The sequence below is a fragment of the Catharus ustulatus genome, chromosome 7, assembly GCF_009819885.2.
Source record: "Catharus ustulatus isolate bCatUst1 chromosome 7, bCatUst1.pri.v2, whole genome shotgun sequence".
Classification (NCBI taxonomy): Eukaryota; Metazoa; Chordata; class Aves; order Passeriformes; family Turdidae; genus Catharus; species Catharus ustulatus.
This window is the reverse complement of record NC_046227.1, coordinates 13992790-14136968: the sequence shown is the minus strand read 5'-3', so window position 1 is coordinate 14136968 and position 144179 is coordinate 13992790. Positions and strand designations below refer to the sequence as shown.

At 41.3% G+C, this 144179-nt stretch overlaps 4 protein-coding genes across 9 annotated transcripts; 2 read left to right on the top strand and 2 right to left on the bottom strand.

Moving 5' to 3' along the window:
• Window positions 1–25984: 25984 nt before the first annotated feature.
• Window positions 25985–46970, top strand: DNAJC10 (DnaJ heat shock protein family (Hsp40) member C10). Its single transcript, XM_033064074.2, has 23 exons — window positions 25985–26218; window positions 26386–26740; window positions 28367–28532; window positions 30277–30327; window positions 31261–31343; window positions 31529–31660; window positions 32415–32508; window positions 32728–32805; window positions 33992–34035; window positions 34385–34522; window positions 35699–35788; window positions 36543–36656; window positions 37419–37533; window positions 39253–39380; window positions 39635–39751; window positions 40512–40613; window positions 41591–41746; window positions 42394–42527; window positions 42977–43030; window positions 43413–43560; window positions 44038–44157; window positions 45315–45431; window positions 45707–46970. Exons 2-23 carry the CDS (start codon window positions 26537–26539, stop codon window positions 45716–45718), a joined length of 2397 nt encoding a protein of 798 aa, XP_032919965.1. The 5' UTR covers window positions 25985–26218; window positions 26386–26536; the 3' UTR covers window positions 45719–46970.
• A 2352-nt stretch (window positions 46971–49322) lies between these two features.
• Window positions 49323–111436, bottom strand: PIKFYVE (phosphoinositide kinase, FYVE-type zinc finger containing). Of its 5 annotated transcripts, XM_033064304.1 has the most exons (42): window positions 111358–111436; window positions 108534–108715; window positions 106872–107051; window positions 101542–101660; window positions 98687–98858; window positions 97786–97993; window positions 95356–95445; window positions 92314–92452; window positions 89608–89765; window positions 88707–88818; window positions 86856–87003; window positions 86200–86367; window positions 80877–80939; window positions 79492–79621; window positions 78963–79143; window positions 77570–77644; window positions 76823–76930; window positions 75932–76072; window positions 75170–75296; window positions 72736–73922; window positions 71265–71365; window positions 70028–70099; window positions 68522–68693; window positions 67055–67233; window positions 66488–66601; window positions 65110–65218; window positions 64847–65001; window positions 64285–64375; window positions 63211–63271; window positions 62494–62637; window positions 62187–62307; window positions 60968–61063; window positions 60173–60256; window positions 59630–59718; window positions 58854–59018; window positions 58244–58303; window positions 57636–57812; window positions 56836–56939; window positions 56450–56578; window positions 55420–55681; window positions 53896–53970; window positions 49323–52851 (listed from the first exon to the last, which is right to left on the bottom strand). In XM_033064304.1, exons 2-42 carry the CDS (start codon window positions 108703–108705, stop codon window positions 52736–52738), a joined length of 6354 nt encoding a protein of 2117 aa, XP_032920195.1. In that variant the 5' UTR covers window positions 108706–108715; window positions 111358–111436; the 3' UTR covers window positions 49323–52735. The 5 variants fall into 5 exon arrangements, with proteins under 5 accessions (XP_032920195.1, XP_032920199.1, XP_032920196.1 ...); XM_033064308.1 differs by lacking the exon at window positions 86200–86367; XM_033064305.2 differs by lacking the exon at window positions 111358–111436 and having other exon boundaries at window positions 108534–110299.
• A 669-nt stretch (window positions 111437–112105) lies between these two features.
• IDH1 (isocitrate dehydrogenase (NADP(+)) 1) lies at window positions 112106–127128 on the top strand. Its single transcript, XM_033065052.2, has 9 exons — window positions 112106–112203; window positions 114799–114926; window positions 116374–116665; window positions 118442–118547; window positions 120589–120766; window positions 121172–121323; window positions 122188–122328; window positions 124448–124610; window positions 125110–127128. Exons 2-9 carry the CDS (start codon window positions 114805–114807, stop codon window positions 125201–125203), a joined length of 1248 nt encoding a protein of 415 aa, XP_032920943.1. The 5' UTR covers window positions 112106–112203; window positions 114799–114804; the 3' UTR covers window positions 125204–127128.
• Window positions 127129–127341: 213 nt separating this feature from the next.
• Window positions 127342–136923, bottom strand: LOC116998979 (shugoshin 2-like). Of its 2 annotated transcripts, none has more exons than XM_033065244.1 (8): window positions 136566–136923; window positions 135670–135845; window positions 135335–135397; window positions 134637–134731; window positions 133833–134101; window positions 131327–133246; window positions 129992–130118; window positions 127342–129216 (listed from the first exon to the last, which is right to left on the bottom strand). In XM_033065244.1, exons 1-8 carry the CDS (start codon window positions 136702–136704, stop codon window positions 129027–129029), a joined length of 2979 nt encoding a protein of 992 aa, XP_032921135.1. In that variant the 5' UTR covers window positions 136705–136923; the 3' UTR covers window positions 127342–129026. The 2 variants fall into 2 exon arrangements, with proteins under 2 accessions (XP_032921135.1, XP_032921136.1); XM_033065245.1 differs by having other exon boundaries at window positions 131327–133243.
• Between the last annotated feature and the right edge of the window lie 7256 nt (window positions 136924–144179).

Sequence of the window (144179 nt, the reverse complement as noted above, 5' to 3'; positions counted from 1 at the left end):
AGGGCTCCTCAGAGAAACTAACCGCATTTGAACCACATTAGTTTCACATCATTTGGATATATCTGCAACCAAAGCTTTTCAATTTCATTACTGACCAAAGAGCACAATCCAATTTCTTGAATTCTATTTCTTCGGTAGTCATATTTTTATATGTATTCAAGACCAATATGATAACTTAGCACACAGAAGTGGTTATGCAAAATTGTCTATTTCTACCATAAGAGAACTTGTGCCATTCAACAAGAAACTTTAACACAGAAAAACACAGCTTATGTTAAAATGTCATTCCTATGACATTTTTGCCTTTTTTGAAGATGCATGGCTTGTTTAAAAGATGCAAGCACTTTGGAGCCCACAGTTTCCCAAGGAAATGGAAATGCAAGTCTGATTCCTTGCAGTTGCAGAGAAGCATAAAAACCTCAAACATCAAATCTTAAGTTTTTGTTTGATTATTGCTGAATGACAACTTTTGGATCTTTTACTCCTTGAACAACTTCTCCTAAACTATTTCCTTTCCCAAAACATCCTATCAACTAGACTTCTCATGAAATAAACCTCATCTTGTTCTACTGAACTTGGAGAGCTGCAATGAAGAAGTATTCTCAAATCTTGTAGCTGATTTAGACTGCTAAAAAAAATCCTTTATAAAATGTCACAAAACCTGCGATTACACCAACTCCATTTGCAGATGCTTGATTGCAACTGAAATGAAATTCAGGAGGTATTCAACTATGCATAAGGATTTAATTAAATCCTTCGAATACTTGACATTATAGATATTCACAACACTGAATTTTGATCCCAAAATTTCTTATATTTCAGCTCTCTGTGTCTTGAATGGAATTCAGTTACATATTCAGCATTAGACATGAAAGAAAACAGGAAGAATTACTAGTTTGAGTGCCTGGCTTTAGAGCAGCCTGCCTTTGGAAAGGATGCAAAAGGCATATACAGACAGTACTCAGCTCTACAACATTGACTCAAGCAGGACTGCTGCAATGCTCCTGGGCAATGAAAGGCAACAGCTTCAAGGAAATGCATGTGTTTGAAACTATTGGAAAGCCATATCCCTATTTCCTCCCATTCTCTAACTGAGAATGGCATTTACTTCCAACTGGAAGATTCTTTTATAAAGTGGCACCTCCAAATTACAGTATCCACCTGGCACTCAGTAGGCAAAAGAATTAGCAGCTAAAGACACTAAATATCTACATATCCTTTCCAGGTTATAAAACTATTGGTATTTTGTTCTTCAGTAAAAAAAAAAGGCATGGTTCTCTGTCTTCTCCCGCCAGTCCACACACAGGGTTTTTTTCCACATCTTTTCCCCACTCATTCTCATTCAAGGGTTAATAATAAAAGAGGCCCTGGTTTCTTCCAGAATTTTAATCTCACCAGCCCAGTACAAACTGTGGACAACTCCCATTTAAAATAAATGCAGGTTTCTACTAATCTCACTATAGAGAACACAATACACAACAAAAGTCACTCAAAAAAGCATACCTAAAATGCTTTGCAAAACTATACATAAAAAGAGCAAATTTTGTGGAATGGATTTGTGTTTCCCATTGTCTCTTTTTCTTCTGAGTTACAGAACTGTGTATGGTGTATAGAATTGAATTACTATTGTGAAACAGACTGATTCTATCCTATTAAGAATGAGCCAGTAAGACGTCAATGCCCATAACTCCATGACAGAAATACAGCTGATTTCATAAGAAAAATATTAGTTTTAAAATTTTAAAATAACAAAATTGCCTTTATCGTTGCAGCACTTAATTACAAGAAGCAAATTAAACACATATATTGATTTCCTGTCACCTGTAACATCTAATGCAGCACTCCTGTTTCTTTCTTCTGCTAGAAGCAGAAGAGCTGCACCACTCTGTTAACATTAACTCGCCTGTGACTCCTGTATCTACATAAACACTCACCTGTTACTGTGGTTACTCTTGTTAAACAAACCTGCACCCATCACGCCACAGTTCTGTACAGGGCATTGTGAGGCCTATCATCATCAAGTAATACTTAGGAACAACAGTCTATCCAAAATTATATTGGTCAAGTGACACAAAAATAGGATCTTTGGATAAAAGTATCCATGATTCCACAAAAAGCAGAGGACACCAAATACGTGCAGTTATAGATGTGTAAATACACATGTACATACAAATATGTATATATATTGCTAAATATTTTTTATATCCAGTCCAATTCTCTAACATATAACACTGATGAATAAAAAGATAAAGATTTCTTGTATTCAGCATTTTTAATAAATTAATTCTGCTTTTAGAATGACAACACAAAGATCAAGTCAAGACAAATTATCCATAGTTTGAGGCTGAACATACATACATCCCATTTATTTACACTTGCTAGACCATGCTGTAGTCTCCAAAGGAAGCACTTTCTCCATTTCTGCATGTGCATTAATCTCACTTGCAACATATTCAAAAGATCAGGTTTTATCTCTCATGATTGCTTTTTGAAAAACAGAGCAATGATCTGACTAGCAATTTGCTCATGCTGCAAGCGACAGAGTCTATCTGTCCTTTCTAAACAAGCACAGAACACATTTAATCAAGTAACCTTAGACCATGCTGTTAATCAGCACTGGAACATAACTCACCAGTACCCTCTTCCAGTTTAATTCACGAAAATTATTAATTAGTTTATGGAATTACAATTATATAAAGGAGAAACTATCTCATTATCTGAAAAGAGAAATGCTGGACATAGCTCGTACTCATTTTTGGATGTGCAAGATTCTGAAAGAATATTGAAAATCAGACTTACATGCAACACGAACTTTTCTAAAGTGAACAAGTAATGTTTAAACTAGCAAAGAGATGCATTTTTTAAGACTGTCAGTTTTTCCACTGCTCCCCTAGTATTAATTGGAAAATAAGTGACTATATAATATGCACATGGATAACAAATATTTGGAAAAAATATATGTTTTGATTCCATAAGTAGTAATAGGATATTTGCTACACATGGCAGTGGAGCATTCACTGCCCGCACTACCACTCAGGACACAAAGTGAAAGGTATAAAATATAGCATTACTTAATGTTAATGTTTAGAATATATTAAAATGTTTTGGTCAAATTCTGTAAAGAGGAGACTTGTTTTAGCAGAATCAAGATTCCTCATGAAGGAATAAAAATCAACCACGTTTTTGAGCCCATTAGTCATACTGGTGTTCCCAAAGATTGAGAGTTTCGGCTAACAACATTACCCCAGCTTACTGCTACTGTTATACAGTAGAGAGCAGATCGTGCTTACAGAAAACTGTAATTACCTTTAAAAAGCATTTACTTCAGTATTCCTCAACATGAGACATGAAAAGTCATAAGGACAATGAAAGCTGTCCACCATTTAGCAGGAGCGGGTCTTTGTTCTTAAACAGGAAAGTAAATATTTTAAATAATCAAAACAATTTCATTTTCGAGACAGTCACAGAAACTGTTAAGTGGAATATAAGGTAGAACAGCAGAGAACTCAAAACATAGAACTGCCAGGTGACTTCTGAATTAAATAATGTACCATGTTACGCAAATTAGACAAAAATCTTATAAAAATGTGTTTTAGTAAAGAAATTCCTGTCCAGTTTCCCAAGTCTGAGATTGAGGACAGGAGGTATTATAAGAACAAAACAATCATTTCATATTTTCTAATAAAGCACATCATCTACCACACAAAATCCTCGTTGTTTCAGATAGAGGGGTGAAATACAGAAACCAATTCCAGGTACTGCAGCTGGAGAAAGCAAACTCTGGTTCTTCAGCTAATATGGTGCAAACCAGCAAGAGCAGCAATGGTTGAAACAAGGCTCCTGTCAGTCTCCTTTGCACTCCAACTTGGTTAGTATCACAGAGGACACCCCCAAAACTTATTCTTGCAAGTTGCCATCCTTCTCTTTTAGAGGTTCATCATCCTCCAGCTTAAGGTAACTCCAGTTTTGATGATGATACTCCTTTTCATTCAGCTTAGACCATAGAATTTTGCTTTTATACAGCAAGAAATAAACTACAGTTCAGCAAAATATAACAGTCTCCAGCAAGCATCTGCCTAAAGATAATGAAGGCCACATCTGGTTATGAAATTAAGAGAAGAAAAAAGCACAATTACCTTCTAAATTTCCTAGGATGGACAAAATGTGTTACTTAGATCTAAATCATAAGTATTAGCTTACTAATTCCTCATAAAGCAGGAAACAATTCTAAATGAAGCATATTTCATTGAAATTTATTTTACATACCTCTCAAGTATAATATTTACTTTGTCATGTATCTTCACAATTATACTGACATCAATTACAAAACCCATTGAGTCTCAAAAAATATTTGTCCCCAAAAGGGACAGTAAACAATCAGTGTAGATAAATGGTGAAATACATTATGAAGTTATTGTATTACAAACATATAGTGCAAACATCAAGTTGTATTGACACATACTCTGAAATGCAGTCCTGGACATTTTTTTGTAGAAATGTGTCCCCATCACTTGGATTAAACAAAATCTTTCACTAAATCTTGTCTCTAGTTTGTGAATCATCCAGAATAAGGCAGACACTGGACAAAAGCTCACCATCTGTTTATCCAATATCTCAGGCATACTGGCCAGCACACTGTTCTTCTCTAAACACAGCCCATTCTTGAGAAGTTGTGTTTACTCATAGCAGTATTAAAAAAAATTAATTTAAATTTTAAAAATCCACACAAAATCCTTCATCAAAGTCCAACCAAATAAACTCAAGCCCACATAAACTTTCCAATTACTACACAGGGCAGTAAGGGCACAGAACATCTATTTCCACCAAGCATGTTTCTGCTTCATTTTTCAGAGTAATCACAAATTCAAAAGGAATGCCACAAAAAGGAGTTTTCTTCTTTATATGTAGCACATGGAACAAGGAGGCAAGTCTTTGGGACTTGACACCATCACCCCTTTGTAGCAAGTGGAAAAACCCTGCCATGGTTTACTTCTGCATGTTAGCAATCACCTTCAACACAAAGATACAAGAAATTTGTTTGAAGGGCACATCAAAATTTTTATGTTAAAACAGAATTGTATACATGACTGGAAGCAGAGTCAACAATTTTCAGTTATTTTCTTTCAACCTTGTTATTCGTGTAAACAATTACAGAAAGCTAGAATTATTTTCTAAATGCATCACTGTGATGCAGGACTAGCATATTCTTCGTTCAGTCTAATGGAAAGTGGTGAATTGCTAGTGATTGAATTGTCAATCATTCAAACAAGTAAACAGCTTTGTTCCTCCAAATTATGCTTTCAGAATATTTTCACAGCTATTTAACCTCACTATTTGTGAGTTGTTAGTTCTGTCCTGTCCAGAAGTCGTCCTCTCCAGATACTGGGAAAATCCTGAGATCCACAGGTTGCTATTTTCCCAGACTCTTAACCTGAATTTCTGAGATCTGGGAAGTACAGCCTTTCACCAACACCTGAACACTGTTTAATACACCAATGCCAGCCAGGTCAACTGTTGTTCAAAAAACACTTAGAACATTACTTCCACAGCCAGTCCTTCAGTGAGAGACTTTCTCCAATTTGAGCTTGTCATGCTCCACATCCAATAGAAACAGCTACTTGAACAGTATTGCCTTTTAGAGCCAAACTCCCCAAGACAGTGGGTAAATGAACACTGAGAAGGCAGGGAACTGACAAAAATCAAACTGCGATTCTCATGCCTTTGTGGGGCAAACACACATTATTTTGGCAATGGAAAAGTAGTGTAGGCATAAAAGATTTCCTAACATGACAGCTTGTTAAGCTGCAAGTATCCTACAAATCTGGGACTCTTTTATCTTCTTGGTGTCACCATGTTAGCTAAAGAGCTTAAAAAGTCCTTCTGTCTCTAGCTGCTCATCACTGTACTTCTGAAATAGGAATTACCTTCCAAATCTGTTGCCTATTTACTGTATGGTAATATACCCTAGCCTGTTTTAATAAGAAAGAAAAGTTGCATCAGAAGAACTATATTCCTACTGTTCAAACTAACTCAGCTTCTTTTTATTCTAATGGGTAAGAAACTACTGATGTCACAGACCTTCAGGAAAACAGAACTACTCAGAGCACCTAAACTTCACATTCAGTTTCGGGAGGCTAGGACATTTTTGCTTTCTTTTCCTTAAAGGTATACAAAAAGTTGCTTCTTACTTCAGTACTGATCTGAATATCATACTTGCCAGTTTCAAAATGAGAATAGAAATAGCATTTTGCTTCAGAGCTGTGTTGTGAAAAATCAGCTAGTAGATCCATACTAAGCACCACAAAGACTTATAAAATTACCAGTTCTGTATTCACTCTGTGTTATGGACAGAGAACTGTAGAAAAAGCACTGACTACTCTTCAAACTGTGAAAACAATATTAATGTAGCTTTCCACCACATATATACAATCTTTCCATTAATATATTTTGATCTATTAAAACACATACACAAACATCCATAAGAGCTGCTAACTCCAAAAAATTGCACAAACAATTAAGACTTGTAACTATTAGGAGCAATTTCCTACTAATCTTAGCAAAGCTCTCAAAACCATTCTTTGTGACCAGAAGGATAAAACCACAACAGTCTGGGAATACCAGTCTGGAGCAAATCACAAGTGTAGTGCATAGTGACAAAGGGTATCTGTGCTGAGGAAAGATGTTTGGGTTAGTGTTTTCTGTTACAGAGGATTCTAAGAGTACACTTAACAGATGGATGGAGAGAGTGTGTCCTGATAAATTACATACATCTCTGCTCCTATTTGAATTGTAAATACAATGTTGATACTACCTACCCTGTGAATAAGTTACAGCACACGCTTATGTAATCATTTGCTAATGCGAAGTGTTGAAAAAAATGCTTGCTGTTAGCTAGAAGTATGACAAAGGGATCTGAATGCAAGTAAAAAGCAGTTAATACCGAATACTGTCTTTGTAAACAGATTTTGATGGATTTAGCTCCAACATTTTTTAAATCAGAGACTAAACAAAGTGCAATAAGGATATTGAATGTCTTCAGTATTGAATCCCGTGTGAATTGCTACATGAAATATGGAAGCTGTCCCTCAAAAGTAATTAATAGTGCATTTTAGTATTTGAACAAAACAACACATTCTCCACTATCCTTTATTAATACAATTTTTGAAAGCAACACATCTTCCAGTTCCTTGAACTGAAGTATTCAGCACAGTGAAATAAGTCTGGGCAGTTAAAATTAAACACTGTTTTTAACTTTCATCCAGACTTGCACTCTCACTTTGAGCAAGCCAAACTGCATCCAGACTGAAACTGGGAATACTTCCCATCTTGTAGATTAGAGTGTGCATTTTGACTGTATAACAAGAGGGGACTGGGTGGGCACTACCACCTGAAAGCATCACTGGCATGAAGCACAGGATGGAAACCACGTCATGCAGGGCAGGTGCAGCCTTAAGCAATCTGTCATGGACAAAAACCTTGCTGAATTCTCTGTTTAGTGAGGGGGAAAATGCAATCAAAAAGGTTAAAGACTGCAGTTAACTAACTACTGTAGCCATGACCCCATGGCTGTTGTAACATTACACGAGGTCCTCTGCCCAGTGTCTGACACACACTGCTGGTTATTACTGCACCAGCCGTATTTTACATGCTCACTGACACGTGGCAGGAAGTTACACGCAACACACAGGCATTCACAAACAAAGGTAAAATTCTGTATTCTAGCAGATCACACAAATCCCATGTCTCCACGCAGCCTGAATAAGTAGAATGCCTCAACACGTACTCAAGCCTTTGTTCTGTGTTTCTGCACTCACAGGGCCTTGAGAGCTCTTTAAAAGAGAGCTGCCATAAATTGTTTTCTATTACGTAAGCACCAGAACAAAGATTCTTCTATTGTAGTCTTTTCACAGTACTCAAGAGATGCAGATAGTGGTAAGAGAACTGACTTCGGGAACTGAAAGAGTGCCAAAAATGCTTTCAACTAAGTGTCCTATAGTATTGTGATATTTTCTTTTGTATCACAAAGCCATAGGAAATTTCACTTTAAATTACTCATTAGCAGAAAGAGTTATCTTTGTAAAGCCGTTTCTCTCAGTGCAGACAACTGTGATATGGGCTCCCTCTAGTGTCTGATCTCTGACACAGACCTGGAATTATAAAAGATTGCATAGGTCGTTTAGAATTGCCAACATCCTACTTAAGTTACCTTCCTAAAAAAATTCACTGTTAGTGAAAAACAAAAATCACATTCCTTGTTAAATAAGTTTATGTATTTGTACATATAAAATTCTTATCTCGGTGAAGTAAATTTTGCTGTTCCATATAACTATCATAAGGTCGAAGTATTATGTAATTAGACATGTAACTTTGTACTGGATTTGTAAATTACTTACTGTAAAGGAAGGAAAACATTACATGAAATTCATTTTGACATATTTTTGAAATCCAAAACTAAGTTTTGAAGTAGATCCAGTATCTGTATATATTTTTTTAAATAATCTAATACCTAAATAAATACATGTTCTAATACGCATTTTAATACCGAAATACATGCTACATACACATAAACACATTTTTCCCCATGAACATCTCAAAGGTTGTTTCAGTAATTCAAGTAGAACTTACAGCAACCTGGAATTTGATCTTGCTTGATTCAGGTCAGTGGATGTTTTCCCCACTGACACAAGCATGAGAACATGCAAGTAGATTATTAAATGCTCTGCAGTAACTAAAGCAGGGCATAAAAAGTGTGGGTGGACAGACAACTTTCGCCATCAACTAGTGAAAACTGCATTAAAAGCCATATTAATGGAAGACACATTCCTGTCTTCCACCCAGAAGCCCAAGCCATTCTTTCCCCACCAAATACACCAGAGAAGCCAAGCTGAAGCAGCATGGATAGGGGAGTAGGCTGAACCAAGAAAAAGACTAGCATAGTCTTTCCTCCCTAAGGGAAACCATATTGTGAATGTCAGGATACTGTCCCTGACAATAACACGAGCAGCTCCATGTACAGTAATTTCACAACTATAAGGGGGACCCTTTTGACTAAAATTTTGGTCCGAATCCAGAAGTGCACCTTATACGGACAAAGTTCGGAAATTTGCCAACTCCTGGAGGTGCGCCTTATAATCCGGTGCACCTTATAGTTGTGACATTACTGTAAATGTTTAGTACCGCTTCTTCCACATAATACAAGCAGCAGTGTTGACAAGGCATATAAGAATTTTTCACTAAATTGACTGTTTCATTTCATTTTCTATAAGCTGCTAAAACAAAAGAAACAAACTGGAAAAAACACCCCCACAAATTTAAAATGCATAAAATCCCTGTGCAAATCTAGCACTTTCCCAACCCTGTGTTTTTATATTTGTTTGTTTCCCACTCATTGGAGAACAAAGAGTCTCGCCCTGAGAAAAATTTTAGATATAACAGCCTCTTCTAGAGCAAATAAAGCATTGCTATAAACCTGACAATTACATATATGCAATTAACAGAGCTGCATATATACATTACAACCAGAATAAACCTTTTGATTAGAATCTGTCATTGACAGAAATACAAAAAATCATAAATGCTTCCCTCACTTCCCAATACTAGGAGTCACACTGTTGTTTTGCTCCACAGTTCTCAATTTAAATCTCACACTTAAAAAACCAAAACTAATCACCTAGGGCATCACTAGATTAAGAGGCTATTAAGTCTTCAGAACAGTTTGTGTTTTTCATCTAACATTTTTTTCCCTTGCAAAGTCTTAGGGGCATTGCTAAGGCTGGTTTCATAGGCATCCTCAGCAAAGTCACAGAATCCCAGAGTATTCTGAGTTGGGACCCACAAGGATTATTGAGTCCAACTCTAAAGAGAATAGAGGGAAAAGGTACTATGAGCAGAGTCTAACACCTGCACTGTCTCAGTCTTCCTTACATTCTTTGGCTGAGCCAGAACCCTGCCTGTACAATCTCCCAAACAGTGACACCCCTTAAAAGAATATATTTAATGGCATCAGGCAATCTCTTGGGCTTTCAGTACACATATGCCAGAGTTCAATCAGCTAACAGAACTACAGGCTTAGAAAGCAACTGGATTCTAATAGAGCTTCTCATTTTTTAAAGTTATCCTGTATTAGTAAGAACCAAGACAAATGAAATAAATGTCTTATGTCATATATGGATAACTACATCACAGATTTTCATTACTAAAGCAGTTAAAGGCTTCTTTTTAGTTTTAGCTATTAGTAAAACAAGCTAGTACCCATTATTATGGGTTGGAAAGGATTGTCAAATGCTGCATATTATATCATCTAAGTTTTCAAACAAAATTAACTTACCGCCTTCTACAAAGCTCAATTACTCTACAATTCATATTAGCTTCCTTATATCTTTCATAGGTACTACAGCTCTCCACAAGCTGGGCAAATAATGGTGTTTGGGGAGGGGGTGTGCTTAGCATGCTTAGAAGATAAGTTTTTGAAAAATGATCAAAAGAAAGGTATCAATTTGAGTTTGTTCAGGGAGAACCCCTTTTAGTAGCTTTGTATTTTATGTCAAAGGGTTTCAGTCAATACTGACCCCAAACCTAAAAATACTGTATCCCTCAATACACCATCAAAAAATCACACTAATATTCAGTCTGTGGTTAAAATAATTTTATGGAAACATCCTATACAAAATAAGATCAAACAAAGTAAGTAGTTAACCTGATCTGTGTGTCCAGAGAAGGGCAATGAGGGTGGTGAAAAATCTGGAGCAGAAGTCTTCTGAGGGGTGACTGAGGGAGTTGCTCAGCCTGGCAGAAAGGAGGCTCAGGTGGACCTTATCACTCTCCAACTACCTGAAAGGAGAGTCCAGAGAGGTAGGGGTCAGCCTCTTCTCCCAAGTAACAAATGAGAGGACCAAAGGAAAAGGCCACAAGTTATGCCATGGAAGATTTAGACTGGATATTAGGAAAAATTTGCTGGTGGACTCTACGATCTAGGATGTCTTTTTCCAACTTAAACAGTTCTGTCATCCTAAACCATTTGTCTGTTGAGGTCCTTAGGAAACCAGCAGCCACAGCAGCCAGCCCACTATCCCACCTCCAGCAGGATAATTTGCTGCTCCAAGCTCTTACTGCAGCTAGTCCAGCAGACTGTTTTGCCTGGGGCTGAGCCAAAGCCAATATTCTTAAACCAAACCAAGGCAGCTCTTCTGGGAGCTCTGATTTGTAGGGTGCATGGCATGGAGAGAAAGCAGAGGGATCTGAACATTAAATTGCTGCATCCTAGTTAAGAGGAGTTCCATGTTTGCTCCCTTCATAGGGGATAATAGTGGGAAAAACTTTCAACTGAGCCTGGTACTTTCTGATCCAGTGCTCTTCATAACCCTACTGTGCTGCTGAGGTCAGTACAATTGCACAAGCCCAGCTCCTCTGTGCCACAGCTCAGTTCAGACAAGTGGCTGCACTCACACATCCCTGACTTCACCAGTGGCAGCCTCACCTGTAACAGAAGCAAATCCAGGTGGGAGCTGAGCCTAAGAGGGACTCAGGTCCTACTGCAAGACAACACACACAGGCACTGCTCCCCTCCAACAAGTCCAGGATGTGGCCACATCTCAGCTCTGCCATGGTCCCAGGGCAGGACAGAGCTGTTCAACAGCAAGCCACCACTGCCATCCCCCAGCACAGCCAGCTAAAACAACAGCAGTGCTTGAATGCTGAGAGTAAAGCTGTTTACACTAAAGACAGCTACAAAGCTCTTAGTAAATCCAGTATTTTTGAACAAATGCCAAGCTGTTTAGAACTGCTTACACATCTACAATAAATATCCAAGACAGTCAGGATTGAAGCATGTTGATTTGCAGTGTATGAATGATAGCTTAAACAAAAACAAATCACACTAACTGGCTTCAACCATATTCTGATAAATTCTTGTATCAAGTGAATACATTATGGCATTTCTGTAGCATTTAAAGTTATGACCTTGATTGCACTGACTTAAATTCTGCCAATATTCACATACACACTTTTTTTTTTAAGTATAAGCACTTCAGTGTAATCATGGTTTGAGTTGGGTTTTTTCCCAAATGCACATGAATGCAAAATGCTCATAGAGTTGAGACCATGTGCGCTGAAGAGTTTCCTCTTACTTTGAATAGCATTTCATTCATAACAGTGCTACTAATGGCCTTTAAATTTGCTTATAAGAAACCAACTTTTCACATTAAATATAAATCAAGGACAGAGTCAAAGCCAAACATAAGCTTTTTTTTTTTAATTCAGACACCACTTTGTAAAGAAGTTGAAAAAATTTGAGATGTCCAAAAGATATGAAAAGGACTGACAGTTCCCAGTGAGTTCAATGAACCTACATCAGTTCACACCACAAAGAAAGCAGTTTAAGATCCAGCCCAGCAACCAGACTGGGCATTTAAAACAATGGGGTTTTGACTTTAGCACATATATTTATGGCAAATGTCTCAACTGCAGACCGAATTCATAGATGTTTTAAAAGCTACTGTTCATTACAAATCTTTGCTTTATTACAATTTCAACATAGAAGTTATAACTATATGATGATTCAAAGCATGAATTAAGAATCTATTTATGGATCGTGAATTTAACAGGAGCACAGGGAACAATTTTAAAGGAATAGGGATAAAGGAATACAGATAAAAATAATACTATTAACATTAGTTTTAAATTAATGAGGCAAGTTTAGTTGGCAATCATTCCTCAGGCTCATTAAAGATATCTGAATGCAAATCACAAGAAATTTAATATATTTGGCTTATCCACTGGGAGTTTAAACATTTTCTTTTCATCAGAAGCAATAAACACAATGTAAATAAAGTAGCAACACAAATCAGTTTTAAATTCTCCATACTATCTCAAAGACTTAAACTGCAGCACCCTGTACAGTCAGATGTACAAGCAATGTAAGTGACATTACAGTGCACATGAATGCTTTTCCTCACAATGCCACCTTCAGAACAAATTAAGCATAATACCTAATGCAAACCCCCATTGTATCTTAAGACAGCTACCATACAGGTTGAAGAGGTCATGTTAACACAGAACCTAAGTGTATGCAATCTGGTGTTTCATTCTAGAACATGTCCATAATGAATAACATCTACCTGCTCACCATGTGGAAGGGGCAGTATCAGCTCTCCAGACAAGAGTCAAACACCTGATTCATTTTTCAATAGTAAAATATTAAATAAAACCAAGAGAATTACCTATGTGCCCCCAAAGGGAGGATGATTTTAATTCTCAGTGACAACAGAACAATTGTGTTTCTAGTCTGCAAACAAGCTGCCATAGTGTGTATGGGATTACATAGAGATAAATTGAGGATGTATGATTTTCACTACATGCTGTGTGTTATGGTTCAAGTTAGAAGAAATGCAACAGCCAATGCAACAGAGGAAATACTGAAGCACAAAGACAAGCAAAATGCAATTCTGACAAACTTTTACACCAAGCAGGGGAGGCACCCTGTGCATGTAACACCATATACCTTGCTCTGAAGCACCACCTACTTCACAGGAATAATGCTCATGATGTCCAAGCTATTTTTGTGAATAAGCGTTCATCAGTGAGACTAAAAGATCACAGCCTAAGGTATTATTATGGAAAAGTACTAATCTTTGATTAACTACCCCAGTATAACCAAGCAGTTCCTTTCACTGCCTTCAACAAGTAGGATTTGTAATCTCCTAGCCTCAGAATGTCCAGTTCTGCCTCCTTGAACCAAATTTGCCTTATCACTGGACTTTCACCTTTTTACCTTTTCCCTCTGCTTCCTGTGAACATGCTTTTTCCTCATCCGAATAGCTAGATTTGGACTAAAGGGTCTACAGGCAATAACTGTGCTCCATAAAGAGCACAGGTATAAACCCATGAACTGGGAGCAGAAAATCTGGATTTCAGCTTGAAGCAAGCCATCCAGTCACACGTGCCTACACATCAGCAGACCTAACATTAAGAAACAAGAAAGCTTTGCAGTGAAGGCAGGAAGAAACAGACTTGTCTCATTTTATCCTAACTTGTATCATCAGCTTAAAGTCAATAATTCGACTTGCTCTTCATGGGCCATAGCTGTAGTATGTAGTTTGTGAAGATGGGAAATCTCAGTAGTGCAATAGGAATGCTTTGTTTTGTTTCCAAACACTACCAGACAGCTCAGAATTGCTGAAAAGGGGCCAGTGCAGCACACAAAGTAGCAATAAGTCAGCAGAATTAGAGTAGGCTGCTAAAACACTAAAACCCCCAAAGGGAAGTTTAAATGATAAACGAGAAGCAGAAAGCCCATCTTGTATCATATTGACTAAATACTGTGAATATTAAAAACATCTTCCTTTTTTTTGCACATTGACAGATGACTGCCACTCTTTTCCAAAGTGACACATCATAATTTTTCAAGGTTTCTGCTTTGATTTAGACTTTTTGAAGAACTGTAATCTTGATTTTTTTTTTTAATACAAACTCCTTCAACGATACTCAGATAGCTGCACCAGCTGCTACACTGCTGTAGTTTGCATACCCCTCTACAGGAGGTCTCTCTGCAGATGTGGAGCTTTTTGAGATCCAGTAGGGTTGATGGATGCCTTGCATACAAATTCGTCATCCCATCCTTAAATTATTACTGAATTAGGGAAAACTCTTGCACCATTACAGTCAAAGGGGTTTTTGAAGAAAATCTGTCAAAATTTTTACCCTTTTAACCAACTACAGTGAAGTCATCTCTGAATGTCTTTTCACCTAAGATGTCTGAAAATCCTAAAAAACATTGGATCACATAGCTTATTTGCCCTATTTAGATTTACAAAAGCACAGGTGCTTTTGTAAACTTTGTTATGTAAACACTTTGTTTTTGTAACAGTGTCCATATATATAAAACTATGTATCAAAGCAGCTATAAAGATCTCCTGACGCTATTAGGAAACAGAGTGAGGTGCATGCCCCTGTAAGGCACAAGGGAAAAAAACACTTTTTAACATCATAGCCAGGAATTCAAAAGTCAACAACTGGCAGACCAAGTCAGACAGAAAGCACATTTTGTGTTCAAGGTCTGTAAAGAAACCCTTAGACTGTGAAGAATACGTTACAGGAAACTTCTGCCCCCACAGCCATACCTCATTTTATCTCCTCATCTTTTCAACACTGGCAGGAACCACCTTGCAAACAGCTTTCCAACTGCATCAGAGAATCTCCAAATAAACCTGGAAGTTACAAATACAGCTCTGCCTCTTCAATTCACCATACTCCATTTACAGATTTTGAAAACCTGCTAAAAAGGATATGGAATTCCTTGTGAGCTCCTTTGAATGTTTAGGTTTTAGTTTGGATTTGGCAGGTGGCTTTCATCTGTGCAAGGATTCCCCAGGAATTTTGCCACTGGGAATGACTGAAGAGACACATCCCTTCTGCTCACACCCGTTCTCCTGCCAGGAGACACAAGTTGCAGGCTGCTGAAGAATCAGCATGAACTCACAGAATCATGTAAGACGAGTTAGCGTGCAGCACCATGGCCTGAAAGAGCTGCATCCCATGACACCTTCATGGGATCAGGGAAGTAGTGTGCAGGAAAAGGCCCAGCTGATGAATGGAATACGATAAAACCCAGTTCCTCCTAAGTTACCCTCCGTGCAATGTACAGAAAGCTTCAAACTGCAGTGGTCTACTTTAGCTTTTGATCTTCTTTAAACTGCTAGCAAGAACAAAAAACTTCAATGACAAAAATTGATATGTTAAAGTTCAAAATGTGCTAAATGAACAGAACTTCTGTTCAAAGTCCTCTTCATTAACAGTTATTGCATATTTCACTGCAGGAAAAAATAAGCAAGTCCTTATGAAAGCTGGGTACTAATTTTAAGGCAATCAAAAATGCATAGATGTTTTAAATTAAAAGAAATGGCTCTCTAGCATCTTGATTATTTCAACAGAAGCAGATGGTTTATATGGCTTTACTGCTTAATTAAACATTTTACATATTCTGTAAAATGTTATTTGATGGCATCTTTTCCAACTAGTTTTCTAAATTTAAATTATAAAGTAATTTTACATACGTACCATATTAATCAGATAACTAATTAAAATATTAATATCTAATACGAACTTACTGACCTGAGTTCTATCTTCCAGTACATGTAAAAAATCAAATTGTCCACTTCTTTCCTATTTCTTCTTAATGATAATACTAACTTTTCCCATAATTCTACTGATTTCCTTTAAGTAGTCCTAATTTAAAAACAATATTTTTTTTGTTTTTTCTTTTTATCTCCTTTACAAAAATAGATAAATAAGATTAAATATTTTATGAAGTTAAATATTAAAACATCACCAAACAAGATATACGATTGGATGCTGCTGTAAAAGCTAGACATGGTTACTGATGAGTGTGAGAGGTTTGAGATAACGAAGAAGGTTTAAACTCACTTAGAAACATTTCATAAGAGACAAAAAGGTACACCATCCCCAAGGGAAAATAAAATCAGGTTGCACAGTTTCATAAAGCCACAATCAGACAGAAAAAAAGAGGGATGAAAAAAAATGAGCATAGTGGGAAAAGTTCTTAAAATCCTTATCAAGAAGAAATTTGATGCAGTAATTCCAGCAAAAGGAAGGGTTTCACAATTATTATGTATAGTTCCTGGCACGACTTTCTAGAGCTGATTCAAAACAAACAGTAGAAGGCAGAAATAGACAAAACAACAGTATAGTCACAGAACTATTTAACTGTGTGACTACCAAAGACAACCGCCAGGTTTTTCTCTGGGCTAATAGATCAAATAGGTGAGACAAGGTAACACTGTGTGCACAAACGGCCCTGCTGAGTTACACTGTGGCTGAGTCCTTCCTAAGCAGGCGACAAATGCCTCTCACAAAGTCAAGCTGAATTTAGTGGCCCAAGTCCACACCACTGAGCAGGGGAAAAAACCAAAATATTCATAGATACTCTAATCAATGAAATGCAGTTAAGTCACAGCACAGTTCTTTATTTATGACCAGCACAGTGTTCAAAGAGAAGCAACCCATCTAGACATGCAGACAACATAATTTGATAAAAAGCAGCAGTTGCAAAAAACAAACAAAAAAAACAAAACAAAAACAACATGAAAAAACAAAGAAAAAAAAAAAAACCAAAAAAATTACAGTAACTTCACGACTATAAGGCGCATCCTTTTGACTAAAATTTTTCCCCAAACCCGGAAGTGCGCCTTATAGTCCGGTGTGCCTTATCTGATGTACCAAGTTGCGACATTTGCCACTCCGGAAGTGCGAGCTGCGAGGGGGGACGGCGCTGCGGGAGCACCAAGTAGCGATGTGGGGGCAGCCGTGGGCAGCCCCAGGCACCGGGAGCAGCGCGGGCAGGGAAGCATTACTACTTTGTTACTTTGTTGTGGCCTGAGCCTAGGGGCCACAGCCCGATAGGGGTCGGTGGGGCCGCGGTGCCGTGGCCAGCAGGGCCACAGCCAATAGGGGCCGGCGGGGCTGCAGTGCTGGGGGCAGCGGGGCCACAGCTGATAGGGGCAGGAGTGGCCAGCGGGGCTGCGGCCAATAGGGGCAGGCGGAGCCGCGGTGCACCGAGCCGAGCGAGGGAATGGTACGGCAGGAGTGCCGATCTGAGCGAGGGACGGGCGGCAGGGCTGCTCCACGGAGCTGCAAGGGGGAACAGCATGGTGGCACAACAGATCCGTGAGGCGGAACGGCACAGTCATTGTTTAGTAAATTGTCTAAAGGTGGGGAGTCACTTTTTCTTTCAGAATACTTGGAGAAATTGTTTGGTTGTGCCTGGAATAGCAGGTTTGGGTGGATAATAAGCCAATGTACTGGTAGGGCAGAAATCAATGGCACAAGTACACAGAACTTTTACCAGTTTAATTAGACTACCCACACTCCTTTTTAAACAGCCTGGTCAAAGCAGCAGAGACACTCATTTAAAAGGATAGCGTTGTAGATCAAACTTTTCCACTGTTTGCAGTGAATCCTCTAAAAACAGAAGCTCACCGAACCCAGCTGAACAATTCTGCCAGAGAAAACCTGCAGAAGGGGATGTTACAGCACAATCCAGTGCCTCTTCTCCCTGCAATATCGGGAAAATTTGGATTTTCCACTTCATTCGAGGATGTAGGTGGGGATGAGGGAGCGCATTGGCTGCTTAGGCATTGACAACTTCTTTTCTCAACCAGTGTGGAGAGAGAAGGGAGCTGAGGGACGGAAAGGAGCTTTGGAATTTCACACAGGGAAGATTTTGGCTTTCCCTCTGAGGACAGTCAGGAAGGGGATGAAGCAGCAGGAAAATGGGAAGAAAAGTTAAATAAGAAACTGGCCAAATGGCATATTTTGAGGTTGTATTTTTGGTAGAGCAATGATCTGTTCAGTGAATGACCGATGAAGAGGAGGCTGGTGTTGGTTTTTGCAAACTCCTTGTGTTGAGGACTGCACCTGTAATCGGGGAACAGGCTACATTTTAATATGCTTTACATTCCTGTCCCTTTGTTTCATTTTCTGCTGGAGAGGTGATTTAACATCCTCTGATTCCAAACTACACCAAGAACAACTTTGCAATTATTCCCAATCACCCACAGGAGATGAATTTGGGGATTAAGCCCCTCTAGGAAACAACTTCCAGTGTTCCCAGTCTGAGTTTGTAATTTTTAGTTGTTCTTGGGGTTTTTTTGTGTTTTTTCTTTTTTTTTTTTTTTTTAGGTGGAATACTGGTTCCTGAAATTTTAGGTTGAGTAAAGTATGACATCTGAGATTTTTTTCAGCACCTTTGTTGTATGACAAAAGGCATCTGACCTGTGCTAAATATGTCTGAGGTTGAAGCTTTATGTGAGTAAAGGGAGGACCGTGACCAGGAGAGGGAGGGTGAGCAGGCTATCCAGTTAGGCGTTACCTTAGAGTGGGTGGGGGTGGTTTGAAGGCAGTACGGTGTAAAATGTCCATTTGTGAGCCTTTGAGACTTTTCACAAGTGCGGCAGATGCATTTGCACATCTCACAGCACATGGGCACACCCACCTCGCTCACAGACACGCCGTGTAACTGTCTCTTCCTAACCCAGGTGCCCATCGTAACAGCCACAACCTCAGGCTCTGGCTGAAGCTGTGACCACTCAGGACCCCCAAATTCCCTCCCAATGACCCCCATCTCCCCCCCCAGCCATGACCACCCCCGGTGATGCTGCTGCCTCCCCCCACTCCGCTGACATCCCTGCCCGTGTCCTGATCGCTGCCCGCTTCTCCCCGGACCGCCCCACACCTCCTGGCCTGGGACCCCCACCCGGAGAGGGGGTTTGGGGGGGGGGATTTGGGGGTCCCTGAGGGTTTGGGGGGGTTGTTAGGGGGGGTACAGGGGGGTTATGGGGGATTTGGGGGGAGAGAGGGGTTGTGGGGGGTTACGGGGGATTTGGGAAGGTTATGGGGGGTACAGAGGGGGTTTTTGGAGGGGAAAGAAGGGTTTCTGGGGGTTATGGAGGGGTAGAGAGGGGTTTTGGGGGCGACAGAGGGGATTTGGGGGGGTAATGGGGGTTTGGGGGGTTTCAGGACGGGTCTCTGACCCCCCCTGCCCCACCAGGTCTGGCCCAGGGCCCTGCAGGAGCTCCAGAGGGGTCTGGGGTCTCTAGGGAGCTCTATGGGGTCTGGGGATTTCAGGGGGGTTTTTGAGTATCCCTGTGGAAGTTTTTTGGGTCTGGGGGGGTCTCTGGGGGTCTCTGACCCCCCGTGCTCCCTCTCCCCAAACTCACAGGGACCCCTCCCCAAATTCAGAAGGACCCCCCAGAACCCCCCCCCAAACCCCACCCATGACCACCCCCCCAAAACCCCCTGGGACCCCCCGGAACCCCCTGAGACTCCTCCCCAAATCCCCCCGTGTCTCTCCCCAGCATCTGTGGGACGCTGCACTCAGTGGATCAGGTGAGTGGGGGCGTCCCAGGGTGGTCTGGGGGGGTCCTGGGGGGGTCCTGGGGGGTTTTCAGACCCCTCTGACCTCTCCCTTGCCCCCTCCCCAATACCTGAACATCAAACTGACGGACATCAGCGTCACGGACCCCGAGAATTACCCGCACATGGTGAGGGGTGGGGGGCTCAGGGGGGTTTTGGGGGGGTCTCAGGGGGTCTCAGTGAGTTTTTGGGGGCTGCTCAGGGGTCTCAGTGTGTTTTTGGGTATTGCAGCGGTTTTTTGGGGGTCTCACCGGGTTTTCTGGGGTCTCACTGAGTTTTTGGGGCCCTTCTGGGGTCTCGGAAGTTTTTGGGCTCTCACTTTTGGGGCCTGCTCGAGGGTCTCATTGAGTTTTTGGGGTCCCCTTGGGGGGTCTCAGGGGAATTTTGGGGGTCTCAGGAGTTTTTTGAGGGTCTCAGGGGGGGTTTTGGGGGACAGTTCTGGGGTCTCACTGAATTTTGTGGGTTCCTTCAAGGGTCTCATTGAGATTTTTGGAGCCCTTTGGGGGTCTCAGGGGGGCTTTGGGGGAGTTTGGGGGTCTCACTTGTATTTTTGGGGCCTCACCAGGTTTTTTGGGGGCCGTTCTGGGGTCTCAGAGGTTTTTGGGCTCTCACCGAATTTTGGGATCCCTTCAGGGGTCTCATTGAGTTTTTTGGGGGCCCCTTGGGGGATTTTGGGGGGAATTTGGGGGTCTCAGTGTGGTTTTGGGGGTCCCACCTGGTTTTTTAGGGGTCTCACTGGGTTTTTTGGGGGCCGTTCAGGGGTCCCACTGGGCTTTTGTGGATCCCAGCGGGTTTGGGGGCCTCATTGAGTTTTTGGGGACGGCTTAGGGTCTCAGTGTGTTTTTGGGTATTGCAGCGGATTTTAAGGAGTCTCAGTGAACTTTTTGGGGGTCTCACTGGGTTTTTTGGGGGCCCTTTGGGGATCTCAGTGGGATTTTAAGGAGGTTTTTGGGGGTCTCAGGGGTTTTTTTGGGGTCTCAGGGGGGTTTTTGGGAGGCTTTTCTGTGATCTCAATGGGTTTTTTTGGGCCTCACCGAATTTTGGGGCCCCTTCAGAGGTCTCATTGAGTTTTTTGGGGGCCCCTTGGGGGGAGGTCTCAGTGGGATTTTGGGGGGAATTCGGGGGTCTCAGTGTGGTTTTGGGGGTCCCATCCCACCTGGTTTTTTAGGGGTCTCACAAGGTTTTTTGGGGGCCGCTCAGGGGTCTCAGTGTGTTTTTGGGTATTGCAGCAGATTTTCAGGGGTCTCAGTGGATTTTTTGGGGGTCTCACCAGGTTTTTTGATGCTCTCACCAAGATTTTTGGGGTCTCACCAGGTTTTTGGGGGGCTGCTTGGGGGTGTCAGTTTTTGGGGCCCTTCCGGGGTCTCAGAGGTTTTTGGGCTCTCACTGACTTTTCGGGGCCTGCTCGGGGATCTCATTGAGTTTTTGGGGGACCCCTTGGGGCAATCTCAGGGGAATTTTGAGGGTCTCAGGAGGTTTTTGAGGGTCTCAGGGGGGTTTTTGGGGGGCCGTTCTGGGGTCTCACTGGGTTTTTCGGGCCTCACTGAATTTTGGGGGTCCCTTCAAGGGTCTCATTGAGTTTTTGGGGGCCCTTTGTGGGTCTCAGGGGGGTTTTGGGAGCAGTTTGGGGGTCTCACTGGGTTTTTTGAGGCTCTCACCCAGTTTTTAGGGGGCTGTTCAGGGGTCCCACTGGGATTTTGGGGTCTCAGAGGTTTTTGGGCTCTCACTGAATTTTGGGATCCCTTTAGGGGTCTCATTGAGTTTTTGGGATCTCATTGAGTTTTTTGGGGCCCCCTTGGGGGGTCTCCCCCTCCCCAAACTGAGATTTCCTCCCCCCCTTAAGCCCCCACCCCAAATTGGGATTTTTCCCCCTGAAGCCCCCTCCCCACCCTGAGGGCCCGGCGGGCGCGCCGTGGCTGCAGCATGGACACCGTGAAGTCTTGGGGAGGGGGCATGGGGTGGGTTCAGGACCCCCAGAAACCTCCCTGGAACCGCTGCAGACACCGAGAAACCCCCCCCCAAAAAACCCTCAAAAAAGACTCCCCACAAAGTGCCCCAAATTTTTCCCCCAAAGCCCCCCAAAATTGCCCCCAAATTCCCCCAAACCCCCCTGGGCTCTGAACCCCAGAATTTCTTGGGGGTCTGACTCACCCAGAGCTCCCTCAAAGTCCCCCAAAACCTTCCAAATTCCCCCAGATTTCCCCACAAAGCCCCCCCAACTTCCCCTAAGATCACCCCAAAGCCCCTCCAAATTTCTCCCAAACCCCCCAGGTGTTCGAACCCCAAAATTTTCAAGGGTCTGAACCACCCAAAGCCCCCTTAACCCCCCAAAGCTCCCGCAAATTGCCCCCAAATTCCCCCCAAAAACCTCCAAAGCCCCCCGAATTTCCCCCAAGATCCCCCCAAACCCTCTGTAGGTCTGAACCCCCAAATTCCCTCTGATATTCCCTCCAAATCCCACCCAGAGCCCCCCAAACCCCCCCAGGGGATCTGAGCCCCCCAAGCCCCCCGGGGGTCTCACCCTGAAGGCGTCGGCCACGGCCTCGGCCCCTCGCAGGTTGGTCCAGGGCGAGATTCCCACAAAGAATTCCTGGATTCTGGGGGGCAGGGGGCGGTTGGGACCCCCAGAGGGTCCGGGAAGGGGTCCCAGGAGGGTCCCGGGGGTCCTGGTGCCCCCCAGACTCACCAGTGAACAGAACGTCACCCCCATCCAGCGCCGCCCCCTCGTCCGTCACTGACAGCACGCAGAGCTGGAGCTGCTCCAGCACCTCCCGGAGCCCCCCGAGCTGGGGGAGGGGGCAAGGGGTTGGGGGGGATCATGGCGGGGGGGGAGGACACCAGGTTAGATTCCCCCCCACCCCGCAGATCCACAGAGAGCCCCACGAGCTGGGGAGGGGGGCAGGGGGATCCCAGGGGGGGCGGGTGGGACAGCGGGCACAACTTCTCTGGAACCCGCAGTGATCCTCCAGAGCCCCGGGAGCTGGGGAGGGGGACAGAGGGGTCATGGCCGGGGGAAGACAGCGGGCACAACCCTCCCACAGAATCCACAGAGACCCCGCGGACCCACAGAGTCACCTGAGCTTGGGGTGTGGACAGGGCGGGTCACAGGGTGGGGGGACAACAGGCACGATCCCCCCCAGAACCCACAGGGGGCAGCGCCTGCACCAGGGCGTGCATGAAGTGGCTGAAGGGCTCGGACATGGCCGGGACCCCCTCCCCAAAAATGGGGGCTCCTCCCAGAAATGGGACCTTCCAAAAAATGGGGGCTCCTTCCAAAAAACAGGACTTTCCAAAAAATGCGACCCCTCCTCAAAATGAGGTCTCCTCCCAAAAAATGGGACCTTCCATAAACGGGCCCCCTCCCGAAAATGGAACCTTCCAAAATAGAGACTACTCCCAAAAACAGGATACCCCCCTCCCCAAAAACGGGACCCTGCCCCTCTTCAGCGGGGCAGTTTTGAGGTCGCCCCTTGAAACATCCCCCCTGCTCAAAACTGCTCAAATTTTGAATGGGGGCGGCCCAGAAACCCCACTGGGACCCCCAATTAATTCCCCCCAAACGGCGGTCCCAATCCCATAACGCGTTGCGGCAGCCCCTACCCATAATGCATTGCGGCCCCCGCCTACCCACAATGCATTGTGGCCCCGCCTTCCCATAATGCATTGCAGCGGGCCCCTACCCATAATGCATTATATATAATAGTTATTATGATTTTGAAATCAAGGAGTTTTCAGGTAAAAATATGGGAATTTGGAATAACAGTTATTTTCTAGGGAAATTAAAACAGAAATACAGTACTACAAAGAAACAAACTCCAAACCCTGACAAAGTCAGAGTACAACCTGACACCCCGTCAGGCAGGGTGTTGGTAGCAGTCCCATTCAATGGTGGCTGCATCCTCCTGCAGTGACAGATGTGGCTCAGTTGGAGCAGTGCTCCTGCAGAAGGTGCAGTTTCCCTCCGGAGGTCCAGTGGTGATGTGGAGAAATCCGGTTTCCCTCTGGAGTCCAGTGGAGAAAGGGGCTCCCTTAGTGTCCCAAAACCTCTGTTTTTATCTTGGTAAGAAATGTTGGGCTCTTCCCCCTGGCTGGAGCAACTTCCAATGGGATGCAGTAATTTTATCAGTCACACAGTGGGACTCAATGGGCCATTAGCAGAAAATGACTCCCTGGAGGAAGGATGGGTTGTGAAAAGATAAAGAACAATGCCCTGCCTGGTTTCAGTGGATGGCCCATTAGCAGAACATCTGGCGTTGAGATAAGGATCACTGCCCCCACCCTCAACAGATGGCGATAGAACAGATACCTTTTATCACACTCTGTATTGTAACATGCGGCTTATAATCAGGTGCGGCTTATGTATGGACAAAGAATGAAAAGTTGCTGGTACCCAAAAGTGCGGCTTATGGCTTACAAATATATAGTATTAATTAAAATTAAAGGCTATTATTATTAAAGTTTTAATCACAACTGAATATCCAGAAATGCCTATTCTTGTATTCCTCCAGCTAAACAGGAGAGCATTTACCCATTCTACAATATCCAGAAATTCTACAGTTCATTGCTACATGTGAATTCTGAGACAAAACTGATTTTTGTGGAGTATGAAACACTCCACAGTCACAAAAAACCCTTCAGACCAACACATTTCATATACCTAACATTGACTTGTATTATGTACCATACTGTTATAATATGCCTGATTTTATGCGTCATCATATGCTAAATGAGCTTTTAAAGACTGCAATACATTAACCTCACTCCATCTGAAAGACCACACGTCACTGAATACACACATAAAGAAACCAACATTGCAACAAAGAGCATCAGTGCTTCTGTGTGCAGTCTCATTATTTAAATTCTGAAAACTGAAAATTAAAAGCAAAGGCACCACTCACTAAGCTACTTTGTCACATAACCATTGGGAAGGAAACACGTTTGAGCAGACATGTTTTGCATCATTAGTTTGACAGACATGGTTTCTGTAATAGCATGCAATAACATGAACATTATAAACTAATTTCTCAGGTACACTATACTGGAGTATATCTTCATATTTGTTGATTCAGCAGGGTTTTTTCCCCAAAAATATTTCACAATGGAAATTTATTCAGATAGCTGAAACTAAGGAGCAATCACAAAAAGATTTCCCTTTCAACAATGAGCCTTCTGTTACTTTTGACATTGTCAGAAGCAGTAGTCAGAACTTATGATGGGTTGCATCTACATAAACCAGAGCAAGGGAGTGAACTAAAAAGACACTTTTGGACACATTTTCAAACAAAGCAAGGGCACAGAGGGGCAAACCATAAAAAATACTCGATTATAGGCATTGAAATATAATCCCAAATTATCTTTGAAACAGAAGATAATTGCAAAGACTTCTCGCAAGGCATAGGTATGTGACAACATGTATTTTAGGCCATGCTCGCAAAACCACGTAGGTTCTGTGTCCACAAACAGTAAAAACTGGTTATTAAGTGCTTAACAGCGCTTAGCCACATGTGAACTTCTAAAGAAGTCCTCCGCCCCTCCCTGGCTCCAAGCCCCTGGAGACTCCTCGTTCAGGATGTGACCGGCCAAGTGCCCATGCTGAGCTCTCCCTCCCTCTCCTTCGCAGCCCCACCGCCGGTCCTCTGCCCGCAGGGGCGGCAGCCGAGAGCGGGCCGGGCTGAGGAACCGCCGGGCTGAGGAAGGGCCAGGGCCGGGCCGGGCCGGCGTGCCCCGGCAGGGAGCGGCCGGCAGGAGCCGAGCCCCGCCCGAGGCGGGCACGGCGGCCACGTCAGCCCGGAGCCGCCCCGCCCGCCTCCGGCCGAGAGCCGGATCCCGGATCCCGCCGCCCTTCCGCCGGCGCCGGGGGAAGGCGCTGCCGTCCCGGCCTGCCCCGCGCCCGGCCCGCCTCACCGCCCGCTCCCGCAGCCCCTCGGAGCCGACCCCGGCCCCGGCCCCGCTGCCGCCGCGGGGAGGGCACAGCTCGGCGCCCGCCCCGCCCGGTGCCTCCCCGCCGCAGCCCGGCCCCAGCCCCGGCTCCTGCCCGGTCCCGCGGGGCTCCTACCTGCGCGCTGCCGGCGGCTCCGGGCGCGGGGCTCGTCTGCCCGGCTTTGTGTGTGCGGGGCGCCCCCGCCTCCTCGGCAGAGACAGGAGGCAGCCGGCCCTGCCGCGGAATGACCCCCGGCGCTACCGGAGGGAAGCGTGAGCCCCGCTACCCCCGCCTCTCTTAATGCGGCATAGGTGTGTGCCTTTCGGTGTCACTCGGTGGAGCTGTGCACGGTCACCCCAATTAAGGTAACAGGTAAGAGATGTGCTACCACTCGTGTGGTCTTCTGAAAGAAGGTAATTAGCCACCCAGAAACTTAAATATTCACGTGCAGTCCGCACAAGCCGGCGGTGGGGCGCGTTACTAACCTGTGCTTATTGAATAAGTAGTATTTAATTGTTTTCTCCTCTGTCATCTTACAGGGTGTCAGTTTAGCAAGACTCGTGAGATGAAGTAGAAAAGGCATTTTGAAGAATTCTGCCATAAATACAGCTGTATCTCTGAATGTTGGCACATTTACTGGAGACTCTTCACAAAGTCTGAATCAGAACCTGTGAAATTTCCAAAAGCCTCATGATGGAATTCTTAGCATCCAAAGGAAATTATATTAGATATTTCAAAAGGCCTTTATTGCTATTTTTAATATGTTTGATAGTTCTTGTGTGCACTGATCAGGACTATTATAGTTTACTTGGAGTATCCAAAGAAGCAAGTAGTAGAGAAATACGACAAGCATTCAAAAAGCTGGCATTAAAGTTGCACCCTGACAAAAATCAGGTAAGTTACCTTTTTTACAAGTCAAAATTGTTGACTTAATGGATCTTAGTATTTAAACGAAAAGCAGTTTTAATTTATCAAAAATGTCTCTCTGTTATTGTGAAGTAACCACCTGATAATACAGTTCCACTCAGATTTTCTGCAGAGAAAATTTACAAAAAGTGATAGGGTGGTCACACATGGTTCTGTTGAATTTGGGCTGCATTAAATTGCTGTAGTAAGAAGAGTCAAGATTCTTTAATTCTCACTTCTGTTTTTGTAACTAGAGGAAAACTTAATCGTGTACCATACTGCCTTGTTGGTAAGCTGTTGAGTTTTCCTCTTTCCATTTAGTTTACAGGGACTTGCTATTTCCCTACCCTAAGTTCTCCTCTAACCATCAAATAAGAGCAGCCTGTTCTGAGACATCAGTCTCCAAGTATCAAAGAGGACAAAGCAGACATCTCGGGACTGCCAGGGTGTAACAGTGGAGGTTACAAAGACTAGACTAACTGGAGAGAGAAGATTGAAATGGCTCAGTCTGTGTTACCATGTTTCTGAAATACAAAGAAAACACTCTTAAACATCATCAGTTTCTCCTTGAAATGACTTGAAATAAGCAGAAATTCACAGGAAATAAAAGGGTTTAGGTCTTTGTACATACAACTGCATGGAGTCCCTAAAGACAGCACTATTTTATATGAGCTCAGGGCCTGCCTTCACTGACTACATTGGAGCCTCTGACAGAGCTCAGAGACAAAGCCAAATGACAGCACTTGTAGATATTAAATGAAGGTTTTGTTTTCTCTGTTGATCCTTTCAAAATAATGGCATTGGGGGCCAGTTTCTGTTGTTTCCAAGCATGCAGGTGCTACTAAAGACTTTTCAACAGGTGATTTTCAACCTTAGCGATGCTTTATAGAAGGTGAACCCATTAGACAAATTCCATAAGGTAATTAATTTTCTGTGTATCTAGTTAGAAAAAAAATCAAAAATCTTAAGAAAAAGTGTCTTTTTGATGAAATGTGTAAGCAGAAGTTAAAAGAACAGGACTATGTGGCACATACATTTTGCATACCACTGTTACACTGCACCTGTGCGGATCCCAAACTTGGGTTCAAAATATGTCAAAATCAGAAAATTTTTCACCATTCCAATTCCTAACCTACCTAGAACAAACATGCTTTTTTAAATCAAAGGAGGAGGCAGCTGTCTACACTGTCAAGACCAGAAGGGATGAATCTGTCTCTATAGCAGAGGTTTTGAACGGGTCAAGCAGGGATTCTAGGGAAGTGGAAATGATTATGGAGGAAATGGTATATCTTCATTCCTGAGTATTTTCTTTAATTCCACTCAAGAGAGAGTTGAAAGAAGAGAGGTCACTGGAGAATGTTACAGCCTCCTACCAGTTCACTTTGTATTGGAGTTGGTACTTTAGTGAGGATGGAAGAAACAAGAGGACACATCTGGCTTCAGGAAAGGAAAATTTCAGTGTAGTTTGGTTTTAGATCACAGTGCAATGTCTGCTTCCATCCCAACTGGCATCCTTAGCAGGGATATAAAAGTATTTCTGAAGATAATTTTCTCAGCATTATATACGCAATATGGTTTATGAATTAATTACTAATTACAGTTCTCCTTACACAGAATGATCCAAATGCACATGAAAATTTTTTGAAAATAAATAGAGCATATGAAGTCCTTAAAGATGAAGATCTACGGAAGAAGTATGATAAATATGGAGAGAAGGGTCTGGAAGATCAGCAGCAAGGAGGTCGTTATGAAAGCTGGCACTTCTACCGCTATGATTTTGGTAAGTTATGATCTCTGTTTGTGATTTGCCTAAAACAGTCACAAGGAAATGCAGTATTCAGATCTGTGTTAGAGCTTTTCACATGTTTCTTATGTATCCTCTCCAGATTTCTGTCTGCTCTGTAGCTGTCTCTCTCTGCTGGCCCAATATTTTATTTACCCTGTTAATGGCTACCCAAAGATGCAATCTATTTACCTAGCCTTTTGTTCCTGCTGCTTGCCTTTTTATAGGTCATCTAACTTCTTGTTTATTTTTTTTAAAGTGCAAAGCTTTTTTTTTCACTTAAATGTTAGCGTTAATATTTCATCAGGATTCTTTTGTTTTTTAAGCAAAAGACCTTAGTTTAGTATTCTTCAGGGGCATTTTGAGAGGAAATTTTTGCACTGTTAAGCCCATTTGATATGTAATTATGCAATTAGACATCAGTAAAGAGGTAGTAGAAACTGAAAAAAATAACAGAATCATACCTAAAATGGTCCTGATACAAGTTATTTAATGTTTGTCTCAACAAGTTTTAGGTAGTTTTAGGGAAAGTCTGCAATAAATGATTCTCAGAGCTGTTGTAAGAGGAGTAAACTAAAACAGGATCTGAGGAACATAGTTTGGTTGGGATGACAGAAAGAGCTGAAAGAAACCTCCACCTTGCAACAATTTTTTGCTGGTGTTGTTTGATTTAATACATCCCAATTTCTAAGAAAGAATGTCTGTGCAGATTGAAATTGAATAAACCAGTGGTGCAACTATCACAGGAAAATATAGAAATTACCCTAAAACTTCTTCAGATAAACACATTTAAGAAATTTTATCTGCCAGAAGTTTCACTGCTTGATTAAGAAACAGTTCCTAAGTGTCCATTAATCAGTGATTTAGGGAGCATCAATTTTTATATTTTATATGTGTGTGTGTGTGTATAGAAAAGTACAGCTTTATATATATTTATATGTATGGGTGTGCATATGTATTATGTGATGTGAGATATAAGTGGAAAGTAAGATAAAAAGTACCTTGTCACCTGTAGAAATTAATTTCTCTCATCATTTATTTGCATTTGATCCTTGTGTACTTCAGGTGAAATGACATCTCACCGTGTTAGGTACTGTAAAAGATCTGCAACCATAGTAGTGTAATATAATGCTCTTTAATTGTATTTTTGGTACTCTGCACTGCCTTTCTTGTGTAGTTGAAGTAGTGGAGTGTTTTGTAGTGATGCCCTAGGTAGGACTGGTTAGCTTTGTCTCCCTGACCTTTGTTCTACCCACTTCATTCCACTGCATTCACACACATTTTGTGAGTGGAAAAGCTGGAAACATCTTTGTGATCTAAATGTTTAGGCACCCAGAGGCTGAGAAAGTGTGGAAGCTTCTGGACATTACATAAAGCTCTCAGTGAGAGCTGAGGCTTCTTGAGTTTTAATCTGACAGCTGGATGATGTTATTTCTAATGCTCTTGCCATAACAGCAGTAGTTCTAATTCTCTGCTCACTCCATGGTTGGTTACTAAATTATCAAAAGAATGTTCTGATAGTGAACATTTTTACACTTCTGCAGCCTGAGAGTGAGTGAGCTAGCAAGAGGTTAAACTCAGGGTCAATAGTACTAAACAAGGATAGATTTTTTGTAAAACCTCTTTGCCAGCTCAGTACGTCAGCTTAAATCTACTGTCTTCTCTTGTACATAAGATGATAGTTTGTTTCTTTGTTTTAAAGGTAGAAAAATAAAAAGCAATTCTTGGGTTTTTTTAATAGGTATTTATGACGATGATCCTGAAATTATAACATTGGATAGAGGAGAATTTGGTAAGTTTTTTAAATAAACGGCTGTTTGACAACATGGCAACCCAAAGTACAATTTTTACATATTGAGCTGTGTCTTAGTAGAATATCGTGCAAGTTTTTTTTCTCTTAAAATTACAGCTAAATTGTTTATAACTAAGAGAGGCTAGAGGTAGAAATACTGATTTAGTGTGATTTTTCATCTGCATATTGAGTACAGTTTCCTGTGTGCAAGATTTGCCCTACTGCTGAATTAAACTGTTGTAAACTGTTCTGATAGCAGACCCTCATTGTGCTGTCCCTGAGACCAGAGCCTTGTTTTGGTTAATCTATTTGCAGGGTCTACACATTCCTTAGTTGTCTTTTTTGTGAGGATATTTTAATATAGGGAAATAAAGGTTACAAAATCCACTACAAGAAAATTGGACAGGCTGAAAGCCAAGTAATTCAAGCTGATAACTGCTCTTTGTGTATATTTTGTTGCTGTTGTTTTCTTTCATAAGCAAGATGATTTGTTTCCCTTGACTTTTCAATTAATTATATTAACTTGGATTTTTAGATTACATTAGACATGATTTCTTCATAAAAAGATTGCCAGGTGGAACTCACTAAATACATGAAACAAGGAAATGGAAAAGTCTAGTGGGTAAACATATTTTAGAACTTATATTTTGTAACCAGACTTACACTATCACACATTTCAGCTAGAATAATCTGCAAGCAATACTTTTTCTTAATTAATAGAAGAGATGCGGAAAGTTAGGGTGCTGATAACTTCTGAAACCCGATTTTTGTGCACCTGCCTAAATGAGATACAATCTTTATCTCATCTGAGTTACTGTTACTGTGCCTGACATTAAATACTTAATACAGCTTTTGGGGAATACCATATACCAAAAATTTACCTTCTAGATGTAACTTCACTGCAGATGTGCATGATTCCTTCTCTCTGTCTAGATGCTGCTGTTAACTCAGGAGAACTGTGGTTTGTGAATTTTTATTCTCCTCGATGCTCCCACTGCCATGATTTAGCACCTACGGTACGTAAACCGAGTAAATTAACTCTGAAAATTCATTGGTTTTAATAGCATAAAACTTAATGAAGTGGATTTTTACACTGAAGCTGAAATCAAAGACAACAATTCAAAATGCCAGGAATAAAGCATGTGCTCATTTTTCATTATATCTTTATAGGAAAATAGCCTGTTTTTTGACTTTTTTTTAGTGGAGGGAATTTGCTAAGGAGATGGATGGAGTGATACGCATTGGAGCTGTGAACTGTGGAGATAACAGAATGCTGTGTCGAATTAAAGGGATTAACAGCTACCCCAGTCTGTACGTTTTCAAAACTGGAATGGTGAGTTACTTCCTTTAATAAATACACTTTTTTCTTTACTTTGGTCAAATTAATTTTAAAAGTTAATGTAAAAAATATATATTTCTTAATAGATATAACTTATATATATAATTCAAATAAATGCTAATGTAGTTTTACAGTGTTTTTTTCTGAATAATTTTCTGTCACTTCTGATTGGGAAGATACTTCAGCAGAGATGCTGTAGCAAAGCAACAAGTCTCCTTGAACAGTTTCTCTTACAGTGTCGTAAAGGACTTTTCAAGTACAAGGCATAATTTGTGGTTTTGAGTCTTAAAGAATATGACCACATGCCTAAAGGAACTTGGAAATTCCTTCCATAAGATTCCCTGCATGATGTATGTGACTCTTTATAGCTGCTTGCTAAGTCGTGGTGCTGGGATGGTGTCTAAAGGAATAGATGGATACATTTTGGCAATAATTAAGTTTTGAGAGGTTGAATGCTAAATTGAGTGATATAAGCAATTTTTATTTAAATAGCAATAAAATCATTGGGAGTTGATGTTTCTAAGACTAAATTATCCTCATGTTGCAGCATTTGGAAAGAAAACGCATTACAAAATTTAAATTAAGTTTTAATTTTGAACATTCTGGTAGGGGAGGGAGAGAACAGTTAGGGTGACAGTGGGGGTTGGTGCTGCAGTTGCTTGATTACTGTTAGAAAAACACAGTAAGTTTTGGGATGGGGTTATTGCCTTTTCATAATTTTATAAACTTTACTCTTTGTCTTCTGTAGCAACCAGTGAAATATTACGGAGATAGGTCAAAAGAGAGCTTGAAGAACTTTGCCATGCAGTATGTTACAAGCACAGTCACTGAGTTATGGGCAGGTAATGTTCATGTGCTTTGCTTGGGGGGCTGTTGTTGAAATTGTTTTTGCTGTATAAAATACGGCAGAAATGATGCATATGACTGAATCTGTCAGCTGTTGTTAAGTCTTCTTTTTGAGACTAAAAATAGTTCATGCAATTCGCTACTACAAATAAAAAACCTTGTTTCATGGTCACGTTTAACTAGTCACAAACTGATGCAAATTGTTTCATTCTTAGGAAATTTTGTAAATGCTATTGAAACTTCATTTGCTTCTGGTGTTGGTTGGCTGATCACCTTCTGTGCTGAACGTGGGGGTAGGTATATTAAATACTTAATGTGACAAAAAAAGACTTCTGTTGATAGCAGCATAATCCCTTTTGCTGCTAAAAAACATCTTAGGTAACCACAGTATTTGGCCTGTCGGTCATTTAAGCTCTGTGTAAAAAGCAGTTTGACAAAAGGGACATTAAAGGAAAAATCATGTTATTGTCCTTCTGTAATGTCCTGTAAGTCATTAAAGCAGCACTGGAGTGTAATCCATCAGGAAGGGAAGTGGCAGAAAAGGCTTCTCCCTTTGGTTTCCAGCTCTGGTGACAGATACTGCTGAGGGACATGCCAGCTTCTCTTGATAGCTGAGTACCAGAAAGGCTGCATCTCCCTCTTCAACCACCAATATTAAAATTTAGCTGAATAATTTCTCTTAGGTTTGCACACAGTAATTGGCTCTTACCACTGGGTTTACATAAGAGTAGTTTTTTGTAGCTGTTTGTCTCTAGCTTTCTTGGGATCAGTACTGGATATAATATATGAGAAAGTTACCTTGGTTAGCTGCTTGAGCTAAGTAAATGCACTACACCTTTGACAAATAAAGATTTCTCAGCCTTATGAAGAGACCTTTGTTCTGAGAACAGAGCTGCAGTCTTGGATTTACATTTGTAAATAGCTTGATTTCAAGTGCAGCCCTTTTGTTAAGTTTTCAGCTATGTTTCAGTTAAGGAGAGGTTTATACATCTTTTTTTTTTTTTTAAATCTGCATCCAAAGGCAACTATTCAAAGTCTGTATGGATAATTAAAGTTTATGATGTATTTATAGTAGTGAATTATTATTTGTATCACAGAAAATGGATATTTCCATTGAAATATCATTCCAAGACTCTATGTAGATACTTGGATTTTTTTTTTTTTTAACATTGAGTAACAAATTTTAAAGACTAATCTTTACGGTAAATAAAATAGTAAAATTTTTAAAATTATAATTCTGTGTTGATGAAGGAAGAGAATGTTATTTGTGGAGGTTTTTAAACTAGAGTAGACAGTGATTAAGTGGTGATTATTAGATGTGAGAACTCCAGGAACACTGGAAGAACAGCCAGGAAGCTGCTAGCCATTAGAAGTGGTCATGTTTTTTGGGAGGGAAGGGGCAATTCTAAGCAAGAGTAGATTTAGTGCATTAATAAGGTGAAGATTTATGTTTGTAAATAAATAATTTTTGTTTTGCAGATTGCTTGAGTTACCAAACCCGCCTTAAGCTAGCTGGCATGTTGGTAAGCAGTGTTTCACTTTGAAAACATTACCTGTTATATTTAAAACAAAATAACAGAAGTGAAGCATCATACTGTAACTAAAATTCTCACTGAGTTTAGTAGAACCAAGATAACACTTTTAGAGCAATTAAATACTTTGCCTGAGTAGCTGTTGAAATAACATTAACTATTTTAAGGATTTTATAAAATAAGAATTAATATTACGTAATAAATGACAGTGTTGTTTCTTTCATTTTCTAAGTATTATATATAATTACCTGTGTTGGGATTTTCAAAAGCATTTCTGCACCTAAAATTAAAAAATACTTTTCTTTGGATTTGTTTTGTGTTGTTTTTTTCCTAATTACAGGAAGGTCTTGTTAATGTGGGCTGGATGGACTGTGGCACCCAGGGCGAACTTTGTGATAATTTAGATGTCTCATCTAGTACTACTGCATACTTTCCACCTGGAGCCACCATAAATAACAAAGAGAAAGGCGGTGTTTTGGTATGACTTGTTTTTCATTATCTATTTAGATAAACAAAGTGATAACCATAGTAAAGGAATGTATAAATCATTTCCAGACTGATGATACACAACTAAAAAGATTCTTTTATCTTCTAAGCTGGTATGCTCTGCAGTGAGTTTCTATCCCTGTGTTGCTCAGGCAGTGATCCTGGAGGTGATCCCAGTTTGCTGGGAGAGTGAACAGCAGCCTGTAACTCTGCCTGGCCACCTCCGCAGGAGCCTCCCTGAGCAGCTCTGGGAGTTCAGGGCTGGGAAGTGCTCTGTGACTGGCTCAGGAGCTGCTGCTAACGCTGCTGCCCTGGGCAAGCCTGGGAGTCTCTTCTCCCAAGTGAAAACTGATAGGACAAGAGGAAATAGTCTCAAGCAAGGGAGGTTTAGATTGAGTATTAGCAAAACTTTCTTCAGCAAAAGGGTTGTGAGGCATTGGAACTGCCCCGAGGGACGTGGCTGAGTCAGTATCCCCAGGGGTATTTAAAAGACATGTGCAGACCTTGCACTTGGGGATGTGGTTTACAGTAGTGAGCTTGGCAGCTGGTCACAGCTTGGACTCAATGATCTTAAAGGTCCTTTCTACCCTAAATGATTCCATGATCTGTGATGTGCCCCTAATTTTTTATTCCAGAAATAATATGCCCCAGGTATCACAAGTTTGAAAAATGCTACCCTGACATGTGTGATAAAAGTACTCCTACAGTGTCTGTCAGTATAAATTTTACTGCTCAGTTCTATTCTAATATTGCAGCCTACATTTGTATGGTAGTTTTAACTTCCCTAATTGATGGGAGACATTTCTGTTTGAAGCACAACTTGTTCCTTCATTGTCACTACTGTTACCTATATTTTTAAAAGGAGGAAATTAAATTGCAACCTACCTACTTAGAACCTTTTAATTTGCAGCTCAGTTACTGATTCCTATTACTTCCAAAATTTTACAAATTATGGAAAACTAAATATCTCTACAGTGCAGTTAAGGAAGGCTGCAAAACTAGACTGGAAATCTTGTAAACTTGATTTTTGAATTTGAATTTCACTCTCTTTGGTCCCTGTCTTGACAAAATACAATTTCTTGAGTTTAATATTTCCTGACACTTTGAGTACTAATCAGGTTGATGGTTTAAATTCCTTGTAATAAAGACAGTTAACTTTCCATCCTAGTTTCTTAACTCCTTGGATGCCAGAGAAATATATCAGGAAGTAATGAAGCATCTACCAGACTTTGAAATCATCTCTGCAGCATCATTAGAGGTAATTTTTAAAAAATATGCAAAGATATCTTCAAGTAATATATTTTTATATTTTTGTTGTTATTGTCTATGTTTTTCAAGTCCTTTTGACACAGTAATTAGTATTTAACAGAATACTACTACTTTTTATCTGTATGCAAAATTATTTAACACTGTCTACATTTACTTCTGTTGTTTAGCAAAATAACAAAAGTAAGGGGAGGAGATTTCATAGAAATATAGGAAATCACAGAAATTGCCATTGCAACTCAGTTTTTTGTGTTCAATTCTCTGCAACTGCAGTTTTCTAGTTATTTTTTAAATCAACTGCACTGTAGAGAATTTTGGTTTAAGTTTGGTAATTTAGAAAAGAAAAAGAAAATACTTGCTAATCCATGATAATTTATGTATGAACTGAAATTAAGTGTCTTAAAAGTAGCTCATGTCTTGGAGGAAAAACAAAAGGAAAGCTCTTTCCACACTTGTAGTTGCATATAGCAGCATAGTTTACAACAGGAAATCCACAGAGAAACAACAAATACTGGAGTGCAGCTTGTAGCCAGCTTGCTCTCAGATTTTTTCCACTTCCTTGATTATGATGCGGTAAAAGGAAGTTTCGTGGAAGGACTACATGGAAGAATTTGTTTAGTGGAGGTCTTTCAGAGATGAATGCCTTGACATTTGCCTTTATAGAACACAAAAGGATTTCCAGTGTTGGTATAGTTGAGATTAACTGTTTGTGGTTTTGTTGGTTTGTTTTTTCCTGTGGTTTAAAGGACCGTCTGGCTCATCACCGGTGGCTGCTTTTCTTCCAGTTTGGGGAGGGTGATAAATCAAATGTGCAGGAATTTAAGAAACTTAAATTTTTACTTAAAGATGAACATATTCAGGTAAGAGTGCTCACTCATCTAATGTTAAATGCCATTTACATTCCAAGACAAATCATGGTTTTCATTGGTATTAGCTGTTACTACCACATGCCACCTCTGGTACTGAAACAGATATGCTGTCATATGGTGGATGTGCAGTAAAGCTTTTTATTTAAAGCAATCACTTAAATTTCCTGTACATTTTGAATCATTTAAAAGGAGAGAGAGATTATCTTTGAAATCTGCTCTGTTGTTGGAAATGTTGCTGCAGATCCCATTCAGTTAATAATTATAAATTAACATACCAACATCAAATTGATGTATATGGAACTATATTTTAATTATTCAGAAAACCCTGTGGTCATGTTGATTATTTTCTTAATAAAAAGAAACCAAGTTCAAACTTTGCACTAAAGGCCTACAGATTGTATTGTTCTATAAAGTTTTCTTTTTTTAAATTGTTCCTTTGACTAAAAGAATTTTAATGTCACATCAATTTTTGGTGTCTTCTTACTTCTTTGCTGTTATATTTGTAAGGAGAAAAAGAATTCTTCATGTTTTTATTCCCCATTTTGGCCTTTAAATTAAAAATTAGCAAGCAACCTAATATAGTTGTGTTAGTAGTTTTCCTTGAACATCACTTTTTCTCAAGAGCTCTGTTTATAAAAAAGACTATCAGTTTTCCATATATTTACCTCTATTTTTTAATTCTTACTGTCTTTCAGAGTATATTGATATTTATTAGGCTGCTTTAATTAAAATGGCATTGTCTGTTAAATATAGGTTGGGAAGTTTGACTGCCTTTCCTCACCAACCGTCTGCAACAAACTGTATGTTTATCAGCCTTGTTTAGCAGTCTTCAAAGGAAAAGGAACTGGAGATTATGAAATTCATCATGGTAAGGGAAACTTTGGCAAGTTTAAATCATGACCTAATCCCTTCAAGATGACAAAATCTTTGGCAAACCATAACTGTTTTCCCAAATAAGTTTTGAAGCTTTAATATTTGCTATCTTTCCTCTGACCATAAAGTAGCCTTACACAAATTATTTATTATATCCTTTGGTTTTATTTTATTTTTCCTGGGTAAGCAGTCATCAGATGCTGAGGGATGTATTTTGTCTTTGCAGTCTGTTTCAACATCATTTACATAATTACATACAAATGGAATCACTGAAGCTGATCAGGACAGCTTCTGCTTTGGGCAGGGTAACCAGAGGATGCTGCAAGACACACCCTTCAGTGAGGCTTAACATGCTGGTTACACAGTGCAGCCAGTTTGACAAACTTGGATTTGGTTTCATGTATTACTGCACTAAACTAATTCCATGCTTTGTTAAACTCTGTCCAAGTTACTGACACTTTTACCGCTTACTTTCATTTCCAACATCACAGTTTCCTTTCAGGAAAGGCTGGAACTATATTACTGTGTACTGCTGAAAGGATTCAGAAATGCTGGTTGAAGAAGGGAGCCTGAAGCCAAATTGTAGCTTGCAGGAACAGGTGTAGCTTCATCCAGAATGTGGCACAAGGCAGTTGCATATCCAAGAGGAAGTTCTCATTTTTCAGCCTCTGAGGTATTAGAAACAGCCTGCTAGGATTATGTCAGAACCTCAATACTGTTAATAACAGGAAAAGTGAAAAGTTTTTCACTGATTAGAAAAGATTAGGCTTATCAAGGGGGAAGAGATGATCTCATACATCAAATGATTGGTATATAAGCAAAAGCCTTATATATTTCCTGTAATTTACATTGCTGGAGAGAAGGCAAGAAGAGATTACATCCATGCAGCATTTTTATAATGGTGGAAGTACACTGAACTTCAATGCCTACAGGGTTTTTTTTCTGAATGGTTTGGTTTACTATTTAGAAAATAGATAGTATGTAGAACATTCACCAATAGCCATCTCACTCCAGTCTTTATGAGAAAATAATCTTCAAAAGAGTCAGGCTTTTTAATATGCTATGTTGAAGGGCTTCAACATTTTAAAATCTAAGAACAGCAATAAATCTTGGTAAGTCATTATGCAGTGACTTCAGATTTGATTAACTTGAAGTTCTTATTCTCAGAAAAACTCTCATTTCTGCTGACAAATATGTTTACAAAGGGTATGACTGGATCTTTGCCCATTGGAGCTGTGTGAGCAGGAATTTCAGTTGCACCTAAACAGCAGTGATTTATCAAAATAAATTATTTTGCTTGAAGTTCTTACCTTGTCAATCCCTTTGCCAAGTCAAGGGTATCTAGAATTGTACTTTTTAATTCCAACACAAGATGGTAAAATTACCAATAATCTGTCACAAAACATTTTGTCATTTTGTTTGACAAAAACATGTTTTGTCTTGGATAAAGCATTATTTGGCTAATATTGGGTAACTGTCCTGTTTAATATTTAGCCACATATCAGCTATCAGCTACAGTGTGTCCTGCCTGTGTAGTTCAGACAGTTTAACATTGTCCTCCTAAGGAAAAGCAAGTCAGTCCCTGCTAAATTTATTTAAGCAGGCTGTGTTTAAAGGTTAGACAAGGGATCTGAAAGGCTTCTATTGCTTTCAAAGGGGTTTTTAATTCCACCTCTCATGTAAAAATTGAGTTTCCTTTCTTTGTTCTTTGAAGGAAAGAAGATCTTATATGACATTGTTGCATTTGCTAAAGAAAGTGTGAACTCCCATGTCATCACACTGGGACCTCAGAATTTTCCTGACAAAGATAAGGAGCCATGGCTTGTGGATTTCTTTGCACCGGTAAATATTTAATATCTACATTTTCCTTCTTCTAAAATCTGTTCTGCAACTATGTAACAAGGAGTATCTTGAAAGTGCCCTTCAGCATCATGAGAGGGTGTTCTAATTCCTCATTCCTTGGCAGCTCTAGTTCCTAACTGGGTTTTCTATTTAGTGGATTCTGTTGTCAAAGCAGCAGATTATTAATCATGAATATTCTCCTGAGAGCTACCTGTGGGAAAAGCAATTGTATTTACTTGCATTTTGTCTTCTAGTGGTGTCCTCCTTGTCGAGCTTTGTTACCAGAGCTGAGAAAAGCATCTAAACATCTTTATGGTCAGCTTAAATTTGGAACACTAGACTGTACTGTCCATGAAGGCCTTTGCAACATGGTAAGCTGCAGGAACTAAAAATAAAGAAATAAAAATATAATCCTTTCAAAAAATATTATTTTCTTTGAATTTGGGGGTAGGAGGATATGGGCAGACAATGCTTGTCTTTTAATGTTAATTTCCTAAAGGGCAGTAAATTGAACAGGCACTTGTATCATAATTTTTTTCAAAGAAGCAAACTATATATACACTACACTATATATAAACTACAGATAATGTATTAATGTGGAATACAGCCCAGATTTTATTCTAATTTCATAGTGTTAATGGAAGACTGTGGAAGGCTCAGAATTTAATAATTCTAGGGGCTGGGGTTAATGTCTGAAAATGCATGGAAAATGAGCAAAAAAGGACAAACTTTTTCAAGTTTTCTTTAGTGTGTTTACCCTCGGAGGAATTCAAATGATGGAAACCAACTGTGTTCAGTGGTAAACAATAGTTATTCATACAGTATAAACATTCCATCTGAGGACTGGGAATAGTTTTAAAGCTAAGGCTTAGGAGGCCCATGGATTCATTCCTGTATTTATGGAGCATGGCAAAAAAATTACTGTCTGGTTTTCAAACTGAGAACCATCTCTGAATACAATGGCATCTTCTCTGTACTGATTTGTTATGGTGTCAGATTCTCACCTGCATGTAAGTCTGAGCACTTGTACTGTACAAACTGAACAGAGGAGTCACCAGTACCAATGACAGTTACAGGCAAGTCCAAGAGCCTTAATCATTCTATGCAATTTGTTATTTTCCATTTTATCAGCATAACATTCGAGCTTACCCAACAACAGTGGTGTTCAATCAGTCTGATGTTCATGAGTATGAAGGACATCACTCTGCTGAGCAGATCTTGGAGTTTATAGAGGTATGTAATGTTCATTGCAGTCTTGTCCTATGCAGTTCATATGTAAATATGTTCTTTAGTTGGAAGATTCTTAAGATGGTTTTTAATTAGACAAGGAAAATAAAAGGTGAAATTTGGGGCAAGAAAAGTGATCCAGCAACTGCCAGAGACTTGACAACTAATGAGTTAATTTCCCTACTCTGTCACATAATCTCTTTGAGGTTATTAGCAAATAAAGAAAGCTCCCTTCCAATCTGCAAAATAATAGTAATGATTTCTGTCCTATGGAAAGGATAAAGAAATTAATATTACATCACTTCCTACTTTTAAGGTGGAAATGTTTCACATACACACCTTGATATAGGAAGGAGTTCATGTTTTTTGTCAATTAGATTGCTGCTGTCCACACTTCTCAGCTGTCCTTGAACTGTAACTCACAGAACTGCAAATTACTGGTACTGGTCACTCTTGATGCTAGAATTCTGGCACCCAACTTAGCTCCAGCATTGAGGTTCTCTGCTATATCCACAGGCTATTTTTCACTTTTTGAAGAGATGGTTCTCTCCAGGTAGCTCAGAAAAAGCAGCTTCAAGAACACACATGCAGAAACAGGTGAAGGTTAGTCTTTCAGTTGGCATTGAGAGGCCCATAGTGTACTATATGTTTTCTGCATTAAAATAGCATGGCTGAGTTTCATAACACCTGTTTCTGCCACGTAAGCTGGATTTCTTTCTTTTTTTTTTTTACCTCCATTTTGGAGCCTGGGAGTACTTTTTTGATAGTTTTTCTCAACAAATTAGGCATATAATTTTGGGGTTGAAGGTATGTAATTTGGTGCTTCCATTCCTTTCAGTGGTATGGAGTCTTTCCTACCAAAGCAGCAAGCAAATGTCACAGAACATTCTCAGAATTTGGCACAGTCTGTTTGTACATGATGGCCCTAGGTAGGGGATACACTGTGCAGCAGTAAGTGATGTCCATAAGCTGTCTCTATTTAGGATCTTAGGAATCCATCGGTGGTCTCCCTAACACCAGAGACATTTGCTGAATTAGTTCAGAGAAGAAAACGAGAGGAGATCTGGATGGTGGACTTCTACGCTCCATGGTGTGGACCTTGTCAGGCTCTAATGCCAGAATGGAAGAAAATGGCCAGGGTAAATGACATTCAAACACTTTTCTCCTTTTGTTCCTCTTCTGGGAAATTGGCACAACTGCTTTCTTAAGAGAATTGTCAGCTGAAAAATTTTAGTCTAATACTGCCATCAAAACAGGCAGTTTCTACCTGACAGTTTTGTATTGTTTCAACTACAACGTTTTTATTCAGCTTTTTAAAAGCTTCAATACGCTGATACTCTAGGCCAGTTTTTCATGTTGGTTACAAGTGTGTAAGGTCATTACAGTGTTCTCTCATTTGCAAAAGTAATATTACTGTAATGACAACCTTCCCTGCAGGTGTTTCCAAAAATTTGAACTAGAAAATTTGTGGGGAAGAAAAAGGGCTTTGGAAAGACTCACAGCTTCCCTGCCTAGGCCAGGTAGTTTGGGCCTTTACAACGAATACACTGTGTTCAGGACACACAGGCCTGTGTGACACTGCTAGCACATCTGCACTGCACAGGCTCTGGCACAGTTACTGAGCTATGATGAGGCACACTGGAATAGGGCATTCCTTACACCAATTAATCCCATTTGTGGGTGCCTTTGAGGTAAGGTAGGTGCCCTGTGAGCCATGTAGTGTTACTGAAATTGTTGTTGTATTGGTTAACATATTTGATGGTAGGTTTTCTTCTTTCTTTTTCAGATGTTAAATGGATTAATCAGCGTAGGTAGTGTGGATTGTCAAAAATATTATTCTTTCTGTCACCAAGAAAGTGTTCGGGGGTATCCTGAAATCAGACTCTTTCCTCAAAAATCAAACACAGCTCATCAATACTAGTAAGTACATTGCTTCAGTTTGGGAAACGTTCCATGATATGAAACAAGACACATACACCTCTTCTGTTGGGTGAAAGAGGTTTATCACAGATATTAAAATAGGCTGTTAGGATATTACTATACTGGATATTATTGGCTTATTTCAAATTAATGATTTTATTTTGCCATTTCATTTCAGTAATTTGAAATGAGACAGGAATCTTAATTTTTATTTCTTCTCTTTCTTGTCTTGGTCTTCTACTCCTTAATATTGTAGGTTTTAATAGAATTTACGAGACTGTTCATTCAGATTTGAAAGCAGGGTAGAAATATATCCTAAAACATATACATTTGCATTCTTTGTTTGATTATCACCACTCTTCAGAGTGGGTTGTTTGTAAGGTTTTTTCCCCAAACAATTCAACCTACTGTGCAACTGGCTTTTTGTTTTCTCTTTAATGTTTTTATAGTAGCTACAATGGATGGCACAGAGATGCCTATTCACTCAGAGGCTGGGGATTGGGGTAAGTTACTGCATTAAACTTTGTTCACGAGCTGCTGCTGTAGTTATTTGCTAGGATAAATAAATAAGTATTTAAATACTATGTAAATCAAGATCTGGAAGCACTTGGATATATGTATTTCTTAATTTAAGATGTTCAAGTTTCTACATCTTTTTTTAAAAATTTGGAGAAATAGCATACTCTCCTTGCTATCCACCCATCTCTTGAAAACCATATTATTTTATTTACCACCTTTAAGAAGTTATTCTGCTATAGTACAAAGTGTGAAATGGGGATTTCCAGACTACTCACATTCTTATTTTCTGAAGCTTTTCTTAATTTGGGATTTGGATATTGTTTAAAGTTTTGAATGTATTACGACTGTTACTCTTCCTTTCCACAGATATTTGCCACAGGTGTCTGTAGATCTCACGCCTCAGAGTTTCACAGAAAAAGTTCTGAATGGGAAAGATCATTGGGTCATTGATTTTTATGCTCCTTGGTGTGGACCTTGCCAAAATTTTGCTCCTGAATTTGAGATGCTTGCAAGGGTATGTTTTTAAATATATTGCCAGTTTGTTATAATTGTAATGGTTAAAATCTTACTCGTCAGCACTTTATTTGTTAGTAGTCATCTAAAAACCATTATTTCCATGAGCCTCATACTTATGGAATGATGCACACTTCTAGGTCCCACTAGACAGTGGGTGTTGTCTCTTCCACAGACAGACACAGAAACCCTCTTTTGAGACAGATTTCAAATTTGATGGAGTGGCCATTGTAGATTTTGTGGTGTGCTTTTGTGCTTTGCCCTGAATTCAAGTACAAGTGCTCTCTGAACACACAGAGAGACACCCGACACAAGGGTGACAGGCTGGGAAACAGGCAAGCAGCTACTGAAATATGTCAAAGATTTAAGCAATTTAATTTTTTTTTATTTTTAGCTGCACTGCTGGCTTATTCCACTTATTTGTTTATACTCACCCATGGAAACTTGTAACTTGTTTCTAATAAACATTTCTTTTCAGGCTGTTAAAGGAAAAGTAAAAGCTGGAAAAGTCGACTGTCAGGCATATGGTCACACCTGTCAGACTGCTGATATCAGAGCCTATCCTACTGTTAAGTTTTACCCCTACCAAGGAACAAAGGTAAGTGTTACTGGTGGGCAGATACTGTTAGTAAATGTATTTCATTTTATCTTAAAACTAAACGGGATATTTCGATAATATATTAAAGTGAATTATTTATATATTACTGTATCTCCAAATAATCCATTTCGGTAATACTTAAAATAGTAGGACAGTGATACAATAATAATAAATTGCAAATTGATAGAACTAAATAGTAATGGACTAGAAATTGAATTCTAATAGTAATTGAAATGCGGGCTTAACCAGAGCTAGGGTTTAATTTGCAAGGTGTCAGGTGACAAAATGTTTTTCAACCTTTACCAATTCTATCACCAACTACCCAAAAGTAGACTGTCTGTCTCAGTGAAATATGGTCAACTTCATTTTGGCTAATGAGAAATTTAATTAAATGTTGTTATTATATTGAAAGATCAATTCTGACTAATATAATGTGTTTTAAGATACATAATTAATGAAAAAATATGGTTGTGTTTTCTCAAAAACAAACCTTATCAAACTATTTCAATTATCAGTGGGACTCTTTCAGATTAACATTTCTTACTAACAGAGTAATAGTATAAATGAAAAATACAAAGTATATTCAGATAGTTAGAGGAACTAACCTTTATTCTTGTAACACTAATAAATTTCAGAAATATTATAGTGACCTTTTTAAGTGTATTAATGTTGAAGTATTAATGGTTGCTGATAGACATTTGGCTTAACTTTTTTTTTTTTAAACTGGATTTTTAATGGGAAGTTCTAGAAATCTTCCTTCGCACAATCCCACCAAGTTCAATGAGATTTTCTGTGGAAAAGAATAAAGGCTTTCTAGGTCTTCAAAACAGCCACTCACTGTCAGAGATTTCACACAGATTACAAAGTAGCAGACTCTGTAATAGCTGTCCAGCTTAAATATTTCAGTAAATATGAGATAACTGTCACTATTCGAGATTCCTTTAATGATCAGGACAAATTAGTGTAGTTTTGAAAACTAACAGCTAAGAGTGGTACTTACTAAAATGTAAATTAACATTGTATAAACACAGACAAAAATATATCCATGAGTCATACATTCAGCTACTAGGGCCATTGTATTCTGCCCTGCCTTCCTCTTGAATTTTGTCTAAAAATTGTGTAACATATTCCCCATACTCTTTTTCTTTTCTTTTCAGAAAAGTGTTCTTGGGGAATATATAGACAGTAGAGATGCAAAAGGTATAGCTGACCTTTTGAATGAAAAATTAGAAGCAATGGAAAGCAAAGGAAAAAGAAAAAAATCTAGAAATAAGGTAAGGACACTTACTGTGGAGCCTTTTGCAAAAGACTTGCTGTAAATAATAACATATTTAAATAATTACATTCTTTATCTGTAGTATTAAATGCAAATTACAGAGGCAAGATTGGGTAAACTTAAGGTATTAACACACAGCTATTTAAATACCCTGAATGCTACTTAAGAAATGTTTGTCCAATTGAAAAATTAGTACTACTTCAAAAACATATGAAAAACTATTTTTATTTGTACTTTCAGAAAAATTCCCATTGTTTATTTTCTTGTCACTAGGATGAACTCTAACTGGTACTGAAGGTAGATACAATTCAAAATATTCTGAAGCTGTGAAGATAGAAGACACCACAAAGAAAATATAAGGATAGTTACATTGATGACAGGACAAGACACAGGAAACAAGTCTTGAGTTCACAGGCATACACACGACTGTATGAGTTCTGTTAAACTGTGGGGAGATGAAAACATTTTGGTTTTGGTGGAGGCAATGTTTCTGCATGTCCTTCTTCTGATATACCAGCTACCTTCTTCCTGGCCAACTGGAGTTGACCAGAAACGTGGACTCTTACCACTTTTGCCTACCCATTCACTAGTTCCTTATATTTTTTTCTGTCTCTTCTCAAATGCTTTTTGAATGTGGCCCTCAGCCTGTGGCTGAATATGCACTCAAACCACTCTGCAATGCAGAACATAATGACGGATTGTCTATTTGAAAGACAAACAGTTGTACCTGATGCTTATTCTGCTTTGAGGTTGCATTATTGTCTAGTCAATGGTTAAGAAATAAAACCAAGAAGTGGTAGGAGGATATGTTTATTGAATTAAATTGCTCTTGCCGTCAAGTGGATTGTTCTTTTGTGGCAGTGGTGATGCTGCCTGGATGAAGAAAACTTCGAAGAGCTTCTTTAGTTGCTTGGTTTGGTTTTGGGATTGTGTTTTGTTGGGTTTTTTTTAAGTAAGAAAGAAAAAATAAAGTAATTCAAATGTGGTGTTGACTTTCAAAGTTTAAATTATGCAATAGTAGCATCTGGTTAAGTCATTAGATCACTTTTATCACTGTCTTTTAAAATATGAATGTATTCTGTGGACATATTTCACCTCTTTTGGCATTACCACTTTCCCTGTCCCTGCAGACATGTTTTTAGGTGTTTTGTTTGTTTTTATATAATCTTCAGGCAAGCAGGAGAGCAAGTGCCTTCTTTAGTTTAATAATGAACACTGTACCTTGCAATGTCTCCTTCTCCTTCTTGCTAGAATTCCTACTCTAAAGAGTAATATTTTTCAGAGCTTCTCCACAGACAAGAGAAACTACAGAAGACAACAAAATGTCTGCAAACAACTATTTCATGATTTCAATAAAATGCTCCCTCGACTTTGACAGATGGAATTTCCTCCCTGCTCTCTATATATTTAGACCTAGCTTTTTATGTATTTAGACCTAGCATGACTGGTTAGTGTATTACAAGTATTACAAATTTGTAAATGCATTGTAATTGACAAGTAACTTATTTCATAAAGAAGACAACAAGAAGTGAAGAGATACAAGTAACTGAGACCTTCAACTGTTTTTCCCCTATTTTCAGGGTTGCCTCTATTGATTTGTCATTTTTGCAGCATATTATTCTAAGAATGAAGAGACTATTGCATTGATTTTTTTAATAAATTAGACCTTCCTACACCCAAATCTAACTCAATCACAGTCAAAAATTAAAATTTTAAAACAAACTGTTGTGGTCAGTTTTTACATATAACTGCAGTTCCCATCTTCTATGCTCTTCTTGGAGAAAGAGGTCTAGGAAAAGTTTTGAAACATATTTAGGCTAGGGGAAGAGGATTTAGTTTAAATATCAATAAAGTTAATTTTGAAGATACAATTCTGTATCAAGATACTTTCTTTGCATCCAGATTTTTAAATTTCTGAGAGACCAAATGGATGTTTATGGGTGGAGGAGAATAATCTTCCAAATAAAAAGAAAACCAGATGATGGAGGTTTCTAAGATTTTCATGGATTTTTTTGCATGTTACTCTTAAGTTTCCAATAAGCAGCCTGAGGGGGAAATGGAGTGGGTAATAAAATCTTGCCTTTATTTCTAGCCATGCAAATAAATAAACACAACCTTTTATAAATAGCTCCAGCCTTCCCTAAGGAAAAATTCACAGGTTACGCAATCTGATTTTTACTAATGAAGGTTTTAAACTGGTTATTCAAGACCAGTGGAGCAGCACTATTCCAGAATAAAAACATCTTGAAATAACCAAGTCCCTCAGTTTTCTCCTGTAGGGTCATGGAGGTGTCAGCATTAGAATTCCACATCTACTACTCCACATACTGTACAGCATATTTTGTGTTTTCTCATATGTTGCCCTTCCTTTATGCATGTGTAGTTGCACAAGAAGGAAAAGGTAAAGAACCAGCCTCACACTCTGCTGTTTAGTTGTTGTAGTCCGTGAGGCAAGGGCCTGCCTGAATCCTCCAGGCACAGGCTAGAGTGCAGGAATTGAGTTAAAACCTTTGAATGGATTGAAACGTGTTAAGCCACCCACACATCGAATGGGAGTTTAAGTATAAGTCTGAGTATAAGTTGAGGTTTGAGTTTTAGGATTTCTGCATGTTATGGGATGCTACAGAGTCACATAGTTACCTTATTCTTTTCTACCTTAACAAACACATTAACAAGAATACACTTCAGTCAGAATTAATTACAGATCAACTAGAAATTCATATAGCTGACCTGACCTGTTTCCAGAAAAGTTTTCTCCCTATAGTACTTTAAATAATATTTATAATCCCATTAGAAAAAGAAAATCTTTTCTTTCTCTTGTTATGTGCATATGTTTACATTAAGCAATCCCAGTTGTGCTGTCCTAGATCTATAACTTGTTCACCAGGTAGGTACGTTATTTTAGTTATGACAAGATCTCAGCTAGTCCAGTAACAAAAGCCTGTACCCAGGATACTTCATTTTTTCATACACCCAGGGAGTTTCATGTTTGCTGAAAGTATATTAGAAAAATATCCTATGTAAACAATGGAGAAAAGTTACTATATTGCCATCCTGTCTCCAACTGTAATCAATGCTCTTTTTAGAAATTCTGTTCACTGAATTTATTATCCTACCTTTGGGGACCAGATCATTATTTCTTGAACTGAAGCTGCCTTTGTGCTTCTCAACTTCATGCCAGAAGCTGCTCAAATCCCACCACTCATCTTTACATCAGCAGAAGGCAGCACTGCCCCTGAATTGAGTATTCCATCTCTTCCTTGCTCATACCCCCATGGGGGGACAGGTTCTGATGCAGTTTCATACTGCAGCAGATGAAAGAACTCAGATTCACCTGGCAAAAAATGGTGATTGCAGATAATACAGGTAAAATCCTCAAGTTTTAGACAGGATTGAACAAGTCCCCTTCTCAGAACTAATCACAAATTATTTTGAGCCTTAGCAAGGAGGTTAACATAAAACAATCAAGAGAAGACATTTATTTTCAGGCCTTCTTGGATTTTTTTCTTTATCTAGTCCGCTTAAAAGAAGATTATGGAAATACCTGGAATGTGTTCCACATTGTGGCAGAACTGGGTAAAGGCACACCACCACCTGCTGGACAGAACTGGATCCCTGTCTCACACAGCACCGTGGTGAAAAGCAGCTGCAGAGAAGACAGAACTGTGTAAAAGGTTATTTGCACATTGTACTGTCACTGCCCAGAGGTGCTGCTCCATCAGAGGAGATGAGCTGCGAGGTACAGAGACAGGACAGGCACCTTCCACTGCACACACAGCTGGCACTCTCCAGCACAGCAATCCCTGCACAGTGAGCAGTGGCCTTGCCCCTGATCAAGAAAATGGGGTGCAATGAGTCCAAGCTGCTCCACACATAGAACAGACTCAAGCATATTTTAGTCACTTTATTTGTATCTATATACATTACATTTTGATTCTCCAAGTAGTCAAGGCAATTATTCTCATATAGTTTAGTACATCAAATTTATAAAATACAGCTGAACCAAGTTAGAGTAGAAATGCATACATTATTGTACATTAAGTGCTTTGAGTAATGACTAGTCTGGCCACCAGCTAGTGAGCAATTCATTTGGTTTTGGTCATTCTCACAAAGGAGACTCCACAGGTAACTCCCCTGAGCCCACTAGAATTGCTCTACCAGCAAGAGTCCCTCCTGTGCTTTTTGGGGACAGAATGCACCCCTGGCCGCTACAAGGCATTCTGCTGTCCACATGATGACTCAAAGTCATCGCTTCTGACTTGGACAAGATTTAGATATTTGTCTCAAGGCCTCAGATCAAAACAACAGAAGAGCCAGTGTAGCTCTGAAAAAATTCAGTCTTCATGTTTGCAACTGGGATTTACTTACACATATGCTAAACCTGTGTTATAAAGAAAGAAACAAGCTCTGACCAAAGGGTTCATCCTTAGGAATTTTACAGGGACACAGACCAAACACAGTCTCCCAAACAGCTCTCAAAGATTTGTTCTACATGAAGTACTGCTCTCTTTCTGAGAAAATTAATCTTGGTATTAATTGAAATGTCAGGACAACTATTATACTGAAAATGGAACACTTGAGGAGACCATTCAGCTGCTGGGATTTGAACTGGAAATGCTTACAGCTTTATACCACAGGACAACCAAGATAACCCATCTCCAGCTGATACTGCAGCTACTGTGATACTCATGACCAGTAGTTTACTCTTTACTCCAGTCTAGTCAGGACTAGTCTATTAGCCACATCCTGGCCAAAAATTAACTGTTGATAGCAGCTCAAGATCATTCCTGCAAATCTCTCCAGCTGCTGTAACTTCAGCCCAAGGAGGTCACAATTCACATGCCTCTGGCTCTGTTCATAGGCTGCAAAACAGTGGAAGATTCTCTCACTTCTGCAGTGCTGAGGTCCTCACGCTGTCACATGCAGAGGAGTATTAGCAACTGTCAGATGGTCCAGCTGTTTACAGCCATCTGCTCTGGCAGACAAGCAGCACAGAGCAGCCACACATCCCAGGATAAGGATATGTGTTACTGGTGACAGACCAGGCCAGTACACCACATTAGCCTCACGCAGGTGCCATGACACACATGCCCCCACTCGTGCTCCATCCACCAATCCACACACTGACAAAGGTGGAAGACAACACAATTAGCTGCTGTTGGGTTGCCTTAGGTGGCCAGGACAGTCAAGCTTTTCCCTGTAAACTTCAAGAAGCAAAGGAGGAGAACACATGTAAACTTCAGCTGAGACTGGAACATTGGCTGCATGGCAGGTTCTTCCACATCCATAAACCAAAACAGTAGGTAGAGGCCACAGAAGTGGGAGTAGCACTGAGCTGATACACTCACTGCTTGACCTCACTACACAAGGTCACACACACAGCCAGGCATCTTGGGAGAACATTTCAACAAAAGAGGCAAGATGTATCCCAGAGGTGATCAGCTGTACCTGATGCACTGTGTTGGACTGAAGAGACTCTGGGCAGAGGAAGCAAGAAGTACTATGTCATTTTTCCACAGCACACATCACTGCTGTCTTCAACACTGCATCCCCAGAAACAATTATCACATTGCACTGAGGAAATCCTTACACTTTTTTTGCTGCTGCTTCAAGGCTAGCATCTTTGCTCATCCTCTAGTGTTGCAATAGGGTGGGGAAGGCACCAACACAAATGGTTGTTGCCTTCTGGCAGCTCAGACAAGAGCTGCATTGGCTGGTTTTGGAGCAAACAGCTCAATTCTCACTCCTGGCCTTTTCCTTTCTCAGTGCTGCTCACTCTTGGTAACTCCTAAACAGCCACCACCATCTGCTGCAGAAAAAAACACTGAACACAGGAGGCAAACAAAATACACATTTCAATCCATAGTTACAGTGATGAGGGCATTATCAGGCAACTGATAGAGCAAGTGATCACTAAGAGCTATCCTGTCCCAGATTACACATTCATTTGATATTCTTCCATCAGAGACTGAAAGTCAAAGGACTTCCAGCCCTTAGAAAGGATTGACTTTGAAAGACAATATTCTTGCCTTTCAAACTCATTAAAACTCCTCTTATTTACTGGCCTGTATTATAATGAAACTAAAAAGTAAACTCATCACCTACAAAAATGAGTAAAAATTTTTAAAAATGGAAGTGATTATTATAATAATAGAGACTCACAGATCTCTGCACATCTTATCCATCATACAAGATACCTGTTAATTCAGGTTTTCCTTTTTACAAAAAACAACTACATTCATCTCCATAACAAAAAAAAAATATGTCATGAATGCAAGAAAAACATTCTCCTGGCAAAATTTCACCATGAGGTAATTGCATTGCTTGAAAGTAAAGGGGAATTGAAATGGATTTGAAGTGATCTGCCAGGAATGATGGCTGCATTAAGAAGAAAGCTGTTACTAAAGCAGTATGCTTCACTTTGTATAGCAACTTACTGCATTTACTAAGGAAAGGATCAATCTGCTTCATAATTATAATTAATCAAGTCTTGTTAAATTAAAGGGTATGTTAGTTACCTGTTTCCAGGAATCTGAGCAACATTCAGACCAAAGTACTGTCTAGAAGTGAAGGGATATGTTTTGAGTTTTGCAGTATACTGATGACTGACAACCCATTTTTATGGGATTCAGCTAAAATGCAATTATGACAGATAAACCATAGCTGTACTGCAGTAACACAATTTAAAAGATGAAGTCAGAGGGCATTATAGATGTGGAGCTGCCTTAAAAAAATACTGTTTACAGATCCCAGTAAGAATTAAAACTATGGAGCATAAACAGCACAAGTTATTAATGGATCCAAATAGGTCAATTACAGACCACTGCAACAATAGCAGAACTCATGAATTAACTTCCTTCTTCTCTCCCCCATCCCCATTTGGGGGCTTTATTTCACATTTTTCAGTACCAAGTATCAACTACAGAAACACGAGCTGTGCATATTCAACATAATTTTGGCAGTGCAAGACTTCCAGAGATCACGTACTACTTCACCATCAGGATCTGGACAGAATCTCAGTTCATTACTTACAAGGATCACCTTCCCTACTGACAGGAGGGATGTCATTTATCAATGCTGTTCAGTGGTACCTTACAGTTTAGATCCTTACTGAGGCAGGTTTGCTTGTTATCCTCCAAGAGGGGATTAAAGTGCAAGCAGATTTCACACTCTGCAACATGATGCGCATGGTCAGCGTGGACACAGAACTGCAATCCTCTTGCTTGCTGCTGGACAGACAACTGGAAGACAGTTGCCTATAACATCATTGTCCTCTTGTGCTTTCCCAATATGGGCTTTCGCTCAGCAATTCAGGCCCAGTCCTGTCCAATGGTCTGGCACCATCAGGAAATACTTGTCCATAGCTTCACAAAACCTGGTCCGGTACAGTTCTGGAGAGACCACAGTGGGCATCTTGCCTAATGTGTAAGAGTCAAGAGCAGTTAGAAATGGGCTAAAGATACTGCAGTACAGACAGATGTCACATGAGATTACATCAGACAGCCTAAACTTGAAGGCAACAAGACAGAACCTTATAAAGTTCAACAAACATAAGGTTTTGCACCTGGGAATGCAGGAGCACAGCACAGGCTGGGATCTCCCTGGGGAGCAGCTCTGTGAAAGGGACCTGAGGAGCCTGGTGGAAAGCAGCTCTGTAGGAGTGAACAGTGCTGCTGTGGTAAAGAAAGCCAGCAGGAAGAACACTGGGCTGCATCAACAAGGACATCACCAGCAGAGAGACAGAAGTCATTACCCCACTCAGTATCCCAGCATTATCTTCCACCTGGAAGGTGCTACTTCCAGGCCATACCTGGAATACTGCACTCAGTTTTGGTCACTGTTATACTAAAAAGAAAAAAAAAAAAAGAAAAAAAAATGTGGACAGGCTGAAGAGGGTCCAGAGAAGGGCCACAGAGATGATCCAAGGACTGAGAAGCCTGCCACATGCAGAAATGCTGCAAGAACTAGGTTTTTCAGCCTTGGAAAAAAAGGTTGCTTAGAGGAGACCTTATCACATGTTCCAGTATTTACAGGGTGGCTAAAAAGAAGATGGAGACTCATTTTACAAGTTGCCACAAGGAAAAGATGAGGGGTGTGGGATACAAATTATTCTTGGAGAGATTCCAGTTAGACACAAGAGTAACATTTTTCACAATGAGAACAATCAGCCATTGGAACAGTCTCACCAGTGAAGTGATGGATTCCCCAACATGGCACAGTTTTAAGATTCAGCTACACAGGGTGCTGAGCCATCTTGTCTAGACTGTGCTTTTGCTAAGAAAGGTTGGATCAGATAATCCTTGATGTCCCTTCCAACCTGCTATTCTACGATTCCTTCCTCTGTCTGGACAACTTAGTCACAAGTTTGCATGGTGGGGAAGTTGTGACTATCAGCAGTGTTATGAAAGCTTCAACGTAATAAGGAAACATGATCAAAATCTTTGCCTTCCTTTTGGACTTACCTTGTCCTCCCAATATGCCAGTTGACTTCACCACCATTTCAAGCTTTTTGTCCCAGGTAAAAGTACGAATATAGTCTGTTACAATAAAAAAAAAAATCCACACACAAATATGTTGTTTTAATCCAAGTAACACTGTTTTAAAATCTATTTCCCCCCAAAGAGGGCAGGAAAGCAATAGTCTTTCATAGTCAGAGCTTCAGTGTCTTCCCTACTAGTTGCCTCACTTTCTGCAATATTGATTACATTTGAGTAGGGTGAATACAATCTCTCAAGAGCCCAGCAAGATCACAATCAATTCTTCCTGTCCCAACAAAACAGGCTGGCCGAGCATGTGTGTCTTTATCCATGTTAGAGTGTCAAGGGCTCATTTACATTTTGCTCACCCTGATCCCAGAAGCCCCACTAGAAGCACTGAGGTTTGGACATCTCTCCATTTAAACCAGTATATCTCATCACTGCAGCCAGCTGCAGGTTTGATAGCAGAATGGAGTAACAGAGTACTTCATGAGTTCTCAGGGTATCATCTAGAAAACATTTTGATAGCCTGATACAGCAGACATGTTCTCTCTTCTTGAGAGTATTTGTTTGCCAGAGTTCCTTCAGATATTTGTGCTAAACACTGAAGGAACCGGTAGCTTCAAATAGCACATAAAATATATCAGATAAGACTTGACATAGGACAACAAAAAGCCATACATACAGGAGAAGCACATGGCCAGTGTAGTCCCCTCCTGTTTACCCCAATATTCAAGAGTCTACAAGCCTAGAAAGTACTAACAACTTGCAATAAACAGGAGCTTTGTTTGTAGCTAGGACTTCAATTCTCACCTAGAAATGTTACTAAAATGGCTTTCAAACTTTATCAGAATAAGTATAATCCAGACCTCCTGGCCTGAGATCTCATCTGGAAGCATTTCTGAGCTGAGTTTCAAGATTATTTCATTTCCCTAAGTCAATTCCACATGCTGCAAAATTGCTTTATCTCTAAGTTTTTTGAGAAGTTTGTCTGTTTAACTGTGTGTTTGTCTGTCTGTACTTTCCAGTACCAAATCAGGGGATGCATTACTGCATTGCCACCCGTATTATCCAGGTCAGACTATATGATTATATAAGATCTCATGACGTTTAACTTCTTTCTTCCAATCCTACAAATACCATTTCTCCTTAGAGCCCCCCTTGACAAGATTTAAAAGTCTATGTAAACATAACTAAAGTTTACACATGAAACACATAAAAGCTTCAACTGGAGTCAAAGTGTAGGTTAAACTACCTTTGAGGCCTCCTGCATATACTCACAGCAATGCAAATGCTAATCTGAGCCTATACAAAACCTGGAGAGAAGACTTCCAGCCTCCACTGTGAAAACATGTAAGAGGTGAGGGTGGTACTCCACCAGGGAGAAGGCAAGATTTCCTCACACACATCTCTCTGGTGGTGGCACAGTTCTAAGAGTACCATGAACACCTAAACCAGAAGAAAACCATTTCATCATCTGAGAGCAAGAAAATACAAAAGACAACATACCAATGATCCCAACAACCAGTTCATTGTTGGTATCATCACGACCCACCAGCAGGGAATAGTCTATGATGAGATGGCTGGAGAGGAACTGGGAATCACTGTGTATGGAGGCTTTCAGCACAGCTTTGCAATGGGAACGGATGTACAGAGGATTGTCCCGAACCATCTTGAGAAGGTTTTCATCCAGCAGGACTACATCACAAGTTTCCTTGCCTGTTTCTGTTTTAACATTTCTGTTCCGGAGGGAGCCCTTCAGGTCAAACACCTACAAATGGAGAACAACACTAATTTGTTTCATTTTTCTGGGTTCAAGGCTTCAGTACCTAACATTGGAAAAGGCAGCACAGCCAGTCAACTCTTTCCTTCTCTTTAGGAGGAAGACAATTAACAAAAAATATTTTGTAGAGAACGGCATGTAAACCTGGGTGAAAGCTCTGCCACCTCAATTCACAGGTTTTAGGCAAGTTATTTCACTAATATTCAGTCTAAATTAAGAGGAAAATTGTGTCTCTGCTTTTTATATTGTTTAGGTAAACTCAGTTTTCCACCCAGTTTCCATGGAGTTAATTGCTGACAAAAGCAGAGCCACTGAAGAGGGAGGTGGGTGGTGCATGAAGCACCAATTAATACTGGCAAGGCAAGAGACAGACCCATCATAACGCTGGAGTTCTCCAGTCCAAAGTCCTGCTTCAAGCAGGCCCTTGTTAGAGAAGGTTGTTCAAGTTCTGTCCAATCAAGATTTCACTAACTTACATAGAATAGAGTCCACAGTCTGTTTGGGTTTCTGTTTTGTAGTGGCTGAGCCCTCCTCATGATTTAGACAATAGATAACAAAAAGAAAACCCACAACATCCTTTACATCCATCTAGAATTCCCTCCATCCACTTCCTCCCATGAAAATTCCCTGTTTGAGGTCAGGCACTGAGATGCAGAGTGGAATGAACTGATACTATATAGGTTTAGAAGTGGAGTTTGTGACCCTGCTCTTTCACCCAGTCACAACACACAAGGGAACAGAACACTTCATTTTTACCTGAGCCATTTTCCTGCCATAGAAAAGGTTTTCCATGACAAGCAGATCCAGCTTCTTTTCAGTGTTGTTTTGGGAGTTCTTGTATCCAATTCTATATACCCCGAGGATTTTAGCCAGTGCTGTGGGCTTCTAATGAAGACAAGACATGGGTTAAGATCTGTGCAGAGACAATCAGCAATCCCATATCAGAAGCACCACTGCTCAGACTGTGTATTATAGTTTAGGAGTCTAAGCAAAATTTCCACTTTACATCTTAAAAACACGTTATCAGTGTAACTCACACTCTCCAACACTTTCTTTTATTTAAATGAAACACGTTAATAGAAACTTCTACTAGTCTTGAAAACATAGAACACTGCCTAAAATAAAAGGCTTTTTTTTAATACCTTCTGCTGAACTGCATTAGTGATGTAAGTGAAGTAGTGTGGAGCAAAGTCAAGGAATGACTGGACTTCCAGACGAGGCATTTGCTTCAAGATGAATCTATCATCTGTTTTAACATCAGACAGAGGCAACAGGGTTACATACAATAAGTGATGTACTATTTGCAATTTTTTTTAGAATTGTCACATGGTTTGAAAAATTAAAGCACTACAATTCCCTTAAAACCTTACCTTCAGAAGGTCATTTCTAGATTCTTTTTACTTCACATATTCTGAACTACAGCTTCCCTGGATTTCTATCCTCTAGTAAATCATGGACAAGAGACTGACTACACTAGATCTACCTCAGCTATACAGGCTTCCTATACAGACAACAGAAACAGCGTACAGACCATTTTGTTCAATACTTGTTTTATGTAAAAGCCTAGAAATGGTCACAGTTTAAAAAAAAAAAAATTAACAATACCACATGAGATTATAAGAAACACTGCGTCTTTAACAACAAGTTTTCCTTTAATTATACTCAAAGTTTTGTTTTCTGAGAGTACAACCCTTCTGTTCAATTGGCCTACCTAGTTGCTACTGCTGAAAAACAGAACTACATTTTGTTCTCCTGCATGCACAAAGAGAAAAATCATTTGATATTGAAAACCCTGGAACAATCCACTTAGTTTTCCCTTCTGAGTGGCCACTTCAAACCAGCAACCCTCTAGACAGAGGTTATCAGAGATGAAATGATACACTGACCACCACTATACAGAAATAACACCTCTAATTACAAGGGACGAAGAAGATGCATTTACCCTCAGTCACATAGAATGCAGCTCCAGACTTGCCCCCTCGTGCCTGCCAGGGCATGGAGTGAGAGAGGGATCGGATGAAATCCTCTTCACTGCTCCCCAGGATCACTTCACGCATCCTATGAAACTCCCCAGCATAATAAATTCGGCAGTAGAACTTGGCATTGGCATCTGAGAACTCTGCAAAAAATCGGTTTCCTCAATAACGGCATGCAACATGCACTGACTACTCCAGACACCACTGAGATTTTATTCATGTCTACAGAGGAGTATCATTGTGCTAAACAACTCTCAGGCTCATTGTAATTCAGAAGTTTTAACAAACAGGATTTAAATGGAAAATTGGAAAGTCAACTCCCTCTAGATTAGTTCACAGTATACGCCATGGGAAAGTGTTTGGACAGAAGACCAAATAAAAAAAATTTATGGAGTACTTTTGCAAAAGAGATTGATTGCAGTAAGTAAAAATTGCATTGCTTTTTTCTTGATTTGCTTTTCCTTTCATGACAAATACCAAGAAAAAACATTAATTAACATCAAGACTTCCACTACATGTGCATGAAGAAATGAGATTGTCAGCCAAGAAAAAGTTGTTATTTACAACTACTCACGGAGTTCCACATGGGGATTCACCACCTGTTTCTTCTGTCCATCTCCTCCATCTCCATCATCTGAAGGCATAAAGGGCATTCTGTCAGGGCTGTTCACTATTACTACCAAGAAAGCCACATTAGGTACTACTTGTAAACTCACATTACAAGAAAAATAATTTCTTTTTTTTCCCCAAGAATACAGTGGGAGCGACACACAGGGAACTAGAAATACAGCTATAATTGTATAATATAATACATATGCCAGAAGTGCACTGCTCTTTATGGACACAAATCCAGTCTCTCTCTCTTAATTCATTTTGCATGAGCTAAAACAATAAGAACTAAACAGTGAAAAAGAGAGTTCTGCTTAACTAGAGTCAATTGAGTCCAAAGACATTCAAGACTAGACTATTTCATATCCCTACAGTTCGCCTCTTATCACAAAGAAAAGTAATGTGTTTAGGAAAAAAAACATATTTGATGACCAAATTATTAATTTTCACTGTGTGCTTAGTAAACTTGGACTGTTGAAAATGTACGAGCAGGAGCATTCGGGGCCTTGCATACATGAATGAGGTTTGGGAGAAGTAACAACCCAAGAGAAAAGATGAACTCTGCAGTCTTGTACCTTGAGCCTCTGCTCCTTGGTTTTCTGCTCCCTCTTTGCCCATCTGTCCAACCTGGTAGTAAGCACTGTCAGCACCACGTAAGGTCTCTTTCTTCTGGGAAGACAGGTCTGGGCTCTTCCCTCCCGTGCCACGGAAGAAAGACAAAACACCAGATGGTTTCTTGGCTACAGAGAAAAGGAATAGAAAAGATGGTGTTGACATTTCCACAGGCAGTTTAATAACAGCATGACTCCTATGAACATTCCTCATTCATTGTTCTATCTAGTGGAATGATGCCATTCAACTACAACTCATTTGCTATTCTTCAGGTAACTAAGGTCTATGCGGGTGGATGATCTAGTGTTCTGAATAGCATCCTAGAGTGCAGAGACATTTCAAAGCACAGACCAAGAATGAGTGTCTTTAATACAGTAAGAACTTCACGTTTTCAATTTCAAAATATTTTAATGGCATCTCTTTAAAGAAGGCAATGCCAAAAGAAGGGTATCATATCCCACTGAACAGGTTAGATTCAAGAATAACCCTAGGTCCACTACATAATAGCATTAAATCAGGGAATGACTGATCTCACAAGAATCAGAGAAAACCACAGACCAAAAAAACCCCACACACTCCCATCCCTCTTGTGTGTTACATTATGTCAACACTAAGACTAGTCACAATTTCAACTCAGAATGCTGCTTTTTCTTCCACACATGAGCTAGAACCCAGGTTAAGTAGACTCAAGTCTGAGCTGAGATTAGCACCATGGATGATTTTGGCAAAACGGTCTTACGCTGTTCTGGCTCTGCATTGCGAAGTGGACACATGTTAGCCTCAGGCAGGCGGACAGGGCTGCTGCTCTTGGGTTTGCTGTCTGACATGCTGAAAGGAGAAAGAACAAAGAAGTCATGAACCAACAAATACTGCCACCCAAGACACTACTGCTTTATGCCCGGACATTTATTTCTCCCCCCTGCCTAAACACTAAGGGAAGAACACACCATTTAAAGGTATAACAGTGTGGGATTCTCCAAAGTTGTCCTCCTCCATATTCCTAAAAAATATCTCTCAGGGTCCATAGCAACAGCTCCATCCATGACCATAGCAAAGGCAAGAATGCCCAGTATTCCTGCCCTGCACACAGCCAAGAGATTAGGTGATGGAGCCTGCATGGTCCATAATGTGAAATGGAAACTCACATACCGAAGTATGTGTTGGCTACATGGAAAGAGTCAGATTCCATCAGAAAGCAGAGATCCTAACAGGATCCTAGTTTTGGCTTATTCACTATCATTTCTATGTCTTCACTTTGTCTACTGTAGCTCCTGCATGTAACCTGTTTGGTTGTAGTCCTTCTTCAGAACTGCTCTTCAGAGATGCTTTGGACAACTCATCCAGGGCATTTCTGTACTCCTTGCAACTGAAAGAAGGAGGGAAAGGACCCAAAATAATTAAGTGTTCTCTTGGAAACTCTGCAATACCAGCCCAAAGATTCACTTCCAAGACAATCACAAGAAACAAAACACCGCAGCAGAAAAACCTCTGCTTAATTTTTTCTTATCATTAGAACTTTTTTTTCTTAAAACAGAAACTGCTCTAGACAATACAGCAGGAAAAATACCCCCTTATTTTTCCCCCTCCCACAATTTAAGAATGCACTTCTTCAAAAATCTGCTGCCTTATGACATGCAAACCCAAAGGCTTACTGAAGCAGCTGGTGAGAAGAGCTGAGCAGTAGCAAGAGCTGCTATGACCAAAGGTAGGCAAGAAACAGACTGTAATATCAATACTAACAGCTGTTCCCCAACTCAGCTGCATTCCTCCAGCTGGAGAGGCTGAGCAAACCTTGGTTGCACTTTGTTCTCTAGTAATATCTCATTGAAAGAAACACCACAAAACTAAGTCATTTTTGTGTACTAGCATTCCACTGAAAAAGTCCAAAATCCAGTTGCACTTTCATTACCTCAGCAAAAAAAAGGAAAGAAACCCATCTCTGGCAGAAACTCTGACATGGCTTAATGTAGAAATTCTGTCATGCTTGTTCTCGATCATCAACATTTAAATATTTCTCAAACACAAAGGCTGCAAAAGTACAAAGTATGTCAGATGAAAAGCCAAATCACACCAGTACCTGAGAGCAAAGGCTATGATGGAGCTTGGTTCTTTCTCACAGACTGCAATAGGTACGCGCTCATGTTCGTACATTAAGTAGTGCTTATCTGGGTCACTAAATGAAAACGACAGACTGTTAGTAGATCATAAAAATTTGTGGAAAGAAAAAGTTTTGGTCAAAACCCCAATCTCATCACTGCACTCCCAGGCACAAGCTGCAAGTCTCAGCATGGAACCAAAGCTCCCCAGATAAGCTTCTCCCATTAGACACATTCATAACTACCTGGTTAATTCTAAATGGTAGAGTGTTAGGGAAATCAGCATTTCAAGCAAGCTGCATGGATCAGAAGACTGGCTTTAGGTTAGAATAAGAGTCTATTTCTGTTTAGCAGCCACTGTTTCTAATGGTACCAAAACCTGCCTGAGTTTGGTTTGACTGTCTAGCAGCATAGCCTGTAGAGTGAACTTAGGGGACAAACCTGGACTGTTTTCTAAACAGGCAGTTTATCACAGAAAATTCCCCAAAGCTTCCTGGATTCTTGTGTGATTTTCTTTCATTTATCTTAGGGTCCAGTCATTTAGCTTTTACCTCATCAGCCCAAGGCCTCCGCTCCTACACTGGAGTGGGATTCACAAGTTAAACTCAGGCTGCCAAACGTTAGGCTCATGTCAAACGAGAAACACTACAAAGCACACAGACCAAGTAGCTGAAGGACTTTGCAGCCTGCCCATCTTCACATGAGAGGGACACTTGAGGGCACATGCAGTAGCCATTGAACCTGACCTACACCCAGACAATGCCAATTTGAGTCCAACCCTTGGAAGAGGTCTGGAAGCAAAAACAAGATGCAGTCACGTAGCTTTAGTTAAGTCTTTGCTAAGGAAGGGCATTTCCACTCCCTCCCTGCAGCAATGGAGTTAGAAGACATCTTTCTCCCCTCTTCTCCCATCCCTTCATCTCCAATAAGAAGTCTGAGGAGGCATGCCTGCTAAGAGGAAGAGAAACTGATACTGGCTTTACACAAGGGCGGATCATTCACAGGAAAGGTGAATAACCTACAATCACCTGTAAAGGACACAGAAAGCTTCCTACCTTGACAAAGTTCTCTAGCTCATTCAGAGGCAAACGCAAGTAATGACTTTAATTATACACTGAGCAAAGGAAGTATGCATGGCTCTGTCTGCAATCTGACAAGGTTGCTAATTTTGTACATTTTATGTAATTATGCAGTACTTACAAGGGGAAGGGAATGGGGTTATAGTTGTTTCCAGGCAAAAAGTTAGCCAAAATAGCTTTCATAGTAGACTTCTCTTTCACTTGGCTGTCTGTAGATCCCAGTGAGTGTCCATCAAACACATCTGGAACAGACAAATGTCAAGTCTGCATCACAGTATCAAAGTTTAAGCTGTTAATTCAGAAGGATAACTACAGGATAATTCAGAAGGATAACTACAGAGTTACCAGTTATTTGTCATTTCCTAAAAGCATCTTGTGGACTTGGCACAGAAAAGCAGAAGGAATATGAGATCACAACTGAATTATACCTTCTGAGCTGCTTGTTGTGTCCTGTTCAGAGAGTGTGCTGGCACCAGTTATATGCTCTGATGCAACCTCTGGAGAGGTGGGCAGTTGCAGATGGGTTGAGCCTGTGGAGCTCTGACTTGATAAAGTCGTCAGGAAACGATCCTCTGAGAGTACAAGCACAGTTAAGGACAGAAGAAATTATTTTATATGGCTGTCAGAAGTGATACTGTTTGCTATCCAACCCAAGCTATAACCACAATCTACTTTCAGAAAGTTTTTACTTGGAAAGCAGGTAAGGTCACACAGACCAAAGGACTGGGCAAGTTCATCAAGGTAGCACATAACCTCCAGAAAATGCAACTCTTACAACTACTACCTTCAGCTCTCATAAACTCTCAGTACGCTTTACAGGCAACAGATCTCAGCACCCATAACCAGATCACATAAGAGGCAAAGGCATTTCCAAAATTCCATGTAATTATTCAGTTATTTAGAAAGCTTCTGAAAGGTTTTTAACTAAAGTTTGAAGGAAAACCCTTGTTGGCCAATTTACTAATCACTAGTAATTCAGCTTCATATTAGAAGCAGATGGCCAACTTCTATCTTCTATCAAATGTGACATGATGGGGATTTGGTGTTTCTCTGATTTATCAAATTTGACAAAAGCTCCCATATTATGTCAGGGAAAGGGTTACAATATGCTTCTATTGGCATCTTATGAAAAATCAGTAACAGACCTTTCTCTCCATTTTGCAGTGCTGGAGAAGCATTGCGTGGGGAAGCATCCATGGTACTGATCTAGGCAGAATAACAAAACACCAGTGTTGATGCCGAGCTCTTTACAGCTGTATTCCCTCCTGTGTGGAACACTCACAAAAGCAGATGTATTAGAACAGAGCACTCCCACCCACTTCTCAACCTCTGCATGTCACTGTATCTGTTAGCACAGGAAAAAGACCAACAGCAACTCAAGTTCACAGGATGTTAATGATGGCAGTTACTGGTGTGTGTTGCTTCAAACACTACACTCTCCCTCTCTAGGAACCTCCTTCCTGCTAGATCAAGATAAGGTTTGCTTCAGCACCTAAACAAATGCGCGTTAAGTGGAAGGGACATGTGTGCATGCAGCAGAGCAAATCCATGGTCTCTATGGGTTTTTAGTGCACCTTACTACCAAAGAACTATTGGGAGTTCAGCCTCTTGGTATGATGCTTATATTGTACTGCCTTGCAACACAGACATTTCCTCAGAATTCCAGCTTCCCAAAGTTCAGCCTGCTGGCATGTGTATCCCTGGACAGAGCTCTTGAAGAAGCAGTCCAAATTCATTTATTCATCCCTTCAGTCAGTTCCCACAGGGCTCATCACAAAAGAGGGATGACCCTGAAAAGCCATTTTAAGTCCTTCCTGTGTCATTTGCTCTACCTCTCAATATTATTTGTATTTTCACAAGGGATGCATTTAATGGGCAACAACCTAGGGTTGAAGGAGATGCCAGTTCCTATCCAGGCACACATTTGACAAGGACTGCAGCTCTCAGCTGGCATGGTTCACTTCAATACGACACAAATATCACAGAAAATCATCAACTCCCATTCATAGTTAGTCTTCCCCTCTACAATATGGTTCTTAGTTTACATCTTTTAGGAAAAGATACATATAGTAACATGCAATTTAAGCTTTTACAGTTGAAAACTATAGGATGTAGTAAAACCAGTTACTGATTATTAAAGAAAACTCAAGCGAGTCTTAAGACTATTGTCTTGCCCCAGAAAAAAAAAAATTTTGAGGTTTACAGCCTGTTACCCATACCTTGCTTTCTTCACCTTGCCTCAGTCTTCCAGGGCTGGGTGGTACTGACGGACGTTTTCTCCCTTTCTCTTGTTGGAAGAGATCCTGTAATCTTTAACAAATAATAACAATAAAACAAAAAGAAACAACCCACATAAAACCACCACCACAGAAAAACTGATCAAGGGATAGGTTACTGCTGTTACCTCTGAATGACACAAGCTATGAAGTTTCTCCATACCAGAATACAGCCAAGCATAACTTCACAAGCATAACTTTACTGTAAACTCAGATTGCTGGTAACATGCCACTCTAACTTCCCATCTCTTTCACCTCTTCCCATCTCTTTCAAACAAAAATTTCTCCTCCAGATGCAAATTGTGCTCTACAACACAATGCTTTTATCATATGGCCTCAAATGATTTCCTGTTCCAATCAAAGTTGTGTGTTCTTAACCAGTAGAGCACATTCAGCACAAGCTCTATAGAGCAACAGCTCCTACAGTGAAAGAAACTACAGCTGAACTTCTTCCCTCCCAACACAGTATCGGTGTTGCTCACAATTCCAGCATGTGTCCTCTTACCTATTATTCCAGGCTTGCAGCATCTCACAAAGTCCTTGCTTTTTAGCTATCAGAGATTCAAAAACGGATTGCAGCTGTTGAGGTGTGTCCAGTGATGATGAAAGTAGCCTTGCTTGGATTTTCTCAGTCCAGTTTCGAAACTCTCCTTCTTCCATCTGCCAAAAGGAAAACTGTTAGTGTTATCTCACCAAGATAACACAAGATCTGAGTAGCTCCTCCACACACTTAGCCTATGGACTACTGATGTAAAAATAGTCTATTACCTCCTTTTGAGCAAAGAGGTCTTCCATCTTCTCTTCCCTCGTTTTGCTGAAAGTATCTGTTTTCAGAGAAGCAAGGCGATCATCCACAGCAAGATACACTTGTGACACCCTGTCAACAGTGATGCAGAGTTAAGTTGTGACTACTTGGACCTTCTTCAACATTCTTTAATAAAAGTCTGAATTTAATAGACATTCAAGGTTAGCATTTAAGAAAAAAATATATATGACAGCCTTCTGGCACTATAGGCTATCCAACTGTATTCATAGAGAAAGTTGGGAAAACTTCACTAGTAATAGGAGAAACCTAGAAGTTACATGCACTGACATTTGTCTCCACAATTTATTCTTAGCAGTGGAAGATGTCAGAAAGCAATACAAATGCCTCAAACACATTACTAACACAGGAGAACTGTTGTGTCATCTGTGATTAGGAAGAATCTGGGTCTGCAAGCTACACCTCCACCAGCAGGGCTCAGAAGAAAGAAATATCACTATTTCAGCTCTAAACAAAGCTCCATGGTTTTTGAAGTCAGATTGTCACAGAGACATCCAGCAATACAGGAATGCTGTGACCAGGCAGAACAGCAGTCTGGTTGGATTTAACAAACTTTTCATCCAGCCTGTCTTCCACTTTTTTGTTCCTACATTTAGAAAGTGTCTAGGTTCATGGCAGCTCACCTTAAACAACATGGAGGTAGTTTGCCTGCTGTTACCGTATTCAATAGCTAAAAAGGCAAAGACTTCTATACACCAGAGAGTTCCATTGCCACATGACCAATACAATGACAACGGCTCTGTTCAGACACATTTGAGCAAGGTCTTTGCAGTTTTTTGGGGCTGAAGAATTGAAGCTCAGTCAGATGTTCTATAAAGGAACACTAGGGTAAGAATACAAAGTATAACCTGCAGTTTTCAGGTTTGGCCTTCCAGGACTATCTTTTCCATTTCATTTTTAGCATTAGAGAGAGGAATTAGAAATACTTTAACTGTGCATTTCATAAGGTAACATTTCAGACACCTGCTGATGGTCAACCTTTCAGTAGCTTGGTAGCATTATTCTATATGACTCAGACATCAGTGCAATATTCAGGGATAAAGAAGAAAAGAATCTTAGTTTCTACTGGCAAAGTTTAACCTGACTTGACACCAGACAAAGAGTTGAGACATTAGTACAGACAGAGCAAGCAAAGTTAACAAAGATTTCAATACCACTGTCCCTTGGAAGTATATACATGCATACCTGTTTTAAACTATTACTTTTCTATCAAATAATTAATATTTAGCCAAATCTCATTATTTTAGAAAAAAAGTTATGTGTTCTGCTAATAAAAGTACAAAATACAAGTAAGATTAGGAAGACATTAAAAAAAATGCTTACTTTTGTGAGAAATCCTTGAGATCCTGTAAAATAGTAACCTTCAGTGGAGCCTGTCGTTTGATGTAGATCTTGGGGAGTGGGACACACACTTCCAGCAGCCGGATTGGAGAGTAGCTGAGAAGGCAATAAAACAGCTTGTAACAAGACCCACACCACACAGTACTGAAGTTTGAGGCCCTTACATGAAAAAGGGCACTGTCAGTGTGTCCAGGGCTTTAGTTACATGAACAGTGTTATTGCTTTATTGAAGTATCTCCCAGGCAAGAAGTAAAACCACAAATCACATTGGAAAAGCAAAATTTGAAAGCATTTGGAATTAGATAGGGAAAAGCATTTCCCTTCTGTATCATGAACAGGAACCATACTGGAATACTGCCCACCACAGCTAGGACAGTGATGCCACCCACAAAGCCCTCTGCAAGCCAGCACACAACCCTGCACTTGTGGTTATGGTACAGTTATGCTATCCCATGCTGTATTCATGGTGTTGGACAGACCTAATGAATGCTTACTACAGTAAGAGTATACTACAAGAGAGAGAAGGAAGTTTTTAGCTGTGGAACTCACCTGAAAGATGCCACCATCTGATTATAGGAAAAATACTGGTGATAGTCATGGTGAATGGAATGCCCACAAGGCTCTGCATTAGCCCTTCGAGTGTACTGGTACCCATAGAATCTCAGCTCAAGGTATTTTGCAAAAGACATAGACCAAGAGTCATTGGAAAGGGGAACAACTGGTGTCACCTGAAAAATTGAAAGGCAAGTGTCTAAATTTCATCCTTCAGACAAGATTAAGGACAGGATAATCCAGACAGCAATCTAGTATTTCTAGTACCAGAAGTACCCATGACCCTGAAAAATACTTAACAGCAAAGACAGCATTTATGCATAGCTAAGGCAAACACAGTTAAAACAAATATGATAAACAACAACTGCTAGCTGATGATGAAAGATGCTAAGCTGGGGAAGTCCAAATATACCCTTGATGGAAGCTTATTTCTGGGATGCCATTTCTCTGTATAGAGTTAATTTCCAGCAACCCAGTCAGCAGCAACAGCCATATAATATACTTTTTACCTGGTGATTCTCCAGCTACAAATACATTGGTGTTGCAGCTTATTTCAACTTCAGAATTGCTTGCAAGCTTAGAGTAGACACCATTTTACACACACTTAACAACCTCAAACACTTAGTGTTTACATGAGCACACAAAAGGTTACAGAGAAGCTGTATACACAGCAGCACAGGGCTTGCCGTCAGTAACTGCGTCAACCTCCTCCAGGTATCTGTAAATCCAACACCCATGTTTAAGGTAGCTTAAGTAGGTGACCTGAGTCATCCATATGGGTAATTCAGATGTTTTGCATTTCAGGTACTGCATGAATTTTTTTTCATTAAGTGTGATTCTGGTGTCTTTGAAGGCTCTTCATGTTTAGCTGGACATGAGTATCCAGTTAGCAATGTTTTCTTAGCTAAATTACAGAACAAGTTTCAGATAATACACAAGCTTACTATCTTGTGGGCTTTTTAAAGCAATTTAATATTACTCTAATTAAGATGTTACTTTCTAATGACTACTAAAGGAACTCCAGACATCACATTGACGCAACATAGGCTGTTCAGTCCACAGGAGATCAAAGAACAGCAAGTGGCTTTAGCCAATTACTATGCCAGTAGGTCTTTGTGTCTGCCCTTTCCCATGCACTCAAAGATTAACTGCAAGAAAGGGACCACAGTCTTCACCTGCAAGTGGGCAACTCTATTTTTTCTGCTTTGATCTATCCTCTGAGTCAGATTTGACACTTTCTAATAAGTGTCTTACCTGACACAACATTTTTCACCCTCAAGGGCCCCAGTTCTAAAAGAGGAATTTGTAGGTATCGTGAGAGCGTATCAGTAACAGGTTTTCTGCCAGTTTAGCCATAGCTCCAGGCATGAGCACCTTCTCAAAAATGCTGCCTTCCTATACAAAGCCAGTCACAAGAAGAACACTAAATTGGAATAGTAATGATTCTGAAGTCCACATCCTTACCTGTTTGCACAGTCTGCACCAGGAATAAGTAAGGATGGTGTGCTGGTAGCCAGGGACAGGGGAGTCCAGCTCCTTTAACACAATCTGCACACAGCCTTGCCCATGCACAAAGCGACGAATGTGGTGCACCATTGGTGTTTCGCAGAACATGCTGGGGCATTGGTAGGAAGGCCTAACAGAGAGAAACAGAAACATGTACGAATGATCACATACCAGGCATTGCTGAAGAACTGATTCAACAGATCATGCCTTTTAATACCATGGTACTATTTCTCTTCACTGTAAAAGAGTTTACTAAGCCTGTAGCAAAGGCTGTTGCTGCAGAGCAATTTAGAAGTAGTACATAGTGAAGTTCCATTGACAGCAATGTCTGTCTAGGTCCCAAAAACAGTCACTGGATACGAGTTGCTATCACCTTCATACAATGAATCACTTTCCATATTCTGTCTAAGGATCAAAGCACCTGTGGAAGTCTTTGGCACCAAATTAAAAGGCTGCTTTGGCAGTGTACCCAAGGAAATGCTACCGAGGACAAAGATGTGACACAGAGCCTTCAAAATGGCAATGTTTCAACTCCTGAAGGAACAGGTAAGCAACACAGCGCCATAGAATATATTTGAAAAGTAAAACCCATGACCTTGCTTTGGATGGCTTTTTTTTAAGTCATGGGAAAAAGACAAATACAAGAAAAACAAAAGTTGAATTGTTTAGGTATCAAAGTCAGATAAGATAGTCTTCAAAACCAGAAGGAGCCTGAAAAAGCTCAGATTGTCCTTGTTCATGTGAAAAAGAGAAATTACTGAAACTATGGAGATTGAGAAGCATTCACTTTAGCACACACTACCTAATGAGCAGAGAGAAGCAAGAACTTAAAAGTGAGCAGCTAAGCTCCTCCTCACTGATCACACAAGGAGAAATATGTGTTCCTGCAGAAGGGTGAACAGTGAGAGCCTTCTGCTACTGCAAGTGACCAATGGAGAGAACAGAGTAAGCTTGTCTTTTGAGCAGTCTCACAGCCTGCTAAGACTCTGTACAGGGTTGTGACAGTGCCAGTTATTACAGAAATGTAAAAACTTACACCTCTGTGAGCTGAAATAAATGACACAGTACTTTGCCAGGGCTGAAAGTGTTCTGGATTGTTTACATTGGCCACCTTGCACATATGATGAAGCCTTACTCCGAGACACTAAATGAGTAGTGTTACTCAACAATTATATGAACTTTCAAAGAGGAAGCTCAGAAACTTGAGACCAGTACAGTTGCTTGTCTTGAAAAACAGACAGTTGGAATACATGTTTAGACTCTTAACTTGGCCCTTAAACTGTCATTTCTACAAAAAGTGCTAAGTGAACACATTTGTCTTTATGAACTTATAAACCTTGTTTCACAATCTGTTTCACTTCCTCATGAAAGGAAGTAAGGAGGACAGGGCCAAAATAGGAAAGCAGTGGAGGTATTTGCTTGTAACAAGTGAGGATGAGTGAATTAAAATAAATTCCTGCTTACCTGAAACAGTACCGCTCCAGAAAAATACCTAGAGTTAGGTCGTTTTTCCCATAGAACTCCATGGTCACAATCCTAAAGCAGAGAAAGAAAAGCTTTAGAGACTGGATGCCATCACCATTAGCTGTGCAATGGCCTTCAGATGCCCAGACCTACACCCACTGCTGGCTTGTTTACAGCCCTGTATGACTTCAAAGATTATTTTTTTTCCACCTGACTACTCTTCCTAGATCCCTGCTGTCAGGGATAATAATGAGATTAAAGTCCTACTAAAACAACTTTAAACTTGACATTTAAAAGTCCAGTACAATTCAACTGCACTTCTGAAGATTATTTTCAAAAATATCTAGGCACAGAAGTTTAAATGGCCTTAAGCTTCAAGCACTAACAGCTTTCTAAACAGCTACAAAAAGGGAATATTCCAGGACATGAAAAAAGCCTTGACAAATCCCTATTCTTCTACAATGCTTAATAGTAACTTCAGTTTCCCCAGAACCTGAGGTAACCAAGCCATTTAAACCGTGTAGCAGTTTAAGTGTCATAATTCAGTCATCCTCTCATTGTTGCTGCTTAGTGAGCATATCACCATATTCTCTGATTCATTTCTAAACTTTTACAGGAACTTTAGACCTTTCCCTGTAAGAGGGTTCTCTTTATTTTTTCCTAAGTTAAACAATTCAAATCACGTAAGCTAATGATTAAACAGCAAGACCTGTTCTGTTTACTAGAGATAAAAGTATGTCATAAGTTGCATACAATTAGCAAGTTACAGCCCCTTAAGCTGGAAATAAAGCTCTTAATACTGATGACTATAGTATGAGAAAGATAGCAATATATTCCAATGCCACTGTTGGATAACACAATCTACAAGTATTCCAAGATTCTCTCATTTTTGGGCTTGGCCATTGTCCTGTGTTCATTTACACTACCTCTTCTCCACCAGACTGCATACAGTGCTCTCAACACAGAGACATTACTCTGCAGTGAAACAGCAACTAAAGCATTTGGTTTCAGGCTGGGCTTTCTCATTCATGCCTTGGGTATTACAGAGGTTGCAATACGGCTGTACATTCACCTGATCACATAAGACTAAAGTCTTTTGGCAAAAGTTCCTGTTACAGGATGGGCACAACCTACCAGGGAGTCCTCAAAGAAATACTGCTATGAGGCAGGCACTGACTATGACTTTGGGAAGGAAAGAATAGCAACTATCCAAGTTGTAGAGGAGTAGTTTTTATACCAGGGGCTAACACAGGCACTTGGAGCATTGCTGGATTGAGCAGAAGAGCTGCTGAAGAGAACACAGAGCCTCTGGTGGTTTACTGGACTCAGGCAATCCACCTAGTAGAGAGAAAACAACTCATTCACTGGTTACAGACATCTTCATTCACATACAATTGCTGTTGACAAAATTCTATTCTAGTAATTTTATTCAAAGACAAATCTGTTTTCTCCTTTTGTAACAGATGAAGTTGGCATTATCTCCCAGCCTGATGTCAACTTGTACTATGTATTGTTGCTAACCGCCATTTTTAGAACAACCTAACTCATATGCATAACAAAACCAGTGAATGTGTTTCTGCAGAAATGAAGCCAAGAGGAACAGAAAACAACAAAAAGCCCCAAGACAAACTCCAGAGTCTCTAAATTACTGTATGATGTAGGACATCTTGGATTCAAAACTCTGCCAATATATTATACCTTAGTTACTCATTCAGGCCATAGAAAGCTGATTTTTCCATCTTTGTATTCTCTGGGAAGAGATGTACCACGCTGCTCTTGGAATGGAGCTGTTTTCCCTTCCACACCCTACAAAACTATGATGTTACCAAATACTTTTCTTTGACCACTGAATAAATTTAAAACAGCATCAACCAGTTTGATCCAGAGCAAGGGCTACTCTTACAGTTTGTAAGATTATGGCCTGTGAAGCTACAGAGATACAGCTACATTTAAGTACCAGTTAAAAAGTGACTTCTGCCCATGAACACAAAGGCTGATTGGCTCAGGGACCAAAATGTTTGACTGTTTCAACAGATCAATTTTGCTACTCTTATTCATACATGTTTTTCCTAAACAACTCACAATTCAAGAAAGTCCCAAGATCCTTTTCTTCAGATACAAGTTATTTACTTTCATGGCAATTTACCAAAACTTTAAGTATTTTTACTCCCTTGCTTTTGCTTTGAAATTTCAAATGAGGTTCTTCCCCTCCATTATGTGATTCTCACTTTTCTTCAGACCACCCAACTTTACAATCAATCAAGAACTTTAATGTAATTGCAGCCTACTGCTGTTTCCCAGATATTAAGCCCTTGGAAAATGAAAGTGCATTTCTACAAATAACCAAATACAAGGAGCAAGAAAGCTCAATTTAAGAAACTTCTTAAGGTTTGCTGTTCATGGACTCCATTTTCAGAAATCAGTTAGGTGCAGCCCAGTCAAACAGGTAAAACTCATTCTGGGCTGACTGTGCATTTCTCAGAGAAATTTTGCAGTCTCTTGTGCTGAATGATTGCAGAGCACCACAATCTAAAATGGAGCTATGACCCAGTCAAAAAAAAAAAAAAAACAAAACAAAACCAAAAAAACATAAACAGAAAGAAACAGACAAAAAACCATCCCCTCTGGTTTAATGTGAGACCCCTACACCTTCTGTATACCATGAGAAACGGATGTAAATTGAGTTTTGAGCAGTAAACCAATCTTACCTTATGAGACCATGAGGATTCACTCTGAGCCAGTCCCTTCTCCTCCTCTTCAGTTCTGCTCCCAGTTTTTCCAGGAGGGACACTAGACACATCCTTATTTTGGGCGAAAGGATCTGTGCTTTTCTGTAGTATCCTCCCTCCCCGCGCCCGGTAGTCAGCCAGCATTCTGGCTAAGCTCTGGCTATCACGGAGATGTTCTGCTATTCGAGTATTAACCAACTCGTGGGAAGGTAAGATTTGGACAGCCTTGGCTTGGATACTCCCATTCCTCCCTTGTAGTCCAGAGAGATCCCGCAACAATTGCTTCTTCCTTCTGCTCTCCAGCTCCTTGTATTCCTTATTGAGGAGAGGAGACCAATAAACTTGCTCAGGGAAGTATTCCCGGGCAGGGCACCTCATGCCTTTTTCAGTCAAAAGAAATGGTTCACGGAACATCAGTACTGGAGAAATGCAGAGAATCACATCTTTCAACTCCTGCTTAAATGCTGCAGAGTAAGTTTTGAGACGATCCTCAGATGAAGTTACCTCTTCTGTGACATATAAACCAGTATCATCCTGGAGAGGGTCTCTGAAGACTCTCATCTGACTCTTGGATTCCTGTAAATCATCTGCCTGTTGAAGAGGCTCTAGTGCCTGGTTATCCAGAGTGGCCAAGTGCTGGTCCATGCCATGGAGGGGCAGTGGGGATGTTTCAGGTATTGCATGAGGTACAGAGCCAAACACTGCAAATGGTGACTCCACTTTGTGGTGCTCTTGCTGCTTGGAGGACACGGTTTCCAACTGACTGTTCTCTTGGTCACCTCTGTCAAACACACCTCTTGGCTCAGGCAAACCAACCTCATCAGAGGACACTGATTCAGAGATTACAGGCAGCTTTTCAGAGGATAGTTCAATGTCTTTGACTGCTGCGCTGAAGTCCTCACCATTGAAGAGATTCTGTTGTTCATTTTCATCTCCTGGCTCCTCAATAAGGGAGTGAAAGGAAGCGTTTTTGGTGAGAGTAGGGGGCATGGCAAACTCATCCATAAGAAATGAGATTTCCAGCTGGGAATGATAAGCCACACAGATCATGAAGATCAGAATCTCCTTCACACGAGCCAGCTCATACTCTGCAGCACCACACAACTTGATAGTGCAACCCAGGTGCTGGGGACACCCTTCAAAGAACATCAGGGGTTTTGTCTGATCTAGAAGTAAAAGATGGCAGTTAGGATGACAATTACAGTTATATCTGCTTTCAGATACTTCACACACCCAAGAGGCTGTAAAGGAGACTAAGAGCAAGTAACAATGGTAGGTGCAGAAATTGACATTACTGTCCTGAAATCATTTTAGCAAGAAAAAAAAGCATTTGCTATAAATCTTCCTATTTTATAAAACAAACCATCATAAAGTCAAAGTGAAGGCCACATAGAACAGCCTGACCTAAACAGTAGACTATTCTAAGACCACAGTAGACTCTGCATCAGTGGGCAAAAGAATCCCTTCCCTCCCAGACACATTTGCTCGTCCTTACAAGTCAAAACCCTATGACAACCTGAGGGCAATTTAAAGGCTGGAAGGGGCAATGAAGAAGTGGAAAGGGAAGCGCTCAATGATAGATTTGGTGGAACTTGGAGCAATTTGGTCAACTGGAAGGTCTAGTTCCTGTTATGGCACAGAAGTTAGAACTAAATGATTTTTAAGGCCCCTTCCAACCCAAATCCTTCTATGATTCTATGAAGAGATACAAAGACTGCATCTCAGCACAGATCTGCATCCACAAGCACTTGTGTGTGCCAGCACAACCGGTAACCTGTCAAGCAGCATTTCTTCCTTCCTTTGTAGGCTCCCACTGCCTAGGGGAGTTACAGAGAAAAAGGAACCTTTCTTAAAGGCGCACAATCACCGGGCATGGGGAAGTGTGCACAACACTTCCAACAATGTGCAACAAGGCAAATTTTGCTTGGATTTGTTAAGGTAGGACCAGATAAGTTCCTTCCAACATAGGTTGTTCTATGATTGCCTTATTTCAATGATATAGCCCAGGATGCAGCCCAGACAGCCTATGAAATCTCCACTCCACAATATTTTCAAGAGCTGGCTGACAAAACCTTAAGAAATCTGGTGCTGCATTGAAATTAATTCTTCCTGTTTTGAACAGGAAGTTGGACTAGACAAACTACAGCCTATGGGATGAGAAAAAACAGTCTGGAAAAAAACAGTTTGGAAGAAAGAAATCAGTCTAATCAAAATCTAAAGTGTGTCTTTTCTTAGTCAGATCATGTTTTTCTCTGCACAGGCAGTTCACTGTAGTTCCAAAATGTAACAAAAATAAAATGAGTAGGATGATACATGATCACACAAGGAAGCCAACAGTTCAGATCTATTTAAAAAGGAGCAAAGCATTCATCCTTTCACACATATAGGCTAAGGCACATCAAGCTTTACTCACCATTGGGCAACTGAAAAACTTGCATATAAAATTTATGACAGGTCCCCAACTGTGGTTTGGTCAACAGTTGATCCATTGACATCACTAAGTCTCCCTGGGTCATTCGACTTACCCTGTCTAACACTTGCTGTAAAAATGGAAACAACAGTAAGAATCTACAATGTAAAGAGGACAGTGGCATCCTTATCTTGCTCTTAACAAATCAAAAAACACCAGTGTAATCTATGAAACCTCTCACTGAGATGCAAGCACTCAGTTAAACCCAGTCCCACAAACCAACATCCACAATATATATGCATCTTAGAAACACGGGTAAATATTTCTGGTGAGATTGCACCCTGCCTAGAACTTTTCACCTGACAAGATCCAGACACCTCCAGGAGGTGTAGTGCAGTTAGCATAATGCTGGCTCTGCCAGGAGCTCAGCCAACTCCCACAGCTACAGTTTGGCTGTCTGTATCCTGCCTCACAGGGACAGAGGCTCTCTGGCAATAGCTGAGGACCCACATACGATTTGCTACAAATGGATATCAAAGTCAACTAGAACTTAACCAGGGTACAAAGACCCATCAAACAAGGACATGGCACAGTAGCTGTGAAGAGTTGAGGAAAAAGTAACTCTCCAGATTTGCCTGTCTTACCTTCTTGGAAGAGAACTTTGATTAGAGAAGAAAATAACACAACTCTTGGCTTTCTCCAGGGAGTTTGCTACAAGGAATCACTACCTCAAGGCCGAGTCTAACTCTGACCAGAAATGCTTACCGGCTTGACATTGATGACCAGAGTAATACCATGCTCTAAGAGCATGTCCTGGGCAATTCTGGACACAGTCTTCTCAACAAGGACCAAATTGGGCTGGACATCAACTATCCGCTGTACGTAGTTCTTCAAGAACTCCCTTTCCTGCAGGCAGGAATAAAGTAAAGTAGTGAACTACTGCAAACCCATCTGGAAAATAAACCCACTTTAATGCTTAATATTACTTATCACTTCATTTACATACCGTCCTCTCCTATAAAACACGGAAAACACCTATCCAGAAAACACAATCAGTAATCCATTGTGAACATTTTCCCACCCCCACAGCACAACACTGGTTTATCAGTAATATTTTACAAGCATTTCATAAAGAAAAGGTCTATTCAATGTTTTCATATTTAAGGCAAATCCCTGCTCACATGGGCAGGGTACCTATTCCAAAATGATATTTTCTAGTTCACTAGCCCATTAGGTTAGTGGTTGTTCCACTTTTTCAAGTCTGACAAAAAATAACATGGGTGTGACCTAACCTACACTAACCTTTTCAAATATTTCTTTACACATCTAAATCTTATCTAGCTCTAATACTGTATAAGGAACATACAGTTCAGAAGATCTCAATAAAAACAAAAATTCTCTAAAATGCTGCATTGCAAGAAGGAAAAGCTCACGTGTTCTCAGGACACATAACTTGAGGACAAAAACCCCCAACACAAGGCTACAAGTTTGTATTGTATTTACTGCAGTCGCTCTCTTAGCTAGCTTACTAGAAGAGAAAAATTCTCTCTTTTCTATGCAATCTCACTCATTCAACTCCACCTCACACACACAAAAAATGCACTGATCATGATTTTGTTGGAGTTATTTTCATCAAGAACAAAAGCATACTCTCACCTGAAGTACTATAGGCTCTATGCAGGTAAACTTCGTTTCTTCTCGATAGAGGTACTCAATTGAGCATTTTAGCAGAAGAATTCTGGGATTTTTTATGCAAGAGTTCATCTAAAAAAGACAAAAAAATAGTTAATACAAATACCTGGAGAGAAACAAGTACGCAAGAAAAAGAGACAGACTTCCCATGATTGATCCCTGCTACCCCCTTTAAAGTGTCTCAGCTATGCCCCGCTGCAGACCCAACTACACATTCTTCCTTCTTCTGAAGTTGTTACACCCAGTTATTGGAATTACACATGTACTGTCCATAAGCAGGCAATGCTAGAGAGGATTTCCAGTCACTGTTAAGAGCCCCAAAGTCTTGATTCACTTGATTCATGCAGTTCACTTGTATTTTGCCCTCCTGCCTCAAAGACCCATTTTACTTTACTATTCTAAGTCAGAATCACAAATGCCTTTCTCTGGTTAATTATATGGAGTAATTATAAGATGCTTCATGTTATGGTAGGAGTGAAAATGATGTTTCTCTATACATGCATGAGGAGAGTTTCTCCCTCAAAATCTCTGGGCTAGAAAACAAAACAGCTTGGAAAAGAAACGCTTTAAAGTCATTCTTGTTTGGGGGCTCAAAGGAGAGAAAGCTCACAAACCTCTTCGGTGGTGAGAAACTTTCTGACACAAAAAGCAAGTCAGAGCACCTTTGTTTCCACAGCATGCACTACCGTGAGATTAATCAAGCTGCATTACCTTTTTATGTGCAACATTCTTAGTGCAAACAAATCCATTCACCACCATGGAGTCAAATTTCTTTCCACCAGGGATCTAACAAAGCAAAGAACATTTTTAGAACTGTCACACACTCCCACATCTTGTAGTCCAGTAAAGGTAATACACAGAATTCCCCTTGCAGGTGATGTACAAACTTCAGCTACACCCTCAATTATCAGATGAAAGATCAGCTACAGTCATGCTGGACACAAGTCTTTCCCTTTAAAGCCTGGCAAACTTAGGACAACATGAAAACAAGTGCTGAGTTCTAGGATTTCTACACCCCTCCCAAGTGAGGTTTATTTGTTAAACCAGTATACTCCAGAGTACGACAAGGGAACCTAATTTTGAAGGGCATGAGGAGCATATACCTTTGCACATGCTAGTTATATTAACAGTAAACAAACTGAAAGGGAGGAAAAAATATAAAACTAGGAAACAAAAAAAAACCCTCTACCTACCAATTAAACACATCAAACAGTTGACTGGTGTGCCTGCAGTCACAGGCAATCCCAGGCATAATAAACAGCATGAAACAGGTTTCTGAATAACATGTTTCAGAGGACATTCACATTACCAGCATGTGAAAATAGCAGACAGCTATGAAGAGCTTTCACCTCTAAACAACTGCTACTTGGACTGGTGTTTCAGGAGAAGCAGGAACAAGTGGTGCTGCCTGAACAGATGCCACAGAACTACCACCAGAATCATAAGGTTCTCCTGAGATCTCGTATGGCTTTCAAACAAGAGTACTGTTGAGGTGAATTTGGCCAAAGAAAGCTGACCTTCAGTCTCACTCACACTAGCTCCTTGGATGCTATTTTCACATCAGACTCAGAAGGAAGTTGGCATGCCAGAACTCCAGACTTACAGCTCAACAGTGTCAACACTGGGCCATCTGGCAGAACTGGATACACCATTCCATAACAATTAAGTTTTCCTCTTGAAGAAAGTCAATGTACTTGGCATGGGAGGAGTTGAATCCTCCATAATGGATAGGTATGGGGCAACAGATTGTACACCATGTCCTGCAAGCCACTTATCCAACATTTGGTATACCTCCAATTCAAGCACAAAACAAGCAGAAACCAAAAAACGAACAAAGTCATTACAGAGGTGTTACTCTTTGCTACCTTCTGCAGCTTACAGCTTGAAAGAAGAGGTCAGCCCCAGGGCATTAAAACACTTTTCATAGCATGCAAAGTTCCCTCTGTGCAACTTTTTCTAGAACCCCACCTTATCCGAAGGCCCAGTCAGTTAATTACAGTACTGAATATACTGGGGCAGTGGAAAGGGGACATTCTCTTCAAACAAGAGGTACTGCCAACAGCTGCACCCTTTTGTTTCCCTACCTCCACTGCTTGAAACTTACTTTTTTGATGTGGACAAACTGGCGGATATCCATGTCATCATCTCTCTTCTTGACATCTGGCCGTACCGTCTGAACCACCTGGCAGACCACAGGTACAATAATATCCCTCCAGGACAGTGACAGGGACTCATTGTAGAGAAGCTGCTGGAGCAGTGCCATCATGTGGTTGTGATTAGCAGACCTATAAAAAAGGCAAAATAAACAGATTTATCATTACAAAAATACAGTGCAGTGATTAGCTGAAGTCACATTTCAGGAGTAGTTTCTTAACATTTACAATGCAGATGTCATCTAAAGGAACAGTTGCCCAGAATGGTCTACAGTCAGCTCTGGTCCTTACTCAATATATAAACACCACAAGACAAAAATACCAACCACAATATACTGTAAAAAATGCTGCATTATTATGGCAAATTAGTTCCTTGTATTGCCTACTGTAGCTCAAGTCCCACTGAAACTTGGTGGAACAGAGGGGCTTCAGAAATTGTTACTCAAGATAGGCAAATTCCTGTTTCTACATGTTTCTTACAGCAGCCTTTCCATGGCTTGTTTCTCCCCATTCTCTTCTCTCAGCAGATCCAGATTGCTGTGGTGCCAGCCTAGGGGTGTGAATAAGAGTTCTTTGGACTTCTCCTCCACCCTCCTGTTGAATAATGACTCTGCAAGAGACAAACCAACCTTATTAATATAAGTTTACAGTTGAATGCTTGTGTGTTTCTGAAAGGGTGCTTTGAAAATGAAAGAATTTACTAAGACATAAGTCCAGAACTCCTGAAATACTGAGTTTAAGTAGATGCCATGGTCCTCAGTCTGAGGAGGAGTGACTCTTTCAATCACTGTATTGTGTAGTAACTCCTTAGAACTGTTCTCTGTTTTGCAGTACCAAAATTAGAGGTTATTTCAGCACAGCCTGTGCTTTGAAAGAGTTACTAGGTTATTTCCTACACAGTTATTATGATATTATAGAGGCAAATTATAAACTTCCACATTGACATAATGGCTGACTGACTATAAGTCATTTACACTAGTAGTGTATAAATGTTCATCAAGCAAGTACGTAAGCCCTCAGAGTTCAAGCTTAAAACTCCTCAGAGTAAAGCAAAATCTTTAGACAATAGTAATCCAAGGAGGACAACTAAAAAAAAAACAACAACCAGACTCTCAAAAACCAACAATGAATATCTTCCAGAATCGCCACACAGAAAATTAGTTGTGTAGAAGATTAACAGAAGCAACATTGATTTCCTCCTTCCTTCTGCAAAAGCTCAATTAAAAACTAAACACCAGTTTAATCCAAGACTTTATTTTTCAGGTTAGACAAACATAGAGGTTTCTTCCTTATTTCCTCCTCTTATGAGCACACCAAAATCAATAGCATTAACGGGGAAGAAAAAAAGCCCACAAGTGCATCTAGCCATGATACTGGAGAGCACGTGGGTTTAAAAATTCTTAAGTGCCTGTAATGGTCTTTCATTTCAGAAGTAGTGATGATGATAGTGATGACAAGAAACCCAGAAAGATTTAAGACAAGAAGCTTTAAGCTACTCTGTAGAAGTGCAATTAATTGTATTTCATCCTTATTTGCTTGCATGGGAAGTTAAAAATCAGTTACATGAATTTGTTGGTGGAGAAACTGTGAACAGACTTGCCACTTATACTCGTTTTTTTTAAAAAAGTAAAAGCTTTTCTTTGAGTCTTTTTGAATGCAGGAATCTGAGAAGTGAAAGAAACATAAGCTTGAAAGTACATACAAAAAAGTGAAAGTAAAATTTATATATCAGTTTTGCCACAAATAACTTCAGATTTACTGTCAAGGAAATATTTTGAAAGTATCAGTACTCTATTAAAGGAGTATTAAGGAATTTCCATCATTATAATAAAAAACACACAACAGCATTGGAAGTTTTTCCTTACCTTTAATAAAAGCGTCACTTATAGAGAACATCTGCTGCCCTCCGTTTTCAGGATTCAAGTACTCTGAAAGAAGAGAGAAGAGGGATATAGATGGAGACAAAAAAAAAAAAAAAGACAGGTTACACTGGTGTGCCCATATAATTACAATGTACACGCCCACACCAGAAGAAGCAGCATTACTCATCGAAGTGTTTAGTCACCAATTTAGCAACAGCTTGGTGAGTGGTTAAGACAAGAATATCCTCTCATTCTTGTTCTAACAAAAAATTCTACAACGTGAAGAAACAAAACAAACAAAGTAGACATGAGCAAAGACTGAATTAAGAGTGCACTCTCCCAACTGACAGAGACCACCCTTTTCTAGACCTCAGTATGAATGTGTTAAGATGTGATCAGACACAATGGGAATGACCTCCTCACTCAGGTCTAAAAATGCAGTTTCAGAAACCATTTTGGTCACCCACTCCACTGAACCATCTCAGACTGAGCGAGAGACCAGCCATAAGGTTTATTGTATACAGTGCAAGAAAAAGAAGGCAGCCTGCCTTTCAAGAGCTGAAAGTTTCAAGTCTAGAACAGTTCAAAGTGTTTTGAGGAATACACGCTGACAGAGATAGACTTCCAGACACAAAGTAGAGCAACAGACAGATCATTTTACATGGGGGAAATATAGCTAGAGTCTGGTGCTAATAATGCCAAGGTTGTGGATTCAATCCCTGTATGAGCCCTTCACTTAAAGAGTTGGATTTGATGGGTCACTTCCAACTCAGAACATTCTGTGCTGTCTCTAGAAATAGGATGAAGCTCCACCTCCTACCCTCATTTAGCTCACTAGGTCTTGATCTTTCATGCTGACTGGGTACAAAAAGCTTGTTTTCTCCAGAAGCCATTAGCTCGTTGTGCCTTTAGTTGGCCCCTTTCTTATACAGAAAGGGATGCCACAATGAGAAAACAAGAGCAGTAGCACAACTGCTTATACAGGACAACTGCCTGAGCCCAAAGCCAACCTTTTATCATCTTTCCTGACACTGCTCCAGACCCATCACAAACAGAACACAAAGCCAGGCTACTTTCAGACACCAACAGAAAGCTGACAGGACATTAACAATCACAAGGCTCTGAGTAGCAGCACTCAGGGGACCCCTTCCATGCCACCATTTTAATTATCTGAGCTTGTTTGCAAACAGATACTCAATAGAGGGTAAGTGTACCAAAGAGAAGTTACATGCCTTCTTTGTAGATTCCTGGTTATTTGAGATTCCTTTCATCTCTTGCTTAGTTTAAGAGCTCAGCACCACAATAAGCTATTTCTTGGTAAAAGTTGTCTCACCCTCAGCATTCCTTCACTCACTGACTACCTAGAGAAAGTCAAAGTCATGTCATGTTCTACCTACACAAGAGCATGCATACTAGCATATCCATCCCTCTCCATCTTGCAACAGCCTCAGGGTATCAGCTCTTACTGTAAACACACTTATATCAGGTCTGGCCCAGACCCCTGACTGGCATAGCCAAAGCACAAGTTATGCCCAGCTGAAACCTAGCTCTAGATAAAGACACAGGTAGCACCTTCAAACCACTTATAGATTTGTAATGATCTAGCTGATTTTTAAGGTCCGTTACAACCCAAATCACTCTATTATTCTTTTCAACATAACTTCAACTCGCGTAACTTCACTTCTGATTGGTTTCCAGGGGAAGTTCCTGACAAGGTAAGGTACCATACCTCTTCTTAGCCCAGACAGATAACACTCTCCTAAGTGTGAGTCTGAGATGGTTTAAAATGGCTAACATGCACATTTCTTACCTCACATCATCCCTACATGCATCATGCTCCACAAAATGAGGAAGAGGAATAGGGAAGTGTTCCTATAGCTTATTTTATTACCTGAAAACTCAGGCACCTCCTCAAAAGAACCACCAAAAGGGCTCCTGGCAACAGCAGGGAAGCAATAAGCCTCAGCAAGCAACACTAAAAAGGAACTGCATATGGTTACTCATATCATCTTCTCTTTCTCCGTCCTAACTACTTGCAGGCATCAAAAACTACCCAAAATTCCTGGTACCATGATCAAGGATATTTGTCTGGAAAGATGTTTCTAAAACAGAATTTCACATATTGTTAGCGGTATCTCTTAAAAAACAACTAAACCCCATATCTAAAATTTATCACGCAATCACTTCCCCTAATTTAAATGCAGAAAATAATCTTACTTTGTTTCCCCTTCCGATACATACCATGTCTTTAGGCAGATGATACTATAAATGAGTCACTATTCTCAGCTAACTCGGAGTCACCCAAATTTCATGGAAACACATCAGACATTACTCAGCCTAAAACACCACAAGAAGTTCTGCCATTAGAGTATACACAAACCACTCTGTGCTAAAACACAGCTGGTAGATACATCACCCACCCTTGCTTCAAAGCAGCTGACCTCTGTGACTCTGGGAAATTGCACATCCCTTAATCATTCAAGAAAGCCATGAACTGCTTAGATCAAAGCTGACCTGAACTTCTAGCACTTGATGTTTTCTACTGTCAGTCCTCCCCACAATGAACTTACTAGAATTTACACAGTCCTAAGGAAACTAAATTACAAGCTTCAAAAGGAAGATGGGCTTTTCAGTTTCACTTCATTATTTCAAAGAAAGTCAAGTCACTGTCACCCAGTCTAAAGACAAGAGACAACTCCAACACAATCAAGCTAAATAAGTGTGTCCATAACAGTCATAGGGAAGTTACTGATGCTGACAGTGGCAAACATCTCATGTCACTGATTAACCACAGAACTCTGTTCTTAGAATAACCACCCAGTTTTACACAAATGTTGAACTATTCAGTTTTGGTTGTCTTATTATTGTGATATCCTAGCATCTTAGATGGCATATTTTTTTGACCATAGCCAGGATAATCAGAAAAACAAGGTGAAAATCTTAACATTATTATTATAAAGATTCTTACTTCAATATTTACAGAACCAAGTTTCAGAAGTCATGTATTTCACTACACAAGGCACTGCAGCATTCACTGTAGGGTTTTGTCCCTCCTTGCTACCCACAAAGTTTCAGTCTTTCTATTGCCAAGAAGTGTTTCTTGCTATTCAAGATATTGTCACTCATTTTAACTTTGCTGTTCTCTGGTTAGGTCTTTTCTCCAGAGATTCTCATGCCAGGAGCTATAAACACTAACAAAATAAAAAAGGTACACTAACTTCTCTGGATTTGTAGATACAGATTTTTCAAAACGTTGCAGGATACCTACCTATCTACACTGCATTTCCATAACACAATTCCAACCCATCCCAGCTCTGGGCCTATTACCGGTACTATCCCCTCAAGGGAAATCCATTCTCTTGGAAGAAATTGTTAGCAGTTTTCAACTACCAATTACACTCCTACAGAATAACCTGATTAGGAGACCACATGTTTCAGAACATATACCAAACCCCAGCAGAGATTCACCAAAGATATCACAGTGCTGCCACCATACATAATTCATAGGTAGAGGTCTTTTTCCTTTCAATCCCCTCACCACTTCCCTTTTCTGCTGATCTTCTCTGACCTCTCCACCATTAAAACCTTTCTCACAAGAGCTCTCTCACAAGAACTCACAAGAGTTCTGACTCTCAGCAGCCTTGATTTGGTCAACAGTTTCCGAGAGAGAGAGAGGCTCTCTTACATTTCCCCTACATAATGTACTGCTCCTTGTATAAGGCGCTGAAGAACAAAATGTGTGTGAAACTAGACAAACACCCTACAAGTCCTTTAACACTGGGCAGAGCCAAACTGACTCCTGCCTACTTTACTGCCATCACACACTGGTAAAGACAAACCTGCTACAGCTGTAAATTCATTGGATACTGCAGCACACCTGGGCTTGTTTCATACTCACTTAATCCAGCACCCCTCCTTCCTAAAAGGAACTCATTGGTATACCTCCTTCTCCTCAACTTTCCTTCCCTGTAGATGCATTAGCTTTTCATTTGATTAGGGCATCAGCAGGGAACAAATTGAAAGGAACTAATAATGAGCTTGTGTCAGTAGTGCTGACAACCCATTCCCAATTTTGGATATCTGACATCAACACAAGCTTTTGAAACTGTTCTGCTTCTCTCTTTGGGGGAAAATAAGCAAATAGATTTCCTTACTTCTAGGCATATTTTTAGCAAATAACAAAAGGTGACTACAGTAGGCATCAGTAAATGTCCCCTCTAATTTGTCTCATTCTACCCCACATGTCCAGCATACTTGGAAAGTCAACTGTGACCACTTCTCCTCCCTCAGTGTCTTCAGAGACCATTTCAGTTTCAGAATATGCAATCTGTATACAAGCTTAAGGTTGTTGTTCCATTCTGATTCATAGCAACACAAGAGATCTGCTGTATGTTATAGAAGAATGAATTAATTAGGAGTACAAATTATTTAACACTGGATCATCTTTTAAAGTCAGAAACACTGAAAGGGTGGGGTGGAACGATAATTAAGAAACTACTTAGAAGCCGCCAAAGATAAAATTCTGCAGTTGATGTAACATTATGTAAGGAAGCAGAGCAAAGACATCAACTACTACCCAACACACAAAGCAACAAAAATATACTAGACCCAAGCCACTGGCAAGCCCCAGTTTCAGACAGCCCCTGAATCATTTAGAGAATGCAGTTGTCAAAAGGCAGGCATATGATTTCTTCCATAAGGCTGTTGTTTATAGAGTCTTTCAATTTCTTTTGAGGAAAATCCTTTCAAAAGCAGTCTTCAACACCAAGTATTTGATTTCTTCCTACTTAAGTGGATGATCTCTTTTGAAGAAATGCTATGTATATGGATTAAGTTAGGCCTTATTGTTTATCAATAAGATTCTTCTGTAAAATGTAAGCTTATTAAGGTACAATTTTAAGTCAGCACAGAACTCTTCCAAGTTAATCTTGTTCTTTTGTTCTCTGGGGTTTTATTTCTTGCTTGCTTTTTAAAGTTCCATCTCCAACTGTAGAGTCACGTATCAAACTGGTTTATGTGTGGATTATTTTTCCACCCCAGTTAGCCAGATCACATATGTGGATCTGTCTATTACACATGGACAAGAGACTTTGCTTCAATGGCAAAGAGAAAGTCACAGGGGAAGCTACACACTCTGCAGAGAAGGCATTTCAACAGGTCTATTGAGCCTCCTCAGAGATGAGCACATCAAAACTGCAAGCAAGTGCCAGTTAAATATGACATTTTCCCCTCTGTAAGACAGCTATGTCAGCAGTGTCCAAATAAGTCACTAATATTAGGGCCAGCTCTCCATCATGTGCAACTCCAGTTGGTGACTACCTCATACCTTTTTGGTCAGCAGGGTGAGGAGGCACATGTGGGTACTTGGAGTGCTTCTTGATATGGAAGTTCACGTTGTCCAGCTCCACGTTCAGGCTGATGGAGGCGGCCGAATCACTGTCCATTGTGGACTGGAAGCTGCTGACTGAAGTGCGCTTGCTAGGGCTGGCGGAGTCTTTTAGTGTTGGGTGACGGGGAAGATACAGGGAGGAGAAGGGTTCAAATGGGTATTATGAGGGCACCAGAGAGGAGAAAAATTGTCTTTAATACATAAAGACAACTGTGCAATAATATAGGAATACAGTATTTTCATCGTTCTAATCTTGTCTTCATGTGGGCATGCTGAACATACTGGACATTTTTTAGTGCACTACCATAGGGCCCAAATCAAGCAGAAGTCTGCCTGAGAAACAGAAGGCAGCAATTTACATGCTTCTCCTTCATTAGAAGTATGAAGCTTTACCAGTTCCACTAAATTCAGAATACTGTATCCATTGTGAAAAAGTAGAAGATTAGACAGGATTTCTTAGATCCTTACAGCCTCAAGCACACACACAGAAACACACACAAATATAGCAAGACTTGGGTAAACTACTAAGTCCTGATGGACTGGGGACAACAGGGGAGAAAGCAGAGTTAGAACAAGACTCAGGTGAAACTTACTGGCTGAGTTGTCTTCCCCTTCATCAGCAATCTGTTCTGTATCACTGTCATCAAACTTGATGTCTTTGAACCAGGATGGTTCAGAGTGGCCCTCTACAGAGTTCACAGAGTCACTGTCTGGAGATGGGGTTTCTGAGAACTCTGTGCTCTAGAAGACAAGGAAGGGAAAGAAAGTTATTAAAGTACAGCTCTGCTGAAATATTAAGCAGCCTACCACAAATGCAGGTTAGGCATTTTAAAAATCAGAGGATACTCCCAGTGGGCTGAGCCAAGTTAGTCATAGAGCTACCCCCTTTGGTATGAAGTAGAAACTCTTCGGGACAAGAATTTTTTAAAATTCCAGATGCTTAGTCTCTGCCTACACTCTGCTTGTAAACAAATTGTGACTAAGTGGCACTAAAGGACAAGTTTATTATACTGCACATTTTCTGTCATTATGTCCAGTTAAGCAGCTTTGAAAGCTTAGTATCTCCAGCCAATGTGGGTGACAGCCGTACCCTTTGCCCAGAAACCAACACACACAGCCTCTGGTGGAGCCTAATTCTAAGTTACTACAGCAATTCTTTAACTGACCAACATAGCCCCTAGAGTTTCAACCCAAGATGGGCTCCAGCTGGGCCTACTGTGTCAAAGCAAAGACTGGCCAGATTGCCAAAGAACCTGGAGACTACCTAAGCAATTTCCATCAGCCTTCCTGATGCATCCAGGCTCCTCAAAACAAACGTATCATTATCGTGCCTTTGGCTGCAGTGAGTGCAGCAAGAATCTGAGTCAACAACACCCCTTCTCCAGACTCTCTCCAGAAGAACTGAGATCAGACAGTGCTTCCCAGCTGATGAGAACAAAAACTGACTTTAAACAAATAACATAAGCACCTTACAAATAGGGATGCATAAGGACTTACTAGTTAACGGCAATTTTTTACCAGGACACTGAGACAGCTGACTAGCTGAGATACTAGATGAGCCCCACAGCAATCTCAAAGGAAGCCATATGACTGTGTCCATATGACTGAAATGCATGAGGAAGACAAAAATGCTATCAGCTGCAAGCTTTCCGTCTGCAGCCCATGGGACAGCTAAGTCATTCTTCATTGTAAGAAGCTGAAGAACATGAAAGGCTCTTAACTGGATGCTTTCAATTAAGAGAGGCTACAGAAATATCTTGTTCAAGCTAAAAAAACCAATACAATCTCTCAGGCCAGTGACTGCTCTTACTCCTCAGCAAGTTTGACTCCAGTGAAGTATGGTAGGACAGAATCTCTGGCCACTAGTTCTTGCCTCCCCTCAGGTCCTGTTTGGGAGGCATGAAAAAGACTCCATCCCAAACTTGGATCATGCGGCTAAGATACTGAATTCCTTATTATTGCATCACTGGAGATCAGAAGAAGGTTACCAATACAATATATCTAAAATATCCATTTGGAATTTTTTTTTAAGGAATTTTGAAACAGAAGATCACCTCTGCATCTCTATCACCAGTAAGTGCACACAGATTCTAAATTCTGCACATGACAACACAGCTGCCACAAGCATAGACTGTGCCATCTTGAGGTCTCTGTGGAAGATGTTGACCATCAGAGGCCTGGCTCTGAACACCCTTTCCTTCACTTCAGGCAGCACCACATGTAACAACTCACTCTCCACAGAGGACAGCCCCAAAGCTTTCTGGGCAAATGAAACTTCCTCGGGCTTCAACCCACTAAAGAAAAAGGCCTGTCTCCCTATTTTCTGTACAGGAGATTTGATTTAGAAAATATACTACAGATGTTGAGAACAGGATTAGAAAAGATCCTAGACAACAGCCCAATCCAAGAAGAACAGTATCTTTCAGCCTTCCCACTCCTTTTACCTGCAATGGTTTGTAGAGAGCATATTCATCTCTGAAGAGCTGATCATGATGACTGACACATTCCAGCCAACGTCCATCAACCAGTGCCTGTCCTATTGCAATGGCCTGGACCCTGGAAGTATAAGAATAGAGATGGTTTTCTATGTTTTGCTCTAAACACATAGAGTTTATGATACAACCACACTACAAAAGGGAAGAGTCATTCGCTGTGCACTATTTGACCTGTCAGTGTGCCATTCCCATGTTTACACATACACTATTCACAATGCTGTGGTGAGGCAGCACGGTGCACTAATTCATGCATGGAGCTAAATAAAGAGACTGTCAGTACTCTGAATTCAGCTGAGGTGTCCAGTGTATGATTAAGACATGTTTTTTGTGCTCCTCCAATATTCTTGAGTCACGCACACCGATCATCTCTGAGGGAGGACTGTGGCTCTGCATGTAAGAACCATCTCAGTTTTACCCATTTTCACATTATTAAATACACAAGATTGTTTATATTCCCTTACATGGTTAAAAGTCTGCCAGCTCCACTGAAAATTTAGCCATCAAACACTATTAGTAACCTCTGATGTCAGAGGCAAACTTGCTCTTTGGAGTACCAGTGAACACCTTTGGATAATTTTTGTAATACAAGCACTGTTCTCCAAGTGAGTGATACTTGCCCCATAAGCTACCTCCCATGCTGGTTTCCAAACCAGCCTGCCTCCTGTGCCCTGCTGTTTTGGGGCACATGGAGTCAGAATGCAACCTGATCTGGTATGCAGTAAAGGGGACATTTGAATTTTCTCTCTCATCTCCCTGCAAAGGGGCCTATCTCTGCAGTCTAAGAGCTCAAACTCACAACCTCCTCTCATACAGACAGAGGACACCTGTTGTCCTACAACATCAGGGTTACCTTGTGGTTATGTGCCCATTTCTCATGAGCCAGTTGACCAGCTCTTTTCCCACAATGCAGTTGGGATGTGTCCGCAGCCAGTAGCGATGGTCCTGAAATTCCATACCACTGTTATGATGGCAGATTTTCTTCCACAGCTCTTTCAGCTGGACAGAATCCTGGACAGGGAGATGTGCAAGTTAGTTACCAGTCTAATCTCAGCACTGGTTCCAAGGGCATCAACCCAGCCCTTCAGATCAGCTTCTACATCAAAAGCCCTCCAGAATCTAAGCCATTCTGCATAACCTATGCAAAGGTGCAAACAGAAATAGCAAATGGATACAAAATCAGCACCTTACTTCCTTCCATTTATATCCAGTTGAGAACAACAAAACAAAGTGGGTACCCTTAGAGATAAAAGGGTTTTGATGAGGCAACACTTTGTACTGCCTGCAAAATACTTATGTCCTCACTACTGCCCTCTTGCACCCTATTCTGAAAACTCAGAAGGTGTAAACAAACACAGGGGACATCATCCTTGGCAAGAAGGTTTTTCTCTATTATCTGTGTTCAGTCCAGACATTGTGAACATATTAGTCCAATATTAAGACCAGATATAAAGCAAGTACTTAACACAGCAATGTCCACTGCTAGGATACTATCTCTTATTGAGGATCCAGTTTTGTATTGTCCATTATGAAGGCATTTAGGCATTATTTAGGCACTGTTAGCTTCGGCCACTAAGAAAAAAACGTGTATTCCTCCCAAAGCAATTAACCATTTTTGAATCTGTGAAACTCTTCCCCTCAGTACTTGAAGGACTTCAGTCTATACCAAGAACTTGTTTTGGAGCCTGCTAATTAAACATGTGCAAAGCTGTCTCTGCACCTAGCCACTTTTGCCTTCCCATAGTTTAGCACAGCACAAGACATTACTGCAGGTGGAAACTGGGATCTGGATTTATTTTGACCAAGCAGCACACCACCCCAAGGTGTGGAGAAGAGATGCTGCAGCTCACTTTGTCAAATGCCTCACTTGTTCTACTTTTGTGTAACAGAACTTTAATTAAATTTTAAGTGGTTTCGCCTTTCCAGTTAACTGTCAGACCCACATTATTGCACTTTGCAAAGGGTGCCCTGAGGTCCAGGAGTTATGCTCCACTTTATTACTGGACTGGCTTTCTGCTTTCAGTTCTAACAGTGGCTGAACTGGGTATTACCCTAAAACCAATGCTAGTAGTTCCCCATCCATACCAGGTACAGAGTCAAATGGATCAGTACCAGAACATGACAGGATCACACAATTTGATGCAACTGGAGTCTCCACAGTTCAGCTGTCTTGAGCTGGTGAATGCAGTAAACTGAAGAAATTGGCAGAACAAAGCAAATCCTTACAATTCAAGGATTTTGATCTCTAGTTCACTGAAGTATGTGCTTATCCCAGTGTATGTAGAAGCTCCTCTACCTTTATTTCATGAACAAAGTTCATTAATCTTCTGAATGAACTAGGTTAAGCTTTAAATTAACTCCTGATACAGGGTCAACTTCACACAGTAAGGGTATTAAACAAATAGTAGGAATGCATAGAAAATCCTTCATAAATTTACACTGTCTTCTGCTCTTACATGAACAAAATAGTACCAGTCCTCCTCTTCCTCAAGAAAGAAAATGGACAAAAAATTAAACAATGTGAAGCTGAAGAGCACTGGGATTTGAACATCTCATTCAAGATGCATTCACAGAGGTCTGAATTTCCTTTTTCCTGCATTAACATACATGCATGAAGCAGGGTGGTATAAAAATGTGCCTTAAACATGTTTCTCCCTCAGGTGGTTATCCATTTACAGAGCAACTAGGAAAGGAGTTTTGCAACTAAACAGAAGTTAGTGTTTCTACACCCTCAGGCACACTTGAATGTGTACTGCAGACAGCAGGCAGAACCTGGTAACACAGAATGAGCCCGATTTTAAAGTGGCAATGGGTGCAATCTTGAATTTTTTAATGTGTGAAAAACACTGCCTTTCCTTCTTTGCAACTTCTTTGCCTTATTTATTGGAAACACTTCCCTTTCCTTCCCTCAAAGAAAACAAACAGCTTTATACTGTTTAGAAATTTATACAGCAACTGCAAACTACAGCATTGCCTCTTGGGGGGAAGGGATAGTAGGATAAAGCAGAACACTGCTGCACCTTGACTTTTCTTTTAAAAGTACATCATTACAACCTTCCACAAAATCTTTTACTTATTCTGCAAACAAAGCGGGGTGCCAAGTTATGTTTTGGCCCACTAAGCTACAAGGGCTTTCATTTATTCATCATCGTGTAACTATTTCAAAGCAGCCATTTAAAGCTCCTGATTACACAGCCTATGAAAGAAAATCTCAACTTGAAGAAACACAAAAACAGGTCACTGCATTACAGCTGCAACCATGACAGGTGTAACTCAAGGAGCCACCATACACCAACTCCACACTCAGCAAGACTAAAACTGTAAACATTTCTATGAAAAAAAAAAAACCCCACGAAATTATTATTTATTTCAGGAAGACAGTAATGTCCAAAGCAGCATCAATATTCTCCATCTCTGCTCCCCCTGGAGGAGAGGTCCAGGTAAAGGACCTGGTTTAGAGAAGAGCCTTAAAAGGCAGCAAAATACTCCTGCTGCATGACACAAGGAAGGCAAACATCACTGTCTTCACAGAACAAGACAAGAGAAGCATGGAAGGTACCAGAAGGATTTTGCGCTCATCCTCGCTGGTCTCTGCCTTCATGTGAGTGCGGGTGGCCTGGGGGCTGACCGAGGCCTCATAGGCAGGCACCATGGGTGACCCTGACCGATCCAGAGACAGGTTTGTGATGCTGGCTGACCTGCAGGGGAACAGAAAAATTGAAGTGTAAGTATTCATTGTGGGGTGCTTCACCAGAGCAGACCTTAATCTTACAGCACACAAAAAACCTGCTCAAGCCCTGGGACACTGTTTACTCTTGCCAGTACAGACTGCTTGTCAAAGCAGAAAGGCTCCCTAGGAAGCAAGTGCATTGCTTTGGAACTGCTAAGGTAAGCATAAACTTCTGTAAAGATCTTGTATGAAGCAGTTGGAACTAAGTTTAGGCACACCAATTCATACATGTCTGAATTTAATGAGACTGGGGAAGGGATGGGATGCTGGGCAATTAGAAGCTCCAGCAGTTTAGAGACAAGACAAATGCCAGCAAGGGTGGTCAACACCCAGATCCCTGTAACAGAGCACTGAGATTTCCTCCTCTCCCTGTCCCATTTAAAATTCCTTGTCCTCAGCTCTCCAATATATGGCTGAAAGCTTGCAGAGTCTGAAGTCTGAGCACTGGTTCCCCAGAATGGCTAAACCATTTTCTGAAGCTGGAGGTCACTGCAGTTGACAATTCTCCTTGTACTGTGATATAGAGCATCCCCCTTATCTCAGCCCAGCTGTGAGGAAATCTTGGCTATGCACTCCAGCACAAACACATCATTTTGCAATTATCATTGCGAAGTTACAAACGCAAATACAAGTTCCAGATACCTTCTGCTTCATTAACCCACAACTAGACCCAAGACTCTGAATAAACAGAGTTCAATTTCTCACCACATAGCAGCAACTGCAGTGTAAGCTATCGGTGCTAAACAGGACTCTAAGGAGTGAGGATGGAAAATATTTCTGCACATATCAACACGGAAACTCAAAATGCCAATGCTGAACTGACTGAAGAGGCTTGAACCAATGTCATGAAAACACTTGCCAGCCTCTGGAATGAAACTTTGATAACTTCAGAGAGCTTGCTAACTGGCTAATAGACATACTATAATTATTCCCAAAAATACTCCATGGATGATGTGGCTCAGCCCAGGTACAAAAAAGCAATGCCACCCTATTCAGTTTTTATACTGCAGAGTTATGCAGCTTAACAGAAAGCACCCTAATGCACAAGATGAGGCTGAAATGGAAGTCCATAACCAACCACTCCTCCCAGTTGTTTTGCAACAGCTGCTTTAACTGTGCCACACGCCTGTAAGAGCAGGGATTTTTTATTTGGATGTAAGCAAGTTAGAATAGTGAGATTTCACATCTGTGTCTTCATCATCGACAATTATATCTGGGCCTTTATTACATATATATCTTTTTTGGAATGAAAATGCTTATTTTTAGAAGGACCTGCAAGGGAGCAGTTTGAACCTTGCTTGAAGCATTTGACTGTCCTGCTGGGGTTTCCCCCCCTCATAAAAACTAAGACTGAGAAAAAATAACACATTTCCCACCCATGGGGAAAACAAATAGCAATATGTAACTTATGTTACCTGCCTCTAAATGCACTCAACCTGCATCTTTTCTGCTTCATCTCCTCTTCAAAGAGGAACAGTTAAGCTTCTCTCAAAGAAATGGCTACAGTTATTTTGAAAAGATCTAAAGGCTAACATCGCTTAAGCCAAAGCCAGAAGCTTGTTTTCCAAAGGTTCAGAATTTTTACAGAGATATATTATACCTCATCATCACACGCATCCAAACAATCAAGGACTTTTGGTGACACCATGAAAAGCCAGAGAGTTAAAGTTTAACTTGAATAAGCAATCTGGGCCTGCCAGATCAAGATTAGAACCATCCTACTACTGCATGTTTGAGCAAACAGCAAAAGCCTTTTAAAACAGAGGTATATTCAAACAGGAAGTTGGAGACCATCCTCAAGGTTTCAGACATTTCTTGATGTCACAGCAGTTATTTAGCACTGAACTTTTAATTCTAGACTTCTTGCCATGTTTCCCCAGAATTGATTTTTGGAACTCATTTATTCACCAGTATTTTACTGCTCCAGGTGAGATCTTTGGGTGTCAGGTGTACAGTCAGTGTGCGTCTCCTCCTAACCATCCCATCACCCAGGACACAGAGGCTCCAAGCAATCCATTCTCCAAAAGGCACACAGCATCCTTCTCAGCTGAATTCCCTTGTCTTCACTAGTCCTGCCAAATCCCTCCAAACTGCTAAACATTCTGTATTCCTCTAACACAAATGAAATTTATGAATGTCCACTGATTCCAGTTCTGAAATATGGATTACCTTTTCTCTGTTCCTCACCTCCCTGTCTTACCTTTATTTCCTTAATTTAGCCATAAGGGAAGCATGTAACCAGCACCATAGTAGAAGCACTGTGAAGTGGGAGCTACTTGTACTTGTAATACCAGCCTATTTAGTGGGATTAAGCTCAAGTACTCACAAATTACACTAAAGCGCTCATGAACATTTTCAAGTTTATCCCAGCACTCTTGCATAAAGATCTAGGAAGGGATTTTAACCTGAGGAAACTTGATCAATTTAAACAAGATCATCCTTAATGGAAGAGCAAAGAAAGTAGATAGGCTTCAAAGAAGAAGCACAAACAAATAAACAAAAACTACACCTCTGCTCCTCCATGACCTGAGACTTTTTGTTTCCCATCACCAAGTATGTGTTACTCTCTTTTTTTCAGCTTCCTCAGAAGTACTTTTCTTAGCCACTTCTTTCCCCTCCTGTCCTCTTCATCACCACTTCTGCTTGACCAAGTCTGCAGCAAACTACAGGTCCTCAAAAGTAGTACATTTGTTAACATGAACACATATATAAACGGTCCTTCCTTACCACTCCATACGAGAAGTCAGATGTCCCATTTTAGACATGAAACAGCACTTTGAATAAAAACGAGCCTGGAAACACAAGCTTTACAGCAACGAGTGTGCTAGGAGTACGTTCAGAACAGAAAATATTCAGAAATTATTGATTTACCTGTTTCTAGCTGGTGACTTCCCTGCATCCTCCTGGACAGACCCAAGGCGTGCAGACAACGTGGTAGTTGAAGAGTCTGAGTGAATCACACTGCAGAAAAAGGAGCACAACAGAGATACATGTGACATTCAGCATGTCAGACAGCTGTAATTAAAGTACAGTTAATTGTCATGTTACCTTTCACTCACACCCATGATAGTTAAATCAACAAGGGAACAGGGAGAGCTTTACCTATCTGTAGGCCAAAGGAATCTGAAGACAGTGCTCCTGTCTTCTTCCAAACTCAACTCTTGAACAATACAGACTATTCCTATTTCTTGTATTATCCTGTTTTCCCACCTGCTTCCTCTATTTCCCTTTCTTGCACATCTTCCTTTCCTACAGGTTGCTATTAGACACTTGGGTGATAGACACATTGCCCCATCTCCCTCATATACCATCTTTGCAATCCAAGCAATGCTATCCATAGCTACTGCTGGACAGCTTTTGCCAAGATAGCCTGACAGCCTTCTGTAATTGTTTAACCTGATCCCAACCATCTTTGCCCTCCTCCTGTTTCCACCTCAGGAGGAAGGACAGCAGATGTTTGAACACCATCAGGAGAAATTCCTGTTGGCAAAACTGTATCAGACCTAAGGCACTACAGGACAATTGATACAGCCACCCTGCTGTGCTCTAGCACAATAAATGCTCCTAGCGTGATAAATGCTCTTCGTAAGAAACTGTAAGCAATGCAGCTTTGCCTGAGTGGCTGTACTTATCCAGAGTACACCTCTTCTTCACTTTTAAAAGACATGGCTCTTCAAATTAGTTAAAGTAGGACCTCTGTGTTCCAACTTCTCCTTAAAAGCTTTTCTCTCTGCTTTGCAGCATCTTACTTCAGGTCCATTATTTTGGAAAGAGACAACTCCCAAGTTTTCTTTTGAAACAAACTACTTCTCACACAGAAGCCGCTATTAGAACACAACCTCTGCTCCATTATGAAGTTGTGAGTTGCCAGTTCCTGTTGCGGCACTATTTAAATTCAGTATCTTGAGTTTAAGATGAATCAGGAACTTACCAAACAGTGTATTTAAGAAAAGTACTGTAACCAACTGCAAAGTGCAACAACCACTGACGAAAATGTTAATCCTGCTAAAGCAACAATAAACCACCTAATCCCAAATCTCTCTTCCTCTCACGTATAAAAGAGGCCCACATTTACTCAGTATCTCCCAAAAAGACTGTGTTCCATTATAGAGTTAGGAGCCTTTCAACAATAGGAATTATTTTGAGTACTACAAGCTGCACCAAATAAAGATTCTTTCTTTACGTGTTCATGTCTACAGGCTGCTGAATTGTCATTATAAAGACACTAACAACACATTCAAAGACAAATTCACAATACCTTCAGTATTCTGTACATTTGAAGAGAAGATTCTGAGAACATCTACTTTTTCCCCAATTCGAAATTTGGTAGTATTTATCCCCTGCATTGTTACATTACCATTTTAAATGACCATAACATTAAACCAGAAGTACTTTCCTTTATTTAGGCCTAAAGCTGATCATTTAAATGCCTCCAGATAGAAGCACTATATTCTGAAAAGTAACATGCAAAGCAGGAGTCAGGGCAGTTTCTGAAGACAGAAAATGATTTGATGGGGTTTTTTTAAATACCATCAGAAGAGATCTGCTATAGGGCACGTCACTAACACTACCACTCACTTAAACAAAGGTTCTGACTCAAGACCTCAGCAGTTTCACATGTGCCTGTTCTTCTGTTTTAAGGAAATGAGCACAAATACCACACCTAATTATTTCTTCTTTCCTACAACATTAAATTAAATCAAAATATTCCAAAAATAGCTTGCCTAGCACTTGAGAAGTAGAGTGGTCTTTTAATCATGGTCCAAAAATAAAGACTCCTTCATTTGAGAGCAAGAGGAATAAATACACTTTGAAAGGAGATTAGAGAACCTTTAAAGCTGTCCTTTCAATCACACTTCATCTGAAACAGGCAGTTACTTCCATCATTTCTCTTTTGCCTACACAGAGAGCACTTCTTACATTCTCTTGCCCAATTCAAAACCTGACAGGTAAAGCACGAATGTTACATTGACTTGACTGTCAATAATACACTGGTGGTTAGAAGGCATGATTTTGGTCCTGTCTTTTTAAACTCTGAAGTCAAAAGCCTGTTCTGTCACTGGTACAGAATCACTGATTCAGTACATTAAAGGAAGAAGTGTGAATAATTTAAAACTTCACTAGAAATATTTCCACAGTTTAGCTTGAAGAGATGAATATGACAAGCAAGCCCAGGATTAGATTCTTTTCACAGAAGCTGGAATCCAAGTTTCCCAGGTGGAAACCACCAGCTTTTCTCTAGGTAGCTATCAGCCTGAAAACAGTTGAGATTCCAGAGCTCAGCATGAAGCATTGATTTACCTTTGCCAGGTCAGATCCTCCTCCAGGAAGATATTGCGGCTGGCTTTGCGGCTCCCAACTGGTGTGCGCGGCTCGCCAGGATCCAGCACGGACACAGAACTTGCAGAATCTGACAGGGCATTTAAGTCTTCTCCAATGGAGTTACTGTCTGTGGAGTGTGCATAGCTTAAGGCTATTTTACGGCAGTAAGTGCAGGCTCGGAGATCCCCTGTGGAAAAGGGAACCAGAGAGTGTAAGCGAACAGGAACAAATAGTACTCTGTTCCTACAGGATCAGAGGTGTACAGTGGTGAAACAGAAGGATTTTCTGTTTCCAAAACCTCTTTGCAAGTCTAATTCTCTTCCTCTCTTAAAGGGCAAAACCCTGGAGAATTACACACCCAGGGAATTTTTCCAAGGCAAATGATGCATAACTCAAGATCAGTGAAAGAGGAGAAAGAAGAAAGAAAAGAAGAGGAACAGGGAGGGAGGACACACGTGCCCACTGAAATGATGGCAGAACAAGAGCTGGTCAGATATGACACATCAATTCACGTACAGAATTTGGTAATTGGTATTTGAAAGATTTTCCCCTTACCCTCAATTAAAACGGGTGGCTCATATTTTGAAACTACTGCTACTAAGAGCAGCTTTCCCATGAGCACACATTTTGTAGTGCACAGCCTTGTTAAATTGTGGCTGTAGTTGTTCTGTAGTGTAGTAAAAATCAGCAGGCATGGCATAATGTACCATCTTTCATAGTGAAACTGGTAGAATTAGGTCCTCTGATTCTTTTTCCTTATTTTTAAGCCCACTACAGCACTGTACAGCATTTTCTAGTAGATGCCAGTATCTCAGATGCAGTAGACCAAAGAGAGCTGAACACACAGAGACTGTTCTGTTTCTCAGTAAATAAACCCTACCTGTGTAGCCCATGAATTTTCCAGGGATTTCCTGATTGCAGCATCGACTACAAAAGATTTGCCCACAAAGTCGACAGTGGTGCCTCCTCCGGAAGGTGGTGAATTTCTCACTACAGTCATAACATTCTTTGCACTGGCTGTCAGGCATCCAGTATTGCTTCAAGTCACTGTCCTACAAGAGAAGACAACAGATAAAAGCTTTTTTTTTTTTTTTTTGGTAAATAAGAAAGCATGTTTAGTTTCATGACTCTTTGTAGACTGTGGTCATGAAAAGGAAAATTTCACATATTCACATCTCTGTGCACGTGTATACACAGTCTTGCATAAAAGCACAGAAAGCATTTTTCATGTGGTTTTACAGGGAGGCAGAAAGCTGAGAGCTCTGAACTAAGAAAATAAATCCAATAGGACTTTGCCTCCTTGATCCAAGATGACAGCAAAGCAGAGTAACACCATCGTATGAGGTAGATAAAAGTCGAAAAGAAAGAAATATAAAGTAGTCATTACCCTCCCCTCTCACTTGCCCCCAGCACATGAACAGTTGTCAACTAGTTCAGTTTAAAAATGAAAAGAAAAAAAAAACATCATATATTAGTTGAAGCTGTTATCTAGGAATAAATCAAGTTATCAGAAATTATCAGCACAGGAAGATCATTTCAACAGCTAATATTGACATATGTTTTGAAAAGATTATAGACACATGCAAAAAGTTTTATTATTTGATCAAATTCTCCAGCACTTCAGTAAATAGCTGTAAAAGCCTATTCCAGATTGATCTTGTTTTAAAACTCCAGGTTGAACTGCTACGTGAACAAAACTGAAATTCACATTCAGCAGACAACAACAAATATTAATTTACAGCATTGATATAGCCACAGGAAAACATCTTAAAAACAGAGAGTTAAAACTTCCATTTGGTGTTGAAGCTATAGAGCAAGACAAACTCTCAATTGTGATTCTGATCACACCAGCTGCAACTGCCATGGATGGAGACCACTGCTAATGGTCACATGACAGCCCTGGCTGTGCAACACTCTTTGCTAGAGTTCAGTTCTGGCAAAAAGCCTTTTCAGAGGGACTGAATACTCCAGGCTTTTCTTAGGAAGAGAAACTGCTGCAAGTATTTTCTCCAAACAATCAGAGAGAAGAGAGTAATCACACAAATGAAAGGTGATCCATGCTCTCGTTTTCACATAATCAAAAAAACCCACTGGGTTTTATTTCAAATTGGGATTTATTTTTGGACATTCACAAAGTAAAGTTTGATATAGCTGCTAGACCAATTTTGAGACCAAAGCAGTTACGATCAACAACATACTTGCATGCTGTCCTCAGCCAAGAAAACCCACACAGAAAGAGGCTGAAGACTGCTCAACACAATCTAGTGTTTTTGCGGATCTAGAACTTTTAAAGATGAACGCTCAGCTTCAAGCAGGGAAAGTTGAAGTGAAGAGCTTTGCCAAGGAAGTGCTGCAAAGCTGCAGGGGATGCCGTATAACAGTTTTTGTTGCAACTCTGCATGGTAAGTCAGGTCTCTGGATGTACCACATAGAGAGGGGCTGTTCCAAACACCAGTGCTGTGCCCCACTTGCATGTGACCACGTGTGCAGAAACCCAGCAACTGCTGGTGACACCTCCCAACTCTCTGCCTTCCTTGCAGGCTGTTCTTGGTGTGAGAGAGGGTTCAGAACAGAAGTCTGGCCCATCTTAGCAGTAGAGGCTCATTACAACAGCCCCTTCCAGAATCTGACACAAGCTTTCTACAAAAGTAAAGTGGTCTCCTGTAGAGACAGGCCAAGTCCACAACAGGAACAAACTGCTGCCTGAAGTGACTCAAGCTAAACATGGCTGCAGTCAAGGGCAGTGATGCATTACCTTTTGTACAGAAGTCAGTATGCTGACAACTAACAGACTGTTTCCAGAAGACCTGGTCATACTCATTTACTGCTGTATCCCATCTATTTGTGCACTTCTCTAGTAGCTTCAAATAGATCTGAAAACCTCTAGGGCCTTCAGAAACTAACACAAACTGAAATACTAGTAAGGGCTCAATGCCCTGCTTAGTGCTATGAAAGGCTTCTGCTTCACTCTCAAAAATCTTGCCCTTTCTATCAAAGCAAGATTATTCTTACAAGCAGAATTGCGCTGGAAGCTAAGTTTATTCAAAGTCTACCTACAAAGGCTATCAAGCAAAAAGCCTTTTTCTTCCTCCACCAGTTTAATTAAATGTACTTTTGCCTGCTCATGTCTTGCCCACAGACATAGCTATTTATACCCTCACTTATAAATAGTTGTGGATTCTTTTCTCAACTAGAGCCTCTTCTTAAAGGTATGGTCCAACTCAGTGGATGGAGGTGAAATCAGCAAGTCAGTAGCAACCACCAGACTATCTAAATCAAAACTGACTAACAGGGCACAACTTTCAAGCATATATTGCTGACCAATCAGTACCAAAATAAGCAGCAGATTTGAGAATTCTCATTACTATTTGTGACAGTTAATGTGTTTCACCTGTCCATGGTTAGTCTTCTAGGGAGAAAACTATCAGGGTTTTTTTTCACTAGACTGGGTAAGTGGGAAGGAGTCTGAAAAGAGAGCATCTGGTCCAAGCACAAGAAGCCAAGTAAATGCAATGATTCACTGCCCCAATATGACAGCTGTTTGGCAAGTCAAAAGTCAGAATCAAATGAAATTGTTTCCCCTAAATTCACATGATGCTTTTTGAATTGATTCACTCATCCTTCAAACATCCAGAAAAAAAATTCCCAGGATGTATCTAAAAACAAAGCTCAGAAAAGCACAGTGAAGAGTTAATTCTCTAGATGGTTTGGCTACAAATCCTTCAAAAGTAGTACCTGGCTCTTCCCCTCCATGATTTCTTTGAGGCGTTTTAAAACAGTGCTGAGGCTTCTTAACTGAACTGCAGTTCGAGGATCATGACCTCCGAGAGGTGGTTCTACTTTCCTTCGATTGTCTGGAAGGGAAGAGAGAGCAACATTCATTTCTTCCATGACACATCAACATTCACATCGCAACACAAAGACTCATTAGGGGGAAAAAACATTAATGTATATACATTTTACAAAGTTACAATGTGTATCGCTTCTTGCCCTTGCATTCTTTTCACCCCAAAGGAGCCTGACGCCAGATAGTTTGCCGTGACTGACATTTTACATACCACCCTCTGTGTTTACAAGAAGTCATTTAAGTTCTCTGAGAATGAAAACATTTTTCAAAGAAGTGATTTTTAACCTACTAGATGAAGCTTGCAGTAGTCTGTTACAAAGCACTGAAGTCTCATTTTTAAAATGCCCTCTAGGATACTAATGCATACAAAATAATTGCTACAATATACATATTCATTCTAGGAATAGTATAAGTCAATGCTTTAACCTGAAGTTATTTATAAATTACTACAGAAAAAAATCAGTACTATTAAAAGCAATAATTCAGAATAAAATGCATTCAGAAGTTCACATTTTTGAGGGGTTTGGGTTTTTTTTTTTGTCTGGTTTGTTTTTTTCAAAGAAAAACATCGGGTTGTTGAGAACTTGTATAATCATTCTTGATTACTATAGCAAAGAGACTCCTGAATAAAAATGCAGTGCAGTCAATTTCTTTTACTTGAAGCATTGCTGAACAAGTTACAAATAGGCTCCTTCTCTCCAGAAAAATTTGAAATCACAGCTCTCTATTTACCTAAACATTTAAACATTTTCAGAGTCTCTTTTCTCAATCAACAACTTTCTGAATAGTTTAAAGTTTCTTACCAGCTTCGTTGCTCTCCATCTGACTAGTGTTTTTTTTAGCTTGCCCCCAGCACAGGAAGAACAGACATGGCTGCTTTCTGTTTACTGCCTGGGCTATCCCTGATGTCAGCGGGAATGCTGACAGCTCTGCCTGAAGCCTGTTAACTGTTGCTGTGCAGTAACAGCTACTGCTTCGTGTGCAGCACACCAAAACCCTCCCTGAAATGTGACTAAAACCATGGGATTCCATGCCTCCTCTTCAGTTTCTTAAGAGGTATTTTTAGTCAATCAGCTAACATTTTGCTGCTATGTACAACACAGAATGCACAACATTTTCCTTTTTAAGGAAAAAAAACCATTTCTGTAACTAGCCACTTGGAATTGATTTCTTTTTAACAATCAAACAGACTTTTGGGCAGTATAAAGTTCAGTATTTTAGGGTGATTAAGAGGACTTTTGCATTTCAGCAAGACATCGATAACATCAGAGAAACCTCTGGCTCCTCCTCACTTCTATCACAAGATCTATGCTGCGTTTACTTCCTGGTACTTCCTCTGAATTTAAGAGTATCTCCTTTCCAGGAATGCTGCTCCCAACTCAAAGAATTAAAAGATACACTGCCTAACTACCACTAAATCTCATCAGGCAAGTGACTTCCAAAAAACAAACATACTCAGCACTGAGGAAATGCCACAGGTTCTTGTTAGTTAACTGCCCTTTTCTCTGTTCCATAAAACAATGTCAGAAGGATGCCATCTACATAAGAAAAAGCATGCCATCAGCAGTAGCAACACACGGCCAACTTGTTAATACTAGAGAAGCTGACTGATATTCAGATTAAAATTCAGTTGGATTTTCTCCTTCTCAATCATGAGATTTCTCCCTTTCTGAGGAAAAACACACTATAGCAAGAAAGTAAGAAGTAATCATTCCTGCAGTAAAGAAAACACTGTCTAAAACATGATCCTTCAAAAAGAATTCCCATGTATTAATCTCAGGTTAACTCTTACCCCTGAACCAAACGGCATTATTTTAAGTTAATTTTTAACTCCTACAGCTAAAAAAAAAAAAAAAAGTTAAGTTATTTCAAACGTCATCCTTCCTATATGTATTTATGGTTGCTGATCCTTGGTAACACCTAGGAAAGAACCTCTGAATTACAGAAACATGTTTTTACAGAGTTTCATGATTCTATAGTATTTTAGCATTCATTTTACAGTGAATGACAAGACAAAAACACCACAAGAACTACTTTGTTGCAAACTATAGTTTCAGTTTATAGAACTGATAATATACTAACACAAGAGATAGATTCACACAATTTCAACAATAAAAAAAATCCCTGCCAGAGATACTACAGTTTTGCTAATACAAAACAACATGAATTCCTTTCTAATTACTTGCTGCCACAGCATAAAATTTCACATTCAAGTTCACCACCACAGTTCAAACATCACATCATTCTCAAGTCACTGCCATAAGAAGTACTGCCGTGAAAGGTAGGAAAACTGTCCACAACTTCATTTTTATAACATGCATTTTCATGTTCCAAAATCTTTTTTATTAGAAAGGATGCTCTGGCAATAACCCATGCTCTGCAATGGTTTACAGTAACTACCACATGCTTTCCTCAGGCCTTCTTCCCCCTGTATGATCACTGGCCATTCCTTGTTCCTGCTAAGCTCCTTTGCCACTCCCTATTACTGCCACTCTGCTACAATTGTCTAGCATTAACAGCATTATCCTGCATGACAGCATAACAAGATAGAAGTGCTTTTACTACCCGTGCTTCCTCTGCCGCAGTCAGCATTTCCAGGTCTCCTTAAACAGGATTTGCAAGCTGTGACATTATCTCACTGACAATGGTCTCACTGTTGGACTATTTTGGTTCAATTCAAACCCTGAAAGCCCTCATCTGACAGCACAGAACACGCAGCCCAACACAACCAGCTGGGCTCACGGTCCCTTAGCAGTGACAAACTCTGCAGCACCTGCTCCGGCATACGATGATGCAACAAAATACCCAAGAGAGAGGCCACACAAGCCACTGCAGTCTCAGCACTGGTTCTTTAGCCACACACCCCTCAGAGCATCTCTGACATAAGCCAAGCATCTAATAGCTCCTCCTATTTTCACAAAAGGCAGTAAGGAGCTATCATAATGCTTTTGTGTATGCAGTTCTGAAGGGAAGCACACAACTGAAACCCTACATAACTGCTGCCAGACAGTGACCTACAAAAGCCACCATCCCTTCGTGCTGTTCTGCACTTGCAGCTGTCAGACAGCACAGTCCCTGGGCAATGAAACAATCCACTGCACATATACTACAAACTAATGCACAGATGAGGGGGTGAGAGTCAGCATCTTCAGGAGCAATTTCATTTCATCACTATTCAGAGATACTAGCAGCAGCCTTTTATGTATTTATTAATTCCTTTCAGTTTGCTTGACACATTATTTAAGATCAAGTAGAGAGACCCTTGTGAAGTACTTATATATTTTCCTGCCTACACTTGCCCATGCTATCAAATATCTAAGTAATGGCAATTCCTACAGAGACATTTACAGGCCTGAGGTCAGAGGGCTACAAGAAAACTCAATTAGACACCTCACTCTCACTGAAATCAGTGGGTGATCCAACCTACCAACCTAGATGTTTATATAAATCTCATCACTTATCTTCCTGCTTTTCACTATTTAGATATTATAATAATTTCTAAGATTATTTACACAGGCCAGCATGAGCTGCAATAGCAGAAATAAAATTCTCTGCTACTCAAAGAAAATCCTCAAAGACCTAATTATTCAGCATCTTTTAAGACTTAAAAAAGGAAAGAAAAATAATTTTCTAAAGTTTGCATCAAAAAAAAATCCAACACCTGATCTTCAGAGAAGGAAAATACAAGTATTTTTCCCCCTCTTCAAATAAAGTGAGATGGCCTAAAAAACTCCCTTAAACCTTCTCACTAATCCAGTACACTTTTACATGTGTTACACAGAGCTCATGTTTGTTAGAGCACCAAAGTTGTTTGGGGGAAAATATTCAACAGCAAGTCAGGCCACTCAGCACACAGTACCACAGAAATCTCTTCAAAAAGTGAGCAGCAATTCCTGTTTGTCCTAACTTTACTTCTTTACAGACTAATTCATCATGACATTTTTCTAAGCATACTTAGAAAAAGAGATATGTACAGAGGTCCTGAAAAGGAGCTGGAATAATACAGGAACAGTTTGTCCCACACATCTTAAACTAAATCTTATTCCCCAGCTGCCTAATCCCAGAGGAAGTTAAATGGCAAGATTACTTCTGCCTTCTGACTATCGAACAACGTACCTCACCTGTAGGTTTCTAACATCTAATCCCTAGGCAATTTCCAAGTGATTTACAAAAGGCACCAAGAAAAGTAAATTGGCTTATCAACTAAGAGCATATGGCTGTTCTTGAGACATTTGAGAAAATTATTTAAGAAAGAGCCCAAGCAAACAAAATGAAACAAAAACCCCTGATTAACTAATTAAACCCTTTAACTGGTTTGTTGGACGAAGTACAACTAAAAAGATCAAACAGTAATAGAGGGCAAGGAGGAAGATGATGAACATGTTTAACTAAGCATGCAAATGACTTAGGTAAAAATCCTAGTTATCCGTACTAGACTTTTGCCTGCTACACATGCTTCTAAAAATCCCATACACATTAACAACACTTAGGATCTGATTTGTTTGCACTAGGTACCACACTCTTGGAAATACAGACTGTTATCCAGTTTAGCAGTTTCCTCAAGGCTATCACTAACAGCCAACAGTAATCTGTCAGGTCTCAAGAGGAACCCTGCAACCTACTTCCTAGCTCTTCCACATCTTCATAAAGCCATTATGCTGTTGCACCTTTGAAATCACAATCTATTCACATACCAGCTAAAAGATTCAGTACAGAATCTGGCAATAATTTTGAGGTTAGGCAGAACTGAGGAAAAAAAAAAATCTTGACCTCAACTTCCTATTCAATTCTCCTCTAAACAACTACAAACAAAAACCCTCATTTACAACAAACAACAAATCCATCCAGACTAAGCACTACAATTAGAGTTAGCACATGGATGCTAAGAAATTGTAGTCTCTCAAGACAAAGCAGAAATGTTCAGGATCAAAGTTCAGGCAACTTTAAAATACTGGATGTGTTTTGGCAGCCTCTTCTGTTCCAGATTGTTTTCCAATTGAAAGAGCAGAGTCCCAACAAGAAGTTGCCTTGCTGCAACACCAAGAGTGGAGGGTAATGAGGTTAAAGTGCAACCTCACTAACAGAAGCAGTGTAGCCTGATACTAAATACTGCTATGAATCTAGACACTCAATGAGCCTTTGCTCACATTCTTCCACCTCACCCTGAAGCATACTGGTCAGTACAACATTGCCTTACAGAACAAAGAGCTGAAATTACCCAGAGTTGCAGAAGATCTTCTTTGCAGCTCACTAGTCAGTTGTTTTTTGTAAGGAATTGGTGATCTCAGAGACTGAGCCCTCGTGGGATGCTGAGGACTGGACCAGCCACCACTCAGCGCTTGTGGATCATTCTGTCCTCCCTCTGCTCTCTCTGCCGGGGATGAAAGCCTGCCATCATCTAGAATTGACAAAAAGCAAGAAATCACCTGCTCAGACATGATAAAAAAAAACCAGTAGTACATGCAAAGTTAAGGGTAAAAAAAGTCTCACAAATAGCTCTTTTAGATAACAATTAAATAAAACAAAACAAATGATGTTTCAGTTTTAAAACTACTACACACATCATAGAAAGAGGACAATAGGCTGTCTTCAAGGCTCAGGCAATGTCAGAAATTCACTAATGTGAAAAGTGTAAAAAAACCCTTGGCAGATTTTTCTTGAATATGAATGTGAATTATGCTTGCTAAACAGAATAACTACACTTGACTATCAGCTTCTGCCTTGAAAAGAGTTTTTCAGTTATTTTACAAGCCAGTAGTGAGGTCACATTAAAATTACCATAGCCTTTAATTTCTATCAGCAGACCAAGTATAGACAGGTTCTCATCGATTCCAGTAGGATGCACATTTCATGTGTTGTTTCAAGGTTGTTTTCCCATTCACTAAACAAAAGACTTTGCTGACTCCAGCTACATTTATCAGGAAAAAAAACAAGTGAAGCCAATATTGGCCACATTTTATGCTACTTTCAATAAACTAGCAATGACATGTGCTACTCTACTATGAAAACTAATAGCAGTCATATCAAGTAATTATTTTTCACTCTACATAAGAAGAGTCTGAACAGATCAGTTTGCTTATACAAAAAGCTATTTGACTCTTTTCTCCCAGCCCAAACATTGCTGAAGTATGCTTAGCAGAGCTGGATAATGAACAGACTAAACAAACGCAGCTGACCAGTGTGCCATCTCCAGCAAAGGGATACACAGATTTTGCACAAAATCCAGGTGCATTCATTTGCCACTCTTGGCAGGACCTTTCTTCGAAACAAAAAGGAACTCATACAGTTCTTTTAGAGTTTGCCCACTGAGAACATATTTCATGACACATCCAGCACAGAGGCCAAAATCAAGTAATACTTTTTAATATACAAAATTTTCATAACACTTCAGACTTCTTGATGGGGAACACCTAAGCTAAGTGTGGACTTCCTGCTTTATTGCAGCTCAGCTGTCACCCAGCTGCAGATAAGAGATGCACAGGAAGGTGTGGGGTGGATGAAGTCTGAAGTAAGAACTTGTACTGGAAGGATAAGCACACATTTTGCTCATACAAGCTGGCAGAGGGTTACTCCTACTTTCAGCCCCCAAAAAATATCATAGAGGTAAAGGAAATTCTGATTTCAAGCTCAGAATCTATAAAATACTATCTGCTAACTGGCTTGTCTTTGACTTTCACGGGCAGCCACAGATTTCCAGCTGCAAGACGCTGGCTATCTTCTCTCATAATAAAGCTCTACATCACCCAAAAGCAACATGCAACTTCCCTCACAAAAGAACTGACATCAGCCCTTTTACATTATGCTCCTATGTTCAGAGGCGTTTCTACAAGCAGCACACAGCACGCACAGCCCATGCCCACACATTCCCCCAAGCACTTACCTTTGCTGAAACGGAAGAGATTTACAAAAGAACTGTAAGCTGATTTAAAAGGAGGCTCATCCTGGTCAGGAGTCAGGGGTTTGAAGTGAGTGAGATGAGATGGACTGCTGGGAGAACGAGGTAGATCACTGGTAGAGTCCAGTGTCGGAGAGCGTTTGTCATCTGCAGCCATTTCAGGTGCCCTGCAAAGAGGTCAGCAGCGCACATTACACACAGGGTGGTGAAACAGAACCTCTTCAGTCTTCTGAACAGGAGGTGTCTCAGTAGATCCCAGAGGAGAGACATTCAGGCATCTGTATTAGCACAGATCAAGATGACCAGATGACCCCATGCCCCCTGCCCAGCCACTGACAAGCATCTCTGCAAAGGGCAGCTCAGAGTGCCCAGTTAAACATCCAGAGCAACAAAGTGCTACCACTACACTGCAAACACACTCCAGCAGAGGTTTATGGGAACTTGAAATTTTCAAATGGAGACTCTGCAGGCATATCACAAAGAAGTTTTAACTTTGACAGCTCTTCTCCTAATGTTGTGACTTCTGCAGCCCTTGTAACAAAACTGAAAACAGGCATGCCTGAGCAAGTACAAGGCAGACTTGTTGTTTGGCCAGGTTAACTTCTAAAAGAGAAGTAGAATGAACTACAAACAAAAACAGGACTGAAAGATTAATATTGGTGGGAAACTGTTTCCCTCCCCTCTGCATTACAACACAGGCCCTTGTGCAAGTTACCAGGGAAGTAAACTGTTGTTTACCTATTGTCAAATCTAACACCTTCAAACATCCTTGCTTTCAGGAGCAGCTCCATTAAAGGAAAAACAAACAAAAACCCCAAACCACTTTCTGTATTAGAAGCCATACTTGTAAACTCTATTTTCTGCATGCCAAAGCTTTCATACAGCTAAGAGTCATACTTTCCCCCAAACCATACCCTTTAAGCTGAGCAGACACCCAATTTCTTTCACAATACCTCACTCAGCCTGCACTTCTAGCCTGCTAGGCTAAGGTGCTTACTACCTTCATCTTTCTTTAGGCAAGATTTAGCGAAATATTTGACAGAGCAGGAACACAGGGAGCTGATGGAACCTACAAGTGATGGCTGATTTTCACCTGTGACAGGATCAAAACCCCTTATGAGCCTACTTCCTGCTTAGCAGCTGATACACACTTTCTTCATGAAATAACAATTTCCAGTTCCCAAAATTGTTCCCTAGAACTTACAGGCATATATTGCTAACTGGAATATTTTCTTCCAAGTTCAAGAAGTCACACTAAAACAAAGCTGTGCAATCCAGAGAAAATCAAAGCGATCAGCAAGCGACATTGAAAGTGCTCACAAGCTGCAGGCAGCTCATGTGGCAAGGTTTGACTACTCCTACAAAGAATGCTGAAAAGATGGTATCTGCAAGTCATTCACGTGACTTTTCAGTGGACTTCTGCTAGTTGTTCTGTCTTCAGCTCACAGTTTCTTTTGCTATTCACATGCCCTCAGGAAAGAAAGCAGAGGCATCATTTACTAAGTTTCAAGAGAAACATGGGTCAGGTTCTTTATGTAAGGCTGAGTCTTAGTCTTCCACATCCTTCTGCCCTGTAAATCAGGGTATGTTTTGTGGTTCACTTCACCAGTATTAGTCAAACAGGTGATCTGAATACGCCTAAACACCAGAGTTGATGGAACATTTTCCTTGAAACACATTCTTGAGGTAAATTTGGAATTGTTTCCTCAATCTGAAGGTAAGTAATAGTTTGCTTTTTAAATGCTGAACATACAAGGATGTATCATCTTCACACATACTACCACTCAAAAATGAAGTCAAACAGTTTTCTAGGAAACTGCGTTCATATTTCAGCAACTGACTATAGCCTGGCAAGATAAGAGTTACAGGTAAGTCTCTGAACTTGCATTAAATATATATATGTGTGTGTGTGTGTGTGTGTGTATGTGTGCAATTATAGAAAAATAAAAACTTTCATTTCAAAGGGAAAAAAAACCTTAACAACTGCTTCTGTCACAGCAGTATCGATCTAATTAAAACTATAGGAAAGAACAGCATTGTACCTGGCATTAGCTCCGGAAACACTTAGACTTTCTGTGTCGTACAACACATGCTGTGGAACCTATCACCCTTTCTCCGCTTCAGTTGTCCCACTAAAGGGAAAATACTCCCCCCCACCCCACCGCAAGAAACCAAGAAATAGTCACTTCTTTGTATGATATAGGAAACGAGAAAGCAAGGTTCATATATCGGTGAACGAGCAGAAAACCAGAGTACACTCCTGACAAGATCCTCACCAACAGTCCAGGGAAATGTATCTAAACCCACTCGAGGCTGCAGCTTCAGCAATGCCCAGCTCATCCCCGATAAAACGCGGGGCACGAGGCTGGCAGCGAGCCTCCCCCCTGACACGTACAGCAGCTCCATCCCGGGCAGCGCCGGGACATCCTGCGTCCCACAAAACTGACCGCAGCTGCTCAGGGCCACAAGCACACGGCCACTCCTACAGACACTACTCCCGGGCACCTGGGTAACACGCCCCGGGTGCGAAAACACCCGCAATTCAAATATAACTGCGTGACACACGCTTCCAACCTCTGCGCAGGAGACAGCTGCTTTGCTCTCTCCTCTGTGAAGGGACACCGCCGCCTTCCCTCGCCTGGGACGGCAGACCCGGAGATCACCTGCCACGGGACGGAGAAATCGCGGGGGGCAGCGACCCCCCGAAGAGCCGCCGCCAGCCACTACCGGGGCCGGCCCGGAGAAGGCTCGCGGAGCAAGGGGCCCGCAGAGCGGTGCCGGCGGCGCGGCCCCGGCGGGCTGTGCTCACCTGCTGCCCGCGGCGGCGGTGCCGGTGCTGGGGCGGCACCGCCGCTTTTCCTTCGCCGCCCGGCCCTTCCCGGCCGCCAGCCCCGACCAAGCGCCCGCCGACCGCGCCGCTCCCAGCCAGGCATCACCAATCGAAGCTCCGCGCACTCCACCCGCCGGCAGCGCCCCGCCCCGCCCCGCGGCCCTTCCCGCCTGCTCTGCCCGGGCGCGGCACACTCGGGCTACTGCCTGGGGAGCCGCTGGTAGTGCGGTGAGCCCGGGCGTCCCCCGGGAAGTGGTAGTGCACCATATCTCATTAACATTCCTTTCTCTTCTATTCCCGCCCCGAGGTTCCTTCCTTCACCGGCCACGCTCCCCGCCTCGCCCTGGCCTCAGAGAGGTGCCCGCTCCTGCCCCCGAGGCTGTGGTGTCAACACCGCCGCCGCAGCGCGAGCGGACGAGCCCGTGGCCGCTGTGGGTACCGCATCCCCGGGCTGGGCAGCGGCGCTGTCCCTGGGGCACGCCCGAGCCCCCCGGCGCCAATGGTTCCCTATGCTGGCGGGCACTCACTGCGCGGGGCGGCAGAGCGCGGAACGGGCCCGGCCCGGAACGGCAGCCGCGCGGTCCGAGCTGCCGCGGGCCCCTCGCACGGGGGCACCGGCGCGAGACCCGGCTGCTGGCCTCGCGCCCCCTGGCGGCCCCGCGCCGTGGGGAGGGGCCACGCGCGGCCGGCAGGGGGCGCCGCGGCGGCGGGGCCGGGCGGGGCGGGGGGCGCGGCCACATAAAGGGCCCCGCGCACGGCCCGGCCCCGCATCGCTCCGCACCGCCGCACGGAACGGAACGGCACGGCACCGCACCGGGGCTGCAGGTAAAGGACAGCGCCACCGCCCCAGCGCGCCGCGCGTTCGGCGGCCGCACAGCACCCTTTGTCCTTTCTCTCCAGGGCGCGGGGCCCCGAGGACCGGGATTGTGTTTTAGGGCTTTTTTTGCCTCGGTACGGGCGGGACCCCGCGGCCGCGCCCCGCCCGCCGCGAGTGTCGCTGAGGGCGCTGCAGCCGGGATCCCCGCCCTGTCCCAGCTGGGCTGTCTCCTCACGCAGTCCTGGGGGCTCCCGTTAGTCGCTGGTCGCTCGGAGGCCCTCGCTTGTCCCCGCCCGCTGGGGGAGCGGCCCCGGCCGCGGCCGTGCCGGTGCCAGGATTTCAGCCTCGGCCTTGGCGGCTGCTGCCCGCCGCCCGAGGGGAGAATCCCCCGTTTGCCTCGAGATCGCCTTGCCAGGGGCGAGTGCGGCCGAAAAACGAGCGCAGCTGAGAGCTCGGTTGGTGGCAGCGCCCCGCTCCGTGCCCCTGCGAGCCGCCTCCTCCAGGGAGATCAGCTGTACACCCGAGTTACGGACTTGTTGCAATAGTTAATTATTGCCCGTAGGCCCCGAGCCCTTCCTCGGGAACAAGAGGTATTTGGAAATACACACTTTCTTCTCTAAGTTGCCTTGGCTGTGTGCCTAGGTTAAGTGTATTTAAAGAGCTGCTGCAGGAGAAAGACCGTGCTGGATTTTGGCAGTTCAGTATAAAATCAGGGGGACGAGTGACAGAGTTGAACTCTAGGGAATGTGTGCTCTCTAGAGGAGCCTCTAGATGTGCATAAGAGGGGTCCTGCTGCAGCACTGCCCCAGTTCACAAAGAAACTAGGGACGCTGATGATTGAGGAGGGAAAAAGTATCAGTACCTGGGCCATGATCACATAAACATGTTGGATGCTGTCAGAGTCGTTGAAGAAGCTGTTTCACACATCAGTGGAGATGTATCTCGGTGGAGGTGTGTCTCTGTTACTGCTCCGTTCTCTGTGTGACAGCAGCATCAAATAGTTCTGAAGCCAAACCTATTGCTGTGACTGACATAGTCTGATTTGTCTTAGTTAAGTAGAACCAAACCACAAAACAACATTTTTACTTAAGTGAATCAGACTGTTTCTCAGATTGCCCCAAAAGCAAAACTGAACTCTCCCCTAGTAGTAATTCTGTACCTAGGCCATGGACTGTGATACAGACCTTATTTATTTAGATAATCACAATTGAAAATTGGGTTCAGAATAATTGCATAAGTAAACTGAGTGTGGTCATGTGCAGTTCAAGTTCTCCTTGAGGACTAGAGAGAGGCTCAGTATAAGCCAAGGTACTGTCTGTGTTAGGGATAGAAGTGCCTGAAGTAGTTTATTATTTAAACTGAGTTTCAGTAACACAACCTTATTTTACATTTTTTTTTTTTTTTTTTTTTTTTTTTAGGATTTTGTGTTTGTTTGGGTTTTTTTTAGTTTTTGCACTTTAAAAGGTTTGGAAAAGTTTGATCCTGTGAACATAGCTTAGAAAGCTTATTCTCTTCCAGACTAAAATTGTTTAGTAGATTGGATTTTGGAAATGCAGCACAAATTACTTTAATTAAAAAAAAATATATATAACCCTGTGATAGGGTGCTTGTAATGTGGGGCCCTTGCTCTGCAGGCCTCACACCTCGGAATGACTTGGCCTACATGAACAAGTACTGTAGGAGCCTTCATTCTGGATCAAGTCATTCATGGCCTTGGTCTCTGAGACTGCAACCTCAGGCACAAGGGCTTGCTATCTCACTGTGGTATCCCAGCAGCTGCACACAAGCACTGCCTGGAAGGAGGAACTTGCCAAGTCATAGCCCTTGCATAATCGCAGCCAAGACCCAAGAAACTGTAGCTGTTGGAAAGCAGGGCGCTGTGTAAGAGCAGTTCAGTGCCTTCTGAGGTTCTTTTTTTACAAAGAACAAAGTGCAAATAGATGGGCATAGTTCAAGTTTGGTGGGTTTTTTGTTTTGTTTTTTGAGGCTTTGTTCACAAATATCTTGGGAAACCTCTGTTCCCTATAGCAAACAAATCTGTCCAGTATTTATTTTAACTGTAGAAATAAAGCTCACCACGAGAAAATACTCCTTGGATTTTTCTACCTGTTTCCTTCCTTCCTGGGGGGCAAAGCTAATAAAGAAGCTCACAATATATTAATCTTAGTAGTTTCAGCAGTATGAGCTGTCATTGTAATCATGTCCACTAACCCTGATTTTCAGAAAAAGGTGGAGAAACAGGCAACTGAGCAAGAACTCGTGAAATCTAAAAGTAAACAGCACTCATCTGTTTCTGTGGAATTTTGGGAAAGAATTTGGTTGTGTTTTCAAATTCTTTGATACGACCATAAAGCCCATGCCCTTTATTATCAAGATATTAACCTTTCTTTTTATCCATAAATCTTAATAGGAGCTGGGGCTTTAAGGAAAATACCACGTAGCATGAAACTAAGGATAAACTGAGGTTATTTTCAAGCTTTTTTGAAGGGATCCTGTATGCTATGTATGCTATGTTAGTGCCTCACCTAGTTATGTTGTAGAAATGCAGGATACATGTACTGGTAGCTTTTAACTTAGGTTGGACTTTTTTACGTCTATTGCAGTTCAAGATGTCTAAAAAAATCCGTGGAGGCTCCGTTGTGGAGATGCAAGGAGATGAAATGACACGGGTCATCTGGGAACTGATTAAAGAAAAGCTGATTTTTCCTTATGTAGACCTGGATTTGCACAGGTAATGGCTCTGTGACATTCAGCTACTTTGTACTGCAGTTTGCATGTGTCATTAGGTGTTGATGGATCTTCATTCAGCATGCCCTCCAGGGTTCCTTGCAGCAATAAGCAGTGAATGCTGAATTGTGGTAGCTTTTTGCCTGTACTGTGCCTCTAAGAAAGTCTCTCAGAGACATGGTCTGTATTTTGATCTCCTGTGTTTTGGGGTTTCCAGAACCTGATGGTCTGCCTGATCCCTGCAGCCTAAACAATGAGAAACATGGGCTTTTCCAGCTACTCCCTGATTTGAAGAATAGCATCCTGCACCCCTGAGTGGGCTTATGGCTTCTTGCCATGCCTGTTCCAAGATCTGCCCAGAGGACAAATGGGCGCATGTAGGGTACAGACTCTGCCCTGATGGCTGTAAACCTGAGCTCTGCTGTTGATAATGTGAGCTAACTGCTGCGATTACTCCCTGAAGCTAGGCTGTGCTCCTCTACTCCCTTCTGGAAAAAAACAAACACTAGCAGCTGGATACAGCAAAAGGGACGTGCTATCTATAGTATCTGGCCAAGCAGAACAAATAATCTCTTCCTTTTCTGGCCACTGAGCCATAATTATTAAAGAAGTATCCAGCTACATTGTTCCTAGCCATGTGGCTAGAGTTCTTCAGTGGTATCTGCCATAGTTAAACCCACGAGTCTGACCTCTTCCCCTGCTGCTGGAGCCATTTATATGCCACCTACACCAGGCTTTCTGCTTGCTCGTAGTGGGAACCAGGCAGACAGGAACTGGCAACATAATACATACACACAGTCTGGAGAGCATCCCTTTTCAAAGAGGGTGGGAGGAGGGCAAGCAAACCCCTGACTGTGGCAACACAATGGCTACTTTCATGTACAGCTGGCCATGCTTCAGGGCTGTCTCATGCTGGGCACCCATTGTTCTCCAAAAGCTATTAAAACAGTGAGTATGGAAATGACCTTCCTCTCATGTTTGAAGGGAATATTGGCAGTTTTGCTGCCAGAGCAGGATTGTGGGTCCATTGTCAAAGCAGTTTTTAAGCTGAGTGTAGCTTCATGTGCTCAGTACATGAAAGAAGCCAGAGCCTTCAGCACAAGAGGCTTATATTCATCTGAGGATTTTGCTGCTCCATACAATTAGAATCCTCAACTGACAGCTGCCATTGCAGGAAGCAAGGCAGAGGAGATACTGTCCCATGCTGGCAGCAAACTTCAGTCATAAACTGAAGCTCTCCTTTCTCCCATCTCCTGCCAACCTCCACTAACAAGAGAAATGTCACTGTATAAGTCTTTTCCTCCAGTCCAGCAGCATTTGCACTGGAAGAGGGATAACTTCAGTCGTGGCAGAGCACTGTAACTCACAAGTACATATGAGGTCTTATTTTTCCTGTTGAACACAAACAGATGTCCTGGGTGGTCCTGATCATTTTTTTGGGTTTGTGACAGCTATGACTTGGGCATTGAGCATCGTGATGCTACAAATGATAAAGTAACTGTGGAAGCTGCTGAAGCCATAAAGAAATATAACGTTGGCATAAAGTGTGCAACCATCACTCCTGATGAGAAGAGAGTGGAGGAGTTCAAACTGAAGCAGATGTGGAAGTCTCCCAATGGCACAATTAGAAACATCCTAGGTGGCACTGTCTTCAGAGAGGCTATTATCTGCAAGAACATTCCCCGGCTGGTGTCTGGATGGGTCAAACCCATTGTCATTGGCCGTCATGCTTATGGAGATCAAGTGAGTCACTTCAGTGTTACCCCTCTTTTTGTCTTAACAGGCTTATTTCTGACTGGTATAGAGCTCCAAAGACTTGGACATCCCTGTGCTCCTGCTCTGTCCCTTGCATTCCACCTGGGAGCATATATGTGCTACCACTTTGTTTGTACTGCACCTGGCAAGTGTGGGAGAGCCTTGTTAATTCCTCTCTTCCTTGAACATTGTCACTGTATAAACAGCATTCAGAAGGCTGTGCCTGATTACATAGGCCTGTACTTAGACACTTAACTCTGCTAAGTTATTGTTCTTCAGTTCTCCAGAACCCTTCTCCCTGCATAAAAACCTCTTTAGAAAATATCCTTTATGCTGCCAACCACCTTACTTTGCAGGACTTTGTGGTGTCAAATGTTGCTCAAAGCAAAAATGGATAAATGTGAGTGATTTCTAGATGTGGGCAAAATTGCCTTCTGTATGGGGATGTGGTTTTGTTCTATTTTTTTTTTTTTTTAATTTTGGTTTGTTGTTTTTGTTTTTTTACTGTGATCTGCTGCTTAACTTGCACAGCACACCTGCAGAGTTGGTGTTTGTCCTGGAATGTCTGGCTGTGGTACAGAAGTAGGGAATCATCTTTTTTCAGATCTCTTCTCACTGGGGTCAGGGTCAAGGCTGTGGAAAGCCCTGGAATGGTTCCAAAGTGTTGTGCACTTTGGATAGCCTGGAAGATAAGAATCAATCATTCATGTTCTCCATGGGCAATCATATGCTATAAAGCTAGCAAACATGGCAAAAGTCTTCTAGAAGAGCCAATTGCTTAAATAGGTGGCAAGTCATTAGTTTACCTGGGATAGGAAGGCAATTAATCAATTTTCAAGAGGAAAATCATTGCAGAACCCTGGCACTAGAAAAGAATGGGATTCAACATCCTTAAAGGTTGTGAACAATTGAGAAGGTCAAAATAATAATAGGAAACAGTGGATTAAAGGAGAAGGATTGAAACCCTGTGAAAGTATGAGATTCAAGTGAAAGGAACAATATAAGAGGATACAGAGGACCTAGGTGCAAGACTGACTTCAGAACAGTTCAGGGAACAGTTTCCCTTGATAGGGGGGAAACTACATGAAAAACTACGTAACAAATTTCAAGAAAATGTAACCTTAAATAGCACTGTTCAGAGCAATTGAGAAGATGAGAGATCATTTAAATACTTAAAGTTTTTAACTTGAAAAACCCTTACTACAGGTTGGCCTTTCAAATGTCATCTTGTATAGTGTATGAACCCTGTTACTTATGAGATCAGCAGCTGTAATATGAATGGCTTTTTCTGAGGTAGGGAGAGGAGCCTTTCTACCCACCAACCTCACAACAGTTTAAATACTCAACACTTTAAAACTTCAGCGCATCTGCAAAAGTAGGTGCACTGCCAATTGAAAGGGCCCAAGAATCTCTGAGCTTTTTTCCCTGAAGGGAAAGATAGCTTCTGAAACAGGCACACTTTTGACTATTCAAGGACAGTTTAGTGGTACTATTGGCAGTGCTGGGTTAACTGTTGGACTTGACAATCTCAGTCTTTTCCAACCTAGGAGATTCCATGACTTGTCTTTCTCTTCTCTAGTAAAATAATCCAATGACAATATGGCTGAATAAAAAGTCTACTTAATGGGGTTTCCAGTACAACTGTTTTTTTGTCACCTGCCCTCCCAAATGAGGGTTGTCTTTTATGTTTCTCTCTTCCTAATAGATAAAATCATCATGGGTTTTTTGTTTGTTTATTTGTTGGGTTTTTTTTTTTGTTAACAGTACAGAGCAACTGATTTTGTGGTACCTGGGCCTGGAAAAGTAGAGATGACCTACACTCCCTCAGATGGAGGCAAACCAGTAACATATCTAGTCCATAACTTTGAAAGTAAGTACTTTCTCTAATTAGTGATTAAAACTGATATTTTTTATTTAATTCAACCTTGAATTATCAGTCAGACCTGTTTGATGGTAAAGCATGATTTTAAGGTAAAAAGGGGGAGAAAGTTTGGGCCTTCTTCATTTATTTGTCAGGTATTGAAAGTTCCTTGGAATCTTACTGGGATCAAAGAGGCACATCAAGAAAACAATCATATTAGATTGGCCACCTGTCATGCTCCTTATATGACCACTCTGGTAGCAGCATGCATGTTTTTCTCTCTGATCAGAGGCAAACTTCCTATGTAAACAAGGCTTGACCTAAGAGGAGATCTATTTGAGAACAATTCATGTATAATTCTTTCTGGGTTTAGTTTGTTTTACTGATCTATGTATACCTTTGCAGTTTTTGCCCTTCTTTATGAAGCATTCTTTTAATTTGCTCAATAGAAATTAGAATTAACACTTGCTCTGTAAGGTGGAAAGAGGATTTCACAAGGAAGCTCCTGACTGTGTAGGCTGTAACTGTTTTAATAGATGCAGTCCCAAAGGTTTTGGTGTCATTCCTCTCCCCTGTTGCTGTGCTTGTTGCAGACATTGCAAGGCTTGGGAGATAATTGTTGTGCCAGCATATCTCCCAGATGATTAAGGGAAGCTTGTCTTTTTGCTGTACAAATATGTTCAACCTTGACACTGAATCAAGAGATTTTTAGTAGGCAGTAGGATTGTATGATTGCAATAAAGATTTTCTTTTACATGTATGAAAATAACTGTTTGAAGAAAACTTAATAGCTGTCATCCAGCAACCATGAAACCATGGCTCCTGAGGACACAGTGTGACACAGCTGATCGCACTCTGAACTGTCCTTGACTCCATAGGGAAGTACAGGGACAGGTACAAGGACAAACATGTATTTTCATTGGTAGCAGCAGGAATTTCATTCTCTGCCAATATCAACTTTAAATGACATTGCTCAATAGCAATAAATCTGCAAGCAGATAAACCTCCTCTGGCTTCCCCTCTGCATGTATGTCCATATAGAAACAACCATCTGGGGGTAAGGACAAATGGATATTAGGAAAATTATTTAAAAACTCTTCATGTTTCCATAGCAAAGTTCCCTGATATTGGTACTGTACAAAAACTAGCTAGATGGTGGTAGTGAGGTGCTTAAAATTAAGTACACGGTATCTGCTTTTCACTAGAAACGCAGAATTGTGCTATGAAAATGACAAAGCTTTCTCATGAAGCTCTAGACCCTACTTTCACCCACAATCATCCTCTTCCATGATCTTAGTGTTGCTTCCTTTTAGGTGAGCTGGGCTGCAAGCACACTTCCATTTGTTCTTCTAACACATCTGCCTTACACAATCTAAGTCATGTGAATGTTGATAGTTCCTCAGAGCCTTCTCAGGACTTGCCTGAGCACCCACATGACTGGCATGTTCTTCCCACAACTTGCTAGAAGTGAGTCTGAGCGGGTGGATCAAAGCTGCAGGGTAGGCCACATGTGCTGAAATAAATGCAGGAATTCATGTGGAGTCTTGTTTACCTGAGCTAGGCAAAGCAGTCCTTGACTGCTGGACTTAGTTCTGAAGGTACAAAGCATTTAAGGTGTGAGCACATCCATTTCTGCTTTGACTGAGACCTCCTGCTCCGAACTGCTGCCTGGTGCTTTGATACAAAAAGACTGTATTACTTTTATGGCTAGTAGGAGTTCAAGTGCACTCACTTCTCTCACACTGTGCTTGAATACTTAGGCTGGATTGGAACAAAACTTCTTAGAGGGATTAGATCACATTACTAAGATGTACTTACCTGTAAAACGAAACCACCTTCCTATCCATGTGTCACAGAACTGCTGAGCTTTGAGCTGATGGCGCAAAGCGAATCTTCTCCTGAAAGTACCAACCTTAAATTGAGAACTAGATTAAGACGTCTGGGGAGAGCACCAGCCTGCCTGCCAGCCAGAGTATGCTTTGGGGAGAATAAAATTATTTAACCCAAACTAAATCTAGTTGATTCCTATCTGTTCTTCCTCCACTAACAGGCTGTGGTGGTGTAGCCATGGGAATGTACAATCTTGACCAATCTATCAAGGATTTTGCTCATAGTTCTTTCCAAATGGCACTGGCTAAAGGCTGGCCCCTCTACATGAGCACCAAGAACACCATTCTGAAGAGATACGATGGCCGCTTCAAAGACATCTTCCAAGAGATCTATGACAGGTAATCAGATGTGTACTTCCTGCTGCAGAGCATAAGTCTGCCACAAGAACATCCTCTCCAGCCTTGCGAGTTGCCTTTTCAGACACTCAGTAACACTTTAAGGGTGCAGGGGATACCATTTCTGTCTCAGTCTCCTTTGTCCTGCAAGGCACAATAGTCAGTGTGGAAAGCTCTGCTAAATGTGGCTGTGGTGTCCATCTCTTCTAATAAAACCACAGATTCTCTGCAGGTGCCTCCATGACTCTGAAGCTGCCTTGTTATAGCCTAGCAAAGTAGACAGGGGGGAAAAAAGAGTAAAGAGAATGCAGGGGTCTTTTTGATTTTAGTCTTATCTCTGTGTACCTCTATGTACAAACTGTGCAACCCCTGTTTATATGACAAGATGTCTTGGATTTTGTTTTCTAGAGAATATAAGTCCCAGTTTGAAGCCAAAAAGATCTGGTATGAACACAGGCTCATTGATGACATGGTTGCTCAGGCCCTGAAATCTGAAGGAGGCTTTGTCTGGGCCTGCAAGAACTACGATGGGGATGTGCAGTCTGACTCTGTTGCACAAGGTATGAGGTGCTTCCTGTGCCACACCGAAGTGGGCTTAGTAGAAGTTCCTTGTGTCCTTCTGTCACATCTTATGGCATGGCCCATAATGGTGTTGGGCCTCAGAACTTGCATTTCAAACCTGTGGCCAGTAATGGAGGTATCAGGCAGTCAAAATCTGATTTTGCTTTTACAAGAAAATCTATTGAATATGGATTCTGTAGTTGTGTTTATTTACAGGAGGGAAGTTCCTACCACCATAACTGGTAGGCTTTCTATTCTAATGGACAGTATTTAGGCAGGTTGTTCTCTCTCACTGAAAGCTTGAGTTAAGCTGAATGCTGCTGAGTGTGATGGCAGGTGGTCTGCAGATAAGTATAAAACCTTCAGGACCTAAAACTACCTATCAGATGTAAAGAGAGAGATTGGTATGTTTAATTTTGTATATTTGCAATGCTTGATCAAAATCCTATATAACCAAGGTGCCCAGTGCCAAAACAAATATGGATGCAGAATTCCGTAGGGTGAGATGTGTGGCTTTGTGTAATACACTCTTTCTGAAGTAATGCCACTAAATTGCCTCCCACAGAACCACTGTACATTTTCAGTAGAAATCTCTTCAGCAAATTAGGTGAGAAAACTAGTTTTATTGAACTGGTGCAGAATGTCTTTATATCTCATGGCTCAGCAGGACTTCATGTTCAGAACTGTTACTTTGATGTGTTGGGACTTGCCAGTTAGGTGCAGAAGCACTACTGCAGCTCTGCTGATTAGGGATTTTCACATCAGTGGGAGGATGTAGGGGGATTGTAGGATGGGGAGATTAAGGGGAATTTGAGGGAGCTATCCAAAGGAGACACTAAACTTTTGAACCTTAAATTGTGTAGGCTATGGCTCTCTGGGGATGATGACCAGTGTGCTGATCTGCCCTGATGGCAAGACTGTTGAAGCAGAAGCTGCTCACGGGACAGTTACTCGTCACTACCGCATGCACCAGAAAGGCCAAGAAACCTCCACTAACCCCATTGGTGAGCTGCTTTTCACTGCCCTTCATCATCTCTACACATGAAAGAACAAGTTTAGAGTAGAACATCTGCACCCTTTCTGTAGACAATGCACCACTGAGTGGTGAATCTTGCAGTTCATAATGCATTTTTCTTCCAGAGACTGTGGTGACCCTTAAGGGGAAGGAAGTACCTAAGATTCTTAAATGCTCATTGATCAAAAGAATTGACAAAAGTCAGAGGGTCTGCAAACAATCAGAAAGTAGATGAGTAAACGACACATGTGGCATGGAAATTGCTGTGTTTGTCCCTGACCTATGTAGCACACAGCAGCGGGTTTTGGATAAAGGGGCAGAGTGAAAGGGAAGAGAGGAATTAAAGAGGGGAAAAATGAAGAGATCACTAGTCCTGGTTACAGCATTGATCCAGGTGAGGGGATGCCAATCCGGGTTTCAGTGCTGATTCAGGTGATAAGTGGCAATCCAGCTGCATTGGTCTGGCTGCTGAGATGTCCAGGACCTGAGGGCTTGTCCCCTCCCTGGGCTTGGGGATACCTTTTTATGGACAGGTTTCTTGCTTTTTATGTACATTAGTCATCAAGTGCAATCTGTTCTTTCAGGCCTGTCTGGAAATGCGTCAGAGTACTTTGGCGGTCTTTGGTCTCAATCCCACTCTATACTCCATGCCTCCACTTAGTCTTGTGCTTGCACTGTAGTGTGTTGTGGTTCTTTCTCATGGAAAAGTGCTCTCCTGTTTCCACCTCGCTCCTCTTTTCCAGTCAAATCTTATTCTTTTCCATGGCATGTCAGTACCAACACTCCGTGGTTGGCTATACAGCCATCCAGTTACCAGTGTTTGAGACACACAGGTTAGCTCCTTCTCTTGAGATGGGCTCAGCTGGTCAGAGCATGCTGCCAATAACCAAGGGTGTGGCTCCAGTCCCTATATGGACCATTCGTAGGAGTTGGACTCAATGATCCTGCTGTGTCCCTTGCAACTCAGACTGTACTGTGATTCCATGTGTACCTTCTGGAAATCACAAGCTCCAAAAGATCTCACTTTGGGCAGCTGTTTAAAGAGTTGTTAAAGGGTAGGGTAGAGTATGCATTAGCTCCTAATAATTGAAAGCTTGGGAGGTCCCACCTTGAGTCACTGTTTATGGGGTTGCAAGAGCGTGGGCTTTAGTCATAGTAATTTTCTATCCTGGCTGCAACTCAAGTCAGTAACTTTCAAAGAAAGTTCAGTAACAAAAATATTATTCAATTTAGGTTGTTACTCAGGCAAGTAAAATACCTTTCCAAGGCTGTTCATTAAAAAAAAGGTGCTCGTTAGACACCACTCTGAGTTTCTGATAAGTTTGAGAAGGGCTTAGTTCATGTGTGGTTTGTCAAGGCCAAGACCTAAATGAGCATTTCTCAGATCACAGTGTGGCCTGAGGGAGGTGAGGGAATACACCCTCACAGTCCTCTCGTGACTTAAAGTCAGCTTCTCTGGGTCTCTACAGACACAGCTACAGCCTGAAGGAAAAAGCGGCTGGAATGGAATGAGTGTGAGCAATAAGCTAGACCTAACCTAGCCTTTGAGACATACACTCACTATTCAGGAAACAACTGTTTTATAGCTAAGGTCTTAAGGTTTAGGTTGGTTATTTTCTATTTTACTCCTCTTTCTGATGGCCCAGAAGAACCAACCACACCCCAAGCCACATACTTGAAGTGTAAGTGCACTTAGAATGGGGCCTGAGGGGAAAAAAATTCCTCTAAATAGAGACCAAAGCATAACGTAGTGTTTGGAAAAGGACTGCACCCTTCTTGTCACAATATTCTCTGTAACTACAGAGTCCTACCACCTGTCGTTCTTTCTGACTTGGGCAGGATGAAAATAAAATGACATGTATAGAGAGATTACTGGAGGCAGTGAGTAGTTTCTGAGGTATGCTTTGCTTTTTTTAGAGTTGCACAAAAGGCAAAGGATACCTAGATGAAGATAAGTGTTCTTTCCCATACCAGATTTTCTATCTTTTTTTTCCCAGTCTGCTTTCAATTTTATTGGTTAAAAAAATCCAATTATTGTTCCACATGATGATTTGGAGCAACATTCAGGGAGTGCTAGATGGATAGAATAACACAGTGTTCTCTCTCAGCCTCCATCTTCGCATGGACAAGAGGCCTCGCTCACAGAGCTAAGCTGGACAACAACACTAGCCTTGGGAACTTTGCAGTTGCCCTGGAAGAAGTCTGCATTGAGACCATTGAATCTGGCTTCATGACAAAGGACCTTGCTGCCTGCATCAAAGGCCTACCTAAGTAAGTGTATGAAATAACCAGCTGTGCTTAGAGTAGGCTGTTTTATGTGGTGGTTGTGAGCAGCATTTGCTGAATGTTATTTGTAGTTTGGTAAAGAACAGGAGTCTGTCTCACAGGACTCACCTGTGCCCAGTGCTGTACAGACAGAACATGAGACACTCCCTGACCCAAGCAGCCTAGTCCAGATTGCTCTCTCCCTGCTATTGCACCAAATGAATGGGAGAAAAAAGGTAAAGAAGGAGCTGCAAAGATTTGTATTTTTTTATTACAGTCTAGCTGTTGGCCAGATCCTAATAAAGGAAGACCTATGTTATTGTAAAATATCACCTGGCTACCTCTTCCCAGAGCCTTTTGGCAAAAAAACCCCAGCCTGATGAGTAGGAGAGAACTCTTTTGGTTTTAGAGGCAAAACGTAAGAGTTCTTCGAACAGTCTTCCCGTGCTTTGATTATTTGAGAGTGCACAACTAATATCTGTGTTGTTTTGTTTCCCCCTGCCAGTGTCACACGCTCTGATTACCTGAACACCTTTGAGTTCATGGACAAGATTGCTGAAAACTTGAAGCGGAAGCTGGACTCTATGCCCAAAGCTTAAGGCATGGGTTCTACTCAAGCTCCCCTAACAAAGTGTCTCCCACTTACATCAGAGTGTAAGTGGCACTGTCTCATGTTTTGTTGTGCTTCTTTTAGGCTGTTCTTCAGCTTTGGCCCTCTGGTATTATCACACTGGCAGATACTTCCTATCACAATCATCTCTTTGCCCAATTACTCATTTTTTTCTCTTGATTTTTGTCTGATGCTTTTTCTGCTTACACTTGAGTCCTCTTGCAAAGTACAGGAACTGGAGGTCTCATTCCTCAAGAAAAGTGAGTTTTATAGACTGGAATCACCTGTGGCAACTTCATGACTTGAGTATGAGCTGGGGTTTTATCTTAAAGATAGGTCCCTTTTTAACCTGTTGCATTAAGTAAACACTATCAAGATCCTGCAGCTGTGCTGGATTCACCTTATATGTACTGCCAAAGTCTTGGACTGCCAGCAGGAGAGTGGGAATGGTGCTCCACACCACAGTCTCTATTCTTCCTGTTAAAAGCCCCCTCACATGTCTTCTGCCCCTCTCACAGACTTCAGTCTCACTAGAACATGTTTCAAGTTTTGGCTAAAGAAGTTTCTTGAATTTTGAGCACACTCTTCATCTTGAGATCTATCAGGACTACTTTCTTCATTGTTTTTAATTGAAGTTGGTTTTTTCCTGTTCTTGCTTTACCAATTGTTCTCTCATCAGTTTAAGTTTTTTAATAAGGTCCCTCCAGGGTGCCAGCAGTCACCCGTGATTGCTCAATCTTGCTGAATTTTTACAGACAGTTTCACTCCCCCTAGATGTGAAGCCAATATATACATATATAATACCAATATATACATGATACTCTAATTGAAGGAGATTCCCATGAAAAGGTGGGAGAAGCAGCAGAAGTAATGGGAAGCATTACATGAAGCAGAAATTGAAATTCTGCCTGAAAAATGTTAAGGACCAAGTAAAGAAATAAATTTTTTGGGTACTTTGTAGATGCAGGCAATGCAGTAGTTCCTCCAGACACTTTGAAAGAATTAGAAAAAATACAAGTGCCCCCATCAAAGAAAAAATTACAAGAGGTAATGGGATCTTCAGGATGTTGGAGAAAACATGTACCTGGCTTTTCTGTCATTGCTTGCATAAGTGGCTCTGTATTGTGCTTTGTTGTGTAACATTACAAACACTAGAGAAAAATGAGCATAGACACTTTTTAAACTTTTGGAAAATCATGTTTCCTGAAACCCTCTGAGCTGCTGGGCTAAGCCCTACTTTTGCTAAGCAGATGAATTTGATAAAAGCTTGGTATGGGTCTGGATTCCTAATTTTGTTCACAGCAGACCTGAGGTTTTTCTCTTTGATCTATGTTTATCTCTTCCTTTCAGTCTGAAGGCCAGTTTGTGTCACAGCTCTGGTCAAACCAGCAGTGACCTACTGTCCAGCAGCCCACAGAAATGAATCCTGTCCTCCTCTCTCCAGTACTTCCCAGTGAGTGTAAGTGAGCTCAAAGGGCTATGCCAGCTCAACCACAGCCCTCCTGAATTTATCTTGTAGTGCCAACCAGAGCACAGTACCCTCGTACCAAGGGATTTGGTTCCATTGCTACAGTCAGGACTGTAGCATTTGAGTAGCACTTAGTAAATGCTGGAAACAAGCCTTATAGGCTAAGAGCCTACCAAAGCCATGCTGCAGTGTCTAAATGCAGGCCATGCATTTAGTTACGCTCCTTCTGACTGGATGTGAAGCATAGGAACTGTTAACCTCTTCCCTCACCCCACAATTCATAAAGGTGCAAACTTTTCTCCAATTGTCTGGGCTATTACCTACCCTTGTTGTCTTACAGCAAGTCAGATCATGACTGTGAAAACTTATTCCATCCATGGTTGTATGTTGGGTTTTTTTTAAGGAATATTTTTAATTCAGATTAAAATAAAAGTCAACTAACATTCTTTGTGTCTCCTTGCTTTGTGTGATTAGCAGATATGGGGAAGCTCTGTCTCAGAGAGAGACAGTCTACTACACACTGGGACAGACTGCTGAAATGTGATATAAACACAAAGTATGTCCCTTCTTAGAATAGGGTTTTAATTTGTTCTGGCCTAGGCAAAGCTGTTATGTGCAGTGTCATGGTAAACAGCAGGTACTGTACAAGAATTCCAAGATACCACTTGCATTGAAATTTTATTTGGGGAGTAATACAAACTAATACATCATCACTCAGCAAAACAGAAACTGGTTACACATAAACAAACTCTTCCCCCTCCAGCTGACTGCTAGAGGTGGTGATTAGGCTAGAGATACCAATGTTAGACTATTACCATGTGTTTGAAGCACAGCTCTGTAACTGCTAGCAGCTGTCTCCGTACCTTCAACATGAATGAATACAAGCTACTGTTATTAGCACAAGCACATAAGTGCAGCTGGAAAAACTGCATTTCTGACCCATAGAGGCAATGAAAACTATTACTGGGAACAGCTGGAGATCTGCATTCCTGCCTGGCTTCTGACATCAGTGGGTTAACACAGGCATGTTCCAATACAACAGCACCAATAACAAATTCCCCGTTATTTACAAGCTCCTACCTGGCTTCCAGAGTACCAGAGAAAGCTTGGTAACTTCCAGAAAACAAATAAATAATTAGGTAAGAGGGCATTTTTGAATCTTAGGCTTTTGTTTCCTAGTTTTAATGACTTAACGGTACAGCTTAAATGTAAGCTATGTAGTAGCATTTACCTGACTGCAGATGACACTATTCTCCCTCTACTAATGAACTTTACATCTTCTGTAGTCCTCTGAGTACAGAGTACAACAAGACCCAGCCTATCCTCATGAACTGATGGATGTTGCTGAGGAGAAGAAGCAGTAAGTATGGTCAGAAAAAAAGAGCAGCCCTCTCCCTGCTCTGCCACAGAGGAAACACTTTGCTTCCAAACAGGCACATTTCCTTCCTTTTCACTACCAGTTTGATCCTTTCTTTTCCCCACCACTCTCTCAAACATTTAGAATCAATAACCTTCAAAGTTACACCAGTAGACCCTAGAAGTGCTTGAACTCAGCCTGCAATGGAAGAGTACAGGATTTCCTGAAACACAACTGACCCCATCTGCAGTACTGTTGTCCAGCTCTGTGATTCCCAGCTTAAAAGGGATATATGGACCTGCTGGAGCAAAGCCAGAGGGAGGACACAAAGATGATCAGAGGGCTGAAATACCTCTCCCATGAAGACAGGCTGAGAAAGCTGAGGTTGTTCAGTCTGGAAAACAAGGTGCTAGGGAGACCTTATCACACCTTCCAGTACTTCAAGGTAGCGAAGGCTGAAGGCAGTACTTTATAACAAGGGCAAGGAATCATAGGAAAAGGGGAGATGTTTATAAAAAGCTCTGTCCCACGGGACCCTCTCCTCTGATCACCTTTTCTGTAGCAATAATCAGAATGTTTGAGACAAGACATGCTTAGGTTCTACACACCATGTTTCAAATATTCCTTAATCTTGGTTGGGCTCATCTTCTGCTGCAGGGAGCTTTACATGGCAGACAGGGAGAGAACAGGAAGGAAGCAAAAGATAACTAGGGGCTATTCATACAGCATGTAAGGGCCATGCCCATCATTAAAACAGACATCCATCAATTTTCCCCACCTCATGAGTCCCAAAGATTTGAAAACAGAAGAAATCCACATTACAAGGCTCGATTTGTCAAATTGGTCCTTGGGTTGCCTTAGTTGGAACAGTTCAGCTGCCTGGTCAGCCACCTCCATCTTTGCTCGTGCCTCTGTGTTCAAAGTTGGAGCCTTGCAGCTAAATGCACAAGTTTCTAGGAGCTTGGGGGCTGCCTTTCAACCACTATTCTAATCCTGACTACTTTCTGTTGTTACGAACTTGCCTGCCTTGGCACTGAGACATCCTTCAGGAAGCCATTCTTTGTCCTCTTTCCTCTTCTTGGTCATTTCCTTGGTCTTGACAGGCTTCTTTTTTTTTTTGTAGAGAGGAGAGTGGAGGAACTTGGTGTCTGTAAATGGATCACCCTGCCTCAGTTTCCTGCAGAACCAGAAGGGTTACATTGAACCATCAAGTATTCCTTGAATACACGTATGATTATAGTCCCTAGAAGTTTCTGATTTTAGTGCAGTTCTTCCCCATAAGATGATTAAGTGGTACAGTTTGTTTTTTGCCCAGTACAGAGAACTTTCTGGTGCAATATAACCAGCTATTCACAGAAGGTTCAAATTAGGACACTTTGCAGGGAAAAACCCACCCAGTAACGTTATATAACAACAAAGCTGTCATTTTAGGAGTACACAATTCTCTGCCATAGCCATCCGATGTTCTGAATCTACAGTTTCCTAGGAATAAGAGGCACTATTTGTTTAGGGTATCATATCTACTAGTGAATATAGATACAGCCTGCTCTCAGGAGGAAAGTATTACTCAAGTGTGTAAAATTTTAGTCATCATGGAATGCAAATTAAATCAGGGCTTTTGCTGAACTGTCTTTAGCCTGTATTTTATTCTCATGCTACTGCCTCATTAGCACTGGAGTACCACAGATGCAGTCTGCCAAGAGATACACTCATTTCAACAAGTAAAATAATATCTTCAGTAGCTTGTTACCAGAAGCTTAAACATCTATGTGTGCTGATGCAGATTTTGGCATAACCACAGAGTGGTAGAAGAGGAAGGTCACAGAACACAAAGGGTAAGAAGAATTTGAACAAAGCCACAGAGGGCCCAGCCCTGGAGAGTTAGTATATGAGAGCAGAGCAGGGGTTGCAGCATGGGAACAGTCTTTGGAAGGAATAGTTTAAAGGCCAACCTATTGATTGATGGCTCTTTGTAGCAGGTTGGCTTCAGTTTCCGCCTGGATGAGCGCCCTGATGCTTCCTCTGAGCCAGAGGGAGACAGAATGCTGATATTGTTCAAGTCTTGTAGTGGCCTGATACCTGCAAAGGGAGGCATTCACATGGTTTGATCAAAGTGGTTCCAAATCATTTCCACACATCCTAAGAAATAACAGCTGTCAAACAGAAAGAGCTGCATTACCAGGTTTCTCTGAACATGCACAATCCAGAATGTAATCATATTCCCTCTAAACTCAGGAGACCATTTTAATCCAAAAATACCAAACCTACTCCTCAAAAGTCAGCTCATAAATCAAATTAGGTCCCTTAGCGAAAAAAAATCACTAATCACAGATCACTAATACTGATAGTATCATGGGCCCTGGTGTAGTAGAAAAATGATATAAAAACTCTATTTGATAGCTGTAATGGCCAGGAGCTTACAGCCTGGAGCAGACAGCAAACTTACAGCACACAAACAAACCTAGCAGCAACCTACCAACTTCAGCAAGACACAGGACCATGCCAGCGGTCGCTGCACCTTTCCAAGTGGAGTCAGGCAAAAGGAGGGGGGCAGGAGAACAAACTTCCTCCCTCTCTATAAAGTACAGCCCACTCCAGTTGTAACAGGCCTGTTTGTAAATGGCTACAGAAAGGAAAACTACTCTCTTTACAGAGCATCCATTAGCAGCAAACTCCCCAAAAGGGTCAGCTTAACTGTTGTATTACTAGCCCAGGGATACACCCTCCAAATCCTTCTAAAAAACAAAAAGCAAAACAAAACAAACAAAAAACAAAACAAGCAAACAAAACCACAACCAAAATAATTTATGTTAGCTCCTGATTAATTTCCAGTGAAGATATCACCTAGAGGTATGTAGTCTAACACCTTGCAGCACTAACCATTCTGGACCAAAAATTTTCCATCTTTTTGCTATTTTGTACCCCAATAATACTGACTGACCCAAGTAGGCAGGGTCAGCATCAAATTAGACTTTCCAACTGCTTGAGAACTTGATTTTCTAATTAATTGGGCATGCCCTGTAGATAACGAGTGGTAAAGCAAGATTCAGCACATGCTGCTAGTCCTGTCCCAATTTCCACACATGGACAAGTTCTTATGTCCATGCTGGTAAACTAGAAACAAACTCAGCTGCAGAAATGGCTGGCCAGCACAAATGGAATGGTGTACTGGGGACTGATCTTTAACTCTGAAAAAAGAGGAGAAGAAGGAAAATGTAAACACTTGCTGCATGGATTTTTTTGCCCTCATCTCCAAACAGAGGTACCTTTCCCAGCTTACCACCTACCAGGTTTCTGTGAAGATGAGCTGCAAGAACTTGACTGGACTTGGTTCTTTTCCCCAGGTATGTCCTCTTCAGTCTTTTCTTTAAATATCTGGGAGTTTTTCAACGAAGCATGGGATTTTGCTGTCATTTTCTTGTCCTCAGTACTTAAGCTCTTGGAAACTGGAGCTTCTGTAAGTCTGGAGCTGACAGGCAGAACTGCAGAACCACTCACATGGGAGGATTCAAGACTGTGTGAAAGGTCAGTAAGACTATCTGCAAGTGATACGTCTGGTAGCTGCTCGTCCAGGAAAGCATCTGGCTCAGACAGCAGATGTGTAATGCAGGAAAACTTCCCCATCAGTCCAGTTTGCTTGGATGCAAGTTCTGTGGAAATTCCAATGAGAACCTTGGCACCATCACTTTTTCCAGCCAGCGAATCAGTCTCTGAAGGTTGAGAGCTGCTGCTCTTGCTCTGAGGCCTACGTTTGCAGGAGGCTTCTTGTTTCAAAGCATTCATGTTGTTGTCAACTTCACTTTGCCCTTTTTTTTGAAGGTCCCCTGTCTGTTTTTTATTGCTCTTTCGATTGCTCTTAGCAGCTCTGGGGATTTTGCTTGCTTTGCTCCCAGGAACAGACCTGGGAGGAACATTTTCACTCCCTTCAAATTCTGTCTGGGAACAACCCAAGTTTCCTGCAAGATCCAAAGGATGGACAATATACGTTTCCCTGCGCTGTTTAAGATTACCTGGCAAATCCTTTGTGCTCTCATTAGCTGCCCCTTGAACGTCTATCCAGGGCCTAAAAACATTAACGTCATTTCTCTGATCACAATTGCTTTCTCTGACAGTATTCTTCCTGCTTCTTTGGCTTTTTTTAGGCTGTTCTTCACCTTTGGCCTCTGGTATTATCACACTTTTTGGTAGATATTCCTCATCAGAATCATCTCTTTGCCCAATTACTCTAGTTTTTCGGTTGATTTTCTGTCTGATGCTCTTTCTGCTCACACTTGAGAATTTTGTAGAATTTTGTAGACTGGAATCACCTGAGGGAATTTCATGACTTGAGAAGGTATGAACTGGGGTTTTTAGCAAGCTCTCCATACTTGGCATCTCAAACATAGGTCCCTTCTTAACCTGTTGCATTAAGTCAACACTTTCAAGACTCTGCAGCTGTGCTGGATTCACCTCATATGTACTTCCAAAGTTTTGGACTCCATCAGGAGAGTGGGAATGGTGGTCCACACCACCACCTTTATTCTTCCTGTCAAAAGCCTCACATGTCTTCTGCCTCATCTCACAGATTTCAGTTTCACCAGAACATGTTGCAACTTCTGGCTGAAGAAGGATTTTTGTATTTTGAGCACACTCTTCATCTTGAGATCTATCAGGACTACTTTCTGCATTGTTTTTAATTGCAGTTGTTTTCTTTTTTTCTGTTCTTGCTTTCTTAACAGTCTTTTTCTCTCCAGTTTTACAGTTACCTTTGCTTTTAACCTTTACAGGAACAAACTCAGGGACTTGGCTATAGCTGGGGTCCGTTTCAACACCACATCCCATTTCTTTTGTCTGTGGTTGCTCACAAAAGGTCTCTTTACTCACAGAGTTTCTATGAGAAATAGCAGCAGTTTGAGCAGGTGAAGCCAGGGGGCTGGGAGATCTCAGATGTTGCTGTATGGTGTTCTTGCTGGAGCTGCTGTTGTCCTGTGCAGTACTACCCCGAGCTGCCTGAATAGAACTGCCATGTGGTAAGACATCCAGAGCAGAAGATGGAGTGCTTGTAGCAAACAGGGTGGAACGTTTTCTCCTCAGAGTAACGTGCCCTTGTGAAAAACGATCAAAGAAATGCTTCACCATCTCATCAGCCTCATATGAAAGAGTATGACTTTCCCATGGAAGTGCTGGCAAATTGTTGGGATTTTGTTCAGTGCTGCACAAGACCTCTGCTGGAACGAAAAAATTCATGTCTAAGGCTGAGAAATGCAGCAAGAAAATGGCATCTTTCCCCATACCACTAAAAACCTAGCACCATACACTGCCAGAAATCCAGAGCATAGAAAAAGCATGATTGTGTGTTCTACAAGGAGTCCTCAAATTTACTGCGTACCAGATTTGCTTAGCTGGCTTCCCTCTGAACAAAAGGGCAGACCAAAGGCAAGTTCCCCTAACCAGTCATAATCTTAGAAACATTTATGATGTGTATAAGAGTTATTATTTATATGGCTAATCCACAAGAAACAGTGGTGCACCTAGTCAGATTCTGCACTTTCAGACATCTCCAAAAACCTTATGTAAGCTCAGTTCCTTTTACTCAGAAAGCCTGATTTGTGAGCTTGATCTACTGCAAATGTGCCTCTGAAGACTGATTCTGGGATATACATAATGCCAGCAATAACAGCCCCAGTGGAGCATGTAGTTCCTACCAGTCATTAGGGGCTACTGGAGTTGTGGCTGAGCTAACTGGAGCTATGGCACTCAAGTATTTCTGAGCACAAAGTCATACCAGAAGAACAGCAAGAGATGCAAATTTACCTCCAAAGATGCGAGAGTCATGAAAAGCCTCCTCTGTTGCTGTTGCTTCAGTCACCTTCTTGCCATTCTCCTCTTGGTGGAACTGAAGCTTCTCATCATGCTGTGGTGGCAAGGTATCTTTGGAGGCAACAGGCACAATTTTTGGGGGCTCATTAGAAGCAGGTCTCTGAAGTTCTCCTGAGGATGTTTGTACTGTTGTGGAGCTGCTAGCTTGCTGCTCTGCATCACGTAGCTTGGAAATGGGCACTCTCATTGGCATCCGTGTAAGCCTGGTGAGAAGGAACAGCAGCAATGGATCACGTTTCGCATATAGGACAGGCCCCAGAATCCAGCAGACTAACTACAGACAGCTCCAAGGACTGCCCCATCCTCAAAGCAGAGACTAGACAGAGGAGAAACAGGACTTCAAGTATACTTTGAGAGATCCTGCTCTGACCATCTTTCCAAAATGTAAGCTTACATCATACAAGCAGGTGACTATTAAGCATTTTTATGTAACAAACATCAAAGTGACAGCTATGGCAATTACTCAAGCAAATCTTGCCATGCTCACCAGCTACAAAAAGAAAACTGCCTAAAAGTAATATGGTCTCAAAGAAAGGAAGGAAAGAGAACCAGTCTGTGCACAGACTCAGCATTAAGACAAACAAGACAAGAAGTGGCAATAAAAAGATATAGTAAAGGAAAGCATCAAGCAGTGGTGGTTCAGAGAAACTATCACATGTGGAACTGGCAACTCAAAACACAACAAATTTAGCATACAGAAACTCAGGACTAGCTTGGTGATATAATTTTAAAGCCCACCTCAGAAGCTGACCATCTGCAATATCATCAGCCCAGCTATCTTCAGTCATGCTGCTTGTCTGGCCCCTGGACAAGGATGGAGAATTTGTATGGAACTGGAAAGAAGAGAAATAGAAGAGTGATTTAAAGTTCTTGAAATCCCTCATGCAGCCTTCTGCACGGAAACATCAGAAGCTCATGTAGAAGCAGCTTCTCTGGAAAGTATGTAAAGTACTTCCAGCAACCCTCTCATGTTATGGAATAAATTGCAGCAGAATCAGATTGTGTCTCCACAGCCTAGGGATTAAGTTAAACTAGTTCAGATAATCTGAGACTGGGAAGCAGAAGTATTTTCCCATCCACCCATGAGATAGGACCCAGGGAAAGTGTCCTATTCCCTATCTCATGTTGCCATGGCAATACTTCAAAAAAGAAATTTAAAAGAAGTCACAACTGTCAGAACAGAAAAGCCTACTGGTCAATATAGCAAATAATCCAAAGGAAAGCAGTTTAAAACTGTAGGTCTTCCTACAGAAAGAGTTACCCTGGAAATCCTTAACACCAAGCTAAAAACAAGGATGTAGCCAGCATAACTCAAGCAAGCAAAGAAAGACAGGTGAAGCATCCGATACTGAAGTGAGCAGGCAACACAAAGCAAAAGACAGAGAAAAACACAGCCCCCTTCCCAGAGCAATGTGGTTGTGTTTCCCATGGTTTACCTCAGACAGCTCGGCCATCTTAACTGCAGCCAAAAGATTGTCCATCTTTTTCAACATATCATTCTGTGTTGAGGTAATAAAGAGAGAGAGAAGCCATAAAGACATTAAATCAAAACATCTCTTCCAACAAGGATACTAGTAGCCAGAGCAAGGCATGTTCTGGGGAGAACATTTTGTTTTGGAAACAAAAATAAGCAAATGAACGGTAACCTTTTCCATATGTCAAGACTTCAGACATTTAAAAACAACAGCTCAATCCTCCCATGGTTGAGATGCTAGTGCAGACACCTTGCCTACTACCCCTCCCCAAGCCAGCCCCACAGTTAGTGCCATACCAGGAAGGAGAGCCGGTGCCGCAGCACGGCGTTCTGGAAGTGGCACTGCTTCACCTCCTTCTGTAAGACGGTCTTCTCCTGGGTGAGCCGCTGTGCATTGGCTTTCTCTGCATTGAGGGCTAGAGCCAATGCTTTATTGTTCTGCTTTAGGGAGACTTTCATAGTGGAGGAGTTGTCTGTGAGAGACAGAGCAGCATCAGCATCCAAGGTCTTATCCATACGTCTCCCCTCATCATAATTCTTTCCCTTCCTAGATCAGCCTTCCTCAGATTCAGATCTCTACAACTTAACAGCTCCCTCACAAAATCAGCAGTATCCTTCATTCCTTACAGCAATATAAGCTTGCAAAAAAACAGCAGGAAAAAAAATTCCATAATAACATGCCAACGCTTCAGATACCCTCTTTATCCTCAGTGGGTCACAGGCAGCAAGCTACTGCTTCAATTCTTAATGAATGATGGCATGGTTCAAGTGTTGAGTTTAAAAATACATGCTCCTTGATTTGAACACCATCCAAAAAAAAAGGGGGAAAAACCTATTTTCCTCTATAGCTGCCCTTGAGTAGATTTGGGCCCGTTTCCCAGTTTCAAAACGATTAAATAAAAGTAATTTGAATTTTTCAAGGTAGTCCAAATTATCTCTTTCCATCTTTGCATTACTTCATCCATAAAAACAAGTCAGTTGGCCTAGCTACTGCAGAGGATTGCATATACACTAAAATACTTCAGACACTTTTGGGCACCTCAGTGGCACTTGACACTCTCTGCAGGGCACTGAATTCACTCAAAGAAGCGGCACATGAGCTCTGGTAAGGGACTGCTGCCCACTCCCGATGCCACGGCCAGAGGCCCAGGTATGAGAGCATATGCACACACCGCAACGCAAAATACACTCACTGATGATCTTCGTCTTGATTTTTGATGCAAGCGAGGCATTCAACTTCGCAGTCCTTAAGGAACCCTTTTTCTTCTCCCGCATCCGCTCTCTCACGTCGCTCAGATTGAAGGACATTTCGGCGGCCTCCCACGCAGCCATCGCTGAAGAGAGCGACACCGAGCAGAGCCAGAACCCGTATTTCCCTTCCGCAAGCCCTCACCGGCCAAGGCTCGCACTTGTCCCGAAAAGCCGCGCCGCGCCCGGAACAGCCCCGTGCGGACCTCCGGGGGAAGAGGAAGAGGAGGAAGAAGAGCAGGACGAATAGGATGCCCGGCCCGCCAAGCGATTTTCGAATGACGCGGCCGGCGGGCGGCCCGCCCCTCGCTCCGCCCCGCAGGCCGGCGGCGGCAACGGCCCCTCCTCAGCGCTCGGCGGGGCCGGGTGAGCCCGCCCTCCCTGACGGGGCTGGGAGAGCCCGCCCGCCCTGACGGGGCCGGGAGAGCCCGCCCGCCCTGACGGGGCCGGGAGAGCCCGCCCTCCCTCTCGTGGCCGGGTGAGCCCGCCCTCCCTCTCGGGGCCCGGTGAGCCCGCCCTGACGGGGCCCGGTGAGCCCGCCCTCCCTCTCGTGGCCGGGTGAGCCCGCCCGCCCTGACGGGGTCGGCTGAGCCCGCCCGCCCTGATGGGGCCGCCCCACTTCGTTCTGGCAGTGCCCCACGCTGAGGCTCTGCTGTCTCCGCGGCCCCACAGAGCTCAACTGCTCCTGGAACGCCTCAGAAAAGGCCGAGCGTTCTTCTCAAGGACATCGCCACCCAAAAATTGGGGTTTGTCGTTTTCGGCTGTGAGAACTTTTCTTCTTACGTACTTCAGTCCAAGTTAATGCATTGTTTTCCAGACACCCTTGAATTTGCCCTCAAGAAGCTGACATTACGTGTGCTGGTGTGATGATGTTAAATATATAAGAAAATGACACATACAGGAAAAGCAGCCAAATACTTTGAAAGTCAATTTACAGCGGAAATATCGAGGGAATAAAGCTGCTAAATACATGTCTGTTTTCCCAAAATGGGTTCTTTTACCCGGTGTGCAAGAGGACGATCCCCACAGAGAAGTGAGGTGTTTGATTTTTGTACAATTCTGCACAGAAAGGAGTGCTGGGAGTCAAATCCACTAAGCCAGCATGATGACTATCAGAAACTATAGCTGTTCATAAATTTAGTAAACAAAGGCACTAATATTCATTGGCAACAAGTTACATAGTTCTCTGATTAATTAGTATTCTATTTACTGTTCTAGTGTACGTGCTCAGTCTCTCTTCTTTTGAGTTAGCGAATTTCATGAGTTGGTGGTCACAATCTCCCCTTGCCAGAATTCCCTTCTGTCTCCTTGGGGCTGGCTTCAGAAGTTACTGAGTTGGTTTTGTTAGTTTCTTCCTTATCTTGGGAGTACTGCCAAATGTCCTTGTGGCTTGTAAATTCTGCATTCTTTGTTTCCACTATCACTAGTACATCCTTCTCCCAAACTTCGTTAAAGTCCCTCTGGAGCTGAGATTATTGAAACATTTCAAGCTCTAGACCTCAGCAAGGCAATTCTACTCACAAGAAATTTATTTTTCTAACACTTGAACATCATACCTTCTTCCACAGACAAAGGTAGCCCTTTGCAACAGTCCTAAACCCTACTCCTATTTTATGAGGTATTTGTTAATACATTCGCAGATGAACATTAGATAATGGTAATTATTAAATATATTTATTCATTCCAACCTAATTAAGTAGCAGATTGACAAAACACCCTCCATACCTATCCTGAAAATCAGATGTGCTGTGGGTAACAGTTCTGTAGGCACACACACCTACCTGTAGCTTTATTTCTTGATCTAGGGAAACAGACTGCCATTAAATGCTAGTGCTATGGGTGTGGGAAAAGGATGTAAGTATCCTCTAAGACATATTCTATGTTTCATGTGTGACAAATTCCATAGTTTGGGGGCCTAAATTTTCTCTACTAAGTTTATTAAGCATACTGGTCATTAAATCAAATTCACAGTTGGCTCCTTAAAACCAGAGACCCTTTCCCACACAGCTCTATTGAAACAGTCGAAATCCTTGCAAGGAGATATTGCAGATGTCATTACTCAAAATTACAATTTCACTTACTCCAAATGTGGTTGGACAAATTTGTTGAAGTGAAAAACAAGCAAGAGTTATTAACTGACAAGGCAACTCAAGAAGGTCCTGAATTGGAGAACAGAGAAATACACTGACAAAGTTTGATGCCTGCTGGCACAGTTCCCCCACCTTTTCCCCAGGCATCCTCTAGTGAATGTTATTTATTTTTACCAGGGAAGAGCACAAACACAGCCTCCCCCACCTTGCAATGAAACAGAAGCATTTCTTACTTTGGGGGAAATAGCAGGATCAGCTCACCTGAGGACTAGGGACCAGACTCATTTCAGGAAAGTCCCTTTCTTCATCAGGGCATCACTTTTGCCACGTAACAGGAGAGGGGTTGGGTTAGCAGGACTTCAGGTCAGTCCTGCACAGCTATATTCACTTTGTGAAGGTCACTTTTCTCTCTTGCCCGGCCATAGCAGCAGATAAGGCCCGGATGGGTGTAGCTGGTGGAGTTATGTCTGGCAGGCAGTACATCTGTGTTTCTCAGAGCAAACACGCAGCAGCTCTATTTTTGACATGTTTGCCATGATGCCTGCATGGAGGATGCTCTCAGAAGTCAAGTCCAACTTAATTACAAGCTGCCCAGCTGGAATGAAAGGTGGGGAAGTGCTAACTTGGTACTCCTTTTGCCATAGAGTAAATGATAAAGGTAAATGAAAGAACGAAGAGAGAGCATAACACAAATTCTATAAATGCTAAGTAGATTTCTTCCTGAATAACATCTATGTCTCATGATAACACATTTCCTTTTATGTTTTCTTAGGCCATCACAAAGAGAGGCAACATTATGATCATATCTAATAAACCCATTCCTATTTTTTATTAGGAAATAATTTATTAACAGAAGTACATTTCCAAGGAGGGGGATGGCTCATTCATTCATAACTACAGCCTTCCTAATCTACAAAGCCCCATAGCCTCTCAGTGACTTGCTAGCCATCACGATAGATTGGCTACCATCAGCAATCCCATGAAAGATGTGCCCTGCATCCACTGGAAGGACAACAATGGGTTTAAAGTAGCACGTTGGGCTTTCTTGACTTAAAATTTCTCCTAGTACTGTAAGCAAAAACATAACATTGATGAAAGAACAAGGAGCCAGGATCCTTGCTATATGCCACAAACACTGCAAATGGATCCCTAGATAGCCACTGGGGAGGTATCAGGTCTAATTTTTCATTGCTCCATTTGGTAGAATTCTGAAACAGTAGTAGAAGTTGGTAGCTTCATTTACAAGTAATTAGATCCATCAGAAAACCCAGTGAATAGTCTCTGCTTTCCTTGTTAGTAAGTCTGCTAGGTTTCCAACCAACCCCTCAGCCTTGAAACTCAATGCCTATAAGTGTAATGGTATCATCTAGCTTGAAATTGATAACACAGGCTGAAGGTTTAACCTCTCCTCTGTGGCAGTTTTGATTTGCTGCTTTTTTCTTTTTAATTTCTCTCACCTCAGCAGCATTTTTTCTAAGCAACATGAGAAAGCAGCTGTCCTGCATGAGGCCATAGCCTAATTTCCCCAGCACACAAACTGAGGGGCAGAGGCAAGAAAGGAACAGTAACATCAAGAGGGAATTCCTCTTCATAAATACCTGAAGTCAGAGAGGCTCCAAACCCAGATCCTGAGGCTTGTTGCAAGAACTGACACAGGTAGAGCATGATTTCTTCTGTACATTTATGAGACAGAGAATACAGGGATAATATTCATTAACAGCTGTGTGTATCATGGAGCAGAGGAGTAGAGCATGCACTTTGATGTTACAATAAATTGGTGGGCCAAGTGCTGGCTTCTCTCTTTGCTGTAACTTCATCTCTTACATCCTGTCTTCTTCCCAGCCCATCCCCTCTTTCTGCCACATAAATCTCATTAATACATGCACAGTAAGGAGAGGAAGGCATTGCTAAGAAATGGGAAGTGGCAGCAGCCAATAGATGGCATTATATGAGAGAATATACATCACTGATGGGGATGCAAGCAAGCTGCAAGCTAATGCTCAAGGCTGATGCTCATCTTAAACGGGCTCATTCTGTCCTTTTCCCATTACTACGTAATTTCTTTACCCTCACTTTCAATACAGTATATGTTGTCTTCTTTCTTGAATAAATTTTTATCAGTTCCTATTTTAATCATACTTTGGAAATGGTGTTGGCTATATATTTATAAGTGGTCTCCAAGTGTCCCACTTTCTTTATTTGTGATTAAGAGAATCACTGACAGAGGTACTTTGTAGGATGCACTTTTCTCTCTCCTAGACCCACTGAGTTGATGTTACAATGACAACTAGAATATGGAAAGAAAACTCCTGAAGAAGCAGTTTGAAAAACTCCTGTAAGTAGTACCTGCCCACAGTTGCTTTCACTGCACTTGAAATTGGCTTATTTTCATTGCAAAGGGCTGTAGAACCTAGATGGATGACTGCTATCAAACCTTAGTTTTCTCTTGCTGGAAAGTATGAACAAATTTCTTTTGACATGCTCTTCATTTTGTTACGTTCAGTCTGCAGTGAGAGACCTGACTACAGAGGTGACAGTAGAGGTGTGATAGCCCGGAACTTGCTCAGTGAGAGTAACCAGGGTGGTGCAGAGTTCCTCCCTTGCAATTCAGCCAGGGCAGCTGCTGTCTGTAAGGGGTCTCCTAGCTCATGCAGCAACATCTCATGCTCTTCAATATAGGATTGCCCAGCAGATAACTCCTAGGGGATGTAAGCAGTATTCCATCTATTCCACACAAGTCCTGTGCCCATCTAGCCTAGGAATGCTTGCATGGATCAGCATGACTTAGTCTGAGGAAAGGTTACAGAATCAGGTCTCCCCTGAATGAGAAGGACAAGTACCAGTGAAGTATCTCTTTCAGTCTCTTGGCTGTATGATGAAATTTTTCTGTTAAGTCCCCAGACTGTAATTAACTGTTTCATATCTGCACTTCTTCCTATATTTTGGAGCCTTTGGAGAAAAGAGTGGTGAGGTTTGAGGGAAGCTAAGATTAGCAGAGATGCAAACAACTAACAGTTTTCCTGCTTGGGAGCCGCCTGTGAGAGATCCTGCAGCAGACTCCTAGCCCTGAATCATAGTAAATTTAGCCTTGGTCTTGCACTAGCCATAGAGTCATCTATTACATTTCCTATGCACTGGTTTGCTTAGAAGCAGCTGTAATTCAGAATTGTTTCCTTGCTTTAAGGAGAGATTATGTTGGCATCAGACTATGAGAAAAAGGATTTGATCCAAGAGGACAAAGGCAGTCCACCTTTCCAGATGACATGGTAATCACCATACTTCCTACTTCCTATCCTCTTTTAACTGCAGGGCTACTGAGAACTCTGGAAGATGGCTGCTTGGTACAGCTAAATAACCTGTCCCTACAATGGCCAATAAAAACCCATTATTGAAAAGAGTACTTAAAGAAATTAGCTGTGAATAGCCAATCCTGGTGTAGTATATCCAAGATAATTAAAGATTTTGCTGATTTTTTAGCAAAGAATTTGCAGCTCATTTGCATAAGGCTTTTGATGAAGTTAAGTCAACTAACCAGATATTATTCTTCATAAACCAAAGCTGTACGTGCATTAGAGAACAAAGTCTTCCTGCATGTGTTTAAAACACCTCAAACCTTGAGTATCGTACAACATGAGGTACCCAGTGAGTTACAGCCCATGTTTCCTTACAATTCTCTGTCTTTCTGTCTTCAGCCAAGCAATTACAGTCAAACAAACCACATAAAGTTCTTCTGTCTTTCCAGGCCCATTACAACTTAATCCTCAGTGATGCTGTGGCTAAGTGACTCTGATGCTCAGACTACACTGACAAGAGAGAAAATGTGAGTATTGCAAAGCCAAGGCCCTGCTGTTGCAGTGACTTACACCAGTGTGAAGATGGAGTAAAAGCAGCAGTGATTTGAGCCCAGGACTACTTTTTGTATTTATAATATCAGGCTAATAATCTTCTTGTTCAAAACACCATACAGGAATTTTGCAGCTCGCAATTGATACGTGTATCCCAACCTAATTGAGAGAGAAGCTATGATATTATCTTCATATGCTGGAATACTAATGGTAAGGGGCCAAGAAAGAAGGATCTTTTATCCTATGACAGATAGAATAGAAACACTCCCTGTACCTAGAATGTCTTTGTTCATTGAAAGCACAGTATACAGACAGTGAAAATATTACAAATCCATCTCATGTTTATCAAGCAGCCATAAAGTTTTGCTCAGCCTTAGAAAACAACATAGGCAGTTTCAGTAGGTGGTCCTGTGCATGCACATGTTACTTGTCTTAGCCAAGTGCAAAATGGCAAGTTTCAGGACCAGATCAATGGGTTCATACTAACAGTATAAAACATTACCAGGAGCTCATGTAAGAGCTGTTTCAGAGAAGGGGATATGAGCTTGATTTCATTCACCCACTTGCAAGAATACTACTTCTGAGAGCTGAACCTCTCTTCTAACCTGTCTTCACAGAACAGCATTCCTATAGAAGAGATCTTTGAGATTTACAGCAGGAGGCCCTCAGCAGCACACTGACAGAGCTCTGAAAAAGTGACTTGTTTTTTGCAGCACATCTGTAAAAGTGAAGTTATTCTACAATATCTGTGCCTTTTAAAAAATACACTACATTTTAAACTGAAGTAATTAGCCCTTTTACCCCATTAATAATAGTAAACAAGTTCCAACCTTCCCTCAGAGCAAAAAGCCAAACTACTCACCACCACTTCCTCTACCTTACAGTGTGCCAGGGAGAGGCAAGAGAAAGGCAGTCCAGTTACTGACATATCCACACTAAGATGTAATCCATGTCCTACACCTTTGCCATAATAAGGTTTACAGAGGAGCATTCCCACCACTATGCTCTAATTACCACTAGTGTGGATTGGGGAAAAGAGCTGTGTAGGTATGGGGAGATACTGCCTGCTTCACAAGGGCCTTGCTCTGTTCAAAGCAAGTTTCTCTAGCAATATCTCTTTAGTCATAGAATTGCTCTTTAAAAAGTAGGGGAGGTATTACAGTCTTTAATTCATGACTCAGATCATAAGAAAGTGGCCCAGTTCCATAATGAAAAAGCATTTGTACTGGAATATATAGATTGTTTTCTCAGTAACATATAAGTTACTGATGTTTCCTAAGCAGCTATTTAAAGCTGATGTGGAATTGTAGTCAGACTGTAACAGACGGTTCACATGTAATTCACGGTGTTTCTGGTGCACTTAACTTTTTTTAAAAAATCTCAGACATGCTTAGCTGTAATATTAGTGACAGACTGACACCCAGTGTCCAGAAAGTGCCAGAGCTCATTCCAGCTCACAATTACATGCATCAGAATAGCCTTGGCTGTAACATCTTTTAGCTGAATTCTTCCACATCAAGAACTAGAAATGTCACTTGTTGTGATGTAGGGACATTTCATAATGTGTTATTTAGGAGGAGGGATCTTCCTCTCTGCTCCTGGGATAAGTGGGTGGATCAACTGT

Excerpts from the sequence above, each read along its gene's own strand:
- IDH1 (XM_033065052.2), top strand. The coding sequence starts at position 114,805 with ATGTCTAAAAAAATCCGTGGAGGCTCCGTTGTGGAGATGCAAGGAGAT. Across the intron at positions 122,329-124,447 it reads AACCTCCACTAACCCCATTG|CCTCCATCTTCGCATGGACA; the intron begins GTGAGCTGCTTT and ends GTTCTCTCTCAG. Across the intron at positions 124,611-125,109 it reads TGCATCAAAGGCCTACCTAA|TGTCACACGCTCTGATTACC; the intron begins GTAAGTGTATGA and ends TCCCCCTGCCAG.
- LOC116998979 (XM_033065244.1), bottom strand. The coding sequence starts at position 136,704 with ATGGCTGCGTGGGAGGCCGCCGAAATGTCCTTCAATCTGAGCGACGTG. Across the intron at positions 134,102-134,636 it reads GCAGATGGTCAGCTTCTGAG|GCTTACACGGATGCCAATGA; the intron begins GTGGGCTTTAAA and ends CCTTCTCACCAG. Across the intron at positions 129,217-129,991 it reads AAAGAGCCATCAATCAATAG|GAAACTGAGGCAGGGTGATC; the intron begins GTTGGCCTTTAA and ends CTGGTTCTGCAG.
- PIKFYVE (XM_033064304.1), bottom strand. The coding sequence starts at position 108,705 with ATGGCTGCAGATGACAAACGCTCTCCGACACTGGACTCTACCAGTGAT. Across the intron at positions 62,638-63,210 it reads ACTGCAAAATGGAGAGAAAG|AGGATCGTTTCCTGACGACT; the intron begins GTCTGTTACTGA and ends TTGTACTCTCAG. Across the intron at positions 61,064-62,186 it reads AACCCCATTCCCTTCCCCTT|TGACCCAGATAAGCACTACT; the intron begins GTAAGTACTGCA and ends GTTTTCATTTAG.
- DNAJC10 (XM_033064074.2), top strand. The coding sequence starts at position 26,537 with ATGATGGAATTCTTAGCATCCAAAGGAAATTATATTAGATATTTCAAA. Across the intron at positions 35,789-36,542 it reads TCTCTGCAGCATCATTAGAG|GACCGTCTGGCTCATCACCG; the intron begins GTAATTTTTAAA and ends TGTGGTTTAAAG. Across the intron at positions 43,561-44,037 it reads AATTTGAGATGCTTGCAAGG|GCTGTTAAAGGAAAAGTAAA; the intron begins GTATGTTTTTAA and ends ATTTCTTTTCAG.